The sequence below is a fragment of the Ceratotherium simum genome, chromosome 38 (genome assembly GCF_057802395.1).
Source record: "Ceratotherium simum simum isolate JZ-2026a chromosome 38, ASM5780239v1, whole genome shotgun sequence".
Classification (NCBI taxonomy): Eukaryota; Metazoa; Chordata; class Mammalia; order Perissodactyla; family Rhinocerotidae; genus Ceratotherium; species Ceratotherium simum.
In genome coordinates, this window is record NC_141937.1 from 19772897 (window position 1) to 19917075 (window position 144179).

Consider the following 144179-nt stretch of genomic DNA (forward strand, 5'->3'; position numbering starts at 1 on the left):
AGAAATGTGATAATGATAAAAGGGATAATTCACCAAGAGGAGATAAAAATTTCAAGTGCTTGTACTCTTAGTAACAAAGCTTCATCTTACTTGAAGCAAAACTTGACAGAACTAAAAGGAGAAAAAGACAAATCCACCATCATAGCCGGTGACATCGACACCAATTTCTGATAGAACGATGGAATTGTATGGAAGGAGTAGACAAAAAAATCAGTAAAAACATAGGAAAATTGAACAATATTATGTACTAATTTGACCTAACTGATATTTATAGAACATTTCAACAAACAATAGAAAAGTCCACATTTTTTTTCCCAAGCGCACAAGGGATGTTTACCAAGAAAGACTATATAGGGAGCAATGAAACAAATTTTGACAAGGCTAAAATGATTAAAATCATGTGGAATATGTTTAATCTTCACAACAATTAAACTGAACAACAATAAGTGAAAGATATCAGGGAAATTTCCAAATATTTAGAAAATAAGAGACAAACATCTAAATTACTTTTAAGTCAAAAGGGTCACTATAGGATGCATTAGAACATCTTTTAATTGAGTGAAAACAAAAACACTTTATATAAAAATTTGTGGAATGCAGCTATGGCAGAGTGTAGAAGATAATCTGATATTAAATGTATATATCAGAAATTGAGAAATATGTAAAATTGATGACCTGAGCCCCGACTTAAAGAAACTGTAAAAAAAAAAAAAATCTAAATTCAAAGTAAGTAGAGAAGGGAAATAAAAAGATACAACATAAATGATGTAGAAAGTAGAACTGTATACTTAAAATTGGTCCATGTGTGTATGTAATTTTTACCTTAATGAATTTGATTTACTAAAAAAGCTGTGAGCAGATATGCAATTTATTGGAAAATGTTTCTGATGATCCTAGGCATAGAGTGTTTCCCCACAAGGAAAAAAGCTGCATATACAGAAGAATTTTAGTAATTTTCAACATAACAGAATAAATGGACACTGGGATGACGACAGAATCTCTCTTAACGATTTCCATTTTGTGTGTGTTGCCTTCAGCTGAACTTGATCCAGCCCTCTACTTTTACCTTGGCTTGTATGGTTGAACATTTAAGAGGTCCCCAGATAAAAATGCCACACCGAGGGACTAGCCTGGTGGCGCAAGTGGTTAAGTGTGCATGCTCTGTTGCAGTGGCCCCGGGTTCGCTGGTTTGGAACCCCAGGTGCACACCGATGCACCACTTGACAAGACATGCTGTGGCGGTGTCCCATATAAAGTGGAGGAAGATGGGCATGGATGTTAGCCCAGGGCCAGTCTTCCTCAGCAAAAAAATAGAGAGAAGAATTGGCAGATGTTAGCCCAGGGCTGATCTCACCAAAAAAAAAAAAAAAAAAATGCCACACCAATACATAGATACACATATATTTATATATGATTACAAAGTAACATATAGGTTTAATTCTCTTTGTACAATGTCAAGCTAAAGCTTAATGTTGATTGGTAAAAGATAAATAAAAATTTCAGAATCCTACCATGTACCAAACAACTTTTATATATATTTTTGTTCAACCCTCATAACATTCTTCTTAATCTTGAATCTACTTGTTTAAGATGAGGACACGAAATATAATCAAACGTAGGCAATTTACCCAAGTCATATAGTAGACTCTGATCATATGTTCCCAAACACAGCAATCCATCTGCTATATCACATTGCCTTTTTCTTAATCTATATATTTGATTTGATTTACTCTGCCTTATAAAACAGATACAGATGGTAATTAAATCATAATAATAATCTTATATGCACAACTAGTCCGATAGATTTTTTAAAAACATCATCATCAAAGGAAGGTTTAGAAAAAACTTAATTGTATAATTCATTTTTACACTCAAGGAAGCTTTTAGATCTAAATAAAGGGTTCATTTTTCTAAACTTATTTCAGCTGGGAGAAATTTCAGACCTGTTAATTGAACTGATTTAGAGGCAATGGTTACATTTTAGATATCTCTTCTCAAATTGATAGGTATAATGTGTGTACTTTTTAATCCAGCTAATTCTGAAAGGAGTGCCAAATACTGGAATTGTGCATTAGCACCAGTTACAGAAAACAAAATTGCGAATATCACTTTTCTTCGAGACATGATTTTCGTCATTTATTTAAAGACATTTTGACTCCCCAATATATTGGGTTATGTGCTAAGGATACAAAGTTGATCAGAACAGACTCACAGAATTCACAGCATATTAAGGGAGAAAAATGTGGAAACAATCAAATCAGAATGTGAGAGAAGTTACACTAAAATATGAACAATGCATAATGTTGATGCCAAAGAGGCATTAATTGTATATTTGGGCCTTAGGGAAAAAGGATCTGAAAAGTTAATGCTTAATCTGGTTAAAGAGATGGACATTTTACTTGAAAAGGAAAACACTTGTTCAATGTAACCTAACTTCTAAATCCAGAATATTTAATTAATTAGTTAATATTTTAAAATTTCGGTATTAGTGTTCAAATTATTAGTAAATCCATTATTACATTAATCCACTGTTAGTAAATCCATCAGCGAGATTGATTTTAAAGATATCGCCTCTTCTTTAAATATTTTCTCTTATTAATACTGCCCTGAAGCTGACTTTGACCATAGCAAAATTTGTTTGTGGGTTTATGTGCATTCATAAGCACTCTTCTATAGTTAGTGATCTTTATTCCATTTACCTCAGCCCTTTTCTGGGTGAGATTGGCCCCCAGTGATTATTTAAATACTACCCACTTGCCTTTAGAGTCTCTTATCTGAATAATTCCAAAATCTTCATGACATTGAAAACCCAGCTACAGAGCATATAACATTAAATATTGGATATTTGCAATCATTATTTTACCCCTTTCATTTTACTTGGAGCTTTGAGAAGCAGGTGTAAACGTTCATGGAGTAAGGAGCACATACCACATTAGGGGGAGTCTGCAAGGCGCATTTCACACCCTGCTTCAGAACAACTTGACAGGATAAATTTCATTATAAATTTGGTGCATATATTTACCCTTAAGGGTGTCATGTTGTCTTCTATTCAGTATCTCGTATTGCAATACTAATCACAATCTCTGGTGACAAATGCAGAATATACTTTAACACATGAATGAAGTAGACTTTACAACGATTTTTTTTTCTTTTTTTTGTGAGGAAGACCAGCCCTGACCTAACATCCATGCCAATCCTTCTCTTTTTGCTGAGGAAGACCGGCCCTGAGCTAACATCTATTGCCAATCCTCCTCCTTTTTTTTTCCCCTTTTTCTCCCCAAGGCCCCAGTAGACAGTTGTACATCATAGTTGTACATCCTTCTAGTTGCTGTATGTGGGACGTGGCCTCAGCATGGCCAGAGAAGCGGTGTGTCGGGGCGCGCCCGGGATCCGAACCTGGGCTGCCAGTAGCGGAGTGCGCACACTTAACCGCTAAGCCACGGGGCTGGCCCCTGACGTAGACTTTAAAAAGCATAAGAACTGATATTTTAGGAAACTGATTCATGTCTGCCTGATCCCTGGATACCCTTTTTTTTCACTCTGTGATTTCTTTCTGTATTGGCTTACTATAGAAGCATCTCTCACCCGCACACTATGTTTTTGTGCGAGTGGGGGCTTATTTTTAAAAATATATATTTTATTTTAAAAAAACCTCTTAGCATCATATTTCTAATTTTGGAAAACGGAAGACTGCTAGCCAGCGGCAAAATACATATACACTAAGCCAGCTGCTCTGTTTGGAAGATAGAAAATATGCCATGAAATCTTTGTAAGTTCTGGAAAAATGTGATTCAGGTTTTTTAAATGACTCTAAATGATCTTGAAGCTAAATGATCTTGAAGGTGACACTCCTGTCAGAACAATTTTGAAAGAATAACCAAAGATGAAGACATCATCATTTCCCATAGGAAAGAAATCAGTCATCATAAATGTGAGCTGTTTTTCTCATAGGAGTAATAATATTTTGTTGCAGTCTGAGGGAAATGTGTGAAAAAGTATCATTGGCCGCTTTACTCTGAAACAAGATTAAATGGACAAATCATACAGAACACTCACGATTAACATTATAACTCTGATTTACTCTACGGTATTCCAATTTACCCATAGCCTTGGGAGATTATAAACTGATATTAGATAGGAATTAAAAGATGATGATTTTAGGCTTAATTATAGGCAAGAAGACTTTTCCAACAAGAAGATATCTGAACTCTGTTCTTCTTGTAGGGACTTTTCTTTATGCCACATTTGCTTGAGACGGCCCTGTCCTGGTCTGTGTAACCGGGCTGAGGTCCGCAAGTCGGCCTCAGGTGTTTCACTGACCTGCTATATAATTTCCTTCACTGTGAGTGGTTGCTTGAACTTGAAGATTGTTTCATCAACTATTTTTTTTCTGTCATATCTGGAACAGAAATAAGAAGCTTAAGTTAATGTTCTTAAGGCAAAGCTTTGTTGTTTTCTGGATTCCTGTTCTAACCATCTATGTGATTTCATGCCTTAAAAAAAAAAATTTACTGCACCTTCCATGGGGATTTGAGATGGAACTTAAATACACATGAGTGTTCAATTCTCTATATTAACTGAAATATACGTCAATCTTTGTCAGATTGCTGTGAAAGATATTACATTCGGACAAAATTTATCTTCTAATTGTTGATTTTCTTGGCTTTCTTAGCTTGAGATGTCTTCAAATGCCTGTTTATGTTTTGGAATTGTGTTTGCACGTGTATTTCTAGAAAGCTTTTGCTCTGTCTTCTTTCGTATTTTCTCTCTCTCTTCTCACTCTTTGTACCTTCTTGTGCTTCGTCTCTATGGTCTTCCCTTTCCTATATGTGTGTTTATTTTATTTTATATTTTTGGTTGTCTCCAGTCTGTGCCCCCAGTTGCCCCATTGAAAACCAAATCTTGCAATATTGCTTTGGAGGCGTGGCCAGGATGTGACTTTGGTAGATGGCAGATTCAGCTAGAGAACTGCTGGGCAACTGGGCTCACCTCTCTACGGGTTGTCACAAACCCCAAACAGTATTTGGTAGGAGCTTGTGTTTGTTTATTTTGTCTTGTAGCTGCATTTCAGAACGAAACAGGGGATGGATCACTCATTTTGGGAGAAGCCAGCTGCCAAGAGATAAGGATACTCCAACAGCCAGATTGAGAGCTCCATGTGGTAAGGAAATTAGGGCTCTCACCAACGGCCGGGATGAACTTGCTTAATCCTATGAGAGGTCCATCTTGGGTATGGAAACTCCATCCATCCAAAGCCTTCAGATGACTGCAGGCCTGGCCAGTATCTTGAATACAACCTCATGAGAGATGCTGAGCCAGAACCACCAGCCAAGCCACCACAAATTTCCTGACCAACAGAAACTGTGTGAGATAACGTTTACTGTTTTAAGCTACTAAGTTTTTGGGTTATTCGTTACATAGCAATAGATAACTAATATACCCATCTATATTGATATCTTTGTCTATATCTCAATCTTCATCTCCAACTTTGTCTTATCTATGGATATATCTTTATCTCTTTGGGAAATAGCACTAAAGAAACATTATTATTTGAATGTAATACAATGTAATGATTAGTAGAAATTCGTTTTCTATTTAAATTCTATTTAATGCCTTATTCTTTGATAAAGATTACATAAAAATAGCTCTTAAAATTAGTATAAACTAAAAATTAGCAATCATATCATGCTCACTTCTTAGGTAATATGACTTGGTTTTAGCTGCCAATTTGCGTAAGGTGTTATTGAGATATAAATTACAATAAATAACACCTATATCTTGAGCTGGGACATAAAGCTATTGCTACATCTCTGAATTATATTTCTTCTTTTATAAATGATTTACTGAAGAAATTGTATTTATTTACTAGTTAAATATCATTTAAAGCTCCACTACTGTTAACAGACTCTCAGGGACACCATTCACAGACGTTATAGTCTAAGTGGCCTCATACTGCTTCAAAACATTGAGAGATGCTTTACAAAGTAACCTTGCTGGGAAAGGACTGAGATTTAGGATACTTAAACTGCAGACACAGATCTGGAGCTAGTGGGGCTATTTCCACAAAATCAAACCCTCTTCGTGGTTTACAGATATGCAGCCCTCACGCCTCCTAGTTGAAGCTGCATGAGAGTTCACGTGCAGATTCAGCACATACACGCACACATTTCCTGAAAACTTCTACTGGATTTTAACCCTATAGATGAGGACATAGTCTCCAGGACAACTTGTGTCCATTTCTGGTATATTAACCAGTACTCATGAATTCAGATGACAGAAACCCAACTCAAAGTAGTTTAAGCAAAAAATTAAATGCATTATTTGATGTTACTCAACTAGTGGATCTGATTTCAGAGATAGTTAGATTCAAGGATTCAAAATATATCCACCAGGGCTCCATCTCTCTCTGTATCTCTAGGCTCTACTTTCTGCACTTTGGCTTAATTCCCAAACAGGCTGTCTCCATTTGGTGACAAGATGGACGCCGGAATCCCCAGCCATACATAATGCTGTTTATGTCATGTACCTGCCACTAAAACAATTTGGTGGAATGAAAGAATTCCGGCCTCCTTGGGCTCAGAGTCAATACCTATCCCTGGCAAGATGGGGGAGAAAATGCAAGAAGGTTACCCACTCCAGAAGCACACTGACTGAGCAAGATCACTATGGAATGGGAGACATGTTGTCTCTCCAGGGAAGGGAGGCTGGATAGACAAAATCCCAGATACTGTGCATTTCCTATCTGAATTACTGTCTAGTTCTTAGTGCCAAGGTTGATATTTTAATTATCTACCGAAGAAAAGAGTACTTCTCAAAATTTGTTTAGTTGTCAATCTGTACTAGCATGATCTTAGTTGTTTGTTTTCATTTATTCGATACTCATTGAACAGATATTGTCTTCCAGGAACTGTTCTAGGTTTTGAGGATATATCATAAAAGAAAAAAAGTATCATATCATTTTTCTTTGACCTCTTATAGATTACATTTTATGGATCTAACATTCTAGTATTAAAAGTGCTGACCCGTAGATACCACCACAGACCTAATGAATTAGAAAACCTATCAGAAATAAGAAATATACATATTTAATGAGTAGCTCATGTATGCCATTGGGTGCACTAAAGTTTCAGATCTAAATCAGGTCTACTTTTGCCATTCTCTTTCCAGTGCTCTAGCACTCTAATATTTATATGAGATTTTCCTAAAATCTTTCTGCTAGAATGCCGTCTAGTCTTGGATTGTATATCCTTATGTTCAAAACAACTATTGGAATATCCTGCTGCCCTTGTGTTATCTTTTTGATTTCACTTATAATATAATATTAAAACATATCTTTCACAATACTCTGTGGTTGCCATATTTTATCTTCCTTTCACCTTCCAACCCACAAGAACGTGGGTCTTCAAAATCCTACAAGTTTGGTACATAAAAAGTACTAAAATGGATACTATCATCATTCTTGTGCGTATAGTATTGTAGACAGAGAAGTAACTATATACAACTAATAAAGTAATACCAAAATGAATCTAAAAATATTCACTACTTTTATGGTCTTTTTAGTTAAGCTTATTGAAGTAGAAAATCAGTAGGATATAAAAATGTCCTGTACCTTATACTTTTCTTATAGTGAGATGATAAGAAATTATAGGAAAACAATAGCAAAAAGAAAAGAAATGAAAAATTTTTCACCTTTTTTCTTGCATATTACATAGAAAAATCTTCAGGCATAGTCCATCAGACCTGATAAGAGGGGAAAAAAAATACAAAAATGGAAGAAAAAATGAATACCTATGAACCTCAACAAGTGAAGATTCTAGCAACTTGAAGAGACCAAACATGTTTTATTTACTTCTTCATCTATCTTTTCTTCTCTCTTGAGTATACTTTGAACATCTTGTTTACCAAGTTCCCAGATATTTCATATTTAAAGTTAATATTTGTCATTAAACCAGATAATAGCCAACCCCATTTTAGAACTTCACCCAAATTCTTGGTTAAAATTTTATATCCAATCAGGGGTGTGATGAAAGGATATTGCCTATTTTACTCCTAATTTATACAGTAGATACTCTCTTAAGTGACAGTCATTTAATGGTTTTACCAGAAAAACTCATCGTATACATTACGCATTGAATGCTAACTAGGTAATCCATGGGACACTGATCTCTGAATGGCCTGTTGTCTGCTTTCCTGTAAATCCATGTTCTTCTGCTTAAACTAGTTCCAACTCTTTATGCCAAGTTGTTATTGTGACTACATTACTTCCTTAAATATGATGTAAATTGATTATATATAAATAGGAAAAAGGTAGTTGGGGGAAAACTGAATTGAACGTTTCAGATTCAATAATGCCCTATCCTGTTACCATTGGAAAATATAGTTAAAAAATGCACTCAAGTTAGGAACAAACGTAAAAATATTGGGGTGATTTTCTAAATTAGAGAACAATTCTACGGGTAATTATTTTGCAACTCCCTTTAAGTTCTTACTCCACTCTAAATTAAAATGACACTGGAAATACCATATAGAATATCATGGATATGGATATTCAAGAAATGTTCAGAGGAAATCCAAATGGACTTACTTTAAAAATAGTCTTTGCTTTACATCAAAATATTGGTCAAAGAATGCACATGTATATGATTTAAGTTATCTTCTAGATCTGAATCCAAAATTCAGTCACCACAGGTTCACAATGTAGGACTCAATGACTGGTATCCAGTGTGTCCCCATTCCTCTGGAGATGTTATTTCCTGTTCTTGTTTTCCTACAAAGTTAGTTTCTAAGAACAAGAGAATAAAAATGGTAGGACACTGCAGGAGATGATGATTAACTTGGTAAAAGCCGTGTAGTCAATATTAATAGACGTAATCCTATTTTGAATTACCCATTACAAATCCTGTGAGAATAACAATACACCCATTAGTCAAATTAATTCTTCTAGTGCCTCATGGATTAAATTGAGAACTTGAAACAGGTTATTTCCTAGATGGCGCCATGGGAGGCACTTTATTCTTTGTAGATCGACTTTAATATCAAGCCACATTTGGTCACTCTTAGTCACTGTACATTGGACTACATCTGTTACTTATGAGTCAACCTGAAAAACAAAGACTTAAGAAACTATGATATTTTTCCAGGAGAAGTAAACACTTATTGTTTTGAAAAGTCTTGAATTCAAGATAAAATACAAAGTTTATATAGCCTTTTCCTTTCAGATTTTTGAGTCTCCTCCCCTCCTTTTTGTCCCCAATGTTGAAAATGGAGGATATTTTGTTTTTAAGAGGTTTTATTAGTAAAATATCATGTTGTATCATATTTGGAAGGTGAAAAGTGCCTAATATGATCATCATTCTGACTTCACCAATTCTGCTTGCTGGAGGTGCATGCAAATGACAACTCTTCTAGAAGGAAGCAGGTGTAGGCCTGGCTCCTGAACGGCTCAGCACGAAGCTGACACTTCAACATTAAGTTCAATGCATCGGAGCATTGTTCTCATCATAACAAACTGTCTAAATTACAAGATCCTGGCAACACATTCTAGCCATTAGGCTGTATATCCCCCTATTTTCAGTCTGGAAAGTGTTTATTAATTCATAAAAGGATTTTCTCAGCCTAGAGAAATTGGAAGCTGGCACAGCAAACAACAAAAACAGGTCCACTCATTTCCCAGCTGAAAGATTTGACCAGATTCATTAGCGTTTGAATTACTTCTGAAAAATTCCACCCATCACTGAGTACCATATATATTTTTAATGTATTACTGCAGACTCATATTTCCATGAGTTTTCATGCAATTGTGTTTTACAGAATATTTTTTCATTTATAATGTTCTAGGCATTGTTTATTACACATTGCTCCAATATTATAATTTTTTTTGCTTTTTGAAAGGTTACAAAAAGTCACAAATAGTTCTTGAAACTTGAAGCTGTTCCGCGTTTGCCCAGTAAGCTTTTGCTCAGCCAGAGTCTCATCAAGTTCATGACATGCAAAGAGTAAGACTTTGTACTATTTGCAGTTAAACAGGTATTGACAAGTACATAAATGATAATGATAAGGTAAAGAAAAATAATTCTTCCATAACCATTGGAGTTTTCCAAAAAATGAAATAATATGATAAAATATATAATTCCCCATAAAATTTCACAATATAACAAACGGTGCTGGTTTTTTTTACAGATATTATACATGCAATAAATCGCATAAAGTGTAATAATCCTTAGTATGTGTATTAGAGATGTTTGCTTATATGAATACTTATATAATCACCAAACAGATGAAGGTGTAGAACATTTCCCTAAGATACACTAAAATGCCCCTTTTCCAACTATACCACATTCCAGGACATCTACATTTATTCCGACTTCTGACTATCCTAACTTCTGACTTTCGTCATCATCAATGTATTTTTCATCTTCTTGAATTAATATAAATGGCGTAAAACAGTATGCACTCTTGTTTCTGGTTCCTTCGATTGGTATAATATTTTTTAGATTGATCCATCTTGTGGTGAGTACAAGTAGTTCATTATCTTTAATTGCTGTATAGTAATCCATCTGATTAATATAACAGTTTTTTTAACAGCTTTATTGAGATAAAATTCACATACCATGAAATCCATCCTTTTAAATTGCTAAATTCAGTGGTTTTCCATTACTCAGAGTTGTACAATTATCACCACTGTCTAATTTTAGAACATTTTTATCATTCTGAGAAGAAGCGCCATACCCTTTAGCAGTCAATCCCAATGAGCTCTCTCTCTAGGCCTGAAGACCACTCATCTATTCTCTATCTCTATGGATTTCTCTATTCTGGACATTCAAATAAATGGAATCATATACTATATGCCACTGTTTGTTTCTCCATTTACCTGTTAATGGACATTCAGGTGTTTCCAGTTTAGGACTATTATGTATAATGCTGCTGTGAAAATTCTTGTGGAAGTCCTTTTGTGATCATTCACATTAATTTCTGCATTTTATAAATTATAAACTTCGATGACTAGAAACTGCTGAACATTTTTGTAAAGTGGTTGTACAATTTTCTAATATGTCCAGGGATGTATGATAGTTCTTATTGCCCCGTAACTTTTCCAACACTTAGAATTGTTAGTTTTCTTAATGTTAACCATCATAGAAGTTGTATAGTAGAATCCCATTGTGGTTTTAATTTGCATATCTATGATAATTACTGATGTTAAACTGTTGGCTACTTGTTCATCTTCTTTTGTAAATGTCTGTTCAAATATTGGATTATTTTTATCAGATTGTTTCCATTCTCCATATTAAATTGTAAAAGTTTTTTTTATAGATTCTTGATATAAAACTTTGGTACTTATATGTATCTTTTTCATTTTACTCCAATGTATTTAGCTTGGTTCTTCATTTTCTTAATTATATCTTTTGAAGACAAGATGATTTTAATTTTGTTAAAGTTAAAAAAATATATATATATATATGTTTTCTTCTATATATAGTGCTTTTTTATGAGTCCTGTCTACTAAATCTTTGCCTATACCAAGTGCACATTTTTTCTTCTAAATTTTTATTTTTACTTTTTACATTTAAGTATGTGATTGATTATGAGTTTATTTTTTTTTTATTTGGCACAATGTAAAAGATGAGGTTAATCTTTTAATGGATATCTAATTGTTTCAGCACCCTTTGATGAAAGAACTTTTCTTTCCACACTGAATTACCTTGATACCATTTTGGAAAATCAGTTGACCATATATGTATGGGTGGGCTTGCAAATCCCCTATTCTGAAGAAGTTCATTGAGCTATGTGTGTTTGCTTATGCCAACACCATACCGTTTTGAATGCAATAGCTTTGTAGTAAGTCTTGATATCTGATAGTGAAATCTCCCAAATTTGTTCTTTTTCAAAATTGTTTTTGGCTATTTATTTTTCTTTGCATTTCCAAATGTAAATGATTAAGTCAGCATGTCAATTTCTAACAAAACGGATGCTGGGAATTTGATTGGAATTGTTTTGAATCCATGAATCAATTTGGGGAGAACTGATATCTTAGCAATACTGAGTCATCCAATTCATGATTATGATCAATCTCTCCATTTAGATCTCTTTCATTTCTATAAACATGGCTTATACTTTTTAGTTCACAAGTCTTGTATGTAATTTGTTAAGCATATTCCCTTTTTTTTTTAAGGAGAAGCCACTGACCGGGAGAAAATAGTTTTAAATCACATATCTAACAAAAGATTGAATTCTGAATACGTAAAGAACTCTGAAATATATACGGAAGTTTGGGACAGAAATTGCTCTGTATCCTGTTTGTGGTCATGGTTACATGAATCTATACATATTTAAAAACTCATAGAACCATATTTAAAAACTCATACACCAAAAATAGTGTATTATGAATTATTATTACTATTAATTTGTCTGTAAATTTTTTAAAAAATGGAAAAAATCTACAAGATGTTATTACTATTGTTCCTTTAATAATCATTGACATTTGTTTATATAAACCTGCATAATTTCATTTTGAGTATTAGTTATTCCTTTCTTAGGTTTTCTGCTCCCATCTTGGATCATTAATCTTTATCCCAAAGATCTTCTTTAGTATTTATAGCAGTGTAGCTCTCTGTTGGTGACAAATTCTCTCAACTTCTGTTTTTTAAAACATTTATATTGCATCTTGGTTATTTAAGAATATTTTTGCTGATTATAGAATTCTAAGGAGCAAAATTTTTCTTTTATCATATTAAAGACGTCATTTTATTGTCTTCTCGCTTCCATAATTCTGTGGAATTGTCTATCATGTTTATTGTTGCCCTTTTGAAAATAACTTGTCTTTTTCTCCCCAGCTGTTTTTAAATTTTCTCTCTTTTATTTTCAGCAATTTGATTCTGAGATGTTTAACAATCAATTCCCCCCAAAAAATTAATTCCAAAAGTGCGTCTTGGAATTTAATGAATTCTTTAATGTATGGTTGAACTCTTTCATTAGTTTTGGAAAAATTTTCACAATTATTTCTTAAGAAATTATTTCATAATTTCTTGCTATGGTCTTTCTCTCCTTTCCTTCTGGAACTCCAAAATGTATATGTTAGAATCTTTTAATGTCCCTTCATGCATCTCATGCTTTGTTGTGTTTTATTTGTTATTTTTTCGTTATTTTTCTCTGACCTTTGGTTTTGATAATTTTTATTGATTTCCTTCTAAATTACTGATCTTTTCTTCTGCTGTTTTCTTCTGAGGCTAAACAGATCGAATGAATCCGTTTAGCATATTCTAATCTGCTAAATGCAGATACTAATTTTTCAGTTTTAGTTTGCATATTTGATTCTCTTTAAATAAATATCATTGCTCTGTTGAAATTATCAACATTTTTTTATCCAACATATTTAACTTTTTTCCATTTTGTTTAACATGTTTATAGTAGTCATACTAAGACTTTTTATGCTAATTTTAGCATATGAATCACATAAATGTACGGTTCTATTGGTTCTTTTTGTCGTGGACCACATTTTCTTCTTTGGGTCGCATATCCTTGCTTCTTAATATGTCTCTCAATTTTTACTAAATGGCAAACACTGTTTCTAAAATGACAAAGAGGCTGAATTCTAGGTGCATTTCCCCCGAGACAGCTTATCTTTTTCTTTTCTAGGTAACCAGTGATGGACAGATCACCTCGATCTGATCAGGAATTAAGCATGGCCAGGGATGGGTGGAAGCTGGCATTAGTCTCATTTTCACTCTGGTTCAAAGATCTTAAGGGTATGACGTGTCACATGTTTACTGAACACCCCTCCCTCTGCTGGGACTTAGACTGTAAAGTGCTGTTCAATGGTATGGAATTTCATTCCATGTTCCCTTCCCAAAGTCCCAGCTGCCTCAGCACTCAGCTAAATCCGGTGGGAGAAAATTGGCAGCTCTGCACTTAGGCTTTCCAGATTCCAAACTGTCAGCACAGCCAACACAGCAGTCAAAAGCTCTCCTGGCTTATCTTTACCCCAGCAGAGTCTTTCTGCTTATGGCAAGCCTGATCCTCAGTCCATGCCCAGATCCACAAATGCCCTCTGAGAAGAAAAAGGAGGGGGTGGAGACGCCTTCCATGTAGTTGGGAAGGAATCTTTTCTGTCTCTTGTCTTCTAAAATAATATGATTTTTGTAGCAGCTATTTTTCTCTAGTTTAAATAGTGGCAATGATGGTCTACCATACTTCTACTTAATAATTGGAAGCAGAAATACGTGTGATGGATATTCTGGTAAAAACTTTAGGGATACGCCACATAACTAAAGATGACATGTCATAGCACCTGCCTTTAAGATGAAAGATTAACAGACTGAGATCAAGGAGTATTACTCAGAAGGATGCAGAACTTTCTAAATGCAATTACTTATTCTTTAAAAGACATAAAGTGCATCAATTCAGAAATAATTCAGTCAGTCTACTATGAAATAAATACACATAAACTACTGGATGCCAAGTGGTCGTTATAAAAATGAGAAGTATATAATGTCATATTTTCTTCAATCACTAATTTAAATAACTCTTCATTTATTTTTTGATGGTCCTTTAATTGCCTGACTTCTCCAAACATATATTAATGATCTACATAAAAGAAAAATAACAGAGAATAAATAAGTCCAGTGGGATCAAAAAATTAAAAATAATTCTTTCTAAATAAAACCACACATCTATGGACAGCTAATCTTTGACACATGAGCCAAGAACATACAATGGAGAAATGGTGTTGGGAAAACTGGACAGCCACACGCAAAAGAATGAAAGTAGACCATTACCTTACACCATACACAAGACTTGAATGTAAGAACTGAAACCATAAAACTCCTGGAAGAAAATACAGGCAGTACACCAGTACACTCTTTGACCTTGGTCTTAGTAGTATCTCTTCAAACACAATGTGTACTCAAGCAAGGAAAGCAAAATAAAAAATAAACAAATGGGACTACATCAGACTAAAAAGCTTCTGCAAGGCAAAGAAAACCATGAACAAAATGAAAAGATTACCCACCAACTGGGAAAAATATCTGCAAATCACATATCCGACAAGGGGTTAATTTCCAAAATATATAAAGAACTCATACAACTCAACAAAAAAAAAACACAACCTGATCAAAAATGGGCAGAGGGTATGAACAGAAATTTTTCCAAAGAAGAAATACAGATGGCCAAGAGGCACATGAAAAGATGTTCAACATTGCTAATGATTAGGGAAATGCAAATCAAACCTACAATGAGATTTCACCTTACACCTGTTAGAATGGCTATAATTACCAAGACAAGAAATAACAAATGTTCAAGAGGATGTGGAGAAAAGGGCACACTCATACACTGCTGGTGGGAATGCAAACTATGGAAAACAGTATGAAGATGTCTCAAAAACTTAAAAATAGAAAGACCATATGATCAAGCTATCCCACTACTAGATATTTATTCAAAGAACATGAAATCAACAATTCAAAGAGATTATTTATCCCTATATTCATTGCAGCATTATTCACAATAGCCAAGATGTGGAAGCAACACAAGTGCCCATCAACGGATGAATGGATGAAGAAGATGTGGCATATATATAGAATGGAATACTATTCAGCCACAAAAAAGACAAAATTGTGCCATTTTCAACAACATGGATGGACCTGGAGGGTATTATGTTAAGCGAAATAAGCCAGACAGAGAACAACGCTGTATGATTTCACTCATATGTGGAAGATAAACAAGCACATGGATAAGTAGAACAGATTAGTGGTTACCAGAGGAGAAGGGGGTGGGGAGAGGGTGAAAGGGGTAAAGGGACACATATGCATGGTGATGGGTAAAAACTAGACTGTTGGTGGTGAACATGATGCTGTCTATATAGAAACTGATATATAAGAATGTACACCTGAAATTTACACAATGTTATAAGCCAATATGACCTCAATGAAATAATTTTAAAAAAATAAAAATAATTCTTTGTTTAGAGTAGAATCAGTAAAAAACAAACAAAATAAACACACAAACAAACAAACAACCATTCTTTAGCTCAGAGTGCCCAGTTAATAGATTAGAAACTATCAACTATCAATAGTTGTTAAATGCTTCCCTGGTAAACTCACAAATAATTAGCTGTGCCATGGCTCCCGTTCCCCCTCTTCCTTCTCCTCAGCCTCCTCTCTTCCTCTTCCTCTTTTTCTTCTTCTTTTAAAACTGACTTTTGAACTCCACTGTTTAAAACACAAGGAAGGAACAAAAGGAGACAAGCAACACCCTCTCCTTGCTTAGCTCAGAAACTTTAGCATTCCCTTATCCTTAGATCAAATCCAAGCAAGCCTAGTCCACAGTAGCTATTCAATATATATTTCTTGAATAAATAAGTGACTCACATTCAGGGAATACAGGAATAAATAAACTATTGAATGAATAAAAAATATAACTTTAAAATTGGAACCTCTGAGAAAATTACTTTTCATTTCAGATCACATAATATTCTCAAGTCATTTTACTCCTTTTTTTTATTTGAATAAAATGAAATATTTCTCACCTGTACTATTTAGCATTCCTTGTGGATCCTTGCTGTCTTTTGCTATAAGCCAAACATCAATTGTCCTTTAATAGTTTATCTTTGGTGGTTCTCTAACTTATTTTTCATGGCCTGTAACATCTGTAACGCGATTCATCGTGGGTGGATTCAGTTTGCCATCTCAATGATTTTATACTTGAATAAGCACCTGTGCTTTCACTACTTGTCTTATGAAAAAATTCTCATCTAACTATAGACTTTGCCTGTAAGCATACCCCTTTTTAAATATTTTATATATTTTATTCCATATTAAATGTATGAACTCATAGAAAAAAAGATTAAATATAAAAGAAAAATGAGGGTCCGGCCCCGTGGCGAACCGGTTAAGTGCGCGCGCTCCTCTGCTGCCGGCCCAGGTTCGGATCCCTGCGCGCACCGTCGCACCGCTTGTCAGGCCATGCTGTGGCGGTGTCCCATAAAAGTGGAGGAAGATGGGCACAGATGTTAGCCCAGGGCCGGTCTTCCTCAGCAAAAAGAGGAGGATTGGCATGGATGTTAGCTCAGGGCTGATCTTTCTCACACAAAAAAAAAAAAAAAAGAAAAGAAAAATGATAATTAACGTCAGCGAAATTAAAACTTCTGCTCATGAAAAGATACCGTTAAGAAAATTAGTCAGCACGCCACAGACTCAGGAAAAATATTTGCAATCCATACACCAAGAGAAAGGACTTGTAACCAGAATAGATAAAAATTCTATAAGTCAATAATAAAATGCCAAACAAATCGGTAAAAACTGGGCACCCACTTATTGGAATTTGGCCTATAGTTTTGCAATTTCCCAGAATTCATGTAAATGGAATGATACAGTATGCTTTGTTTTGATGCCCACCTTCCTTACTGAGCATCATTATTTTGAGATTCACTCATGTTGTTCCAAGTGTCATTAGTTCATTCTTTTTTATTGCTGAGTAGTATGCATTGTATGAATATCCACAGTTTCTTTATCAATTCACCTGTTCATGAATATTCGTGTTGTTTCCAGTTTGAGGGATTATCAATAGAGCAGCCCTAAACACTGGCATACAGGTTTTGTGTGAACATGTGTCTTCATTGCTCTTGGTTTAAGTACCTAGGAGTGGGCTTCTCGGGTGGTATGGTAAATGTATGTTTTACCATTATGAGAACCTGTCAAACTGTTTTGCAATGTGGATTTAACATTTCACATTCCCACTGGCAATGCATGGGAGGACTTCATCCTCCCAGAACTTGTTAACATCAGTTTTTATTTATTTGATCTATTCTGCTAGGTGTGTCGTGTTATCTACATGCAGTTTTAATTTGCATTTCCTTAATGACTTATGTTCATGGGCTTATTTTGCAGCTGCGTCTTTTTGTTGTTTGTTTGTTTGTTTATTGCACTGACATTGGTTTATAACATTGTATAGATTTCAGGTGTACATCATTCTACTTCTATTTCTGCATGGATTACATCACATTCACCACCCAAATACTAATTACAACCCATCACCACACACATGTGCTGAATTATCCCTTTGCCCCTCCTCCCTCCCCCCTTCCCCTCTGGTAACCACCAATCCAATCTCTGTCTCTATGTGTTTGTTTATTGTTGTTATTATCTGCTACTTAATGAGGGAAATCATGCAGTATTTGACCTTCTCCCTCTGACTTATTTCACTTTGCATTATACCCTCAATGTCCATCCATGTTGTCACAAATGGCTGGATTTCATCATTTCTTATGGCTGAGTAGTATTCCATTGTGTATATATACCACAGCTTCTTTATCCATTCGTCCCTTGATGGGCACTTAGGTTGCTTCCAAGTCTTGGCTATTGTGAATAATGCTGTATCTTCTTCAGTCAAGTGCTGTTCAAATCTTTTAACCATTGTAATTGTGTTGTTTGTTTTATTTGTAATGGAACTTAAGTGTTCTTTGTCTACCTTGGTTACCAATCCTCTATCACCTATATGCTTTACAAGTCTTTTCTCCATATATGTGATTTGCCATTTTATTTTCTTTTGAAGAAATTGTTTAAGTATATATATGTCAACTCCTTGTATCTTGTAATATCTTAAATATCTGAGTACGCCTTCATTTTCTTCCCAGAAATCTTCATTTCTCAATTATTTCATCAGCTCTATATTTAGCCTAAAATTTGAAATATTGCCATGTTACCAAATATTAGAAAATCATGTTTTTAATCCCCATTTAGCACTTTTATAACCAACATATCCCCAAGATCATTACATCATCACCATTATAAAATAAGACTTCTGTCTTCCTCTGATTTGAAAACATCTCTCTATGATCTAATTTGTTTAATATGAATAGAAAAGATATCACATACTTATATCAGACTGTCTTCAAAGGAAATTTGAAGTGGATTATGAGGAGGAAGATATGCAAACAGTAAGGCTAAGAAAATAGTTGTGGCTAAGTTTTTCCCGGGCCTCTTCGCCTTTTAGGTAGTAATGCGTTAAGAGTAGCAGGCACAACTCTGTCAAAAAAAAAAGTTTCTAATCCTACTTGCTCATGTGAGAACCTTTAGTCACATTCGAAGTCACTCCCCGTCATGTCAAGGAGCCCCAGTGCAGTTTCCAACATATAATTAAGAACAGAATGTCAGGCAATATTTTGTGCCCATCATATTTTCTATTTCTGTTGTGATCCTTAGTCTATGTCGATCTCAACTGCCCTGAAAACCACCTGACAAAGTCTTCCAATTGTACCTTTGGCAGATGTTCAATATAAGAGCCAAAAACCCAATAGTTTTATGGTGAAAAAAAGGTCAATTATATCACTCTTTGTAGTAAAGTTAAACGTATAACATGACAACATTGTTCACTGAAAGCTCTCTTGTAGAGGGTTCTCTAATGTGGTTCAAGGATTTATAATTCTGCCAGTGTAATTGAATCTAATGGAGAAAATATGGAGAATCAAGGAACTGGAATAAATATCTACCTCTGAGACTATACACAAATTATTTCTTACTCCTTTTCATCAGTTTTCAACATACCCAATGTTCAAATTTCTTAAATATATTATCTTGCTGATATAGAGTTGCCATTTCTACCTATGTGGCACATTGGCAGCCAAAATAAGTACAAGAAATATTATTCCGTGAGTTATAGGTAGAATAAACAGATAGTGCCATAGGATACTGGGTTTCTAACATCCTGCTGAATCAAATTCAAAGCATTGGGTATTATCTTTCAATCACTACAAATTTTACACAGATAACTTATTAACTTTATGGAATTTGTCTCCTCTTGCTGCTACACTAATGAAAATCTTTTTTTTTTTTTTAAGGTCATCTGTGATCCCTTGAATACCAAACCTAATAATCTATGCTTGGTCTTCAATTTAAATATCACTCTGTAGCATTTTATATAATTGACCAGCTGACATTTCTTAAACACTTATCCTTCCTTGGCTTAGGAAACACGATCAGCAACTAATTCTCTCCAAATTATCCCCTCATTATTTCCTGAACCCAGATTTTTTATTGACCTGTCATCTGGACAGTTGGCAAACTTCCTATCTTATTTCCAAATCACCTGTCTGTTGTCCCCTAGCTTCTCCCACTGGCCAAAAGTATATCTTCTGAAAAAATGATTCTCATTATATCAATTAACTCATAAATTGTCAGATTTCTGAATAAACAATAAACATGGCAGATTGAACAAACGGGCTTAATACAGCCCTCTCATGAATTCTATAATAGTATAATAAATGAATAAAAAATGGCTAAGCTGGTCAGATAGGTTCATCGATGAATTACATCAAACATTTAAGGAATAAATTATACCAAGTCTCGGGGCTGGCCTGGTGGTGCAAGCGGTTAAGTGTGCGTGCTCCGCTGCGGCAGCCCAGGTTCTCTGGTTCAGATCCTGGCTGTGCACCCACACACCGCTTGTCAAGCCATGCTGTGGCATCATCCCGTATAAAGTGGAGGAAGATGGGCACGGATGTTAGCCCAGGGCCAGTCTTCCTCAGCAAAAAGAGGACGATTGGCAGATGTTAGCTCAGGGCCGATCCTCCTCACAAAAAAAGAAAAAAGAACAAATTATACCAATTCTCTACAGTCTCTTACAGAAGATAGAAGCAAAGCGAACATTTCCTCCTTTATTCCATGGGGCCAGCATTACCCTAATACCAAAACCAGAAAAAGAGACTACAAGAAAAAAAAACTACAGACCAATATCTCTCATGAACATAGATGTAAAAGTCCTCAACAAATATTAGCAAACCAACTCCAAAAAATGTATAAAAAGAATCATATGCCATGACCAAGTAGGATTTATTCCAAGTACGCAAGGCTGGTATGACATTCAAAAATCAATTAATAGGGGCCGGCCTGGTGGCACAAGCAGTTAAGTGTGCACGCTCCGCTGCCGTGGCCCGGGTTCGCCCAGTTCAGATCCCGGGCGCGCACCCATGCACCGCTTGTCAAGCCATGCTGTGGCGGCGTCCCATGTAAAGTGGAGAAAGATGGGCACAGATGTTAGCCCAGGGCCAGTCTTCCTCAGCAAAAAGAGGAGGATTGGCAGATGTTAGCTCAGGGCTGATCTTCCTCACACACACACAAAAAATCAATTAATATAACCCATCACATCAACAGACTAAAAGGAAAAATCACATGATTGTATCAATAAATGCAGAAAAAGCATTTGACAAAATCCAACACCCATTCATAATTAAATCTTTCAGGAAACTAGGAATAGAGGGGTCCTCCTAAGCTGGATAACGGATATCTACAAAAAACCTATAGCAAACATCATACTTAATGGTGAGAAACTAGAAACCTTCCTGCTAAGATCAATAAAAAGGTAAAGATGTCCCTTCTGACCCTCCTTTTCAACATCATACTGGAAGTCCCAGCTAATGCAGTAAGACAAGAAAAGAAAGTGTATACAGACTGGAAAGCAAGCAATAAAACTCCTTTTTCTCAGATAATATGATCATATGTATAGAAAATCGAAAAATATTGACCAAAAAAACTCCTGGAACTAATAAGCGATTATAGCTTTTCTACATACCAGTAATGAACAAGTAGAATTTGAAATTAAAAACACAATGTCACTTACATCAACATCCCCAAAATGAAATATTTACTTATAATTCTAACAAAATATATACAAAATCTGCATGAGGAAAACTACAAAACTCTGATAAAAGACATAAAAAAACTAAATAAATGGGAAGACATTCCATGGTTGTAGATTGGAAGACTCAGTATTGTCAAGATGTTAGTTCTTCCCAACTTGACCTATAGATTCCAGTAAGTTATTTTCTGGATATCAATAAACTGATTCTAAAGTATACATAGAGAGGCAAAAGATCCAGAATAGCCAACACAATACTGAAAGAAAAGAACAAAGCTGGAGGACTGGTACTACCCAACTTTAAGATATACTATAAAGCTACAGTAAACAAGACAGTGTGGTATTGGTGAAAGAATAGACAAATAGATCAATGGAACAGAATAGAGAACCCAGAAATAGACTGAAATAAATATAACCAACTTATTTTGACAGAGGAGCAAAGACAATACAATGGAGCTAAAATAGTCTTTTCAACAAATAATGCTAGAATAACTAGACATCCACATGCAAAAAAATGAATCTACACACAGACCTTGCACCTTTCACAAAATTAACTCAAAATATACCATTGACCTAAATGTAAAGCACAAAACTATAAAATTCCTAAAAGATAACAAAGAAGAAAAACTAGTTGACCTTGGGAATGATAATTACATTTTAGATACAAGACCAAAGGCACAATCCATAAAGGAAATGATTGATAAACTGGACTTCTCCAAGAGCAACATTAATTCAGAACAAAATTGTGATATTCCTTCAAGGATCTGAGGGAAAATAATTTTACACCTGGATTTCTATATGCAGCTATATTTTGAATTCAATAGAAGGCTAAAATAAAGACAAATAAGGTCGCAAAATTTTGACCTCCCATGCACTCTTTTGCAGGAAGCTACTGGTGTATGTGATCCACCAAAAAGAATGAATAAATCAAAACAGAATGTGGTAGACACTCTCAGTTGCTGTCCAGATTGCCCCTTAATTAAGGTCTTATTTCTTCAGCTGTTGGCAGAGAGCCTTCGTCTCTCGGTCCCTTTAGAAGCTACCTCAGCTGCAGCGACCTGCCTTATCCAAGATAATGGCATTTACCTGAGTGGGTCCATATTGACCCATATGGAAATATAAAGACCTGGACGTTTTGGCTTAACTGGGGACAACTCTGAAGAGCCATTCTAACTCTAGGTCTCCTTGTAGGGTCAACCAAGTCTATCATGCCTACATTGCAAATCAACCTTCCGCTTTGACAAAGCTTGCTTTTCTGCCTCTCTTCCCACTGATGTTGATCCCAAAGGTCCTTCTTAATGAACATTCTATATCCAGCTCAATCTCAGACCCTGGAGAATCCAGCCTGTGACACAGATAATGGAATGGGATTCAAAAACATGGGGTTTAATAGAAGAGCAAGATGAGAAAGTAATCACTCAGATGATGGTGAAAGGAAACCCCAGGTCAATATCTGTGCAGCAGACCCATAGAGCCAACAGTTCTGGCTACAGCAGAAAGTCAGAGGGTTCCAGGAATAAAATATTCAATAAAAGATGAAATTTATAGAATTCTAAATATTTTGATCATGTTGCGAAGAGATTTATTTTTTGCCATTGATGATAGGGATGAAATAATTATAGGTCCATAGAAAATAAAGCAAAATAAAACAGAGACAACTTGTAATGTGAAGGAAAACCAAAAATGGTACCTGAAAGTAAATGTAATCATAACTCTCTTCACAAGTCAAATATGAATAATACACACAGTTATAATAATGCAAGCTTGAATATTGAACTCACCAAAGCTTATTACCTAACTGTTCTGTGAAGGAAGTATCTTTGGATATCAGAATATAAATTATTAAGTATTCCATTTTGGGATAGCAATAGCTAATATTGAAAACTGAAAAGGCACATATAATAATTTATGCAATCTACTTAGTTAAGTGCAAAAAAATAACCAGAAAAAGTAACTAAAATGTTCAAGATGAAAATGGAGGGGAGGAATGAGAAGGGCAAGGTTTTTAGTTTAGAAACTATTAAAAATGTTTAAATGTTAAAAGTTTATAACTTTCATTTAAAATATTCTTAAGAAAATTTTACTTTTTGACTCCCAATAGTTTCCAGTATATTTGTCTACAAAATCCAAATTCTCTTTTGTTATGGTCTGAATAAGTGTGTCTTCTCAAAATTCATATCTTGAAACCCTAATCCCCAACGTGATCCTTGTGATGGTATTTGAAGATACGGCCTTTTCGGGATAATTAGAGTAGACAAGGTCATGAGGGTTGGGCCCTTATGATGACATTAGTGCCCTTATAGTAAGAGACATTGAAGGGCTCAGGTACTAACTCTGTGTGTGTGTTTGTGTCTCTCTTTCTCTCCAAGCACGCATAATGAAGAGATCACATAAGCACACAGAGAGATGATGGCTACCTACAAGCCAGGAAGAGAGCCCTTGCCAGAAATCAACCATGCTGGCACCCTGATCTCAGACTTCTAGCCTCCAGAAATGTGAGAAAATAAATTTTTGTTGTTTAAACCACCCAGTCGATGGTATTTTGTTATGGCAGCCCAAGCTAACGAATACACCCTTGAAAACATTTCAAATTATTTTATTCTTTACTACGCATCTTATATTCCAGCCACACAATTCCCCAACCACAGCAAACCTCTCCTTCCTCTATAAGTTATTAGCTTTGAATTTGTTTTCCCTTTTGTTATAATGATCTTCCTCACTTAATACATTGGGCATACTCCCTCATTCTTTCTAGTCCCTAGTCAATCAATTGTGCCTTTTCTAGGAAGATTTACCCAACTCATCTAAACAGAATTAACCTTTCTTCTTACTAGTACCTAATCATATTGCACATATTTCTATCATAGAATTGTCAGGTAGTGTTTTAATTATGTTTGCTTGCACATTTTTCTGATTGACTACAGGGTCTAAAAGTAGGAATATTAGGGGCCGGCCCCGTGGCATGGTGGTTAAGTGCGCACACCTGCTGCTGGCGGCCGGGGTTGGGATCCCAGGGGTGCACCAATGCACCGCTTGTCAGGCCATGCTATGGCGGCTTCCCATATAAAGTAGAGGAAGATGGGCACGGTTGTTAGCCCAGGGCCAGTCTTCCTCAGCAAAAAGGAGGAGGATTGGCACGGATGTTAGCTCAGGGCTGATCTTCCTCACAAAAAAATAAATAAATAAATAGTAGGAGTATTATTCATTCATCTCTGAGTGGATGCACGTCTAGCACTGTGATTGCTATATGTAGAAAATCTTGCTAACTTAAATCAACATTAAAAATGTAATGTTATTGATAACTTCGCCCCAACATCACTCTATCTAGCTGCAATTTTTTTCACTTGGCTGTTTACCTCTACTCATCATTTGTTCTTCTTTAGTATTTGGAAAATTTCTGTGACCTTGTTAAAAAGTAATCTAAGAATTCAACTCACAGAACATACATATAAAAATCTATTTTAAGGTTCAAAACAATATTTAATTTAGCATGTTTTATTAAAATTAGTAGGCTTATATAAAATTAAAACAACTTTCAAAATGAAATCGCATTTTCTTAAATCAGATTTGTAAAATTCCTTACACGTTTTTGACATCAAAGATGTTGACTAAATAGTACTGGCATACAAAAAATTCTAAGGCAACACTCTTCAAAACAAATTATGATGAAATTTTACAATCTCATCTGGTTACAATGGTAATGAGTTAATCTGCGATTTAATATTGTATATTAGCATTATTGCTTCATTCTTACGTTTGTTAATAGAACTATAATTGTAATACGAGGAAGAATTTAGAAATCTGATATTGTACAATGATTTCTAAATGTGTGATGTTGAAATACTAAGTCAAAATCTCATACACATTTACAATATATATACAACAACGTTTATCCAAAAATTTAAAACGTTTCTTTTCTGAAACACTTTAAAAATATCGCTCGCAGACTCTTAACCTGCTCCACTGGAATCATTACCAGACATATTTCCAAGTACAAGAAAACTGAAAATAATAATATTTGGTCAGAATTTTCTATAAAAATGTCCATTTAGCAATAGACACTGCTCTACTAACAAAGCTAGTTGGGCCTGCCCTGGAGATCCAAATAGAGGCACCTAATACTGGTGCTTCCAACTCCAACCACCTAACACAATTATTGAGACCGCTGGCATGCTCCTCCCACACCTCTTCATTTACATATAATTTACATATAATGAAATTCACCCATATCAAGTTTTGAGTCTCGTTTATTTTGAGATTTGTTTACAGTCACGTAACCATGGCCACAATTAAGATATAGAGCATCTCCATCACCCCGAAAGCTTTCCTCATGCCTTTTGCATCTCCTTAAACCAGTTAACTTTTCTGTTACCATTTTACCCATTCCTTCCTCTTGACTCTATTTCGTATGCAATTAATTTACAGCTCACCCCTGGAACATTACTGCTATTTTCCTGGATGACTCAGCTCTTTCTCAAATCTCGTTTTGACTTCCACCAGAGTTGTTCTGAACGACACAGCTCATACAGGACCCATCACATTCGTGCATACAAAACTCATGAAGAGTTTACCCCGATAAGCCATCTACCGATGAGTTTATTTTTAAATGGAGAATCATATTCTATATGTAACTTTTAAATTTGGGTGCCATAGAAATTATTAAACTCACATAGTCATTTGAAAATTACAGACTGCCACTGCTCTGAGTTCAGATCTTTACTTCACTTGTCAAGTGCCAGGCAGGTCAATAGAAATGAAAAGATAACTCAGAAAAAAGTATATCTTAAAAAACAGTGACTTAAAATACATGAGCAATTGAATTTATCACTTACAGAAACAATTTAAATATTTATGTAGAGAAAATATCACTAATTTCTACATCAATATATTAATTCTACAAAGTTAAGTTTTATTTCAAATCTCAAAAAATAATCAATATCTAAAAACCTTTTGAAAAAATACTAGATTAAATATAAGTTCAGCAATAAAAATTAACTAAACGCAACATTTTTTTGCAGATATGGAATCAAAATATTTCAGTGACAGAAAACAAATGTCTAGCAATTACTGCAATTTTCAGTTCTGTATTTTATAATGATCATGGACAATCTGGAGAGCCTAAACAGGAGGGAAAGCAAGATGTTGAAAGGCGTGGAAACATGCTCCCTTAAAAAACTTGAAATGATTTATGTTTGGTCCTAAGAGGAGGCAAGACTAAGGGAACTCTTGATAGCTTGAAATGATTCATGAGTTCCCAGGAAATGAATGAGAAGGCAGGATGTATGTTGCTCTAGAAGGCTGAACTTGATCAAATGATGGTAAAAGCAGAATTTACAGAGAAGGAACATTTGTCCATATACTAGGCAAGAAATCCCTGTCTACAGCAGTGGTTCTCAGCTGGCGGCAATTTTGTGCCCCACAGGACATTTGGTAATGCTTGGAGACATTTTGTCACCTATCTGGAGGGGGAGAGGAGAATGTCATGGCACCTAGTGTGTAGATGCTCAAGATGCTACTAAGCATCCTACAATACACATGCCAGCACCGTACAATAAAGAATTACCCAGTCCAAAGTAGCAACAGCACCAAGATTGAGAAACTCTGGTCTAAGTTATGGAGATGTACAAGAGGGAGATCAGCTGCCCAAAACGTTCTGAGATTTCCATTTACTGGTACTCAAGAGGAAATACAGCAGCTTCCTTCAGTATCGTTGTATGATCCTTCTCTGGGTCCTTAAACTCCAGAAATTTGCATTCTACTTTGTAAAGTAAGATGTATATGTATGAAAAGATAAGCAATAGCACAAAATAAAATGGAATAAAAGTATAAATTAACTAGGTACTCTAAGACTTCAAAAAAAAAAAAAGAAAGAAGAACTCTAAACATGAGGATTAAGTAAGTGGACAGATAATGGATACCCTGTTTGAATTCTGATCCCAACTTTAAAATTTTCTGACATGAGACTCAGAGCAAAATGCTTGGCTTCTGAAAGCCTGCACGGTCTCATCTACAAAATGAAGACCTTACTTTTAGGGTAAGTATGAGAAGTAAGTAAATTAGTATTTGAAAAGTGCTTGTAAAAATGCCTGGCATGTAATGTCAGCTCTTATTATTGCTATGAGGACACCAAGACATTCTGAGATATTTTTATGGAGAAGATGAGATTTGAGCTGTAATTATAGAATAAGTATATTTTAAACAGTTGAAAAAAGAAAAAAATGGCATTTTGTAAGAGGAGAGCATCAGGCCACACTCAGTGAAATGCACAACCCTCCGACCTCCCTCTCTTTTCCTTGCCTTCCTGGGAGCTTCTATCTTCTGTTCTTGACAGAACCTCTCATGTGGTCATTTCCAACCTGAACCAAAATGCAACATGATGTGGCTTGATTAAGGAGGATAGGACAGGATAACACAAAAAATATCTTTTTTATACTATAAAATATTTTTTCTGCATTTCACACATCACTTTATTTTGATTTCTAAAAATAAACTTTTTTTGAGGTATTAAAAGTATTTTTCAAATACTTTTGGTGTCAATTATATCATATTTCCTAAGAATTAAGGAAGGATTAAGCTAGTGTGAGAGGCGTATTATTTTCCAAGTGTTTCAAATAACTTTGAAGGGTGATTTACGAGAGCACAGGAAGAAGAGCATTATGCTACACGTGTGTATATACACGCATCTTTTATGTATTAATTTTGTGGGAAACTGCAAGATTTCCTCTTTTACCTCTATAGAATAGTTGCATCACAAGTGTCTTTCTACTTTAAATGGTCTCAGGATATTTCGAGAGAACAGTTTAAATTGATTTTAGTGCTCTGTCAACATTGCTATAGTTAAGAAATAGAGTAGAAAATGCATATAAATTAGGTTATTTTGCAAATTGGTAACATCTTCAATATTATCTTTCCCTTCTTAGTGGATTTAAATCAGAAACACTAATGACTATGTTAGCATATTTTGTGCTCAGTAGGAGACACGATAGAAGGATTCTTTGGGTACATTTACAGAGAGATAAACAGTTGAATATCATTAGCACCAAAATCAAAATAATATTTCACTGAAAATACATAGTTTTAAAGAAATCTCAAATGTATCTCAGAGAATTTTAAATAAATTTACGAGATAGTTATAAACCAGGCTGAAACGAAGAAATTATTGACAAGGGGAATTTTCCTTGTACTAACTTGAAGTTAAAAAAAAATGTCTATTCCTCCGTGAATCATTCTTAAATAAGCTCTGTCCTGTGTTAGAAAAATATTATCCTTGACATATTTATTCACCAGGTCTACAGCATAAGGTCTTTAATATTATTTTAGTAGAAATGATTTGCTTATATTATTATTTTGTTTTCTTTTACATGATTATTTTTATATTTGAACACTGGAGTATGAACTGGTGGAGTCGAGGCATGTTTGGTTATTCAAACAGAATTATTCTCCACTGGGATTTCACGACATGCACAAACAGGGGAATTTCACAGAACATAAACACAGCAAACACGGCTAAGGGAATTAGAGCTGGGAGTAGAAGAACCAGAAACTGAAGCTTCTCTCTTTCTCAAGGACCACTTGATCTGCATTTCTGCTTCTTTTGGCAGGCCTGTTGCGTTTTTCTTTCTTCTTTCCTTTCTTTTTTTTTTTCTGCAGGGTGGTTTCCTCTGTCTGAACACTATAGACTTTAGCCATCCAGGCATGTAACCGACATGTTTTACAAGTTCAGGTTAGCGCCCACTGCCTAGAGTTCTGTTATACCACAGGTTTCCACCTCCTAGGATGGAAAATATTGACCCAGATCAGCTCTCTGTCTTCCTCAGGTTGTGTGCCTAGAAGTGACTCATTCAACTGATGTGACCAAAAATACTTATCCTTGTGAAGCAAAATCGTTCATTCATCTGAGAAATATTTATAATTATTAGTTGATAAACACTCTGCCTGATGCAGAAAAGAAAGGCAGTCTTTGATATCATGGACTACACAGTTTAGTGGAACAGAGAATGTTTTTAAAATAATCACACTGATTAAAGCATAATCACCTGAGAAAAACTCAGAAGATAAGTCTGAGTTTTCTGTGAGAAAAGTTTGCATTTCTGTGAGTTCATGACAAAAGAAATTCATCTAGATTGGAAGGTCAGGGGAAGTTTTTCTGAGGAAGTGAGATTAGAGACGCATTCAGAACATTTAATAGCAGTTCACCAAGCTAAGGAAAAAAGAGAAGGTGAGAACAGCATTCCTAAGAAAAAACACGTGCAAAGGCCCTGTGGTGGAAGACAGGATAGTACACCCAATATTGTGAGAAAGCCTCAGTAGCTGGTGAAGAGAGAACAAGAATATGACTAGATTCACTCAAGGCTGGAGAGGTAGGTTGGCCACTTCACTTGGTCTTGCTGGAAAAGGTTTCACTTTCTTCTCTATCCTTAGAACAATGGAAGCCTTAGAAGAACAATAAACAAGCAGGTAACTTACTGAGACTTTTGCTCAAAAGATGCCCCTAGTTGCAGTGAAGAGAGGAGACTGTATGGCGCCAAAAGCAGATGCAAGACAGTTAGTAGGCAAGTTAGGAGTGCAAATAAGAGGTGACAGAAATTTGGCCTAAAGACATGGTGTTACGAGAGGTTCGGGGATTCGATCGGAGATGTAAAAGACACTTTCCACTCCAAACAAATGGACTGAAGGTATATTTTATTATATAGAGGATAGTAAAGGTGACAGTCTGCAAACAGATCCAAATAGGTCAAATGTTAAGAGGGAAAAAACATCAGCCCGACTGGAAAGGGAAAACACCCACATCGGCTGAAGAGAAATGACACAAATCAACCGGAAAGAGAAACACCAGGTTGACCGGAAAGAGAACACATCAAATCACTTACTACACATCAGATCAATTACTTCACATCAAATCAATTACTCACAACATCCACGCCCCACTGCCGGGAGAGCCCTGTCAATCGACGCGGCTGGGCAAGGATCACACGTCCTGGGCAAGGTGTCCCTTCCACAGGTGGAACTCTCACCGGGTCTCAGTTTCCAGCAGTTTTTATACCATCAGTAATTTTCAGAGTAAGCAATTACAGAGTTTGCAGAGCAAGCATTTAGTGTTCCCATGTACAAAATGGTTATCAGTGGCGTACGTGCACTGAGCCCCCTGGCTAACGTCCCAGCCCAGTAGTTGTGTACGTGCATTGTTCTCTTTGGTTATCGTCCCAGCCCGGCACAGATGGCCATTCCATCCCGCGCTACGATGCTCCAAGAGCCTTGAAATGTTACAACTTGCAACTCTCTCTGTGGGGGAAGGGCCAGTTCCCACCACACAGAAAGCAGCTTGGTATTTCTGTTTGTGCTGGTGGCTGTAGGTCAATGGAGCGGCCAAACATGGCCGTACTCATGTCAAGACACATGGGAGTAGGAATGAAGGAGTGTTTCGAATTGAGAGGTATTTAAGAACAAAACTGACATGATAGGATTATGTTCCACTTTAAGACTGGGAGACCATGCTAGAAAAGGGGAAATGACAGAGCACGTAAACTTACATGTCTGCAGTACCTCCATTGCTAGGATTAAAGATGCTCATATTGTGGGTTGAATTGTGTCCCCCCACAAAATGATATATGAAAGTCTTAATTCCCAATACTTCAGAATGTGGCCTTATTTGGAAATAAGGTCTTTACAGGAGTAATCAAGTTAAAATGAGGTCTTTAGGGTAAGTCCTAATCCAGTATGACGGATGTCCGTGTAAAAGGAGAAATTTGGACAGAGAGACAGACATGCACAGAGGGAAGATGATGTGCAGACACTCAGGGAGAAGATGGCTATGTGACTGGAGTGATGCATCTACGAGCCAAGGAATGTCAAAAATTTTCAACAAACAACAGAAGCTAGGAAGACACAAGGAAGGATCTTCCCCTATAGGTTTCAGAGGGAGCATGGCCTTCCTGACACCTTGATTTCAGACTTCTAGCCTCCAGAACTGTAAGACAATGATAACTTTCTGTTGTTCTGAGCCACTCAATTTAGGCACTTGGTTACAGCCCTGGGAAACTGATACAAGCCATAATTCTAGAAGGATTTCTCTGATCCTTCTAAGGATTCAGCTTATAACTTTGATATTTTTGTTAGTGTGCTTAAAACATCTGAGGTAATATGATACATTAGGTTTTATACTGTAGAAAGTATGGATTTTTTACCTTCTATGAGTCATTGATTTTGCATATCTGTTTATAGCTTCTGTTGAGATATCAGGTTATAGAAGGTCTAATTTTCATAGATCTGTCATCATTTTTAGTAAATGTGCCAATTTGAAATCAACTGGAAAGTCATGCAAAATATATTTGGGCCAAAGAGAATTCTCTAGACTTCTAGTTAAAGATGGTCTGCTAGGCAGAATTCTACGATGGTCCCCCAAATCTTCATTCCCCGATATACATCTCTGTGTAATCCCCTCTCCTCAGAGGAACTTGTGAATATGATAGAATTTTACTCCTGTGGTTAGGTTACATGATATGGCAAATGTACATGAATTTTACAGTTGTAATTAAGGTTCCTAATTAGTTGATTTGAGTTCATTGAAAGAGAAAATGTCTTGAGTGGGCCTGATGTAATTAGGTGAGCCTTATAAAAAGGAGCCCAGGCCTTCCTTGGAGGGAGAGATTTGAGGTGACAATCTCCGGCTGGCCTTGAAGAAGCAAACAACCATGCACGCTACGAACTGCTTAGGACCTGGTGATGACCTTTAGAAACTGAGAGCAGTACCCAACTGACAACAAGCAAGAAAATAGGGACTTCAGTCCTATAACCTCTAGGAACTGATTTTGGCAACAACCTCAATGAGCTTGGAAAGAGATTCCTTTCTAGGCAAGTCTCCAGATAAGATCCCAGCCCACCTAACATCTTGATTGCAGCCTTCTGAGACCCAATCAAGCTTTCGCTGGATTTTTGTCCTGCAGAAACTGTGAGATAAAAATTGAGTGTTGTTTTAAGCTACCCAAGTCTGTCATAATTTACTATGCATCCACAGGAAACTAATACACTTTCTACATATGTTATTCTTTCATTTATCTTTTTGAATATTCTAAATAAACTTTTTTTCGTCTTCGTGAAACTGTTCTATTATTTAATTTCATCTTGACTAAGCTTATCAGAAAACTCTCGATCTTACTGGCGGTCCTTGTTAGCATTTATATTCATTACTTGTCTTAAATTTGGCTTGCAGATTCCTTTTGATTTATATTCTCTCTCTCTCTCTCTCTTTCCTCCAACCTACAAGCAGCCAGCTGTTCCATTCTTTTCTTCAGCCAGCTACTCAAACCTCAGTTCAGATCCTAGACTTTTAGTGGCATTTACAAGCTCCTGCAACAAGAATAACAAGGGTAAATTGTCAAATCAAAACCTGAGACAGTAGGGAGATTTATTTCATTCCCTGTCACTCTTCTGTGTGCACCTCCCTCCCTAAATCTGCAATTTTATAATTTTTTGAGTTGGGACAGTGTTTAACTCTATCCCAACATATGATCGGCAGCAGCAGGATTCGCTTCAGTCCTTTACCTCCTGTGGAGCAAATTTGCATCTCTTTACTTCACAGGAACAAATCCCCAAACTGCCTCTGACTGCTTCCAGCCCAACCATCCATTCAGCCTGAGAACACTTCTCTCTCATTACTGTGCATTTCTCTTCCTTTATGGCCGGGTCAATTCTATATGTTTGGAGCAGAGGAAATGGAACAAAGAGTTAATACTTCACCCTTTTGAGAGTGCAATTCTATAAATTGAATCTTTTAGCTACTGTTTTTTAGTCTATTCTTTATGCTTCTATTAGTAAAGAAACACAAGTGGGTCGATAGGGAGGAATGAAGGGGGAAAAGGAATTGAGAGACAGAAACCAAATTTGCAGTGTTTAAGGAATTATGTCTGAATGGAATAAAAAAGAGAGAGAACTCATTTTTTATCCTTCCTAGCTACTCTAGGGAAGAAATGGCACACAAATTAATCATTTGTTGGGCCTCTCAACGTGCATACCCCAAGCTTACTCGTTTAAGAAAAGCAAAGGTATTAAACAGTTTCAGCATTTTAATTTTCTATTACTTTGGAAATTTAACCTTTAGAGAATGGTGGATAGATGGATGGATGGATGGATGGATGGATGGATGGATGGATGGATGGATGGATGATGGATAAATACATGATAGATAGATGATAGATGATAGATAGATAGATAGATAGACAGACAGACTGACTGATAGACTGATAAAAATATAGATGTAGATATATAATGTCTTTGCTTCTCTTCAAGTTCTTTTCACTTCTCCAACACATCTGTAGGTAATGTCTATTAACCAAAATTCTAGATTATGAATCTATCGTAATTTTTAGAAGTTATCACCTGTGGCATACAGCTCACCTTGTGCCCCATCTCATCTAATGGCGCCCAGTGTTTTAACTTCCCACTTACCAGTGGCCCCGGAAGATTGTAGTGGAGACAGCACGCAGATTACCAAATGCAATCATAGACCAATTCCACTTTCCTCTCATGTGTCACTTTATTCTTTTTTATACTACTGCTAGTTATCACTTGCACTTATGTTACATCAACTGGCTTATCCAAAACCACTTGCACTTTAGTTTTCATGTCCTGGAAAAATGTATAGCATATGAAAAGATGTTCAGCATCATACGTCATATAGCAACAACAAGAAAACAAACAACCTGATTAAAATAAAGCCCACAGACCTTAACAGACACCTCACCAAAGAATATATACAGATGGAAAATAAGCATATGCAAACATGCTCTACATCATATGTCATCAGAGAAATGAAATTAAAACAAAATAACATACCATTACACACCTATTAGAATGGCCTAAATCCCGAACACTGACACCATCAAATTCTGACAAGGATATGGAGAAAGAGGAACTCTCATACATTGCTGATAGGAATGCAAAATGGTTCAGCCACTTTGGAAGACTGTTCAATTGTTTCTTATAAACTAAACATGCTCTCACCATACTATTCAGCAATTGTGTCTCTTGGTATTTACTCACACAAGTTGAAAACTTGTGTCCACACAAAAACCTGCACGTGGATGTTTATAGCAGCTTCATTCATAGTTGCCAAAACTGGGAAGCAGTAAGTAAATGAATAAACTGTGGTACATCCAGACCATGGAATATTATTCAGCGCTAAAAAGCTATCAAGCCAGGGAAACACATGGAGGAAACTTACACGTATATTACTAAGTGAAAGAAGGCAATCTGAAAAGGCTACCTCCTGTATGATCCCAACTACATGACATTCTGGAAAAGACAAAACTATGGAGACAATAAAAAGATCACTGGTTGCCAGGGGTTGGGAGAAGTGGGAGATGAATAGGCAGAACACGGGATTTTACGGCAGTGAAACTATTCTGTACGATACTATAATGATGTATACATGTCATTATTCATTTATCAAAACCCATAGAATGTAAACCACCAAAAGTAAACCCTAACATAAACTATGGAATTTGGGTTATAATGATGTGTCAATGTAGGTTCATCAAATATACCATTCTGGTGGATGATGTTGATAATGGGGGAGACTCTGCATGTATGTGGGCAAGGAGTATACGGGAACCCAATTTTATACTTTCCACCTAATTTTGCTATGAACCTAAAATTGCTCTAAAAAATAAAGTCTACTTTAAAAAATGTATGGAACTTGTCATTTTTATCTTTTGTCTGTTTCAGAATAGTATTGATGAATGTATGAAGGTTTTCAGCCAAGTCTTCACAATGTTCTTTAAAATCATCATCTTCTGCTGAGATGTATTTGTTCTCAAAGGAAAAGTAAACGCCTATTTATCGGAAGAGGGAGAGGCTTGTTTGAAAAGATTCATTTAGGTTTTGAGGAAAGGAGAGCAAAATGTCAAGCTTCATGTCTTGAAAGAAATGGAAGATGAATTGGATTAACTGGGGAGAACTGTGGAGTAGAAGAGCCTGCCAATATTGCAGATCCTGTAAAAATGTAATATTTTCCAGGATTTGCCTTGCATTAATTTTAATAACCACAAAGGGAGGTGACAGAAATTTGACAGAACTGAATATCATGATCCATCATAAGAACATAATAAAGAAGTTTAGCAGAAAAGCTCAAGAGGAAGGATTAGTCCAAATTCTGCTTGATTTATAAGTTCCTAAGGTAAGAAATACCATTGTATGTTGGTCCCCTCAAAGGATGACATACATCTGATGGAACCTGGGTCACCAGCAGTTGCCCTGCAAATATCTATGAAACAAAGAGACTTGAAATGTTGGATAGCCTGAAAAGTCTATTGGGGTCAGGACCAGAGAGATGGACCAGGGGTGCCACAGACATGCATTTCAAGGAAGAAGAGGTTTGGAATAAAGATTGAGTGTACCCATGAGATTGACAGCCTGAGGAGAAAGCCACAGTCAGAAGCTCTGAGGAGGAAGCAAGGTAGCAACTAGAAGTGCAAAATGTGAGGAAGACAATTACAGTAGTTAATATTGCAACATTCCCTAAAGTTCTCCTTTGTCTTATTCAAGTTCGTGTTTCTCTCTCTGTCTCTCTCTTTATTCCTTTCTCATCATCTAAATATTTCAAAGTGTAATGTGTTATGGAACACTAAAATACCCTTTAATTTACTTCTCAACCTCCTCTCTCACTTTTCCTTCTCACCATCCTCATTTTCCCTTCCCCCATGTTTTACTTCTTCAAAACTTGGTGAAGTGTGTGCTTAGCATATCCTTACTTTATCTAATTCATGTAGAAATTTAAGTGCTAATATAAGTACTTGACTTGTTTATAGAGAAAATCTATTCAGAAAATAGTCTGGTTACATATCAATCTCTGCACAAAAGTCTATTCTTTCTTCCCTTCTGCACTCTGCAGTGTCTGTTCCCTCTCTACTTCCAAATTCTCTTCCATTTGGATTCCTATTGACTTTCTATGATTTCCCACCATTTTTATAGGCATTGACTCTTCCTCTGGGTGGAGTTCTGGTCCAGTTTTGATAGTGAGAGTATATTTGGATTTTTCTGTAGATCTTTGTATTTCCACTTAATGATCCTATTCCTTTGTCTGATTTTTTGAGTCGTTAGTCAATTTGAGTTATTATCACCATCTGTGAAGAGTCAGAGCATCATCTCTAAAGGCCATGCCTTAAGGCAGCAGGGGGAAAATGACATCAATGGCCAGGCCAGTCCTTAGAGTGTCGGGCCTCTGAGCAGGGGCCCAGATCCAGGACACTACTGCTTAGTCTCCTCATTTTCATAAATGTAAAAAGAGATTTTACCACACAGAAAACAGTTTTAATTACCATAGCCTTTTAGGAAATGTTTTGCTTTCTGGGCAAAGGTGCAGGTTAATTAAGGTTTGGGTAAAACTTTCCTTTATATCGTAATCGGCATTCAACATCGAACCCAGAAGACGACACATGGTCTTATACAGTCACTACCATTTGCTTTTTGCTTCCAGTGAGCATTTTTGGGGGTGACAAGAAACTATAAGATCCCTAAGCCAGTCAAAATTCTGAGGCGGCAGTGAACGGAATATCTCTTAATATCCAGCTTTAACGAGAAAAGGGCTGATGTCCTGTGGAAAAAAATGAACCCTGTCGGAAATTCAGCAATGGCAGAAAGTTGTATATTTTTACCTAAGACTACTGGCGCCCACCTCTAACTTCCAGAAGATTTCTTTCCTCTCCCTTCACTCTTTTTCCTTGCCCTTTTTGGCTAACGTTTTCAGAGATTACCTTGTAACTCGGCTGTTAGTTTCAACTAAACTGGTTTATGATAAAATAGATTTATATTCCCTAGCTTGAGAAATAGAATAACAACAACAATAATAAAAAATATATTTATTTGTCTACTGTACACCTTTACTAATCTAGGTGTCTAAAGACGGACTAGCATTGCCCTGTCCAACATGATAGCCACTGGCCATATGTGACAATTAGAATTTAAATTAATATCTATACTAATAAAAATTCAGCTCCTCAGACACACTAGCCACATTGGAAATGTTCAATAACCACATGCAGTGAGTGGCTGCCATAACAAAGAGTGCAGGCATAGAACATCGTCATCAGCATAGAGTTTTATTGGATAACCTTAGAGAGTGCTGGTGGTATTATTCCCACTTTGTAGATGGGGAAATGGATTCATGGAATATAATATATTTTGAAGGTTCCCTCACTAATGAAGGGCAGTTCAGGAATTTGGACAGAATTTGATCTGCTTCCAGTGGCTTCTTCTACCTTATGATCAGGTGAGACACCTGCTACTCTAAATGAGGCGTAAAACTGCAAATTCTCATAGGGACTAGACGCGTAAAATAATGTGAAGCAGATGGTGACGCCTGTGATCAGCTGGACTGTGTATATTCAGCTAACAACATTTAAAAATGATTTTAAAGATAATATCACTCTCCTGACCAGGCAAAACTCATCTGCTAGCCTGAATGTAGGGCTCTGGTTTGCAACAACTACTTTATATGTTGGTATATTAATTCAATTTCATGAGATTTTTAAGGGAAATTGGCAAAGAGAGAAGGTTACTCTCAGGCAGTAGAGGAGTTATAGGAGTTATAGAAGTCAGATCATGTTATTTAATTTATAAGTGAGATTAACCTGAAATGAAAATGACATCCCCCTAAACAGAATTGTATTTTTTAAAGTTAAAATAAAATATGTAAAATAAATTATATAGATGAAACAACTTTTTTTAAATGAAACAAAAAGCTTTTTCTGGGAATTAGGTACAATGGGGTTCAGGAGTAGGGGGAATTGAGAGGACAATAAAAGAATTCAACTTCTATTGACTAAAATGTAAATAAAGAACAAAATCTTTTAGATGGTTTTCCAATATCTCAGTGGCTCTCGCTCACAAACGAGTACCTACTAGTAAACTGCTCTCTCTGGTCAAGGAAAGATATCACCTTTTATATTGAATAAAAACACGTTAATGTTTGAAAGTGTAATTTACAGTGATAGTCATAGTATACATTGAATAATATATTATTCTTCTGCCTTTACGTCCTGTATCACTTGATAAGAAAACATGTTCTTACCGTCCTTACCTGATTCTGGTCAAACCACTTGAAAGAGTTTAGAGATAAATAAGAACACTGCACCTGTAAAGAAAAATAACTTCAAGTCTAAACCGAAAATTGGGAATCAGGTGCTAATAAGAAGAAATGAAAAACAAGGTCAGACAAAAAAAAATGTTTTATGACTCAAACTCCAGTTCAAAATTAGGTCCATGTGGGAATAAATTATTTTGTAATTTTCCCAAGTCTCCTTTTTGACCCATATTAATATTTTTAAATACTTTCTTCGTTTCCAGAGAATCACATCATGGGGATTGTAGGAATGATTTTTCCAAGGAGTATCAAGGGAAACCAAGGACAGAGTAGCAATATTGCACCTTCTTTATCTGTGTCTACCATCTGTGTCTGTTTTTGCTTCAAAACATATTCATTCTCAAAATTCATGAACTTTTATTGCTCCTTTCATTTTTGGATTACTGATATTCTGAGGAATTTGCCTAATCCACTCTTTTCCTTTTGACCAGTACCCCTGAAATATATACAAAATAGAGAGATGGAGAAATGACTGGACAGGTTCTATGCACCAAGGCCCTTCACGACAAATGTACTAGCGAGTTATTCTGGATCGTTTACTCTTAGAAATTGACGGGCATTTTCCTTCCAGCATGGGCCAAAGGGCACAGTTGAATGGAGCCCTGGGTGGTAAGAATTATCTCTTAACTCCTGTTACCACAAGCTTAGGTGACAAAGCCTTGACAACCATCGTTCCTCTTGCGTACAGGTTAGCATGCCACCTTAACTCTGATGCCTAAGGCTGCTGGGGTCTGGGGTGAGAGAGCAGGGTAGTAACTACAACGTGCACCTTCTTATTCCAGTTCCTTTGCCTCTGTCCAAGTAGGAGCCGGCGTTAGATCCCTGATTCTCTAATTTGCTGACTATGAGTAGGTATGGATTTGAAGTCATTGGTCGAAGACGACAAGAGAACATACAGGAAGCCAGAGCGCAGATATCTCTCTTCTAGCCTTGTGCTCACTAGCGTTGTTATCGCTGTTATTCTTGTCTTACAGACTTGTGTCTACACTTGTCATTATAAATCTATTTGATTTCATGGATACTACTTTTCACTCTTGTCAGCTTAAAAAACCCTAAAAACCTTCAAAAATAGTGTGTTCTATTGTCTCAGCTATTTCCCTGGATTCTGATAATTTTAGTTAGCTTTGGAACAGTGAAATTGGTGACATTTCTGGTTGTTGTTCAGGCTCTCTAGTCTTCACAGTACAGACTTTTCTATTCTTCTTCATCTTTGGAGTCAGATTGTTAAGAGTAACTATAATAGAAATTGAGGACAGTCTTGAGTCTGCACAAGCTTCAGAGTATAAAGTCAAATCTTCTATTAGTTTTTATTCCTTTATTTTAAATAAACAGTTTTAAGATAATTCTCTCCCATTCTTCATTTCCTTATGAATATAACGGAAAAAACAAGTTACAAACCATTTTTCCCCTGGGGATGTGTTTAATTGATTTAATGACGCATGCATTCATTCAAACAGAGGTTACACTATGTAGTGGTGACAAAGAATGAACAAAAAGAAATGATTCTTGACCATAATAAGTCCCTTTGAGCTGAATGACTGGGATCTCTCTCTCTCTCTCTCCCCGTGTTAATATCTTCATGTAGCTACCTTGTGTTTCTTTACATAGTGTCTGGGTCTCAAGAGTGTTTCAAAAGAACATGTTCGACTATATGTGTGCTTATCAAGTGGCTGTTTGCACCATGTCTATTAATGTCCCATTGGACAAGTCCAAAATCAGTGTGGGAGGGTACTACACAAGAGCATGAATATCAACAGATATGAAGATATTCAAAAAAAGAGTCTACCACAGGCACTTTAAGAAAAAATATCTGGTGTTCTTGGAAGATCTTTATGCTGACACAGCACAGTTCCAATAAAATTAATAGATCGTAGAAATTAATCTTTTCAATAAGGTAAGCAAAACATTTTCCAAATGACATTCCATATTTCAGTTCAGCTCAATAGTAATCTTCATTTACACATAGCCATCTCTATACATTAAATCTTTCTTTTATCCCTCCTACATTTTTAATATGAGTGTTACGATAATGTTTTCTTCTTTTAGATAATTTACATTTTAAATATATGATTAACTATTTCATACTTTTATTTGCTAAACTTGATAAATATTAGTGATGCAGCAAGCTAGTTTATGTTGAAAAAGATAGAAGTATAGCTGTTTGTCTGTTTCTTCTCAAAGAAAATATAACCCAAATATTTGTATCTTAATTTTCCAGACTTTTCCACTACAACTTGTTGAGTTTTAATTTCTTATAAAGCTTCACAAAATAAAACTTTCCATAATACTAAAACACACACAATTTTATGCCTACAACTTAGAAGCTCCTGTGAGCAGAGAAATGATTTATCTCAATGTCAAAATTGCTATTCCCAAATTGCACATCATTCTAAATTAATGTCACAGCTAGCTGCAAGATAAAATTTTTAAAAGACATTAAAGTTTGAGACACATTTTAAGTGAGGCATGATAATGGTTTTGAGAAGCAATGCAATTTCATATTTGAGTCAAATAACTTTCATTGCACACAGATGTAAGGACAAATTCCAACATAAGCTCACAAAGGAGTAAAAGAATTCCAAATGTTTTAAAAATGTTACCCGACTTTCTAATTATGATTGCAACAGTTTACTGCCAGAAAATAGAAGTCTATTTTTTGTTTCAAAGAAATCACTGAAAGTCCATTTTTTTAAAAAATCGAAGTTTTATATAATTAAAAATCTTACTAACTTATTAGAGATACTACAGCATGTTGCAGAAAACTCTAATGGATAATCAGTAAATCATCTATAAAATAAATTTATCATTGATGGAATTAATTGAATGGCTCTCCTATTATTTGCAGCATCAAATTACCCTACGTGTTTTATTTTTTTTTCTCCTTTATTAAGGTAAACTCTTAGAATGAAAAGACAGAAAAGACAAAATCATATATGTACTTCTTTGATCAATTTATACAAGGTGAATATACCCCTGTAAAAATCACTTACATCAAGAAATAGAATATTTCCAGAAACAAAGCTTCCCTTGTTTCCCCACTCATTTGTTAATGTACCTTCATAAAATTAACCACTTTTCTAACTTTTATTATAACCGATTTGGTTTTGCTTATTGCAAAAAATTATATAAATAGAGTGTATACTCTACTACGACTGACTTCTTTCACTCTAAATTATGTTTGTGATATTCATTCATGTGCTGTGTATACTAATAATCCATCCATTTTCATGTCTATGTAGTATTGCGTTGTATAGAGATACCAGATTATATTAATCCATTATACTGTTGATGGTTATTTGAGTCATTTCTAATTTGAGGCTCCTATGAATAGTAGTGCTAACAACATTGTCATTAATGGCATTTGCTGCAAATAACACAAATCAGAAAAAAGACACAAGTCAATTTTAAAATGTCAAAACAGTCTTGAATATTACAAAATAAGATTTCCAAATGGTTAATAAACATGTGAAAAGGTGTTCAAAGTAATTAATCATTAGGAAAATATAAATTCAAACTACAACTAGATACCATAACACATTCTACAGAATGACAGAAAATAGAAAGTCATGCCAAATATTGATAAGGATGATGAGCAACCAGAATTTTCACATATTGCTGGTGATCATATAATTTAGTGTAACAGCTAACTTTGGAGAAATTGCTTAAAAGTATCTAATAAATACTATTTGTTGATCTAATAAAGTTCAACAAATGCATAATCATTAGTGATAGCTCAGCAGTTTCACTCCAAAGTAAATTCCCCAAAGAAATATGTTCAACAAAAGACCTCTAGAAGTGTGTTTATAGCAGCATTCTTCATAATGGTCACATTCATTTTGTGAGATATTTCAGTTGGTTATAATAGCCTAGGTTGATATATTTTGTTTTAGCATGTCACATATGCCATGGATTATCTTCTGTTTTCATAATTTATATCGAAAGGCCAACAATTTATCTTGTTGTTTATTTGAAGGTGATCCATCTCTTTTCCTGCTCTGTAATTTGTTCATTTAGTTTTTAATAATATTATTATCATTACCTATGCAGACTTTTCTTCCCAGGCAATGTCTCTTCAAATATTGCTTCATTCTCTCTCCCCTCTCCTTCTGGTACTGCAAATCCACGCACAGCAGAAACCTTCCTTCCTCCCCCTATGTCCATTACTTTCTTTATTCAACAATGTACGTTTTCCTCTGCTTTTCATTCAGGATATCCATATATCCCTTACATTGTTTACTAAACTTTCCATTGTTTTTTTCTGGTCTGTGAGCCTCAGTTTGGATATTTTAACTATCCTATCTTTAGTTTACTAACCCTGTCTTCTGCTTGGTCGCATCTACTTTTGTAAACGGATTTATTTAAGAATTATCTACATAAAATAAATTCATCCATTGCATGATTTGTAGTAAATTTACAGGATTGTGTAATTATCAAAACAATCCACTTTTAGAACATCTCCATCCCCCCAAAAAGTTCCTTCATACCTCTTTACATTTGAGCCACACCTTTCCCAGTCATGGCAACAACTGGTCTACTTTCTATATCTGTTCATTTGCCCTTTCTAGACATTTGGTATAAATGTAATCATACAATATTCAGTCTTTTGTGATTGTCTTCTTTCACTTAGCATAAAGTTTTTGAGATTCATAAATGTTGTGCCATGTAACAGTGATTCCTTCCTTTTCGTTGCTGAATAGTATTCCATTGTATCAATATCAACATTTCATGTATCCATTCACCAGTTAATGAAAATTTGGATTGTTTCCATTTTTTTAGTTCTACAAAAGTTTCTGCTATGAATAGCCACATTCAAATTATTGCGTGGAATTTTTTTTTTTTTCATTTTACTTGTGAAATACCTAGGAAAGGAACTTCTGGGATTTATGGTAAATTCATGTTTAACTTGTTAAGAAAGTATCAAACTTTTTTCCAAAATGCCTGTACCATTTTACATTTACACCAGAAATGCATGAGAGTTCCAGTTTTTGTACATCCTTTTCAACCCTTGTTAATGTCTATCTTCTTGATTAGAGCCATTCTAGTAGCACAGAGTAAGCAATCAGTAAATATAGAATGGGTAAATAAATATATGTATTAATAAATTCTATGAGGCAAATGTAAGCTTGATAAGAAAATTTTTTGCCAGATTACTTTTATTTAATACTCTCCTTGTAAAAATCCCAAATATAATATGACAAATTAGAAGTGCATAAAAAGCACAACATATTACGATCAAGCAAGATTATCCCAATAGTTCAAGAGTAATCCAACATTTAATAATATTCCTTAGCTAACCTGAGTAGCACATGAATAACATTTTAAAGTGTCCAATACCACCCTTTTTACAAAATTCATGGTAAGCTAGACAAAAACTCCATCTTAAAAATATTTGTTACATTTTTACAGGTAGTGTCAAAGAAAAAGAGATACAAGTTTTATCAAATAAAAAAGAAACTATAGTATTATGTATGTTCCTTAATCTTAAATAAATCTCCTCAATTCTCTCAAACTCCACAGTTCTCTTTCACTCTGAACTCTGATAAACCTCAACTGCAGCCTTAAAGTGGACTTCCTATACAAAAAATATTTAATTCTGTTCGTATTACATCTGGCAAATTTTAAACAGCTATAGTTTAGGCAACAAAAGTTATTAGGCTATATTCAATCACTGAACCACATCCTCGCCATGGCAATATTTTTCACAACTGCATTTTGAAATGTATATGTGAACAGACTATATTTGACATTTTAGCAAAACCTGGGAATGTTTATATGTAAACAGCAGGGGACCACAAGACCACCTTTAGACTCAGTGATGCACTGGAAGGACTTATGGGACACTGACAAACTATTATAGTCATGGTTATGGTTTATTTACAGTGAAAGGATACAGAGTCAAACAGCAAAGGGAAAAGATGTGTGGGATGAAATCCAGGAGAAGCAAGGCACAAGCTTCAGATGTCCCCTCCCGGTGGAGTCACACGGGGACACACAATTCTCCCAGCAACGTTGTGTGATTACACATGGGTAGTCTTGCTAACCAGTGAAGCCTTGATGGACAGGGTTTTTGCTGGGTTTAGTCCTGTAGGTACGCAGCACCCACAAAACCGACCTCAGCTACTCAGACTCCAGGCCTCCTACTTCAGAGAAAACCCAGGCATTCACCATAAATCACATTGCTAAGATAAACTATTCTAGCCAAACTCATACAGCATGGCCCAAGGCTTCTGGTATACAAAATCACTCTTACCAGGCAGAATATCCCAAGGGGTCAGAAGTAATCTCCAAGAAGCTGGCTAAGGGACATATTTTTCTTTGGAATGTACAGGATTTGAACAATCCAAGCCTGCAGAGTTGACCTTTTCCTGCCCAACAAACTACATAGATGTTTGGTTTTGTGACTATAAAACATCATTAATTTTGATGTTGCTACAAAATGGGTTACAATCTTTCTTCCCTTTGAATTATTCAATTTTCATTGAAATCATCAAATTTTGCGTAACGTCACTACATATTACATGTTACTTAGTAAAATATCAAAACAAAGATTTTAGCAATATTCAATACTAAGCGCATGCTATCTTTGTTAGAGATTCTACTGATTTCAAATAATCTAAAAATGCCAAATTATAGAACAAACAAACCTGACCTTTTTTCTGAGCTTCTTCAAAATTTTATGACATAAAAAAGCAATAAAAATGACAGAACCTATGAGAAACTACTTAACTATCTACTAGAAACTAAAAACAAACATCATATGTTTCACAGAAACATTCCAAATAAGAGTCTAGAAAAAGACAAGTCTCTTTGTTTGCCATCACCACTAAAATTTTATGGTTTTTTTAATAGAGTTTATTTTTTAGAACAGCTTTATGTTCATAGTAGAATTGAGCAGAAGGTATGTAGATTTCCTATACACCCCCTACCCCTACATGTGCATAACTTCTTCTCCCATCAACATTCCCCAGCAGAGTGATATATTTGTTACAATAGATGAACCTACATTGACATATCATAATCACTCAAAGTCCATTGTCTACATTAGGGTTCACTATTGGTGTCGTACATAATATGGGTTTAAATGCATAATGACATATATCCACTGTTAAGTGCATCATACAGAATAGTTGCACTGCCCTAAAAATCCTCTGGGCTCCACCTGTTCATCTCTCCCTCCCTCCTACCTCCTGACAATCACTGATCTTTTTATTTTCTCCATAGTTTTGCCTTTTCCGGAATGTCGTATAATTGGAATCATACAGTATGTATCTTTTCAGATTGGCTTCTTTCTCTTAGTAACATACTTTGAAGTTTCTTCCATGTCTTTTCATGGCTTGATAGCTCATTTCTTTCTAGCACTGACTAATATTCCATTGTCTAGATATACCACAGTTCATCTATTCACCTATTGAAAGACATCTTGCTTGCTTCCCAGTTTTGACAATTATCAATAAATCTGCTATAAACATCTGTGTGCAGGGTTTTGTCTGAACATATATTTTCAACTCTTTTGGGTAAATATCAAGAGATGTGACTACTGGATTGTATGGTAAGAGCATGTTAACTTTTCTAAGAAACTGCCCAACTTTCTTTGAAAGAGGCTGTACCATTTTGCATATCCACTATCAGTGAATGAGAGTTCACCTTTGCTCCACATCCTTGCCAGCATTTGATACTTTCAGTGTTTGGATTTTGGCCATTCCAATAGGTATGTAGTGATATTTCATTGCTGTCTTAATTTGTATTTCCTAATGACATATGATGTGGAACATCTTTTCATATGCTTATTTGCCATCTGTATATCTTCTTTGGTGAGGTGTTCATCTTCTTATTGTTATTGTTAAGGTTTAACAGTTTTTTGTATATTTTGGATAACAGTCCTTTATCAGATATGTCTTTTGCAAATATTTTCTCCCAATCTGTGGCAATCTCTTTTTTGGCCATCACTACTAATATTCTATGTTGTCTTGTAAGTACTTTTCAATATAGTAAAACAGAATAAAAAATAAGACTTTTAAATATAGGAAAGGAATAAATAATCATTATAATTTGTAGCTTATACAACAATCTACAGAGAAACACAACATAGTAGTTGAAAAATTCTTAGATGTTGTATTTCAACTTATAAAACCCACTAGATTTCTTATACGTCAGTACTAATAGAAAAATGCAAAAATAATAAGAAGAAGGTGATGGAGGAGGTTGTTTACAAATGCAATAAAAGTCTACAAAAGACCTAGTAATAAATCTTTTCTGAAATGTCCAAGCCCAGGGTGAAGAATAATTCATAATGAAGAACATATTAAAAAGCTGAATAATGAAAATATGTGCCAGATTAATGCCATTCAAGTATTTAATGTAATAAGTCTGTTTCTCATATTTAAAAAATTTTTTTCAAATATTTCAAACAAAGTATTTGAAATAAACTTCTAACTTTAGAAGAGTAATTATCTGTCTGGCAGAGAAAATGTACAAAGCAGAATAAGTAAACACTTTTAAAAGACTAGTGACGTTCCTAATTTACCAAGTAATCAAGACTAATGAAAAGCACAAGTCTTCAAAACAAACAAGACTGCAAAGTGCTAAACCAAAAAGAGAAAAGCACTCTTATTTATCAGATATCAAAATATGCTAACAGCAATATGATATTGACAATAGAATATATATACAGAAAAATGTAATAGAATGAAGTCACCATATTAAAACTAAGATATATGTATGTATACACACATGCACACACACACACCACATACACACACATACACAGATGTGTATGTATCATAGAGAGAGAGAGAGATTTAGTACAGGATAATTGTCGTATTTAAAATAACATAGAAATGATGTGCTATACAAAAATTGGCCTTGGGAAAATTGTTATACATATGGAGAAGAACTGAGTTAAATCCCTAATTCATATCACATACAAAACTACATTTCAGTTGGTTAAAGATCAAAATATAAGACACAAAATTGTAAAGTACAAAAAGGCGTAAAAGGAAGAAAATACAAGATAAAAATGTAATAATCTGGAGTTAGAGGAAATGTTCTAAAAATATTTGAAACTTAAAAATTACAAAGGAAAACTGTACCTAATCATACAGAAAAAATTTATTTGGCAAAAGACACAATAAGAGGATTAAAAGATAAACAAAAAATGAAAAAAATATAAAATTATTCTAAAATCGATAATAAAATTAAATATGAGACACTTTGGCAAAGGAAATGAATAGATAATTAAAAGAAGAAAAATACAAATAGCCAAATTAACATGCATGAACACGTTTGGCCTCACTAGTAACAAGGAAAGGCAAATTAAAGCCACAGTAAGATAATAGCTTATTCTTATTACATTGGTGATAATTATAAAATACCGTAATATCCCCTGTTGATGAATATGTGGTGAAATTATTCTTCTTTATATGTTAACATTGAGAGAATAAATTAATATAATTATTCGGAGGGGAAGTTAGCAGTTTTCCTCAAAAATTAAAAAATATACATAGTAGCTCAAGGTGATAAAGAGGCTTCATGCTTCACTTGCTTGCTTGCTAAAAAATCATCGATGTCGAAAGAGGGAGATGCCTTAAAAAGGAATAAATTCACTAAAGCACTGAAAATAATAAAAGGTATTTCAGCAAATCAAATATTATGAACTTCAGGAAGGAAAAAAAGATTAGCAGAACAAAATTCGTTGTTGACTCAAAGCTCAGGGGCATACAGCACTGAGCACGTAAAGGAAAAAGCTAAAGGAAGCAACGGTAGAGCCCTCCTGGGTACCAGCGCTCTGGCTGCCAAAGTGACTGGTGAACTGGCTGTGGCATCCATGTGAGATTTACCCCTCACTGGCCCCCAACATACACTTGCTACTCACAGTCCTGCACTTCCCCTGTTAGCATCCACCCTCCAGTTGAAGTCGGAGCAATAACTTCTAAAGAAATGAAACCCACTGTCCGGAGTGAGGGAGGGGAGGCTGGGACTCCCAGAGCCAGAGTTGACATCCCATCCAACCCTGATATTTGAGGCTGAAAGCCCATCTTCTCTGATTTCTTGCATTTTTCTCAAATAAAATATAACCTGTCAAAAGGTAAGCAAGCACACATAGAGCATGCTCCTCATTCAAATACGGTAATTGTATAGGAAATCAATTCCTAATGTTTATTCCTTAATTGAGCAAGTCTATCACTCATAAATATAATCAGGCATCACCAGACAAATGAGGAAAACCAACAACGATAGCGTAAATGATCAACGTAAACAATAGAAAAATTGTCCCAGGAAAAATCATAAAAAAATTTACTGAAAAGAAGGAAACAAGAACAACAACAAAAATCTAATTAGAATTCTCAGGAAGATTTAAAAGTATTGCATCAGAATGGAAATCAGGATACTATGAAAAGGAGGCAATCAGAGGAAAACAAGAAGACAAAGATGTGTGGTAGCCCTATTTGAGGCTCAAAATATTTCTGTAATTGTCCACTGGGCATGTGGGGTCTTGTCGGTATGTTTCTCATTCCCCTAAGTCAGGCTTGGCCTTCTTTTATGAATTGCTTTTGGCAATAGAATGTAAGCAGAAATGACATATAACACATCTAAGAAGAAACTTGAATAGATATTGCATGAATCCACGATTGTTCTTCTCATATTGCGATCAAAACAGCAGGTCCCAGATAACTGGGTGTATCTTCATCCCGGGTCCCAAGGGAAGGAAGACAACTGGAGAAGAGCCATAGCCAGCATGTGACTTTGGCTAAAAACAAACCACTGTTGTGGTAAAACGCTAAGATTTTAGTTATTTGTTACTACAGTATTATGTAGAGAAAGTTTGCCAACATAAACTTTAAATAAAGATTGGGAGAAAAAGCCAAGCAAGTCACCAGAAAATAGGGCCAAAAGATGGAAAGACAAAATGCATGCGTGAAAAAGCTAAGAGTCACAGAAGATCAGTTCAGAAAGCCCATAGCCTAACGGCACCAGAGCAGGCAGCAGAGATAGGAAAGGAGTGGGAGGAGTGACCACATAAAGAACATTCGCTACTGCTGGAGAAAGATGTGAGTTTTTGGATGATAAAATCACAAAGGAGCAAGTAGCATTTTTTTAAAAGTACTCATCGTAAAATTTCAAGGAAAAATTGAAGAGCACAAAATCTTACAGAAAAGAAAAAAACAGAATAATCACCGAGAGCAAAAATAAGATCGAAAACAGCTTTTTTAAATTAGATGTTGGAAGGTAATGAGCTAAGTCTTCCAGTTTTTAGAGAAAACTATTTTTAACACAGAATTCCATGTCAAAGCAAACACAACAAAACTTGGGGAAATAATACAGAAAAACAAAGCAGTGAGACATGGGATCCTAGATATAGTAGACTTAAATCTGGGAGTATAATAAAAAGAATCTGGAGTATAACTGTGAAGTGGGCCTAGAAATAATTCAGTACATGCTAAACCACTTAACAAGTAAACTAAGTCCCTTAACGCTATTAGTAATATCGGGAAAATTCATTTTCTTTCAACAAGAAAAAGGAAGACAATTAGAAGTACTAGAGAAAAACCATTGTGCAAGAAAAGCATGTTCTAAATATAAATATTAAAGTCGTATAGTTTGAAAAAAGTGTTGGACTATAAGAAAAATAATCCATTCATCTTGATACATAAAACATAGCTCAGACACAGCGTTGGTTATATGATTATATTTTATTCTCTATGAATGCATTCAAAGTACCTTGTTCCAAAGTGAATAATATTTATTAAAAGTTAATATTATGGGGCCTGCCTGGTGGCAAAAGTGGTTAAGTGCGCACACTCCGCTGTGGTGGCCTGGGGTTCGCCGGTTCGGATCCCTGGCGCGCACAGACGCACTGCTTGGCGAGCCATGCTGTGGCGGCGGCCCATATAAAGTGGAGGAAGATGGGCACGGATGTTAGCCCAGGGCCAGTAGTCCTCAGCAAAAACAGAGGAGGATTGGCAGATGTTAGCACAGGGCTGATCTCCTCACAAAAAAAAAAAAAAAAAGTTAATATTATAATTGCTCCTTGTCTTTATCTATTTTCACTTTAAAGTAATTCAGACAAGCCAAAATTTAAAAAAATTATATAACACTTCTATACCAACTATTTAGCTGAAGAAACATTTCTGATAGAATTTAGGCTTCCTGTGTACAAGCTCTTCCAAGCTCCTTCCTCTTTGCTACATTCTCAGGAGGAAACAGTACTGTTATTTAGTGTTTATTATTTTTGCATGCTTTCATAGTGTATCACATATGTATAATTCCATAAACAATATATCATATGGTTAATCATATTTTAAATGTCATGTAAATAATTCTATGCTGTAATATAAAAACTGTAATATAAATGTATAAGTTATTTGCATTCCATATAGTTTTGAGAATTATATATGTTGATACTTGTAAATTAGATTCATTCCTTCTAATAGATGCATAGTGTTTCTGGTATTAAAAGACCACAAATTATCTGTTTTCCTGTTGAGAGATATGATATTTCCAAATTTTAGTCACACTAGAATTAACATACATGATTACAACCCCTTGTACACTTGTGTAAAAATTCCCATATGACAGTGGTTCTCAATCCAGTTAAAGGCAACATCCTTCTTTTATAGCAACTATTTTGTAACATAATGTTTACTCTTTCAAAAATATTTATGGATAACATAATAAACCTATACACATATATGGATAAAATAAATAACTATATACAAGAAAAAATAAAAGTAAAGTTAAAATAAATAACGTATATTTTAATATGTAAATACTCAAGCACAACTACACTTGAAGGCATAATGAAGTAGGGAGATACTTGCTCCTATATATAGAATCATCCTGAAAGCATCATGATATTGGAAATAAACTATTTGATGTTGTAAATATACATTGATACAGAAAGGTAAATATAGACTGTAAATATACTGTAAATATACATTGATACAAGAAGATTGTAATGGTGATTTAAATACCATGAGGTATTTTTACTATTGGTGATAGTTTCAAAAGGATGAACAACATCATGGTAAATTTCCAAACAAAAGAAAATTCACTCCTAGAAAATTCAGGGTATATTAAATCGTATAAAAATTATGCTTTATTTTTTAATGTAAAATGGAGTTATATTATAAGCTTAGGTTACTTAAAACAGATATTTCACCTAGGCAAGTGCCCAGTAGGACATTTAAAAGAAAATATAATCGTGGACAAAACAATTCTTTGTTGTATGGGATTGTCCTGTGTATTCCCAGATGTTTAGCTTTCTTCATCCTGCCCACTACCTACAAGTAGCATCCTCCAATACTTGTGGCAACTACCAACACCTCATATATTTCCAAAACACCTGCTAGGTTGAGAACTACTCAGACATACTCTTAGGAGAACTTGTAAGGATACACAGGAATTGCCATGTATCTAGGAAAAGAATAGCTATATCGTAGGTGATACATACCTTCAATTTTACCAGGTAACAATATTTCTCTAGAGAAGTTATCCTAATTTACACATCAACCACAAGTACATGCGAGTTTCCATTTCTCCACATCTTCATCCATATTTGATGTGGGTAGAATTTTTCATTTTTGCCAATCTGATGTGTGTGAAACAATATACATTTTTTAAATTGATATTTCTGTGGTTATTTGTCATACTGAGCATTTATCTTATATCTGTCAGCCACTGAATTTTCCTTTCTTTGAATGTTAAAACATGGTTTATAATAGAAAAAAATTTCTTAACAACATAGATGCTTACCAATAGAGAGACAATCAAATACATTATAAAAAGTATAAAATACTAGGCAATTGTTAAAAAAAAATAAGATAGATCTGCAAGTACTGGCGTAAACAAATTGACTAGATATAGTGATGCTAAAAAATAAAGGTCGACTGTATTACAAAGAATATGAACTCATTTAGGTATGTATACATACATACATATAAATGTTAGAAAAAGTCTTGGAGGGATATGTTTCAAAGGTAAGTAGTGCTGTCTGTTGGCAAGAGAAATCTGATTAGATAGAATGAAATGGCCTTTCAATCTTTTCTCTATATTGTTTTATTTGAAATTTTCTTTGGATGATGTAATTGAGCAATTAGAATAAAGATAAATAAGCGTTTTGGTAGCAACAGGATAAGAGAGGGGAAACTTAGTTGCTCTATATTCACCTTCTTATATACATAAATGTTGGAAGTCTACTGTAAGAATGACCGTATAGCTGAGTGTCAGACAACAGGATAAGGAATAGATGTGAAAAACCCCTCCCCAGTGGGTGCTAGTGCAAGTCACAATTACTCAGTATCCCAGATTCAAATACTGAAACATAATGTTATAAGACAAATACCCAGATAAACTTTCGTATACAGCTATAATACAGTAACAATATATTCGAATTTTCCTATTAGAATCTCTCTCATTTATCCAAGTAAAATTATTAGCTGTTCAATGTTCTTGGATGCTGCTACTATTATATTTATTTACCTTAAGTCTTCCAAATTCCAGATGATATTTTTACATACTAAACATTTACCTTTAATGGTAGAAACATATTGCCTTATAGAAACGAGAAACAAAAATTAGCATAGTTTCATTATTTCTGTAATTATTACTATTGTGTTACTGGCATCTGTCCTAACTGAACCACTTCTTGTATGATCATCTTGCTCAAGATTATATGCTTGGTGAGATGACACAACATATTTAAAGCCAATTAATTAGGCTGCAAAATCTTATTTTGGTTTCTTTCACACCATGCGCATGGGGCATATTTCACCTCTCTGTGACCAAGAATTTGTGATACTAAAAGCAACTGGTGGGGCTGGCCCCATGGGGTAGCGGTTAAGTGTGTGAGCTCTGCTGCTGGTGGCCCCGGGTTCGGATCCCTGGCGCGCACCGACGCACCGCTTGTCAGGCCATGCTGTGGCAGTGTCCCACATAAAGTGGAGGAAGATGGGCACAAAAAAAATAAATAAAAAAAATAAAATCAACTGGTATATGTGCACATACTAAACTTTTCCTTTGTAAAGAAATTTCAGGAGACGTGTGTAATATTTAATAATCCTACATATTTAATAATAATATTTAATAACGCTATACATGAAATCTACTTCTATTAGTTTGTCACTATAACTATCATACTCTCTGTGGGTGGGAGGGGGTCTATCTCTCTTCCTTGATTTTGATGAAAAACTAAATAAATTATTTTCTCTCCAGTTCTCCCCTTGATGAGCATATCATTTGTCATGTCCTACCGGAAGCTCAATGACAGCAACATTAATAACGATTATAATAATATTTACGAGGCAGCTACCATTTGTCAGGCACTATTTCTAAGCACGTCAAATGTGTTTACTCATTTAAACTTCCCCACAAACATTGATGAAGTACATATTATTATTTTCACCTTAAGGTAAAGGTAAGGAAATGGACACACAAAGAAACTATGTAATTATTCCAGGTCCCATGGCTGGTCCATTGTAGAGCAGGACTTCAAAACCAGGTAATATGATTTAGAGTCTTCTTTCTTAATCACTGAACTATTATCCTCAAAACTAAGACAAGTTGACTGCAAACATATGCTACGTTTATATATTATCAAGAGCGTTATTTATTCTTTATGAGGTTGCTGTTTGTTTTTCTTTCCCTTTTGGATTGTCCAGAGGCTGATTACCTCTGCCTCCAAGACTTTCTAGAACAAGAGTCAGCTAGGGATTTATCCACCGAGGAGGAGGAATGCTATTTGGTGAGATTTCCTGAACAGCTTAAGTAGCAGAGACAGTATGTAACTTGTATTTTTGAATGAGAGTTTATGGAAGTCTTAGAGGAGACAATTTATGAAAATAAAATGTTGTAGCTCCTCTTACCACTCGAAAGGAACCTTGCTCTCTTTCCCTCCCCGACTCCCTGCTCCCCGGAAAGTAAACATGATCTAACGGCTGACCTTCTTCTAACGTAAAACTTGACTAAACACTCCAGCCAGTTCTGTGTCAACATTTCCCTCATAACATTTTCAGGAAGAACTTCACTTAAATCCTTACCAGCGTCCTCTAACATTATTATGTGGGAGTCAGGCGATGGCTACACCCCTACGCTTCAGCCAACACTCATACTGTACAAATATTATTATTTTAGAATTTATAGTCTACCCTGTCCACTCATAATTTCAAGCAGAAAGACTTCTGTGGAAAGGAGAGAAATTGAGTACATATGGTAATCTTAGATTTTTTAGCCATCACTAATATTAGCCCAAGTTATATTTGTACTTTATCAGAAAGTAATTTTATTTCATCACAGTGGGAAAGCTGAGAACAAAAATATTTTTCTTCATGACAGAGCCCATTATTACAAAGCAACAAAACTGTACTATAGGGAATTACTAGAAAGCAGATGTGAATGCACACCCACATTTATTTCTTCTTTGTCTATAAGATTATCATTTTCTGCTTGAACTGAGCTGTCAAATAGAGAATATTTTCATTAAAACAGAGTGAGTCTTGTAGGCATTTCTCTCCTAATAGGATCTGCTACCTTATTTATTTTATAATTTTGCTAATGAACTCATCTTTCTTAACCAGGAATCTTAGACAAATAAGTTTATTTAAACCCAAGATAAACAACAGATGATAACTAATTCTCTCCACTGGGAATTACTTTGCATTCCATCACAGATATATCACTGATTCTTAGAGATTCAGTCAGTTGCCAATGCCATGTATGAGCAATTTCTATGCATGTGGCCAGGGATGGAATATGGTTATATGAAGTCCCACTGTCTTTTAAATTTAATTTAAAGAATGAGAAAATAAGGAGAATGTTCTGTTGAATTGTTTAGCAATACTGTTTTTGGTCCATGGTGTTCACCTCTTGAAATGATTTGAGTTCAGCTGACCCAGAGTAACTATTGCACGGTCCAGTATCCTCAATAAACTGTTTTAACTAGTTTAGATTGCTGGAATATCATTTATAGCAATGTGTCATGTATTTAGTTGGGAAACAAATAATAATCCTATATTCATCAATTTGTTCGATAGTAGTAATCCACCAATTTCTGAGGCCTGACCGAAGGGCTACAGCAGAAATGTTAAGTGGGGTTTCTCATCTACCAATGGCATAAAAACACTCATACTTCATGTTTTTGATCAGCTTCTATATTAGCCGAAAATAAGTGAGGAATGGAGCAATACTTTAAACATGTGAAGAGTCATATTTATTGCAATATTCTTCACCCAAATAAAAATGGGGTATGGAAGATGATTCAGATATCACCTATCACACTGAAAAAATAGTTATTTTCTCAACTAATCTGAGTTTTATAATTCTAAACTCATGTTATCACATTTTTCCAAAGATAACTACGCATGGAGATGATTTCCAGGTTATAATTTGTAAAACCTTTTTTCTGGATTCCATTGCAATCTTTCAAAATAGGCATGTTCATTTCTGAGTTCAGCTCTCACCTCTGATTTAATGTCTCTCCTCCCCTGCCCCTAAAACAGTTCTGTTCCAGTCTTCTCCATGTCAATTGAGAATATCTTTTATTCACTTGTAACTTATCTCCTTTCCCCTATCCTGGGATACAATTAGCCAGCGTACCTTGTTGAGCCACAATTCCTGATGTGTATTGAGTGTATTTCTCCCTCTCATTCCTCTTTCGGGCTCTTTTGTCTTTAATTCTGAAAGAAAAAATCCTAAAATTCCAATTGTGTTTCTGTAATGTAACTCTCAAGGTAGAATCATGGAACTAGAGTTAGAGAGTAAAATGGCTTTTGCAGTAATTTGAGCAAAATGTAATAAGACATTAGCATGTGAAGTTGAAAAGGAATAGAGGACAGTTCAGAAGAATAAGCAGATTTGGGTAGCTTGATTGGGGTTTGGCAAGGAGACGTATAATTTATTAACGACATCCAGGCAGAAGCTATTACATCATGATCAGCCCAAAGCAATGTTGTGCTGTGTATGCAGCATCATATTTGCTTTAAATAACTGTAGGAATTGCTAGGAAAGTCCCCAGACTTTAAATCACAATGGAAACAGCCAAGGCTTCTGAATATGAAGACTTGCGTATTCTTCAAGTTATTCAGACATCCTCTCTAAAGCGGGTATGTGATCTTTCTATATTTGGAAGAGTAGAAAGACATTTCACTTTGACATTCTTCTAAGTCATCTTCTGAACTTGAATCTACTGGCCTTCGAGTTTGTTTTATAAGATAATGGTCTTTATTTTAAAAGTCCATTTTGAAATGAAATACTAAAAGCTTTACATCTTAAAAGTGACTTGCCAGTATTGATTACAGAAGCAGATCTGTGGATTTGGGAAGATAATTCATAACTTGACAATGTCTAAATAATTACTTTCCAATAAATATTCAAGCCTGTGTTTTCCTCCTTCGATCCTTTTATAATAAAGGAGAAAAATCAAGTAATCTCTATTTAAAAAAATTTGAAAATATTCAGCATCCTTTTATGATGCAAACTGTCAGAAAATTAGGAATAGGAGGGGAAATTTTGATAAAAGGCATTTGATAAAAATTCACAAATCTTATATGTAAGTTTTCATCATACATAATGGGAAAAAGATTGAATGTTTTCTATCTAAATTCAGGAAGAAGGCACTTCACCTTGCTCTGCCGAGAGTGAACTGAAAGTCCCAAGTGCAATAAAGCAATTAAAAGAAATAAAAGGCATAAATATCAAAAGCAGAAGTAAAACTCTATCTGCAGATGACATAATTATTTACATAGAAAATTCTAAATAGGGCTGGCCCCGTGGCTTAGCGGTTAAGTGAGCGCGCTCTGCTGCTGGCGGCCCGGGGTTCGGATCCTGGGCGCGCCCCGACGCACCGCTTCTCTGGCCATGCTGAGGCCGTGTCCCACATACAGCAACTAGAAGGATGTGCAACTATGACATACAACTATCTACTGGGGCTTTAAGTGAAAAATAAATAAGTAAAATTATTTAAAAAAAAAATTCTAAATAATATACAAGAGAAAGACTAAATCTAAAAATGAATTTACCAAGGACATAAGATAAAAAATCAGCATACAAAGTCAAATGTATGTCTCTTTTCTAGAACCAAATAATTGGAAACAAAGTGTGAAAAATTAATGTAGAATAATATTAAAAATAAAATATTTAATAATAAGTTTAACAAAAGATGTGGAAAGCTCCAACTTAAAACTAAAAAGCATTGCTGAGAGGAGTTAAAGACCTAAATAAATAGAGACATATGCCCTGTTTATGGATTACAAGACAATATTATTAAGATGTGAAACCAATCTATATGTTTAATGTAATCTCAATCAAAATTCCAACTCATTTTTCTTTTCAATGACATGTCTATTCCAGAAGTTACAAAGAAATGCTAAAAACCTAGAATGATTGAAACAATCTTTATGAATAAGGAATGCAATTGAAGCTGACTTCTCATAGACCTACAATAATCAAGACAGTGTGGTATCAAAATATGAAGAGACAAATAGATCAGTGGAACAGAATAGAGTCCACAAATAGCTTCATACATAAAAAGTCAAGTGGTTTTCAACAAAAGTCCTAAGAAAATTTAGTAGGGAAAAGAATGCTGTTTCAACAAATGATGCTGTAATAACTGAATATCTGCATGGAAAAAAATGAATCTTGAACGCTACCACTAAATATTAAAAAACTATAAAGTTTTATAAGAAAATGTAGAAAAAAATCTTCAAGAACTTGGTGGTAGGCAAAGATTTCTTAGAGAGGACACAAAAACATTAACCATAAAAGAAAAAAAATGATAAATTGGATTCTTTCAAATTTAAAACATCTGTTTTCCGTTAAGAAAAGAAATTATTCACAATACATATGAAGCCATAACAAAGGAATTGTTTCCAGAATATCTAACAAAACAATAATAAAAAAGAGAAATCAACAACACCAGTGGTATATTCCATGAAAGAAATAATTGATAAGCTGGACTTCATTAAAATTAAAATCTTCTGTTCTGAGAAACAATGTTTAAGCCACAGACGGGGAGAAAATATTTTCAAAAGATACATCAGATAAAAGACTATTATCCAAAATATACAAAGAACTCTTAAAACTCAATGATAAAGAAACGAACAATCCGATTAAAAAAATGGATTGAAGACCTTAACAGACAACTCACCAAAGAAGATGCACAGATGGCAAATAAGCACATGAAAGCAAGCTCTACATCATATGTCATCAGGAAAATGCAAATTAAAATAACAATGAGATACCACTATACACCTATTAGAATGGCCAAAACCCAAAACACTGACACCACCAAATTCTGGCAAGGAAATGGAAGAACAGGAACTCTCATACTTTGCTGATGGAAATGCAAAATGGTGCAGCCACTTTGGAAGACAGTCCAGTGGTTTCTTACAGAACTAAACATTCTCTTCCCATATGATCCAGCAATCACACTCCTTGGCGTTTACCCAAAAGAGCTGAAAACTTATGTCCCCACAAAAACCTACACATGGATGTTAATAGCAGCATCATTCATAATTGCCAAAACTTGGAAGCAACCAAGATCTCCTTCAATAGTTGAATGGATAAATAAACTATGGTACATTCACACAATGAAATATTATTCAGCACTAAAAAGAAATAAGCTATGAAAAATAAGCCATGAAAACACATGGAAGAACCTTCAAAATATATTACTACGTGAAAGAAGCCAATCTGAAAATGCTACGTACTATACGATTCCAACTATATGACGTTCTGGAAAAGGTAAAACTAGGTAGATAGTAAAAAGATCAGAGATTGCCAGTGGTTGGGGGTGGGGATGAACAGGTGGAGCACAGAGGACTTTTAAAACATTAAAAAGACTCTGTATAATATTATAATAATGGATACATGCCATTATACATTTTCAAAATCCACAGAATGTACAAAACCAAGAGGGAACCATAATGTAAACTATGGAGGTTGGGTGAGTATGACGTGTGAACATAGGTTCATCAATTGTATCAAGTGTACTACTCTGGTGAGTGATGTAGATAATGAGGGAGGCTATGCACGTGTGCGGAGAGGGAGTGTATGAGAAATCTACGCACCTTCCTTTCAATTTTGCTGTAAATCTAAAACTGCCCTAAAAAATATAAGTATGGAAGTGACTGGAAAGAGTGATGAAGAAACTTTCTGCAAGATGGAGAATTTCTAGATCTTCATGAACAATGAATTGTGTATTTAAGATCTATATATTTATCTATACATAACTTTATACTCCAATAAATTATTAAAATAGGAAAGTACACTAGAAGCAGAAAAAATATTTCTAATCCTAATAAGTGACATTTAAAGGTCTTGAAGGGAATTGCGGATATAATCTTATACACAATCTCTTTACCATTAGGTTTTGTTTGTTTAATATTTAAGTGGTGAAGTTCATCTTTGGGGCAGAGCCTTGTGGGATGTAGGCCAGTGAAAATATTTAAACGTGATATCCTAACAGGAGGAGAAGTTAGGGAAGAGTCAAAGGACAATCTCCAATGATCTCTCTCATATTCTGACCACTAGTCTTCTTTTGCACAAATGAGGAAACTTTTTTAGTTCAAACACCAAACAGTCATGGGCAATTTGAGACACTGAGTCTCTAGAATTCCTTCCATCACCAGAGAAAACAGCGAACTCAGCTGCCTTCATGAAATAATATTGATTTCACCTAGATAATGTAAACAGAATTTATGAGGGCACTTACTTGAGAATGATCAGTAGCAGTTCACATTAATCCTGAATAAGGAGAAATTGTGCCAAGAGATGTTTTAATCAAGTGTATATGCAGAGCCAAAGATTATACCATAGGGATAGAGTAAAAAACCACCACCAAAGAAGAGACCTTGAATCTAAGGTATTATTCCTGGAATTCCTGCTGTTGGTGATGGAAAGTAGTTCCTATTGCATTGAGCCTACTGCACATTGCACCTGAAAACCACATGTTGAAGATCTCATAACATCCTTCAATCTAGGTCCCTGAAAGAGAATGCAGAAGAGGGCCTTCCCACTGACATTTTCATGCTTCCAAGGTTATTATGTGGGCAAGAAATAAACTTGTAACGTGTTTGAGGCAGTATTCACTTTGGGGTTTCTTTTTTACAGTATTTATCCAACCAAGAAAGACAAAGTCATGGGATGCAAAAAAAAAAGAAAGAAAAAGTGAATATAAAGCAATCAAGAAAAGTTCAGAAAGAGAACTATGTCAGCAGAGCAACTTGATTGGTATTCAAGCAGGAAGACGAAAGGTTCTGGGAGACTAGCCTCCTAGAACAAAAGGTCAACAATAAAAAGTGTGAGTAAGGATTGAAAAAGGTGAATGTGTGATACAGGCATATTTTAAACATAAAGAAAAAACAAAACTGTCTAAGAAACCATGAAATCCTGGTTCAATTCAAAGCAAGCTAAAACTGTGGAAGGTTTGGTCAGGGAAGTCTTCTCATAGGAGATGATATTTTACCTGAATATGACCTGAATAACCACTGAGATTTCAGGAACGAGTATTTCAGGCATTAGTTACAGCAAATACAGCAACACTGGTACAGTAACAACCTTGCCATAACTTGTGCAAGGAAGTCAGTGTATAAAATATTTAAGGCCTGTGAAGATAGAAAACAGTCAATATGAACTAGAATGGAATGAAATGACAACAAGAAAAGAACAGTCAGATTATGAAGACCTTGCAGAGCATGGTAGGGAATTTGGTTTTTATTTTATGTGCAATGAGTTACCATTTGAAAAGTTTAAGCAGGGAGTGATATATATTTATTTTTTATATGAGAATTTTCAGTAACTGTTGACTAAACGAGTTACTGTTCTGTTATCAATATAATCCTTGCTGTCAGGCTCTAAATATTAGTTATCTTTGATGCTATTTTTCCCCATGTCTGGTGAGTCGCCATATCTTCCAAGCTAATTCTAAAAAATCCCAAACTCTTTCCCTTTTCTCAATCCTTAATGTTTTTTACTGGATGAGGTCCCCATTCTCTTTTTCCTAAGTTCTTATGTAAACCTTTTGTTTACACTCAGGATCTTCCCTATCCAGTTTATTCTCTTAATGCAACATTCTTCAAAATCTCTCCCATTCTCAAAAAATATTGGCTGCCCATGGTCTATAGAAAGCCCAGAAACTCTAAATCTGAGCCCTCCCTGGGTCCTACTCTGCCATTAAGCCTGGGCTCATTAAATGAAATCTTCGATCCTGCTCAGGTATTGGCCCAGCATTGTGGTCAGAAAGTTATATGTTTTTCTAGGATAAAGAATGGGAGCCAAAAGGTGAAATGTACCCGTGGACAGATCTCAGCTCAATATTAAAAAGATATTTTAGGGAAGTAGAACTATTTAATACTGGAAGAGATTGTCTCCTGATATAAGAGAATTTAAGTACAATTGAGTGACTCTGTGCATGAAATAATGAAAAGGGTCATCTGGCTTTATGACAGAGATTAGATTAATTGGATATTTTTTTCTAACTAAAAGTCTCTGAAACTTTTGATAAAACATTAATAATTCAAATTTTTTATTTTAGAGTTTACGAAAATAATAAACTATGCTCTTCACAATGCTTCCAATACGAAGTGTTTTCATTTTCAACACCATTTTCTGGGATTATTTAATTCAAACAAAAAGCAAAGAAAAGAAAGCATCAGAATTCACAAGAAGGCTGTGATGTGTGTGATAACGTATTATCTACAGGCTTTGAGCTCTTTGAAGATAAGCTGTTGAATAATGTCACTACATTATTATTATAGTTAGAATATAAATACAGGTTTAGCATCTTGTCAAGATGATACAACTTTCAAAAGAGTACAATGTGAGAAATTCACATGTGCAATTTTAAAGGAGGCAAGCAAGATTCATAAGATTAAATCAAACAAAAGATATTGTATTTTATCAATATATAGCCTTTTCATAGAAGTAAATTATACATAATTAGGTCAGTTAATTTAAAATTTAAGTTTATTTGCTCTTTATTTTAAGTGAGACAGTGCTTTAAGTGTTTCTGATGGCCTTAATTGAAATGAATTATATAACTGACTTATGTAAGTTTAGATCAATATTAGCATTTAGACTGGACATTTTTGTAACATTTATTGTAAAAGTAAAAATTGGTCATAATTTATAAGTCCCCAATTATTTAGCTAATTAAATATCATCCTTAAAATAAAAACACAATAAAATTTTAGTATTTTTGCATTATTTTCTTTAAAGCAAAGTGATATTTTCCTGGAGTATAGTCATCTAATGTAAGTCATTTGGTTTAACCCTCAAAAATAAACAGTTGCTTAATTACCCAAGGCATAGAATCCACACTACAATTTTGAAACATCAAAATGGGAAAAGTAATTAGTCTCTTGGGTATAATTAATCTGTCTAGTAAGAATTGGGCCAAATTGTAGGTTAGTCTTTTCTACAATTCAGAAGCCAATTTTAATTATACGAAAACATTCTGCTTGTAGCTTGCGGACATAGGCTCTAAAAATACGCTAAATATTCATATTTACTGTAGACATTGGAAAACACAGAACAAATGGAAAGGAAGGCGGTACTCAGAATTAGACACTCACCGCCAAACTTCAGAGTTGTTTATACTTCTTGTACAAACTAGATAGACTTAGGCCAGTAGAGTGCTTAACAGGCATTTCAAAAAGCGGGTATAGTTTTTTTATACTGCCCTTTCATTTAAAAATATCAAGCACAGAGTTACTGAAAATGAATATAGAGCAATAGACAGAAACATTAAGAATTTTCACCATAAGCTTTAGAGCAAAGAGAATGTTATTAGCAGCAGAAATGGATCATTTCACCAAATATCTACTCATCAAATAATTGCTTCACCAAATGATCAATTCAACAAAAGATTTGTTCATTACCTTTGCTTAATTTAGTAAAGCAGTATTTCTTTTAAGAATTTATAAATTTCACACCAATTCATATTTTTAATAGTTTTTTATTTGTTTTGTTTTGTTTTTGTGAGGAGATCAGCCCTGTGCTAACATTCACCAATGCTCCTCTTTTTTTGCTGAGGAAAACTGGCCCTGGGCTAACATCCGTGCTCATCTTCCTCTACTTTATATGGGACGCCGCCACAGCATGGCTTGAAAAGCGATGCATCGGTGCGCGCCTAGGATCCCAACCCCAGACCGCCAGCAGCAGAGCACGCACACCCAACCGCTTGCGCCACCGGGCCGGACTCCATATTTTTTAATAGCTTTTAAAGGTCTCTGCAAAATTTTCAATTTGTCTTCATAGCAGCAGTTTAAGAAATGTTCCATTTGTAAAATGCTAAGGGCTATAGGTAAGTTTCCTGTCAATATATTTGGTATAAAAAAACACCTATTTTTTTCACTTGTAGGTGAAATTTAAAACAATATTTTTCTATCTGCAACTACAAAGTTAGAAAACTTAATTTTTAAAAGAATTCCATTTTCCATAGCAACTTTTTCTGTCTCAATCTCAATTCAATAGAATCTCTCAACTCAATCTCTCTCTCTTTCCATAGGTATGTTTGTGTATGTATGTGTGTGTGGTGTGTGCATATGTCTCGTAGGCATATCTCTAATAAAAGGTGAGCATGATCCTCATGGAAAAAATTACAAAATTTTATTGAAATTGTTACATACACAGAAGTATGTATCTGTATGTCATATTAATGTATAGGAAATTCTAATATCTTAAAGATAGCTTAAAATTTGTGACACCAGCTTTGTGAAAGTACTGAACAAATATAAAGTTAGAATAGATATAGATCACAGAAATGTGACTATGGAATTTTAATATTTGACAGGAGTGGCATTTCAGATCAGAAAAGGCTAAAGTATTTAATAAATTGCACTGTGATAATTATCAATGGTGAGGTTGGGTCCTATTGGCTCATATATAAAACGATCCCAAAAATCAGTTCCATGTGCACTAAACACAAATATAATAAGAAACATTTTAGAAGTCTTATTGTATTTTCTCACAGTAGTTTAAAATATATTAAACAAAACTTTTTAAAAAGTACATAAAAAGTTGCTGAATTTATATGCATTCATATTGTCACCAGCTACCTGCCCCGAGTTACTTAAAGAGTTACCTAGGCTTAAAGAGTTGCTTGTTGCTTAAAAAAGAAAAACATCATCAGCAGTTAGTAGTTCTTCAAAGTAGTCGGGAAGTCCTTAAAAAAACTTTCTATACCTAACACTTCGTTTTGAAGTTATGCTTGCTTATAGGAACTAAGGCAGCACATTGAGACAGAACATTGTCAGATGGAAAACCAACAGAACTGGCCCAAACCAGAAAGATCCAAGATGTCAATGAGATCCTGTGTGCAGAAGGAGACATGTGCAGAATGTGCCGTGTGCAAGAAGGGAGATATGCGCATGCCCTAAGATAATGCTTCCTCTATACATATTCATCCCCTACCCCAAATAAAAGGCACTCGCTCTCCATGTTGAGGGAGCAATAGCTTTGTGAAATTATTCCCTATGGTCTCCATTTTCCTTGCTGCATGCTGCAAATAAAACTCCTGCTTTGTGTGACAACTACTTCTGGTGTAGTTTGATTTAACTCACCAAGAAGGGGACTCACATCTGGTCCAGTGACGATATTTAGACTACTATTCTTTAGAAAGTATTATAAGAAAAAAAAGACAGATCACAAATTATGAAAAGATGTAGAGAGGGCATATAAGCAATAAATTGTTAGCATACCAAGCCTATAAAGAAAAAGACAAAAAACTCCATGGGATAAAATGACAAAAGATATAAAGAGGTCATTCATAAATGCGGACAGGCTAGTGACCAATAAATACATGAAAAGATATTAAACATCACTAGTAACACCTGAATGAGAGTCCATTGCACTCCCATTAGTTTGGCAGAAATTAAAAAGATTATTGGTATCAACTGTCATGAACTGCATGGAGCAATGAAATCCACCAACTAATGCTACTAGGAATATTAATTACATAAAACCAATCTGGAGAGTAATTTGGCCATATATTGTATAGATAAAGCATATTTACCCTAAGACTCAATAATTTTACTCTTAATTATAAACTTTAGAGAAACTCTTGAGTAGATACACAAGGAAACATAAAGAAGAGTGTTATTAGAAGTCCTGGTAGTAAAACAAAAGAAAATGGAAGTATCCTAAATGTCCATCAACACAAATGTATATCATGCTATAATCATGCAATGGAATCTTGCATAGCAGATGAATGAAAGCTACATTTGTCAACATACATAAATCTCACAAATATAAAGTTAATTTTTAAAAAAGCAAGTTGTAGAATAAACACACACAAATTACAATGTCATCTATATAACATATATTTTTAAGACATGGGAATAATAAAAAACAAATTCTGAGCTGTTACTTTTGTAACTGGGAAGAAATATATGAGACATTGCAACTGTGTTTTAGCTCTTATGCATCGGATGGGTACAGAGAGCTTTTGCTATTGTTCATACATTTAAATGTACTGAATATTTTATAGTAAGCTTTAAGAGACTTTAATTTAGATTAAAAGGTAAAATCTGATTCTAGTTTCTGGTTTCATGTGTAAGGCACTTGTAAGTCATCACTTCATCATAATGTCAAGTAAAAAGCTGAACATACTGAAAAATCAACAGGTATTCTTGAATCCATAAGAGAGCAGAAGACACAGGGCAAACTGAGGCTCCCAAGATTGGAGAGACAACAAGAGAATCCAAGGAGTCACAACTCACCAGATCAGAGAATCACAAACAGAAACTACCACAGGAACCAGTGCCAGGGTAGGAAAACCTGAACAGTAATTGATGAATTGCTAGAGGCTAGATGTGGACAATTCTGAGAGTTAAAAACACCTCCAGGGAGACTCAGTCATAGGGAGACCCTCAAAATATTATGAGATGTACCTCTAGGAGCTCGACCAGATTCCTACAGTAAATATTAGAGAAAAGTCCACTCCTGCTTCTGGAATAGAACCATTCTGTGGTTCCAACAGGAAACCCCTTGAAATATACCAGAGCTTCTTAGCAAGGCCTGCCCTCAGCAGAAACCAGGTAACAGGAGCCTAACCTGCTGAAGTATAGGAAATATTCAACTCCAGCTCACTCGAGCAATCCTGTCCCACATAAGGGGGTGGAAAAAAACTGAAAAACACTTGTGAAGTTCACAGTCTGGAGGCATAGGCTCACTAAAAGACTGAGACCTAGTCATAAAACTGTAGAAGGCTTTCCCTGCCGGACACTTCACCACTACATTACCAATGACCTGTTTAAAGCAGTTCCTTTTACCTAGAACATCATGTCCAGCTATCAGGAAAAACTTATAAGGCATATCAAACGTCAAAAAAACACAATTTGAAGAGAAAGAGCAAGCATCAGAACCAGACATGGCAGGGATGTTGGAGTGACCAGACCAGGAATTTAAAACAGTTATGATTAATATGCTAAGGGTTATAACGGATAAAGTAGGCAGCATGCAAAAACAGAAAGGCAGTGTAAGCAGAAGGATAGAAATCCTAATTAAGACCAAAAAGAAGTGCTGGAGATCAAAAACACTAAAAGAAATGAATAATGCCTTTAATGGGCTTATTATAAACTGGACACCACTGAGGAAAGAATATCTGAGATAGAGGATATATCAATAGAATCCTCAAAAAATTGAAAAACAAAAGAATAAAGACTAAAAGAAAAAAAAAGAACAGAATATCCAAGGACTGCGGGATAACTACAAAAGATGTAACATACACATAATAAGAATACTAGAAGGAGAAGAAACAGAGAAAGGAAGAGAAGAAATATTTGAAACAAAAATGACTGAGAATTTCCCATATTAATGTCAGACACCAAACCATAGATTCTCGAAGCCAGAGGGAAAAAAACACCTTACCTATAGAGGAACAAAGATAAGAATTACATCCAACTTCTCCTCAGAAACTATGCAAGCGAGAAGAGTGAAATGAAATATTTAAAGTGTTGAGAGAAAAAAACCTCACAAACCTAGAATTCTGTACCCTGCAAAATTATATTTCAAAAGTAAAGGATAAATAAAGACTTTCTCATAATAACAAAAATTGAGGGAATTTTTTCGCCAGTAGACCTACCTTGAAAGAAATGTTCAAAGTTCCTTAGAAAAAAAACAATATACATCACAAACTTAGATCTACATAAAGAAAGGAAGACCACTGAAGAAGGAATAAGTGAAGGTAAAATAAAAACTTGATTTCTTATTCTTCATTGATCTAACAGTAAGTTTGCTCAAAATAATAATAACAACAAGGTTTTCAAATAGGTATGCTTATGTATATACCTTATGTATACATATATGCTTGTTTATAAATTACATACAAGTGAAATTAATGTTAGCACTGACACAAGGACAAGGGAAAGGAATTAGGATTATTTTGTTATCATAAGGTACTCATACTACCCATGAAATGGTATAGTGTTACTTGTAAGTGGACTTGGATGAGTTGTAAGTGTATATTGCAAACTCTATGGCAAGCAGTAAATGAAGTAAAAAAAAAGTATAACTGATATACTAAGAAAGGGAAGAAAATAGAACCATATAAAATGTTCAATTAAAACTATGAAAGGTTGAAAAAGAGTGGAAGATAAAATAGGAACAAAGAGGGCCCAGCTCCGAGGCCAAGTGGTTAAAGTTCCTCACGCTCTGCTTCAGCGGCCCAGGTTCCCGGGTTCAGATCCCGGGCGCAGACCTACTCTACTCACCATTCATGCTGTGGCGGTGTCCCACATACCAAAAAATAGAGGAACATTGGCACAGATGTTAGTTCAGGGCGAATCTTCCTCAGGAAAAAAAAAAGGAAGAAAGAAAAAGGGCAACAAAGAGAAAACAATAATGAATATGGTAGCTATTAATCCAACTATATCAATTATTGCTTTGAACATCAATAATCTAAATGTACGAATTAAAAGACAGAGATAGTCAAAATGATAGTCTTGGTTATGGAGCGAAAACCAAGACCCAACTATATATTGTCTACAAGAAACCCACTTTAAATACAAAGACATATAGATTAAAAGTAAATAGAGAAAAATATACCATGCTAATGCTAATCAAAAAATAGCAAGAGTAGTTGCATTAATTTTGGGCAGAGAAGACTTCAAAGTAAGGAAAGATATCAAGGATAAAGAAGGATATTTCTTTATCACATTATTAATATTGCATGATAATAAAGGGGTCAATTCTCCAAGAAGACATAATGATCCTTAACATGTAGACATCTCACAACAGAGCGTCAAACTACATGAAGTGAAAACTCATATAATTGCAAAGATAAATGGATGAATCCACTATCATAGTTGGAGACTTCAACATCACACTATCCGAAATGGACAAGACAGATTCAGCAGGCAGAAGTTAGTAAGAACATAGTTGAACTCAACAACACCATCAATCAACTGGCTACAATTGACATCTATACACTCCTTCATTTAACAATAGCAGAATACGCATTCTTCCCAAGATCACATGGAACATTCACCAAAATAGACCACATTCCGGGCAATAAAACATGCGCTAACAAATTCAAAAGTATAGAAATAGTACAATATCTGCTCTCAGACCATGAGGGAATTTAAAAAATCAGAAATCAATAAAAGAAAGATAACTGGAAAATCCCCAAATACATGGAGATTAAGCAACACACTTTTTTTTTTTTTTTGAGGAACATCAGCCCTGAGCTAATATCCATACCAATCCTCCTCTTTTTTGCTGAGGAAGACTGGCCCTGAGCTAACATCTATTGCCAATCCTCCTCCTATTTTTTTTCCCCTTTTTCTCCCCCAAACCCCAGTAGATAGTTGTATGTCATAGTTGCACATCCTTCTAGTTGCTGTATGTGGGATGCCGCCTCAGCACGGCTGGACAAGCAGTACGTCCGTGAGCGCCCAGGATCCGAACCCAGGCCACCAGTAGCAGAGCGCTCACACTTAACTGCTAAGACACGGGGCTGGCCCCCAGCAACACACTTCTAAATAACACATGGGTGAAAGAAGAAATCTCAAAATTAATTTAAAAATATTTTGGACTAAAAATAAAAACACAACTTATTAAAATGTGTGGGATACAGTGAAAGCGGTATTTAGAGGGCAATTTATAGTGCTGAATGTATATTATAGAGAAGAAGAAAGATCTAAAATCAATAATCTAAGTTTCCATCTTAGGAAAATAGAAAAAGTAGAACAAATTAAATCCATAGTAAATAGATGAAAATAAACAGTAACAGTTAGAGAAGAAATCAATGGAATTGAAAGTAGGAAATAGAAAAGAATCAATGAAACCAAAAAATGGTTCTTTGAAAAAAATCAATAAAATTAATAAGCTGCTAGACAAGCTAACTAAGAAGAAGAGAGAGGATACAAATTACTAATATCAGAAATGAAAGAGGAAACATCATCACAGATCCTATGGAAATTAACATAATAATAAAGGAATACTATGAAAAACTCTATGCCCACAAGATGAAATAAAACAATTCCTTGAAAGATACAATTTGCCAAAATTCACACAAGAAGAAATAGACCATCTAAATGAATCGATAATTAATAACCTTCCAATACAGAAAGCATCAGGCTCACATGCATTTAAGGAAGAAATTTTACCAATTCTCTACAATCTTTTTCAGGGGATAGAAGCAGAAGGAATACTTCTTTTTTTTTTCCCCCCAACTCATTTTATCAGCCTAGTATGACATTAAGCATGATAAAAACAGCACAAGGAAAGATAATTATAAGTCCACGTTACTTATGAACAGCAAGTGAAAATCCTAAATAACGTATGTAACTACATCCATCAGTGTATTACAAATATCAGTTCTTAACTTATGCTATGAGACCAGCGTTACCCTAAAAGCAAAACCAGACAAAGTCAAGAAAACTATAGACCAATTTGTCTCATGAACATAGTTGCAAAAATTCTCAACAAAATGTTAGCAAATTGAATCCAACAATGCATAAAAAGAATTATACACCTCAACCGAGTGAGTATCATCCCAGGTATGCAAGGATGGTTGAGCATTCAAAAATCAGTTAATGTAATCTATTTCATCAACAGACTAAAAAATAATAACTTCAAGATCATATCAATAGGTGCAGAAAAAGGATTTGACAAAATCCAACATGCATTTATAATAAAATGTCTCAGCACATGGAAATAGAGGGAAACTTCCTCAACTTAATAAAGAACATCTACAAAAAAAGTTACAGGTAACTTCACACTTAATAGTGAGAAACTTGAAGCTTTCCAAACAAAGATCAGGTGCAAGGCAAGGATGCCCCTCTTATGACTCTTTTTCAGTATCATACTATAAGTTATAGCTTATTCAATAAGACAAGAAAATGAAATAAAAGGTAAACAGATTGGGAAAGAAGAAATAAAACTACATTTGTTCACAGATGACACGATCATCTATGTAGAAAATGTGAAAAAATCAACTAAGAAACTCTTTGAACTAATACACAATTACAGCAAGATTGCAGGATACAAGGTTAATATACAAAAGTCAATCACTTTTTTATATACCAGCAATGAAAGTGGAATTTGAAATTAAAAACACAATACCATTTACATTAGCACCCCTAAAATGAAATACGTATAAATCTAACAAAATATGTACAAGAACTATATGAGGAAAATTACAAAACTCTAATAAACGAAATATAAAAACACTATATAAATGGAGAAATAGTCTGTGTTCATGGATATGAGATTCAATATTGTTAAGATGTTGTTCTTTCCAACTTGATCAATAAATTTAATGCACTCCCAGTCAAAATCACAGCAAGTTATTTGTGGATATTAACAAACTGATTCTAAAGTTTATATGGAATGTTAAAAGACCCAAAATAGTCAGCATAAATTTGAAGGAGAAAATCAAAGTTGGAGAACTGACACTATCTGACTTGAACAATTACTATAAAGCTACAGTTATCAAGCCAATATTGTATTGATGAAAGAACAGACAAACAGATCATTGGAATGGAATCCAGAACCCAGAAATAGACTCACATGTATATAACCAAGTAATCATTAACAAAGGAACAAAGGCAATACAATGGAGCAAAGATAGTCTTCCAACAAATGGTTCGGGAAGAACTGGACATCCACATGCAAAAAAATAAATCTAGATAAAGACTTCGTATCCGTCACAAAAAATTAACTCAAAATGGATCACAGACCTAAATATTAAACGCAAACCTATAAAACTCCTACAAGATAATACGGAAGAAAACCTAGATGACCTCAGGTATGGCAATGACATTTTAGATACAACACCAAAGCCATGATCCATGAAAGAAATAATTGATAAGCTGGACTTCATTAAAAGTAAAACTTCTGCTCTGCAAAGACAATGTCATCAGAATTAGAAGACAAGTCTCAGACAGGAAGAAAATATTTGCAAAAGACACAGCTGATAGAAGACTATTACCCAAAATATGCAAAGAAGGCGTAAAACTCAACATTAAGAAAGCAAGCAATCCAATTAAAAATGAATTAAAGACCATAACAGACAACTCACCAAAGAAAATTTACAGATAGCAAAGAAGCATATGAGATGTTCCACATCATATTTCATCAGGGAAATGCACATTAAAATAACAATGAAATACTACTACACAACTATTAGAGTAGCCAAAATCCACAACACTGACAACACCAAACGCTGACAAGGATGTGGAGCAACAGGAACTCTCATACATTGCTGGTGGGAATGCAAAATAATACAGTGACTTTGGAAGACAGTCCAGTAGACTCTTACAAAACTAAATATACCTTTACCATATGATCCAGCAATCATGCTCCTTGGTATTTACCCAAAGGAGTTGAAAACTTATGTTCGCACAAAAACCAGAATAAAGATATTTATAGCAGCATCATTCATAATTGCCAAAACATGGAAACAACCAAGGCTGTCTTCAGTAGATAAATGAATAAATATACTGTGGTCCATCCAGACATGGAACTTTATTCAGCACTAAAAAGAAATGAGCTACCAAGCCATGAAAACACATGGAAGAAACTTCAAAATATATTACCAAGTGAAAGAAGCCAATCTGAAAAGGCTATATACTGTATGATTCCAACTACTTGACATTCTGGAAAAGGCAAAACTACGGAAACAGTAAAAAGATCAGTGTTTGCCAGCAACTAGGGGGAGAGGGATGAATAGGCAGAGCACCGAGGATTTTTAGGGCAGTGAAAATACTCTGTACGATGCCATAATGATGGATACATGTCATTATACATTTTCCAAAGCCATAGAATGTACAACACTGAGTGAACCATAATATAAATAATGGACTTTGGATGATAATGAAGTATCAATGTAGGCTCATCAGTTGCAACAATTGTACCACTGCGGTGGGGGATGTTAATGATGAGGGAGGCTATGCATGTGTAGGGCAGGGAGTATGTGGAAATCTCTGTTACCTTTCCCTCAATTTTGCTGGAAACCTAAAATTGCTCTAAAAAATAAAAAGGAAAATAAAGTCTTAATTTTAAAGTAAAATCTATAGTGAAAATCATCATAGACAAAAATAAAATTCAAACAAAGAACTGGAAAAATACTGACAAGATAAAAACTGTATAAATCATTGTGGATAGTGCCTGACACAACAAAAACAGGTAATGGATAAATGAACCTTGAAGATGAAACTCCTGTTCAGAGTGCCTGAAGTACTAGATGTCACCAAGATGGTGATTCAGATGGAAGAAACAAGGTTATACAAGACCAAAGACAGGGTAACATGAATATCTTGGTGGGAAATCATTCTGAGATCAAATCATAAGCACAGGGAGAGGAGAAAAGCCAGCAGAATGGAACCGTTTCTACTTAGTGACAGAGGAGAATCAGAGAAGTAACAACATGGAGGAACTTCTTGGCGGATAGACCTCTTGTTCTGTATACTTCCAAAATTGTGATCAAGCTTTGTGAGGCTGTTTCTGATGCCCCATTGAAGAGTGGTATCAGGACAGAAAGTGTTAAGAAATTCTACCTGGAGCTATCTTTCAGAAATAACTTTTGGTGTGCTTTCTAAAACTTAAATGCATTCATTTGCAAGGTAGATTGTTTCACGGCCTTTCCTTTTCACACATCTTTATATACATCAGAGAAGAATCTGTTTGTGTGTGTGTAGGTGTTTTAATATTATTTCACATGCCAGCAATCTTACGCCTGGCTATTTATTCCAGCAAAATGAAAATTTATGTCCACGCAAAAACCTGTACATTAATGTTCATAGTCTCTTTATTTGTAGTAGCCAATATTTAGAAATAATTCAAATGTCCTTCAAAAAAAAACCTGCGTGGATTAAAAAACAAACAAACCTGAATGTCCATACTACGGAATACTAGTCAAGAATTAAAGAAAGGAACAAGTGATATACTCGACTACTTGGATGGATCTCAAGGACATTGTACTGAGTGAGAAAAGCCAACCATACAAGGTTACACACTACATGATTCCATATCTATAACCTTCTCAAAATGACAAAATTGTAGTGATAGAGCCAAGAAGTAAGGATTTTTCTCTGTGGTGATGGAATAGTTCCATGTCTTGATTTTGATAGTGGTTATATAGATCTCTACATATGATAAAACCTTTATCACGTTACATACCAAAAAACAAAACAAAACACAAAACAAAAAAACAAGTGCATGTAAAAACTGGTGAAATTCAAATACGGTCTATAGTTTAGTTAATAGTACTGTACCAATGTCAGTTTCCTGGCTTTGGTAATGCACTATGGTCACATTAGATGTTATTACTGGGGAGAGCTGAGTGGAGGACACACAGGTAAGCTCTGTACTATTATTGCAACTTATGAGTCAAACTATTTCAAAGTAAAAAGTTATGCAGAAAAGTTCACACTCTTTTGATTATTTGTTTCATCAAGCCAAAGAAGCCTAAGTACTCCAGAAACTATTTTTTCCTTCTAAAGAAGCCTGAGCATCTTTTCACAAAAACACTTTTAAGCACTATCTACATCAATAAATAGTACTTAGGATAGTCATGAAGCAGTCGTTAGCAACATAAGGATTTTCTGAATTGCCACTAACAGGAAGTTATTACCAATGTGACATTGCCTTCCGAAGGAACTTGAACACACACACACACTCACAGCAGGAGTAGGCCTGCCTACTGGGCTTTCAGGAACACTAATCTAGGGAAGTGAGACAACAGCAGCATGGAAGAAACAGAGATGATGTAGCAAGAGTCTCGCTCAAATACATCACTGGTTTAATTCTGTTCTCCCATTACGGCATAATTGACCCGTTATAAATTTTAGAGATTTTTTAATAATGGTAAATCTATGCAGACCAAGATACGTCTCCATCTGAGAAAACCCTAATAAAATATATAAACTCCCTGCACATATGGATTTGCATTCATTGAAAACTCTGAACCCCCCTCCATTCCTTAGCTGTTTTGTTGTCTTCAAAAAAATCATGAAGAGAAAACACTTAATTAGTATTTCACCTTAAGTGAATAGATTGAATAAGAAACCAATTAGTATTTAGATAATAGAAAGTCTAATTAACCAGCAAGCATCCAACAGAAAATCTTCATTATTTGCCTTCCCGTAACTGAAGCGGGTGGTATGGAGCAGATCAGTTTCTCGGGAGCATCTGTTCTAATCCCTCTCCTGCCATTAATTCATCGCTAAAGGCACAAATAAGTAACTTAATCAGGAGATTAAGACATTTGGCAAATAATTGAGGCTGGTTTTGCTTTGGATGAGTGAGATGTCTTTGGGAATGCTCTAGAAAACAAGCTTACTTCCACATAGCCTAATATATCTCTGTTTTGTGAAGAAGAGGATGAGAAGAAGCCAACACTAAAAGCGTTCCACTAAACCCGAAAGTGTGTGTGTGTGTGTGTGTGTGTGAGTTCAACCAGGGCAGAAACAGCCTTAAGGGTAGAAATAGTGAACACAACTATTCATTAAATTTTGAACATTTTGAAAGCGACATTTAAAACACATAGGATGGGAATTTCTAGTTAAATATGTGGAACATTGAAGCTTTTACTCTATCCACCCTCCACCCTCCACCCTCAATTCTGGATGATTTTGACCGACTTGCCCACCGTGTTGCACAGATAGTAGATCAATGCTACTCTGGTGACCTTCCACCTGGCAGTAGAAGCAAAACGGGAACCCTCAAGCCCCATAGGCAGGTGACCCTAAATGTGGGAGCACCACGAAAAATAAGGCTGTTCTCATTCTACACAATGAGATAAAGCAGTCCTCTGAGGCTGGAGAGCAGCATTTAGGAAGCAGCAGGATTATAAATTTTGAATCCCATCTCAGGTGGTTTAACCTCTTTGAGCATCAATTCTTTATCAATAAAAGAGGACTATCAATGGCCTCTTGTAGAATTAGATGTGATATGTCTATGTTTTATGAGAAATAATATCTTCATCATTAGCAGCCATGATCCTTAACAAGGCTGTAGCCATCCAATTCGCCAAATGATAGAAATTGCATTGATCTTGTGGGGTCCAACACATCAAAAGAGTATGAGATATCCAAGTCTGGCTTAATTTGGGAGTGTTCACAAGCACTTGATATGAGTCCCCAGTCTACATTCCAGTATTTTCTAATGGCCTTGCAATTCTCCTTTTTCTTTCTACCATAATAACTGAAATCCTCTAAATAGAAATGAAGAAGTAGGAAGGAAAGTCTGGAGTGTTTTTCTTCGGAGGGCAGATGCCATTCGTTGGCACTCGTGATCACTGACTGCAGACTTGCTGCACCTCTGCGTTCTATGTGAATACTCAGTGGGAGCGTTATATGTTTGTCACCTTCCTTCATGCAGCCCTTTGATCACAATCACAAATTCCAAAGAAAAACGCTTTCTGACTTTCCAACTATCAGTTGAACAGATGAGGATCATTGTTGAAAAATAGAGCTTTAAGGCAGCAAAACTGAATGCAGGAAGAGAATAAGAGGAAAATCAAAAACGCTAGGCCCTGATTTCACTCAATTTCTGTTGAATATCAGCCAATGCATAGTATTAGATTTCTAATAATAATATGTAAAATATAATGTGATTGTCTTTGTGCCAGAGCTTGGGGATAGCAGTGTTCAATAAATGCTATGTATTTCAGTGTGTGTGCGAATGTGTGTGTATCTATATACTCACACCCATACATATATATAAAATATCAATAAAGTTGAAATTAAATTTTCAATGTGACTTTGGGATAGACTCCCAAGGATTACGAAATTGCCAAATGTGGGTCTCATTATAATATTCAAAGCTCTCCAGTTAGTACAGCATTTTCCATATTATAATTTAACAACATCAAAATTCACAACCTCCCAGTTTTACCAGGAGGCAGGCAATCTAGGATTTCCTCTATCTTGTTCAAAAAAATTTGTTTCTAGCATTGTGTCACATAAAAAAGTCTTCTGACATATGAAAAAATACTACTGTTTTTATTTTTTTCTACATATGGGACAAAATTTCAAGAGTTACTTACCCCTTCTTACTTTTCTTTAAGCACTTTCCAGATTCCTTGGGATCATATCCTAAATTACAGCCTCTTGTCCACAGAAGGTTTTCCCTTCTCAGTTCTTGCAGCTATACACATCCATGCTGTTATCATACATTATTTAAGAAAAACAACCTGTGGCATCACATTCAAATTTCTGCAAAATTTTTACATATATCTTGTAGGCAAAAGAAGGGTATTAATATTTTCAAAAATTATGTTGTATCTTTATAACATATGATTTAAACATATATAATAACATATATCTTTATCTATATAATTAGGAAACTGTAAGAACATATTTTGAATTAAATTATTAAAACCATACAAGTCTAGGGGCTGGCCTAGTTGCGTAGTGGTTGGGTTCACGGGTTCAGATCCCGGACTGGACCTATGCACTGCTTATCGGGCCATGCTGTGGCAGGCATCCCACATATAAAGTAGAAGAAGATGGGCATGGATGTCAGCCTAGGGCCAATCTTCCTTAACAAATAACAGGAGAATTGGCACCAGATGTTAACTCGGGACTAATCTTCCTCACCAAAAAAAAAGAAAAGAAAAGAAAAAAAAAACACACAAGTCTGAAAAACTAATATTAACTAAATTATAGATAATGCTAATATATTATTCAGAAAACTATGAACTTTTAGTAGTTTCTTAAATGGAATTACTCAGAGGCAAAGTTTACTTACGGTGCTGAGTTTGGTAGCTTAGCTCTTACCATGTTGCCATATATGAGAAATTCTCAGAGACAAGCATGTAAAACTGAATAAAATTTTTCTTCTTTGAAAATTACTTCAACCTCTCTCTTTCAAAATCACTCAATCCTTTCTTTTGTAAAAAAAAGAAAACTAATTGTTTTTATGACTGTTAATAAAGCAGTGTCAAATTTTAATTTAATTTCTCTAGAAAACAAAAGATAAGGGAAGAATCAAAATGTTAACTCTTTACTTGGGAGCTCAAAACCCAAAAGTGCCAAGAGTGTGGTAAAAAAGAGAAATGAGTTAAAAAAATAAATAAAAAGGATACAAAGCAATTGGATGCGATGGATTACAGCACAGGCAATTGCTTCACAAAGTATCAAGAACAAGAAGAGAAACTTCTGGTCCTTCAGCAAGTTCATTCACTGGACGCGAAGGACATCTGTAGATAGACTGAAAAGACAAAATTGACCTCTGAGCAGAGCATGGAAGGGAGAATCACAATATTGTGATATTTACCCGATAAACCCAACATAAGTTGAAAATATTGTAAGTCAAAAATGCATTTAATAACCTAACCTACCGAATATCATAGCTTAGCCTAGCCTAACTTAAATGTGCTCAGAACACATACATTAGCCTACAGTTGGACAAAATCGTCTAACACAAAGCTTATTTTATAATAACGAGTTGAACATCTCATGTAATTTATTGAATATTGCACTGAAAGTGAAAAACAGAATGCTTGTATGGGTCCGGAATGGTGGTAACCGTATGGGTCATTTACCCTCATAATCGGGTGGCTGACTAGGAGCTGCACTCGCTGCCACTGCCCAGCAGCACAAGGGAGCATCGTACTGCATAGCACTAGCCTGGGAAAAGATCAAAATTCAAAGTACAGTTTCTACTGAAGGTATATCACTTTCCCACCATCGTAAAGTCAAAAAGATCATAAGCTAAACCATCGTAGGTCGGGGACCATCTGCGGTTAACCACAGCCTAATCTGCTGGGGTATTATCAGAGCCTAACCTGGGGGAAGGGACATACCCGCTCAAGTCCCATCTAGCCTTCCATGTGGGAGAAGGGAAGTACACAACTCCAGCCCACTCTAGTCATCCTGTCTCACATAAAGGGGTAGAAAAAACCTGAGAAACGCTTGTGAAGGTCACAGTCCAGGGCCACAGACTCACTAAAAGACTGAGACCTAATCATAGGACTATATAAAGCTTCCCCTCCCCCCCACCTCACCACCACATTACTAGTCCTGTTTACAGCAGTTCCTTTTACCTGGTACATCATCTCTGGTTACCAGAGAAAATTACAAGGCATACTAAAAGGCAAAAAACACAATTTGAAGAGACAGAGCAAGCATCAGAACCAGACATGGCAGGGGTATTGGAATTATCAGACCAAGAATTTAAAACAACTATGATTAATATGCTAAGGGTTCTAAAGGATAAAGTAGACAGCATGTGAGAATAGGCAGGCAATGTAAGCAGAGAGATGGAAATGAGCAAAAACTGCATGGGCTTTGTTATTTAATGTGTTGCTTAAAACACATCATATGCAGTAAAATAATAAGTTTTATTTTCAATAAACAAACTTAAAGTTTTGTACTGTAGCCTTTGTCCGAAAAAGATTAAGTAATCAGTACCCAGTACTGGCTAGGACTGATATGAAAGGTCCTTACTGGTACCAAGGTATTTATTTATTTTTTATTTTGTGCTAAATATATATTAGTCTTTTAAAATTATTATTGTTATTAATTTGAATTTTATAATTTTCTAATACAATGGAAAAAAATATTTTAAACCAATTGACTATAGAAACATTCTATTACTTTGATTAAATGTGTTATTAGAAAACTAGGAATTTGGACTTTGAGGTCCTAGCCAGCATAACCACAGTTCATCTAAGCAAAGCTGACCATAATTGAAAACAAAATATTGGAGAGAATAAGTTCTGGAAAACTTATTCCAGTGGATAAAAATCACTTACACCTGTGGATAGAAATCAATAAAGTAACATAGCTCTTTTAAAGGATTAGGTGAATAAACACAGTGCTATAATACATCACTACAAACTATCAGAGTTTTCTTGATGGAGTTGGGGAAACTTTTGATATTAAAATGTTTATTCATTTAAATATCTTTCTCAATTTTTAGTGATTTACTTCCAAATAAGAACACAACATCAATTAAAGAGAAAATAAGGTTGAAGAATCATGTCCTTCACTTGTAATTATAATAATAATATGAAAAATATATTGGATTCCTATTTTTTGTAGGCAAGTGGATGTTTAATTGTGTGTATCCTGGGCAAAATAACTCAATACTTTCTAATATGCCCTTGTTTTATCGTTATGGTCTGGGGATGTTGTCTTAAATAACTACCTCACTTGAAAACAATTGATGATAAAATTATACAATTTTGTGAAATATAGTAATTTATAAAAATGACTTTCAGAATATTGCAAAATTATTTCTTCCAATGCAGAATGGAGCATTTGTTGAGGTAAATACTGTTCACCATTACTGCATTCAATTTGAGCAAGTTTATTCAATGAGAGTAAACAATTTTTTTTATTCACTGCCGTCTTTAGAGAACTTGACTTTGAATTATCACAGTTCTCTTAAGTATTTTGTTTACTTCATGCAAAAATGTAATTTAGCAGGCACAAAGAAAGAATTCAAAAAGAGTAAAAAGAAATAAAATGGAACCCTCAATTCTTTCACACATTTATCATACACACATACATATCTTAGTGGAAATGCATGAGTACAAAACACTGCAGATTCTCTCAGTTCACCAATTTGACACATTTGTCACACAAAATCCCACATACGCAGTCCTTGATTTCCAGGGATAACAATATAAATGCTCAGCCATTTATTACCATGTTATTAATTCATGACACTCACAGCAGAACTAACGTGAATTTATGAATTTATTTTATTCTACTTTTGACAAGCAATACATAAAGCTTCCACTTTTTTTATCAGATGTTGTCTTGGTCTGCTTGGGCTGTTATAATAAAACACCATAAACTGGGTGGCTTATAAACAACAGAAATTTGTTTCTTACAGGTCTGGAGGCTGGAAAGTCCAAGATCAAGGTGCTGACAGATTAGATATCTGGTGAACGTAAGCTTCCTGGTTCATAGACAGTCATTTTTTTGCTGTAACCCAACATGGTGGAAGGACAAAGGAGCTCTCTCAGAGACTCTTTTATAAGGACACTAATCCCATTCACGTGAGCAGAGCTCGCATGACCTCATCACCTCCCAAAGGACCACCTCAAAGTACCATCACATTGTGTGTTAGGATTCAACATATGAATTTGGGGGGTGACGCAAGCTTTCAGATCATAGCAGATGTATTTTCCTACAAAGTGCCCGATTTTACGTGTTCCAGAGACGACTCTCAGAGAGGTATTGGAAACCTTTCAACTTAACAAAATTATATTGAAAAAAAAAACACTTTGCCATTGGGTACCTCAACGGGCAAGGTGAAGTGCTTAAAAATGAGCCTGCAGAGAAAGATACATCTCTGCCACATCTTCTAGGAACTTTCACATCAGTGGGACGAAAGACAGATTGTGAATGCTACAAAAGAAGTAAGTCCAGTACAGAACGCTGAAGTAACCCCGGGATTATAAATAACTTCATCCTCAGCCGAAGTGAACAGTAAGATATCTCAGAGCTGGTCCTTGTACAAAGTCAGAAAGAATGAGTAGATCTCTACAGGGAAATCCCCTTATCCTAGTCAGCTAAAATGATTTATTCAAAGTGTGAGACAAAAGTAAACATGGCATAGTCTAGGCATTGCAGGTTTTTCAGTCTTACTGCTTTACGTTGGAGAAGAGTGGAAAACTGGCCTGGGAATGTAGAAAGTGGTGAGGAAGATTAGCCTTGTTGCCAATCCTCCTCTTTTTGCTGAGGAAGATTGGCCCTGGGCTAACATCCCTGCCCATCTTCCTCTACTTTACATGTGGGATGCCTGCCACAGCATGGCTTAATAAGCGGTGTGTAGCTCTGTTCCCAGGATCCGAACATGCGAACCCCAGGCTGGTGAAGTGGGAGCACGTGAACTTAACTGCAACGCGACTGGGCCAGCCCCAGCTCACAAAGATTCTTGATGGGTGCAGCAGTTGGACAGATTAATAGGCATTGCAGAAGAATGATCATATATGCATTTTAGATAAATCATGCCAGTGCCTATGGATGACACATTAAAAAAGGAGTATGAATGGAGGACATAGAGGATGCTCAAATGAGAGGAAAATAGAGAGCATGTGGCTCAACTTGCAGGAGTGAGAAGGAAGAAGAAACTAGGAAATGAAGAAAAAACTTTTTTCAGAACTAGAGAAGAAATTTTTATAATTATAAGTTATAATTATATTATATAATTATAAGTTAATAAATCCCATTTCTTGATGTCTAGTAAATTGTCTCTTGAAAATAACTCTACATTGTGAAAAGTTATGAAAATATTCTCTCACCAAAGGATTATTTGAAAGCACAATGCCTTTCTAGATATATAAGATCCCCATACTTGCTTTAAAATCAACTTCATTCCTGCTTTTGGTATGCATATTTTATTCAGTCATTTAAAAATAACTAATATAAAAAAGTAGTATTTCATAAAAATTGCAATCTATTTCACTACAGCGTGGGTCAGCAAAGTTTTCTTGTAAAGGGCCAGTTATTAAACATTTAGGCTTTGCTAACCAAGAGGCAAAATCAAAATTATATAAAACATGTATACAAAGAAAGAAAATTTCCACAAATATTTAATTGTAAAAAATCAAAATCTTATTTACAGATACAAAAATATGAATTTCATATTATTTTCACTTTTCAAAAAATATTATCCCTTTTAGTTTTCTTCAACCATTTAAGAATATAAAAACAATTCTTAGCTCACAGCTGTGCAAAAAGAGGCATGGGCTGGACTTGGCCCTCAGGCTGTAGCTTGCTTACTCTTGCTCTAAAGGCAAAGTCAAGAACTCCTTTTGAGACAACCCACTATTCAGGAGAAATTGAGATTTTGATAGTGAAATGTAACAATAGGGAAATGGATAGTATATGCAAAGAACAGTTTCCATACACACTTGTAAGAGCAGGTATGAACTCTGCACCATTTGAAAAAATGGAACTATTAACGTGATCAAGAAGGCAATTCACAAAGGAAAACAATCCTTATGCAAAAGCAGGAGAATAGCTCAATCTTGAATTCCATTATTGTTTGGAAATATATATAGTGAGAGAAAGTCAGCAAACCAGAATAAATTTCTCAAAGTATAATAAGATGTCACTGACTCTTGTGAAAAATATGTCTATGAAAAATCACCAAAGAAGCTATTCTGAATTGCGTGTCTCGTGATTTCTTGCATTAATTATGAATGTTGGACTGAAATTGTAAAGAAGAAAAATTCAAGTAATATACATTATGGTAAGGCACTGTAACATGTAACATTCAATTTAACATCATTGGTAACTGTGTTAGTTTGCTTAAGTTGCTTACATACCACCTTAGTACTTTATAATAGAGGGCCATAAAAGTTATTATTCTTTAAAATGAATGATATTTTGTTTCACTTCTACAGTAGTAGAAGTGAAACCCCCAAACTTGGGGTTTAAGCGTTTCGTTAATAAAATAATTATTAGACCATTCTTTAATGTTAAAATTTAAATTTTAACAAAATATAACATTTCCAGACAAAAACTCAAAAATGTGAAGACTGCCTGAACTGGAATTTATCTACTCCATTCCCCTCCAAATATGAGAATTAAGATCAGTTCATTATTCACATTTAATGATCTCAAAAAGTATAACAGAGTTTAAGTGAAGCAAACTAATTCAAACTAGCACGTTTGCAATCAGTTCACTTCAAAAAGTTTTTTCTGTTTTGCTTCAAAATAAATGTAATGTTTATCAGCTTTCTAAGTTAATCCTTACCATGCAGAGAAGCATCTAGTGAATCAAGTCCATTAAATAATCACAGGAGGGATATATTTGGCTTCACAACCTAGGCAGGGATAAGATATCCAACAGCACAGTCTACATAGGAATTTTCAAGGAAGTTACCAAATTCCAGCTTCTCTCTTAAGCCCAATTCTTGCTCAATGGGCTCACGTATATCATTTCTGAGTACAGCAGAATCCCTGATCCTGCATCATATCTTGACAGCAGTGTTTCCCCCTGTTTTTTTCCATTCAGATGTCACACAAAATTAAAACCAATGAAGTACAAAGCTTTAAAAAATAGAAATTGTTTAATGACGTTATAAAACACCAAGATAAGTACGTCATCAATGAAACTATTCACTGCCCTACGATTAATGAAGAGCTACCAATAACTTAATGCTTACCACGTGGGAGCCGTGTGCTAGACATCCTATGTGCAAAATCTCCTTTAATCCTCATAACCACATCGACGAGATATTACTACCTCGATTTTATACATAAAGAACTTGAAAAGTTAAGCACTTTTTTCAAGGTCATACAGCTGGGGATAGATGCTGAATTTGAATTCAAATATAACTCACTCCAGAACTCCTTGTTCTTATCAAGTATGCTATCATGTATTAGGCATGCAAAATCCCTCTAATCACTAAATCATGGGTGTTATTCACCTGCCTTTGCAGAAAACTACCACATAACACAATGATAAAAAAAAAAGTCTTTGATTAGAAGGATGATAAAAAAAATAAGTTAATTAATAGCCTTTGTTCAGAAGTTGAATGCTGTAGAATTGAAGGCCATACTACATTCCATTGAATTTTTATATCTAGAACTTTTGTTAGATTAGTGGACATTTGGTCCTGTCCAAAACATCCCTGACCGTACTTGGTCCATGCCAAATGGTTTTGGACAGGACCAAATATCAAGGACCTTTTGGCATGGACCCAATGTCTCCATGAACATTTTGCACAGGATCAAATATAACCAGATATCAAGGACATTTTGGCATGGATGAAATGTCCGATGGAAGTTTGGGACAGGACAAAATGTCCTACGAGGCTTTTGTTGGCATCAAAACACCATGAAATAATTAAATCCAAAAAAAGAAGAAGAAAGCAAATAATAAATATGAAAGCAGAAAATAATAAAATATGAAACAAACCTACAAATGAGAGGATCAATAGTGTCAGAAATTTGTTCTTTTAAAAAATTATTAAGAACTACTGATACCAGCCAAGATGTAGTAAGCTGACTACATTGTATCTCTCCCACTCATTACAACTAAAATCTCGGGACAGAATTCAAAAAGCAACTACCTGAGGACTCTGAAAAGTAAATAAGAGACACATTGAGCAGCAGAGTCAAAACCCCAACAAGGTCTTTATGAGGTGAATTTACTAGGTTTATTTTTTTCCTTATGTCCTAACTTTGACTCAAGGACGGGTGCTGTTAATCATTTAATTTTGTTTTACTTTTTCAAGTTGTTTTGGTTACCTTTGCATTTCCACATGAGTTTTAGAATCAGCTTGTCAATTTTTACAAAAACACCTGGTGAGATTTTTACAGGGGTTGTGTTAAATCTATAGATCCAGCTATTCCACTGCTGGGTATTTATCCAAAGAACTTGAAAACACCAATGCGTAAAGATACATGCACCCCTGTGTTCATTGCAGCGCTATTCACAATAGCCAAGACTTGGAAGCAACCTAAGTGCCCATCAAGGGACGAACGGATAAAGAAGATGTGGTATATATCCACAATGGAATACTATTCAGCCATAAGAAATGATGTAATCCAGCCATTTGTGACAACATGGATGGACATTGAGGAGGGTATCATGCAAAGTGAAATAAGTTAGAGGGAGAAGGTCAAATACCATATGATTTCCTTCGTTAAGGAGTAGATAACAACAACAATAAACAAACACATAGAGACAGAGATTGGATTGGTGGTTACCAGAGGGGAAGGGGAGAGGGAGGAGGGCGAAAGGGATAATTCGGCACATGTGTGTGGTGATGGGTTGTAATTAGTATTTGGGTGGTGAACATGATGTAATCTATGCAGAAATAGAAGTATAATGATGTACACCTGAAATTTATACAATGTTATAAACCAATGTTACTGCAATAAACAAAAAATTTGAAAAAAAATCCATAGATCATTTGGGGGCAAATTGAAGTTTTAACAAGAATGAATCTCCTGACCCATGAACAACCTTGCTAAACTCACTTATTAATTCTAGCAGCTTTTTTAGTAGATGTTATCAGATTTTCTGCATAGACAATCATGTCATCTGTGAATATAGATAGCTTTATTCCTTCCTTTCCTATCTGAACGCCTTTTATTTCCTTTTCTTTCCTGAACCACTACAATGCTGAAGAGAAGTAGTGAGAGTGGATAGCCCTCTCCTCTTCCTGATCCTAGGGGGAAAGTTTTCAGTCTTTTTATCAGAAATGTATTTCGGATTCAGTCAAATACTTTTTCTGTGTCTTCTGTGATGATCAGATGGTTTTGCTTTGTTTTTGATGGTTTTTATGATTAATTACATAAATAGTCTTCATATGCTTAACTAACCCTGTGTTCTAGGAAAACTCCTGTTTTGTTGTAATTATCCTTTTTATATATTGTTTGATTTGATTGGATATGTATTGTTTTTAATTTTTTCATCTATGTTCCTAATGTTATTGATCTGTACTTTTCTTTTAATGTCTTCGTCTGGAAGAGTTTATGGAGAATTGGTTTTCTTTTGTTCTTCATCTCAGCAAATCAGGAAGAGGTCTTGGCTCTGCCTGAGGTGCCCCACCCCTTTGCTGTGGCCTAGAAATACTCTCAAGACAGTAATCTGGGACAATAGTAGGGCTGATCTCATTTGTTACCGTATTTTCAAGGGATGACTGTCCTTTGTTACAAAATGTTCAGTGTCTTCAGAGCTATTGTTTTGTTTCATTTCTTTATTTTTATTTTTATTTTTTTTTGTTTGTTTTTTTCAGATGGAGGAAAGGTCCAGCCTCTGTTAACTTAACTTGATTAGAAAGACAATTATTGGAAGATCACTTCTTCCCAGACCTGAATATTCCTTAAGGAAATTAGAAATATAGTCTTTAGGGATTACATAAACACTTCTATTTAAAAAAAAAAAAAAAAACTTGTATTCCAGTGGTCCTAAATGTGTAATAGTGTGATAATAGTAATAGGTGCGATCATCTAAAAATTCTTTCTGTTTGCTCTAGCTATAGTTTTTAACTTTATATATTCTTTCTTTACATTTCTAAAGAAACCTTCTTCTATATTTCTCAAAATTGCCTGCTCTACCGCTTTTCCATGGTTCTCTTTTACATAAAGAAAGGTTGTTTCATTACTGAAACCTCATGCATTATTCATTGAACATCAAACATTTTTTTTAAGATGGGAAAATTATTTTATTATCTAGATTTCTTTCTAATTTTTTTACTGTGATAAAATACACATAACGTACAATTTACCATCTTAACCATTTTTAGGTGTACAGTTCAGTGATATTAAGAACATTCATATTGTTGTGCTATCATTGCCACCATCCATCTCCAGAACGATTTTCATCTTGCAAACTAAAATTATATACCAATTAAATAATAACTCCCCATTCCCTCTCCTCTCAATCCCTGGAAACCACCGTTCTACTTTCTATCTCGATGATTTTGACTACCATAGATACCTCATGTAAGTATAATCATACAGTAATTGTCTTTTTTGTTATTGGCTTATTTCACTTAACATAATGTCTTCAATGTTTATCTATGTTGTAGCATATGTCAGAATTAACTTTTTTTTAAGGCTAAATAATCCTTTATTTTATGTTCCATTTTGCTGATCCATTTATCTGTTGATGGACACTTGGGTTGTTTCCACGTTTTAGCTACTGTGAATAATGCTGCTATGAACAGCATTCATATTCTGGGTGTACAAATATTTCTTTGAGACTCTGCTTTCATTCTTTTGTGTATATACTCAGAAGTAGAATTGCTGGATCATATGGTAATTGTATTTTTAATTTTTTGAGGAACCACCATCCTGTTTTCCAAATCAGCAGTGCCACTTTACATTACCACTGACAATGCACAGATGTTCCAATTTCTCTACATCCTCACCAACACTTATTATTTTATGTCTTTTTGATAGTAGTCATCCTAAAGGATGTGAGGTGGTATCTCATTCTGGTTTTGATTTGCACTTCCCTACTGATTAGTGATATTAAGCATCTTTTTGTGTGCTTGTTAGCCATTCATATATCTTTTTTGGAGAAATGTCCATTCAAATTCCTTTCCCATTTTTGAATCAGGTTGTCTGATTTTCTGTTGTTGTTGAGTTTTAGGAGATCTCTATCTATATATTCTGGATATTAATCCCTTATCAGATATATGATTTGCCAATATTTCCTCCCATTCATTTGCTTGCCTTTTCACTCTGTTGATAGTGTTCTTTGATGCACAGAATTTTTTAAGTTTCATGAAGTCTGATTTGCCTATTTTTTTCCTTTTGTCACCTGTGCTTTTCCAAGAATCCATTGTGAAATCCAATGTCATGAAGCTTTTGCCCTAGATTTTCTTCTAAGACTTTTATAGTTTTAGCTCTTATATTTAGGTCTTTGTTCCATATAAGATCATATCACCAGTGAACAAGATAATTTTACTTCTTCCTTTCCAATTTGGATGCCTTTTATTTCTTTATCTTGAAAAATATGTCTATTAGATATAGCTGGTATATAGTATTATTCAAGTCCTCTATTTCCTTGGTTGTCGACTGTGTGATTGTTCTATCCATTATTAAGAGTGAGGTATTGAAGTTTCTAGCTATTATTGTAGAAATGTTTATTTCTTCCTTCAATTCTGCCCATTATTGCCTCATACATTTTGATGGTCTGTTATTAGGATCATAAAATTTTATCTTTGTTATATAGTCTTGCTGTATTAAAACTTTTATTAATGTATAATGTCCTTGTTTGTCTCTTGTAAACACTTTCCATTTTAAATCTATTTTGTCTGATATTAGTATAGCCACCGCTGCTCTCTTTTGGCTACTATTTGCGTGGAATATGCTTTTCCAGCCTTTCCAACCTTTCAACCTATTTGTGGTTTTGAATGTAAAACAAGTCTCTAGTAGACAGCACATAGCTGAATCATGTTTTTTATCCATTCTGTTAATCTCTGTCTTTCTATTTGAGAGTTTAATCCATTTACATTTAAAGTAATTACTGATAAGGCAAGTCTAAATTCTGTCATTTTGCTATTTTTTTCCATATGCCTGATAGATTGTTTTGTCTATTGCCTACAATACTGTCTCTTTTGTGTTTAGTTTATTTTTTGCAGTGAAATGTTTTAATTCCCTTCTTATTTTCTTTTGTTGTATTCAATAAGTATTTTATTTGTGATTCCTGTGGATATTACATTTAATATCCTAAAGTTACAGCACTCTAATTTGAATACATACCAGTTTAACTTCAATAACACAAAAACTCTGCTTATATACAGCTCTGTCCCCACCCCTTTCAATTATTGATGTCAAAAAATTATACCTTTGTACATTGTGAGTCCAAAAACATAAACTTATAATTGTTTTTAATGTATTAGTCTCTTAAATTATATAGAGACAAAAATGTGGAGTTAGAATAATAGTAGTTTTTGTGCTAGTAATTGTTGGGTTTTTTTTAATGTATTAGATTTTAAATCATATAGAAAACAAAAAAAAGTGGAGTACTGGAATCATTACTTATCCACACAGCTTTGATTTACTGTCTAGTGTCCTTTTGTTTCAACCTGAAAAACTCTCTTTAGGATTTCTTAAAAAGCAGGTCTAATGGTAATGAACTCCCTCACCTTTTGTTTACCTCAGAATATCTTAATTTCTCCTCACTTTTCAAAACTATATCAAGTTTTGCAGGATATAGGATTCTTAACTGACAGGTTTTTTTTGCTTTTAGCACTTTGAATATATTAGCCTTCTGGCCTCCAAACTTTCTGATGATAAATTTGCTAATATTCTGATTGAGGATCTCTTGTATATGATGAATCACTTCTCTTTTGCTGCTTTCTAGATTCTCTTTGTTTTGTCTTTCAATAGTTTGATTATAATATATGTCAGTATGAATCTGTTTTCTTCGTACTTAGAGTTTGTTGAGCTTTTAGATGTTTAGGTTCATGTTGTTCATCAAATTTGGGAAGTTTTTGGCCATTATTTCTTCAAATAACTTCTCTGCCCCTTTGTCTTTCTCTTCTCTTCCTGGGACTCCCATAATGCATGAGTTATCCACTTGATGGTATCCCATAAGTCCCATGGATTCTGTTCACTTTTCTTCAATCATATTTCTTAATGTTGCTCAGACTCAATAATGTCAATTGTCCTATCCTCAGATTTACTGATTCTTTCTTTTATTTGCTCAAATTTGCCTCTGAATCCCTCCAGTAAAATATTCATCTCAGTTTTTGTAACTTTCAGCTTTATAATTTCTTTTTGGTTTCCTTTTATGTTTTTATGTCTCTTTATTAATATTTCCATTTTGGTCATACATCATTTTCTTGACTTTCTCTCCTCTTTCTTTAGTTCTTTGATCATCTTTAAGACAGTTGTTTTAAATCTTTGTCTAGTAGGTCTGCCATCTGGTCTTTCTCAGGGACAGTTTCTGTTGGTTTACTTTTTTCCTTTTATTGAGCCATAGTTTCCTGATTTTTTGTATGTCTTCTGATTTTTTTGTTGAAAACTGGAGATCTGAATCTAATAATGTGGTAACTCTGGAAATAAGTTTTTCTCCTTCCCCAGAGTTTGCTGTTTTTGTTTTTTTCTTTTTGTTCTTGTTTCATTTTGAGGCGATTTTTTTTTCATTCATGTAGGCTGTCTTCATGCTGAGCATCATCTTGAGGTGCAAACTTAAGGTCTTCTCAGGTTTTTTCTGAGCCTGTGCCTTTCCCTGGGCATGCATAGTGACTTTCTATTTTCCCCTGTATAAGCAGTCGCTTTTGAATATTCTAGTCTTTAATGTCTGTCTCCCAAAAGGGGAAAAAGAAAAAAAAAAATGATGGAGGAGGTAAGGGCACCAGCCCTGTAAATCCCCCAAAATTCACTTCAGTTGGAAAAGAAGGGGCTCACAACAATGGGTGGGTCCAGCTATGGCTGCCCACCTCTCTGTCTGCACCTCCCTAATTGAAAGCAGCAATCGACAATCAGAACACAGATCCTCAATATGACTCCATGAAACAGAGTGCAAGCTGCTTTAGGAGCACATGCATGGCCGCCTGCCACAGGGCTGGGGTGTGGTATGGGTAGCTGCTGCTGAACTAAGAGCTGATGTTGACTGAAATTAACTCCAGTTTATTGTCCAAGCATTCCTGTGGAAGTTGCAAGCTTTCAGTTGATTTCAGAGTTCCAAAATAGTTACATCGGACAGATTCTGCTGGGCAATTGTTGTCTACGTGAGAAGATGAATTCCAGGAGATTTCTACTCTACCATATTCCTAGAATTCCCCTCCTCAAACAAATATTTTTAAACACACACTATGTTCTAGGCACTAGGAATTCTGATCCTAAAGGAGCAATATAGTGAGGACAGAAAACAAACAACAACATAGCAAATTAATTATACAGTATGTTACAATGAGATGATACATATTTGGGGGGAAAATATAGGAGGGTGAGGAGGATTGGGAATGTGTTTGGGAGGGTGTGATTTTAAATGGAGTACTCATTGTAGGCTTCATTGAGAAGGTGATATTTGAACACACTTGAAGAAGGTAACCAGTGCAGAAGTAAGATAAGAGATCGGAACACACACAGCCACAGCAGCAACTTATTCTATATGAACTCATTTAGGGAACAGTTTCCTGTAGGAAAAAAAAGGAAAGAGAGAAAGATTTTTAAAAATTATTACTCTTATTGCCAACAAACTATTTTAATGCCTCTTTCTTCAAGGACTTCTATTTCAGAACCAGTAGTTTTGCATAGAATGTTTTTAAGTTACTCTTTAATTAAATGTTTTGAGCTTTTAGAACCTGGATTTTTGTCCCAAATTTTGACTATTTCTTAAATTTTACTACATTTAAATTAAAAATAGAACAGTATTGCTCATTGTTTTGTTTTTAAAAACAATGTACTTATCCAAGGAAGAAAACAAATAAAGCTTATATTTTCACTACATGATATATACTCTTCTAACATAAACATTTATTCCACAATTTCTAACTACAGCTGTTTCCCTGAACAACATATACTGCTAAAAAGCTAGAAAAAACTAAGCTCTCATAATAATATTTGAATAAAAAATAAAGAGCCACAGCAATAACAAAACTTTCATTATAATATTCTTGAAATATGATTTATTTTTTTCTTTTTTATTCAGACTGAAAAAGAGCCTGATTGGTTCCTAGTTGGCAGAGAAGAAAGAGAATCTTCAGTTAATAATCAGAGACACCAAGTCTAAAAAAGGTGTAGATGTTTCAGTGCTTTTGAAATACAGGAAATGCATATAAGTACCTACTTTTGATAAATATGACTACAATAAGCATTACTCCCAAATATGAGCATAAAGTAATAGAAAACATGAAAAATGCTGAAAACATTAATGATCTATTGAGGCATTGTAAATAGAAAGTGAATATCCAGCCACATGACTTAAATGTCCCTATTGTGAAGATATTTCAAAGTGGTGAAAATTGGATATGGGAATAAAGTTTGATTAGAATTAACAAATGTGACCCAAAGGACACTTTTTTAGTTGCTTGTATAAACAATTCAGATTAATATAAACTATTCAAGGGGTAATTAAGTTTTTAAGCCTAGAAAAATCAATTATTATCAAATTGGATTGTTACACATTTGCCAATGTTAATTTTGATCATGGTTTTTCAGGCTTATTTTGTATGTCTTGTATTATGTTTTTTAAATGATGTATTTGTTAGTGCATGAATTTCATTAGTATTGAAATAGTTTAATATTAATATGGCAATATTATACTTACCAATCTACTTATGGTAGGATTTTAAAGCATAAATTTAAAAATTTATATGAAAAGCATAAATCTAAAATTTCAAGTATATTAAAGTAAAAGAAATATGGATAAAGTAACTTTGTATAGTTGACTGAGCCATATTTTCATTAACAAGTAATACATTGTCATGACATTAAATCCTAGAGATAAGAAAGGAAACGTTAAATGACAAATTAACTAATTAACAAAGCATAAATCTGGCTCTCAATCTTGTTTATTTTAAGTAGATTATTGTAGATCATTTGATGATAAGAAATCAACTAACTTTCAATTTCTTGATAAAAATAATATTCTTAGTAAATGGATTTTTTCTTTCTCTACACATTCTTTAATGCAACAAATAAGTGAGAAACACAAGAATATCTTTCAAATGGAACAGATAAATAATTTTGGAATTAAAATATGGACTTGTATTACTTGTCTCAGAAAGACTGAGGTCACATGACTGAAAGTCATTCAGGGGATGAGAAAATGTGATTATTAAGGGGTTATATCACTGCAGCACAGTAGGAATTAGATAATCTAGCCAGAATGCAATACTCTCAAATATGAGAGTCTTTAAATGAGGGTTGAATGGTAAGGGAAGCTCTTAATGGGAATTCTAGGCCACAGGATTATGGAATGTGGAAAACTGGGCAATCTCATAGAGATGGCTACAATGAAAAGCTAAGTTTAATTGAAGATACAAGTGTTCAGAAAGCATTTCATCAATAAATTGATGATGTAGGGTATCTGTTTACCAGGGAATGGGATTCCACAGGCCAAGATAAAGTGAATTGGGAAACTGTTTTACTTGGTGTGCGTTAATTAATATTTTTGAATTAATGAATAAATAAACATACCAATAAATATTATCTCATTTAATTCTTAAACATCATTCTGAAGAAAGTACTACTATATCACCCCAAGTTCAAAGATGAGAAAACTGGGCTTGGAGATGTTATTAACTAACCCATCCGAGTTTGCATATCTTGTATATGCAAGAGCCACAACTCATACCTAAGCAATGTGACTTCAAAGTGGGTCCCCTAATGTCTGTGCTGTGCTGTTCCAGAACTGAGCTGTGGGATAGCAAGTACACCTTGGACTTTTTCTGAACATTCTATTTCTACAAATGCAACCTAAGATCACGTGAGCACTGTTGGTGACACCATCATGCGGTAACACAAATGGAGCATACAGTAAACCAGTCATCCCTACATCTTTTCTTTCCCACATGCCACCAAGTTATATTTTTTTCAATTTGTATTTTTTAAGCTGTAAACATAGGATTTTACATTTGTCCCTCTTACAATTCATTTTATTAGATCTAAGACCTCGTTCCAGACCATTCTGAAAATTATTCTGTAATCACATGCATAGATATCTTTCCCAGGCACATTTAAAATTAAATTTAACTAAACCTAGCAGAGTGTGGGATGCAGATTGTACAAATTTAAGAATGTGACATCATTTAAAGAGGTATTACAAAAGACGATCACACCATAACTAGTGATATCAAAAGGAAGGAATTATCAGCTGAGTGAGGCTCTTTCCAACCAACCCAACAGCTATACATCTATCTTCTGAGCCACATATTGTATGGAGGAGGAAGACTCCATTCTAGAGGATAAATGCCCAAGAAAGGGCCACAGATTGTATGTGGGTCTGTATCTGAGGATTACAAATGGGAAATAAGTAATGATAGGGAAATTGCTATTTCCTTAAAACCAAAAATGGCAAAAGGTCTTTCTATGCCAATGGCTTGTGGTAACAATAAAATTAAAGGAGGAAGCATACATGTAGAGTCACGTGCTATATAAAAGTAAAACATTTTATTATTTTAAGGAGTACTCGTTCTAATTATGAAAAAGATTTAACTGAATATGATGTAGAGGAGCTTCCATAATGTCTTAACTTGTTAAGTTATTAGAATGAGTCTACTTTTCACAAAAAATAAATCATTTCTTCCAGTGTTAAACTACGTAATTTTTATGAACAGTGGCAAATTAAACAGGATTCTATTTTTAGGTTATAAAATCCACTAGAATCTTCTAATTCTAATAAAAAGCCCTTATTAATCCACTTACGGCTTTTTCCCCCTTATGACATCACTAAATAAATAAATGAATAAACGTAAATAAATAAATAAATGATCCTAATTTTATATATCGTTTGCTTAATTCTTTTGACAAATGTTTATTCTTCTACCTACTATAAGTCCACCCATCCATGTTTAGGATACCTGAGTAATGTAGAAAACAATTGGATGCTTTGTAATGGATTATTTGCAACTGTCCACAAGTCAGTTACTAAATATATTTCTGAATCCTCCGCTAGCTAATTAGAGGGTTCCATTGAACCCAAAAAGGGCACTAAGCCCGCTATTCACAACACAATTAAGGTATGCACTGTTGCTATATAATTCAAGCAAAAAGTCTTGAAATATATTTGTCCAACCAGAAAACACGAGAAAATTATTTTGACTCTCTTCCCCCAGCAATATGCAAATTTGAAAGAGAAATGTAGTTACCTTTCCCGTCATATTGATTGCTTTTGGCTTTCACTGACTCAAACAGAGCAGATCAATGTGGGATTTTACACTTTGCTAGAAACAGCTTCAGCAAAACATGTTATTATTAGCTTCATTTGCAATTATAATGTCAAAGCCTTACTTTGCCAGAGCAGGAGGAGAGGCCAAGGAAAATAGAAACCATAAATGAAAGACAGCTTGGTCATGGATTCAAGTGCCAGCAATTTATTGAGTTCAATGGATTCAGGCTGCCTCTTCCCGTTTTTGTAAATAATTCCATTCTCCTCACACACCTTTTATGAAGAAACTAAATGATTGTTTTAAAGGAATTTTAAATTTGGGAAATTCCTTTCTTTAACAACGAATATACAAGTCCCGGAATATTCATCACTGTTTAAAAAAATTGTTTAGATTTTTCTCATTTGTATTCTAACCACCTCTATAAATATGTCTTCACTGTTGTTACCCCCATTATAATACAGAGAAATATCTTTGGTCAGTTGGTAATGAATGAATTTAGTCAAACTATATGACACCTCTTTCAAACACTTTGGACTGAAGGGCAGAGGAACTTTATCCTATAGTGGTGTTCTTTCCTCCAGGTTAATTCGGGATTTGGGGTATGTAGGACAACTTCTAGAAGTTATTATTTATGAAACATAGAAATACAGGTAAATTCTCAAAATTTTTATTTTGATTTTGTTTTGCCCTGCAAGTACAAAAGATACAGATAACACAAAGTGTGTGTATTTTTTTAACAGTTTTATTTATTTTTTTTGTGAGGAAGATCAGCTAACATCCATGCTAATCCTCCTCTTTTTGCTGAGGAAGACCGGCTCTGAGCTAACATCTATTGCCAATCCTCCTCCTTTTTTGTTTTCCCCCCAAAGCCCCAATAGATAGTTGTATGTCATAGTTGCACATCCTTCTAGTTGCTGTATGTGGGACGCGGCCTCAGCATGGCCAGAGAAGCGGTGCGTTGGTGCGCGCCCAGGATCCGAACCTGGGCCACCAGTGGCGGAGCGCGCACACTTAACCACTAAGCCACGGGGCCGGCCCAAAGTATGTGTATTTTATCTCAGTAAAGTAATAAGGGACATTCCTCAAAGAATAATTTACTTTAGATTTTTTTTTCCTTCTAATGAATATTGGGTAAATAATCACTCATTACCATATAGCTCTGTTGTGAGAGAGATACTGACTGCCATGTGCTTGGCATCAAAAAGTATGGCAGTGACAGTTTTAGTAACAGTGATGATGGCAGTAATAGCTTTTTTGTTGTGGTGGTTGTGTTGTTATTGCTACATTTTTTGAACATGTATCAAAGATTTTATTTAACTTATTGATTAATGAAGAAATCCATAAGAGATTACAACTGGTTCCTGTTCCTACTTTTTTAATGGGGTATCTGCCTCAGTTTCTCACTACCTTTCTATTTTCCCAACTGGATTTGGAGCCTTTGTTGATGCTCAGCCTATTTGCCAATCTTTCTAACCTTTGACAGTACCTTCTCTTTGGGAAAAACTCTATTCCCCATTATCCATATGGTTTTCCCTAAATCGTCAAGTCCTTGCCTTAATTTTGAGTGGCGCCTCCCTGAGAAATCTGGCTACTGTATCTCACCCATCAGATACAGACTTTTTATATTTCAGCCACTGTTAATAGACCAAGGTGCTATTAATTTCAGCTGCTGTGAATAGACCCAGGTTCTATTCTTCAAAGGCCCCTCAATGGCTCACTTACATGCCTATCGAGCCCCTCCCCCTTTGTTAATATGGGTCCAGGGACAATGTAAAGGAGAAAGACATCATCAAACTTACAAAATCTAATGATATTTGATTGACTTCATTCCTCCAATACTTTAAATGTCCTGTAGTATCTGGCCATTGCTTATATCCTGAGCCTTATTTCACACCAATTTTCTATTTTCTTGCTTGCTCCGTACCCTTGATTCAGCCAAGATAAGTTTCTCAAAGTTATTCAAAAGTGCCAACAAATTTCCTACCTCAGGACCTTTGCACAGAATGCTCTTTCCCTGACTCTTCACCTAGTAAAATTATACTTTGGATCTCAGCTTAAACATGTTCTCTTCAAAGAAGACTTCTCTGGCCCCTAAATAAAATTCCCTAACACACCTGGTTGGGTTTTGTTTCATAGTGTTTATCAGGGTTTTTTACTATGCATTTATCTGTGTGACAAGGTGTTTACTGACTTTAAAGTTTGTCACACTGAACTGGACTTGCTTAACAGTAAGGAAACACATCAGCTCACGTGAGAACAAGTCCAGAGGTAAGTCAGACTTCCAGGTTGTTTGACCAGTAAACAGTCAGACTGGAAAATGGCTGCCATTACTGCATGTTCCCTTGCTCATATTGTACAGGAGGGAGAGAGCTGGTTTGCAGACCCTTAAGAACAAGTAAAACCTTCCCTAAAAGACCAGGAAACCTAATCTCACGTTTTATTGGACAACATTGGATCACATACTTATTCTTGAGCTGATCATTGGCAAGAAAGATGGGATTTATTTTAGTCCAATCTGATGTACCCTTGGAATGAGGTTGGGATCAGATTTTCCCAGGGCATAGACTCTGTGGGAGAGAAATGCTTACATAAACTAAATTAGTGTTTTGTTATGAAAAACGAAAAGGAAATCAATACTGGGTAAACAACTAGCAATATTCACCCCATTACTGTATACACAGAACTTGTTTATCTTGTTTAAACTGTATAACATTGTCAGCATGCTCGTTTTTAATGTTTTAAAATGTCATGATCCGATTGTTTACTATTCCAGTTAAACCAACAAATGTCATTTCTACTACCTCGCAGGATGAGAATTTAGACGTATTTAAATGAATTTTTATATGTAGCCAGAGGCATATTTCCCATCAAAATTGACCATTAAACTTGTTTCTAAAATCTATGTCCCTCACATGAAGGTTGAATGTAAATAATGCCTGATGTTATCTATCACGAAAGCTGTTTCAATCCATCACTCTGAAAAATTCCAGTTTACTAAGAAATGAGGAGAATTAAAGGTAAATTCTAGAAGAGAGAATTGGAAAATATATGTCAAATCATGCAATAGTACAATTAAAGCATCATTAATTCTGCATAGGATATACGTAGCCATATTGTGTCTAAGATATTAACTGTAAAGCCATAAGAACACAAGAATTTAAGTTCAAGCAGCTCAATAGGAAAGGAGTGCATATCTGTGCATTGCCTGGGTAGCCCAAGGTCGCAGAAGCATAAGAGTCAAGACTGCATCTAAGGATCCATTCACTACAATCAACGGGGTAGCGCATAGAGATCTGCAGGAGGCTAGATTATAATGAAACATTAGAGGCTCAGATTCTGCCCTAGTTCAGCCCAGCTCCAGGAGCCTGCGCTGTCTTTGCAGCTGACATTGTAGTGAGAAGTAGAAGCTATCCTAGAGTGGCAATTTAAACTAAAATAAAATATCTTGTGGGTTCCTCTCTAAAACAAAGAAATCTCTTAAAACCACCAATGTAGAACACATTTGTGCTTGAAAGAATTAGTAGAGATGAGTCAAATTTCCTATGATACATGCAATTGACATCAGGAACTTCAAAGAAATACAACTAACCACCTTTGTAAGCCGAAGACCTGTATACACACGCATGCATGAATACACACACGTACACAAAAGTGCACGTGCACACACATACACACACACACACACACACTTGAATGTAGATCCATTGTAGGGAAAATTGAAAATCCTTTATACTCAGTGTATCAGCTCTAATTTCCATAAATTAAACAGCATCGTCATCCAATGTAATCCAGAATAATCTGAGTCACTACCATTCTATTGTGTGTCTACTATATACCAGGCACTTCCATTATCCAAGGGCTGCCATGCTAAAATTGTGCAGTTTGGCACTGCACCACGGTGCTGGCCACAGAGGCAAGGGAATCTGTATACCCTGGCAGGGGCTATGCCTTCTAAAGTAGGATGCATCCGCCCCAAATTGGCACCTTTTTCTAATTCATCCACCAAAGATTCAAATTATTCAAATTTGCACAAAGCTGATGCACGTGCTAATAGCTGCACTGGCCTTATCTTATTTGTTCCTGGCAACACATTCTACGATGTAGATGGTAATGAACTTCTTGTAATCTAAAGTATTCACAAGTAGATCGTTCTTAAAACAGTCAAATAAAATAATATGAGCACATCCTATGCTTCCAACTGTGAGATCCCAAGTAGCCTCCCGAATATGTATTTGGATTCAAATATTCAGTGGGTGCCATATTCTCTCAATTAGAATTTTGTGCATTACTTCTGGCTGTTTCTCCACCAATCCTCTGGCTACTGTCTTCTCATGGCATCCTTTTACTCCACAGAAAATCATAGCTCTTTCACCTGAGTTCCCTTGGAAGCAAAACACACCCAAGCTGTTAGTAACAGTATCCAGGTTCTCTGAATAAGGAAAAGAAATTACAGAACACAACAGCAATAATTCAAAATCGAATGTCACATATCAGCTACTACGTGTCTGCCATAAGTACTGCTCATCACTGCCATAAGGGGGCTCATCACGGGCTATGAGGCTCTAGAGCCCTAGCCTGACACCATCATTTCAGGACTCCATCTCTTCCAACTAAATCCAATTCCCTTTCTGATCTTCCCCAAAACAACTCTACTGGGGACTAGTAGATTGGTCACTAATTCTTAATTTTTATTATACAGAATAATTAAATTCTTGCTTTTCCCAAGTTCTTTCAGTAAGACTAGATGAGCCTACTCTTTCATGATAACTTTCCCCTGGGTTAGGTTCCCCTGCTCTCCTGAAATGTAGATGTGGCTTCAATTGCTATTATTTTAGGTAGCAACCTTTTCTTCTCTGATGCATACTTTGTACAAATGAGAACACTGAGACTCAGAGAGCTTGTGTAACTTATCTGACATCACTTAGACTCCAAAGTCTACCGTCTTTTCATTAATCACCGATTTGAAACTCACTTAGCAGATAAAAGAGACCCTAAAGATGAAAAGACCCTTATGCTAATATTCAGGGGGAAATTATTACATGGACTCCATACATTCAACGCAATATTATTGAGCACCAGCCATGCTCAACTACGCAAGAGAGGCAGATCCCTACAATTACAAGTTTATCTTCTACTAGAAGATACAGACATTGAATAAACAAACACACAAGTAAATATACATTGCAATTAGTGCTAAGTGCAATGAAGAGAAAGAATAAGATGCTATAAGCCAATAACAGAGAAGACCTATTTTAGAGTGCAATCAACTAATCTTTTCTATGTTCTTTGAAACGTGATCTAAAATTCTTTTCTAGGTATTTTTGACACCTTAGATATTTTTTAAAAAATCATAGGAACTGCATGAGTTCAATAGACATATTTAACTACTACTCTAGTCTCCTAATTTTGTTCCTCTCATTCTGAACCTATCTCAAAACAAAATATAGACCTATAAAAACAAGCAGTTGCTCTGAATGAACCATGTACTTTCTCTTGTCTCCTCTCACCAAGCTGGGTACCACAAGAATAAATCACCTAACAGGGCATCACACAGGGAACACACTTCATGCACACTCACTGTACTCCTGGATGCAGTTGTCTTAAGACCCTAGCGCATTTCCCTGGTTAACTCTTCTCTTCACCACTGAACACTTGGCAGACGCCTTCTCCTTCATAGAGAAAATTGGAACCATCAGGTGGGAATTCTTCAACTTTCCACCTCTAAACCTCATTTCACTTGCACCTAATTCTTCCTGACTTTTAACTGTTAACTAAACAGACATCTTCCAATCTGAAGCCAAGCACTCTTGTCTGTGCTCTGGATGTCATCCTCTTCAGTCTTTTCACAAAACATATGCTACAATCCTCCCTGCTCTCTCCTCATATCTTCCTCTCTTTGTTCCTACCTGATCTTTCTTATTGTCTTTTTGATGTAAAATAAATAAATACAACAAAAACCCACCTTCAATCTACATACATCTCCTAATAGTGGCCTTATTTCACCCTATACTTTTTCAGCCTAGCTTCTCATAAGGAAAGTTATTAATTCCACTTTCTGACACATAGTTCACTCCAACCCCAATCAAATAAATTTCCACTCCTCTACTATAGAGCTTGTCATGGACTGAAAGTTTGTGTTCTCTCAAAATTCACATGTGGAAGCCCTAAACCCCAGTGTTGCTGTATTTGAAGATAGTGTCTCTAAGGAAGTAATAAGTTAAATAAAGTCATAAGGGTGGGACCCCACAGGATTAGGGTTCCTGTAACAAGAGACACCAGAGAGCTCATTCCCTCTCTCTCTTCACACACACAGAGGAAAGGCCATGTGAGGACACAGTGAGAAGGGGGCTGTCTACCAGCCAGGAAGAGAGAAGTCTCATAGAAACCAAATGTGTTGACACCTTGATCTGGAACTTCCAGCCTCCAGACCTATGAGAAAACACATTTCTGTTGTTGAAGCCACCCAGGCTGTGGCATTTTGTTATGGCAGCCCTAGTAGACTAATCCACAGTTTTTGGAAAAGTCACTAAAACCACCATATTGTAAATCCAATGAACATATTTCAGTTCGCATCACAAGTAAACTGTTTCATTCATATTAATTGAACAAATACTTCTAAATACCTGCCACTGTACTAGGCACGAGAAATACAGAAGTGAACAGAAGGGGCAGGCCCCTATACTCGTGGAGCTTGTATGCTATTAAATGGGAGACTGACAAAAACATTAAACAAATGAACAAAAATAATATCAGATAGTAATAAATACACACTATGATGACAACAATTGTGCTAGTCGATGACTCTCTTCCTTTGAAACTCTCTTTTTCTTTATTTGCCTGGCTTTTCTTCTGCATCTCGGGCCTTTCTTTCTCAGGCTCACGTGCTATCTTGTGTTCTCCTAACCATAATTTAGATGTTGACAATCCTCTAGTCTTGATCTTGGGTATTATACATCTTCAAATGTAACATCATATTAGTTTACTATATTGCAAATAACTCCAAATTTTTATCTTCGTCTGAGACCCTTCCTTAGGGATGTATATATCCACATCTTCTCTTGAATGTCTTAAATACATTCCAATCTGGTTTTTTCTCAAAAAGCCTGAATACTTCCTAGAAAAATGTCTCAGCCACCATTATCAATTAATCATGGATTCAAATCCAAAAACCTTTCAATACATCTCTTCCCTTCAAACCTTGATTGTCTCTTGACTACAGTACTGAGGATCTTCCCAAACCGTCTCCCTCTCACCACTCATTACTCCATTCAATTGTGTGCCCAGGGCTATCTTTTTTAAATGAAAATATGATTATTGTGTTATTCTATAAAAGAGATCCCCACTGGTTTTAAAATAATGAGTAAAACCTTTGGACTATTCTAGTAGGTGCAAAAAAAATCTCTAGAGTCTTCTAGAATGTTCTTACATTCTAATCTTCTTACTCTTCAAACTCCACACAGGTCTTTCATTTTCTCTGATGCGCCATTCTATTTGCCACCTCCAAGCATTTGAGCAGGCTTTTCCTTCTGCCTGAGACAGGATTTTCCCAAGTGTCTTATATAATAAGATATCTACTCACCCTTAACACTTCAACTGAAATTTACTTCTTTAAGAAAGCGTTCCCTGCTCCACCTCCTGACATTATAGACACAACCCTCTGTGCTCATTAAACTTAGATCTTAAAAGGAGAAACAGGGGGCCGGCCCAGTGGCTCAAGTGGTTAAGTGCGCACGCTCCCCTGTGGCGGCCTGGGGTTTGCCGGTTGGGATCCCGGGCGCACACCAACGCACTGCTTGGCAAACCATGCTGTGGTGGCATCCCATATAAAGTGGAGGAAGATGGGCACGGATGTTAGCCCAGGGCCGGTCTTCCTCAGCAAAAAAAGAAAAGAGGAGGATTGGCAGATGTTAGCACAGGGCTGATCTCCTCACAAGAAAAAAAAAAGGAGAAACAGGCAGTAATCAAATTAAGCACATAAAATATTAGTGATCCAGCGATTTCACTCTGGAACATATAACCAACAGAAATATGTATATAAAATTATCAAAGATATATACAGTGGTGTTTATAGCACTATAATTAGCCCAACAGTGGAAAAATCCCAAATGCTCATCTACAGTAGAGTCAATAAATTATGGTGAATTCATATAAAGGAATACCATACAGCAATGAGAATGAAAAGCCTACAACTGCCTACACCACAAGTAATGAATCTCACAAAAGTAATATTTAATAAAACACGCCCAGAATAAGAGAGTATGTACTTTCTGTCTTATTCCAGATACAGAGAGTTCAAAAGTAGACAAAAACAAATCCATGCTATTAGAAATCAGGACAGTGGTTACCATTGGATGGGGTGGTGGTGATAAGAAGAGAATAATAAAGAGTTTCATGGGTTGTAGTCATATTCTGTTAGTTGTTTTGGGCGTAGGTTCTGTGGGTTCACTCACTTTGAGACATGCATTCAGCTGAGCATGTATGGTCTGTGACTTTGCTGTATATATGCTCTATTTCAAAAAATTGTTTAAAAATATATAGTATGTCAAATGTGAATTACATGGTAAAAATGAAGCAAAAAATGAGAATAGACATGCCATAGGAGGTACATGGCTTGGCAGTATCGGTGGCTATTTTAAATAGGGTAATCAGAAAACATCTCACTGAGAAAATATCTCACCCATATTCAGCAGGAATATGAAGGTGAAGGAAAAAGTCATGTGAACATCTGGGAAAGAGTGTTCCAGAAAGAGGAAACCACAGTGCAAAGTTCATTGAGATGGTTGTCAACCTAGCATTTTCAGTGAACAATGAGGAGATCAGGATACCTAAATGGAATGATCGAGGGAAGAAGAGTATCAAATTAGGATGTGAAAGTAATGGGGAAGTGAGGCCAGAGATTTCAAGGCCTTTTAGGTCATTTTAAGGGCTTTATATCTGTGAGCCAAAGAACCGGGCGTCCCCATAATCACCCTTTTGTAAAGCCCCCTTCCACACTGAACATCGACTGGCCTCATGTAAGCAATAGTGTGGCATTCATTACTTAACCATAAAAAGTCTTGCTTCTGGCTGTGGCTCTTGGAATACTCACTCCTGGGGAAGCTAAGCACGATAAAAAGTCTACTTTGCGAGTTCCGTATTCTAAGGAAGTCCAAACTAGCCAATGGGGAAGCTGCATGTTGAGAGAGATTCTAGACAGCCCCCAGCTGCTCCAGCTATTCACAGCTAATGCACATGTGAGTGAAGAAGTCACTTTGGATGTCCAACTTCATCAAAGCCTTATATAAGTCTAGCCCCAGCTGCATTTGACTGCAATTGCATGAAAGACCTCAAGAACCACCCATCTGAACCCAGCCAATCCCAAACATAAGAGATAAGCTATTGTTATTTTAAATCATTAAGTCTTGGGGTGGTTTCTTAGTCTGCAATAAGTAATCAAAATAGGATTTTCATCTAAGTGAGACAGAAAGCCATTGGAAGATTCTGAGAAGAATGACACATCTTCAAAGGATCACTCATTTATGCTATGTTGTTAAGAGACTATAGCAGCTGTTGGAGGTTAACAGCTTAGAAAGCTATTGCTCTCTTTGCACTTCTTATAACATTAATCACAGTTTTAATTAAGTAATTTACTTTGTAACCTTTTAATATATTTCTTCCTGCTAGTCTATAGCTTTATGAAACCAGGGGGCATTTAGATCCTGTTCACTCATGAATCTTCAGTGTCTGCGCAATAAGAAATTGTTGAAGGAAATTAAAATTGTATGAATGAATGAATGAATCAATGGATGCATACTATAGATGCTTAACTAAATACAGACTTAGTTCTTGGATATTATCTATGTTTTTGGCTCCTCCTTTTCATTTCTTCTTCTAATTTCCATTTCTTGTTTCTTTAAACTCAATGCCTGGTTTTAAAAATAATTTTCAATATGCATGAATAATGCATGAAAATGAGAATTCAGTCATCATTGACTAAAGAATTTGAATATAGAATAATGTTAATGTTTTTAAATCCAAATGCAGATATGATAGGAAATGAGACAAAACTATGACTGCACTGAAATATGTATTTCTTTCTTATGAACACATTTAAAGCCTACAGAATAGTAACACATTTTCTTTACTACTTTGTAGAGTGAAACTGATCATGCATGAAATATTCTGCGGAAATCAAAGGGATCATCTCTTTGGAAAATTGCAGCAGAATAAAAATTGTCTTATTCTTATATTGCAGATAAAGAGATCACTAGTAAGAGGACATAGAAAATAATATTCAAAAATGAAGAAAATTAAACATTTGTATATCCAACTCTATCAGTTTCAATAATTATCCATTTAATTATTATTTATTTACTTTTGTTTTATTTTAAATTATTTGTAAATGATTTATTTTAATATGCATGGTTTTGTACTTCAACGTCTCCACAGCATTACCATAAGACATTGTTTTACCCAGGCTTCAAGAAGCGATCCCAGCACTGTATTAGGACCAGCTCCAGGTATCAATGACAGGTATTAGATGATGAGATGTGGGAATATGGCTTTATAGTAAAAACTTTCTTTTATCCACTTTTATATTCTGTCCTCCCTGTTTTCTGCAGCTCTAAAATCGGTTCCAAGACATGTTCTCCTGTTTTCTGCCAGAAAATATTAGCAAGATCCTACACATTTTTAGTTCATAATCACTTTCCTCTCACAGAAGGTACTGTACTTTCCTAGTTGGGTCACGTGACATTTTACATAACATCACACTGGTCCATTATACTGATGACATCATGTTATTCAGAATTGTAAGCAGAAACTGTCAGTATTCTCTACATGATGGTAAGCCATATGTGAAGCACAGAATAGGAAATAAACCCAAAAAAAACATTCAGGCACCTGCCACATTGGTGAAGTATTTAGCAGTCCTGTGCTTTGGAGACATGACAGAACATTCTCTCTCTTCCAATTATCCATTGCTGCATAATAAACCAATCTAACACTTTGTGATCCACAAAAAGAACAATCATTTATTCTGTTATGATTTTGCAATTCAAGCAGGCAATGGCAGGCACAACTCACCTCTCCTCCATGTGGCATCTACTGGGGCTACAGGCTCACTCACATGGCTAGCAAGTTGAGGCTGGCTGTTGACTCTGAACTCTGCTGGAATTGTTGGCTAGGGACCTCAGTTCCTTTTCACATGGACCTGTCCTCAGGACTTCTTGGGATTTCCCACAACATGGCAACTAGATTCCAAGAGCGAGTGTCTCGAGAGTCCTGGGCAGATGCCCAGGTTTCAAAAACCCCAGGGTTAGTTTTGCTGCGTTATATTGATCAAGTAAGTAACTAAGGCCAACCTAGATTCAGGGGAAAGGGAATTGGATTCCACCTCTCAATGGAAGGAGTAGCAAAAAATTTCCAGCTATTTTTCGGCTACCACATCAACCACAGAAAATGAGAAATTATTGCACTACGAAAATCCTACAACTAAAGAAGAATAGAGCAATTAGTAGACACCTTCAACTTTTGGAAATATGTAGATCATTCTACACTTGGAAATACTGCTCCATCTCATTTATTGGATGACCCAAAGATATGTAAGTTTTGAGTGAGCCCAGAGCAGAAAAGTTCTCTCCGACAGAGTCAGGGTACAGAACAGGCATCTCTGTCCCTTGATCCATATGACCCAGAAGATCTCTGGGTTCTAGAGTTAGCTGTGATGGATAAGAACTTGTGTGCAGTTTCTGACAAGCTCTGTAGGAGATTTGTAGTGTAGACCCCCAAGATCCTGGAGCAAGGCTCTCTGCAGCAGAGATCTACTCAGCATTGGCAAAGCAGCTCCTGGCATGCTGTTTGGCCCTAACAAAGACTGGTGCCCTGACCATGGGACATTAAATGACTAGGCAACTACCCTTCATAAGCTGGTTATTGTCAGATGAACCAAATTATATGATGGAAATGATATATTCAAGGCTGAGCACGAGCAATTTCTAAGGGCACAAGATTCTCTTATTACCTCTGCTGTGTCAACACCCCTCCCTAAGCTTACACCTATGTCCTAAGAGAGTTCTTTACAATCAGCTGTTGTGGGGGGGGACGGGGGAACAAATGCCTGGTTCATGAATGGATCACAATTGTTGCAGTGAGTAAAATATGGACTGTTTTTACACTACAGTTTCTCTCAGGGAGACAATGGTGAGGGGAAACCTTCCAAGTTGGCAGACTTTTTAATAGGACACCTGCACGGTTGCCTCAGGTAATAAGATATATTTGGCAATAGTAACTGGCTTTGCTGGTTGGTGAGAGCAACCAGCAACGTTGTAAGATCAGAGAAAGAGGGTTCTAGATGACTCATCAAAAGGAGTTCAGCCAGCCTCTGTCCTCATACACCCCAGTTCTTACACGTTGGACCCCAGGATGAAATAGCCATGATGGCATAATGATGAGTCATCCAACATGGGCTCCCTCTTGCTAGGGTGGTACTAGGCATTACTGCTGTTGAATGTCAAACTAGTCAAAAGCAGAAACCAAAGTCAAGTCCTTGGCATGGTATCATCCATCAAGGAGACCAACTAGCTTCTTGGTGGCAAGCTGAAAACATCAAACCACTTCTGCCCTGGAGAGGGTAGGAAATTGTCCTAACTCAAACTGATATCTATTCTGGGCATAGAACTGCCTTTCTTTTCCATAGCATCTTGGGCCGAATCACTATTAAAGGGCTTATAGAGTGTCTGATTTACCATCATAAAATACTCAAAAACATCTCCTTGGATCAAGTGTTCCGCTTTAAAGAGAAGGAGGGGTGACAATGGTAAATAATCAAGGCACGTACTGGCCCTACCATATCACACATTATGTGACCCTCTAAGGTCAGAGCTAGGGCACCAGCTTGGGGATGACACCTTTGGGTTTGGGACATTTCTTTCAAGGTCAAGTATATTATTTGAACCAAGAGCTATCATATAAGACTGTGTTCTTAAGTGCTAGGAAACATGAGTCCAGGGCCGAAGTGGTAGAATTCGGATTAGTCCTTCTCATCATCATTCCAATTACCCCCATAGGGAATTAGTGATTTCCATTCCTGCAACTTTAGGCTCTTCTGGACTGAAGGTCCTAGTTTCTGGAGTGGGGAGTGGGGGAAGGTTTTCTTCTATCAGCATCCCTAATAAGAGTTCTCAGTCCTGAGAGACAGACACTCAATAAATATTTGGTGGTTGATAAAAAGTGTGTGTGTGTGAGAGAGAGAGAGAGATTTTGTCTGTGCTTTGTCTAAGTCTTCCATGTCCTTCTATTCTTTTCACTCTTAAGTCTTCCCACGTTGGCTCTCTGAACCCACAGGCTAGAAGCAGCAGACAGTGGGAGGTCTTTTGGAATGTGTTTTATTTGTCTATTTATAGGTAAGTTGAAGAATGCCGTATTCTCTTTCTCTTGGTAATGTTGGAGGTACGGGTTATGCATCATTTTATTTACTGTCTTTGTTGATTTTGTTTGTTTATTGCTTTGTTTTGTTTATTCCAGAGAGTATGATACAGTATTAAAATCCTGTAGACCTAGAGATTCTCTTCAAGCATGTATTTATAAATTTCTTCCAACTAACTGTGTGGAATATATTACACAAGAGGGAAAAGCAACTTGACTCTTATACTATCATTTCATCCAAAATGTTTAAGAACGTACATTTCTCTTACAATTGTAATTCAAAACAGATATTTTGTAGATATTTAGCAATAACAATTCCTATTAAACATTTTTTGTTTCTCTAGCCATAAAATTTTATATTTTGCTAGGTCTATAAAGGTATACATTTTAACAATAAGATTTAATTTGATTGACGTTCTACTAATATTTCTGTAACTATCACATTAGGTGATAGAAAATGTAACCTAACAATCTATTTTTTACTTCATTGCATATGAGAATCACATCTTATCTTAAAGTTCCTAACTATAATTCAATAAAAAGTAGCTTGTCAGGAGACTCAAATGGCTTCCTGTTGCCTATTAAGAATTGAAACATAAAATTATAAAAAAAAAAAAAAAAAAAAGGGGGCTGGCCCCATGGCTTAGCGGTTAAGTGAGCGCGCTCTGTTGCTGGCGGCCCAGGTTCGGATCCCAGGCGCGCACGGACGCACTGCTTCTCCGGCCATGCTGAGGCCACGTCCCACATACAGCAACTAGAAGGACGTGCAGCTATGACATACAACTATCTACTGGGGCTTTGGGGGAAAAATAAATAAATAAATAAAATTATAAAAAAAAAAAGAATTGAAACAAGTTAAAAGAAAGTCTGAGTTTGCTTTCACATAACGTTATTGTGCAAACATTTGCTTTCACATAATACAAACAAGGAATTCATACAAATATGACTCAACAAGCAATTAATTATATATTCCATTGTTATACCTCTTGTATCGTTATTTAGAGTTGATGAGTTACATTGAAATCCCAGCTCTGACATTTAATAACTATATGATCTTGATGAGTTACTTTTCTCTGAAATTCAATTTCCTCATGTGTAAAAATGACAATATTAATCCTACCAGCTGTTTTAAGGAGTAAATTTAGTAATGTGAATGAAAGCATTTAACATGTTGCCTGGTGGTAGGCTCTCAGTAAATATTTAGTTATTTCTTTCCTACTTAATTGCCTTCCTATCACTCTTCTTTTTCCAACTTTCTTCCTTATTTGTGTTATTTAAATTTTGCATTAACTATGGCTATATATATATATCTATCATATATTACATATATGATGTAAAGAATGAACATTGTATATCATATATATCATATATACATGTATATATAATACATATATAAATATAGATAGATAGATATACATATATATGTATATGTATACATATAATGAGGTCAAATATATATAATCAGTCTAATATACTTTTGGTGATGTTGTTCTTACTTATTTCTCTATTTATTTCTCTATATTCCCTACACTTCTATGATCTCTGTGATCCTGTAGGGGACATTAGTTTCAAATGTCTGAACCCCCAGTAATGCCACTCCATATGTCTAGAGTATTTTCTCCAAGTTTTCCACTTCTTCCTTACATCCTTCAAGATTCTTAAGTGTTATATCTTTTATGAAATATTTTTACCATACGCATACCTTACCTCTATCCCCAGGGAGGACTAACTACGTGTGTTCCTCTGCACCGTCATTTTTCTTGTCAAAATATCTCCTTTAACTACGGCATACGTGTTGTCAATCTATTAAACTGTACAATCCTTGAGGCTAGGGATCATGCATTACCTATTAATCATGACTTTATTTTATGGCCCATCACATAACAGATACTCAACGAATATTTGTTGAATGTGTTAAATTAAAAGACCTTTGTGGTCATTAATTCCAAACATCTGTACAATGAAGAAGTCCTTTCTACAATATTCCATAGAGATGCTCATTCATCTGGTGCTTGAAGACTTATGCATCTCATTGCTTTCCATTCGATTTCAATAGGTTAGATGACTTCAAAAAAGTAATATTTATTAAGGACCAGTCCACTTGCATGCATTTGGGTTATAAATTGCACAAGCAATCAGTTTATCAATTCCTAATTAAATAGAAGCTTCTGACTAAAAACATTTAGAGATTTTAGTTCAATATAAGTTAACCAACATGGTAATGCAATTGTCGGTAAAATTAAGTACATTATAGTTTTAAGTTTAAGGAAATATTATTCCCACTATTCTCTACGTAGGGAGTTCACAACTGGGGTATCGTGTCCAAGTCTAAATATCTTGTAAAAGAAATACTGATAAAATAGAGTTCCAGGAAGAGGACTGTTAGAAATGAGAGAGGAGGAGAAACCACATATGGTAGAACTATGATACATACACATTTAACTTATGTGTTAATTCACCTTCCCCAAAGACTTGACTTCACTCATTCACTGAATCCTTACAAGAAACAAACATAGATGTATTAAGCTTAGAGAAGCTTGATATTAAAACAGAAATGTGTAAACCTACAGACAATTAGGAACACTTTAGAATTTTTCATTCACTTCCCATTCACCACCATGGATTTGTTAGTTACATATAAGATAAAATGGCTTGAATTCTCAGGCAGCAACACATAGACTTTGTTTTCATCATGGCTCTCTAGTGTAATATTGCTTCCACAAAACAATGTATACCTGCTATATGGATGATTTAAGGGATTTCAAATGTAATTTTATTTTAACTATTTCCACAATTCTTGCTAACTTTAGAATGGAAACTACCAGGTAAGATATAATATGAGAAATTTTTAAGAAGACTGGAAGAGTTAAAACTGGAGAAGAGATGAATTAGAAGGAAAATGATAAATATATTCAAATACTTAAGGGATATCGATCATGCTCTGGAGAGCTAGAAATAAGAATTTGAACAAATGTGTGAAAGTTCTAAGGAGACACATTTCAACTTTGCAAAAAAGAAAAAGAGTCAACAGGACAGGATTTAACTTTGTTTTAGTGGTGGAACTGAGCTGGGTATAATTATATATTAGTAATATACAATATATGTGCTTTTTCCTCTAGATCCATTTCCCACCCTTGTCTTTCTCAATGTCCCTGGAGACTGCTCTGCACGGCTTACATCACAGGATTCTTTGCTCACTGGAATCTTGGGTTCTGCCAATTATGGTAGGAATACGAGAACAGAAAGTGAAATGAAAATGAGATCAGAGTATTTATCGCCTCTCAACTGAAGATCACAGCCACTGTCAGACAGCCCTCTCTACACAGCCCTGTCTCTTCTTCTAACTAATCCTCCCTCTTCTTTTCACTTCAGGTCTTGGGGGTTCCTCTCCTATATGCTACAAGCCCAAGGAAATTGTGTTATTCAGCACGATTTTCCTACACCCTCTCCACACCTTATAAATAGTCCCTATTTAAATCTCCTCAAATTATCCCAATTTGTGTATGCCATCTGTTTCCTGCTGTGACATGGGAAGCCTTTGAAAATTTTATGAATGCTAAGACCTTCACTTTAAAAGTTAAAAAAAAAAAAACACACACACATAATTACAATTCTTTATTTCTCTATTCATGAACCCAACCAAAATTATGCATTTGTACACATAAAAAGGACTTAGGTAGCATTTTGCAGCATTAAACAGAAAGATATTTTGTTTAGTCAATTTCAGCAAACAAGGAAATTAATATCAACTCACAGATAATATCAACCAATCTAAGAGCCATACAAAATACAGCTTCCTTCTGAATATCTGGTGGGTGAATCATTGTTCCCATGAAAAGTGAAAGATGAAATGTAATTCTCCCCATTCTTTTGAACTTGGCTGATACTTCTGAACTTTGCCACTAATAAATGACTTCTGTTATAGTTGGAAAACTCTTTCGCTGTGGTTTTTCAAAGACCGTTTGCCACCTTTTGACAAGTGTAAATTTGATTCCATAGATTCTGCTATAATAAAATGTCAACCTCATTTTTTTTCTTGTATTTTTAGAATACATATTCCTCATTTGATATTATCTCTTCATATCCATGCAGCAGATACAATACTAATAGCAACACGATGTGTCAGCAGAGGCTTCAGATTAATCTGGAGCAAGAATGCAGGAGAACATTTCCAGACAGCATCAGAATGGAAGGCGTCAGCGCCTTGCCACTCATAGTGATTGCTAAAGGAATGCGCTATTGTTAACACAGCTCCCAGAAGACGAAAAGGAGCTTTACTGTCATTATAAGATGCAGTCTCTTCTCAAGTATGGAGAATAAATGCTAAGACAGGGAAGCCAATGGCAAACGGGATGCTCACCCTTATCCAGGGCAGGTCTGCAGTCAAATTGCGAAGTAAGTGAACTTGCCTCTCACCTCCTGCCTTGAGTCCAATGGAGATCTAAGAGATTCCCTGCTGATCCCTTTCTAATTCTCCCTCTCGACAAACATTGGTTTTGCAGGTGCTGCACTTTCAAAGCTTATTTCTTTAACATTTAAATTTGTCTTTGGGTATCAGCTGGTAAAAGATTAACAAGTATATATACATTTTGATAAAGATTTTTAGATAAACATCTTTGACACGTGGGAAAAAGTCTTGATTGATAAAATATCATAATTTCAAAGAAACGACATCTGATAGAATATAATCTACTGCAAGCCTTGTGCTTCAGGTTGCACAGTTACACGTTTCTTCTTTTAGAATTCTCTCTATTTCTAGAATCATCTGGGGCTTTAGGAAGCCTACCCCCACCCCCACGTCTCACATTAACTAACTCTAAGAATGGTCCACAGACATTTGAAAAGCAATAAGACTTTTTAAATTACTTACAATATATAAACTTTAGAAAGTAAAAGCTACGTTTTAGAAAAGCCAAGAAGAGTAGTTGGAGAGCTGCCTCCATTCTACAGAAGGGTGTTAGGTTCCAGCGCTTGACTCTAGAATCTATCCTGCAGTCCTGCAAAATTTATACCCATTGTGCTGGCAAATTTCTGCTTCCTCCTAGAGAATCCTAAGGAGTCAAGGATCTGAAGTAAGGAATTTTAGAGAGGTTTTCTTAATCATGATTTTGAATAATTTATTCCATATTCAAATATGTTTTAAACCAGACATTGAGCTAACTGTTATAAGGAGGGGAATCTCCAGCATCTGCCCAACCTGGAGAAATGGACGTGCACTCAGCAAGAGTCTAGAAAGAGTTATTCATTACTATAGAGTAACGTAATTTGTTACAAGTATCTCAAGTTTGCACAAAGTGCTATAAGATTTCAAAGGAGGAAATGAAGGAACATTCAAAGGAAACGGATCGATAGACAACTACATTTTTGTCTTTGTTAAAAACATTCTAATTATATAAAACACTTCAAAACAAGACACATATGCTGTGTTCTAACAAAATTAGCCATTTTAATTCTTACTGAAACTTTCACAGGTCTAAGTTTTTTTTCTCATATTATCACTTAGTAGGTTTAACTAGTAAAAATGATGTACTGCTGTCTGCTATGCAATCACTGGCAAATTCATTTATTTCATATGATTCATAAGAATCCCTAAAATAGCAGAGCACTGCTCAGTAAACTGCTAAATACACGCCAACGCTGAAGTGTTATTAGTAAGATAAATCCTGATTTGAGAGATAAAATGAAAATATTATTTTATTCTGGTTCTTTCAGCCTCATATTATTCTCTCATTTCAATGTAGATAAAATCTCTTTGGCATTTTCTATGAAGATAAACATGACTCTGAGAATCATAATGAAGTCTTAGAGTACTTTATTATTTTTCAAGATGCTTTCACAGTGCAACATATTTGTTTTCTGATTAGTTTTAATTCAGTTTCTTTGCAAAGTACTTGAAGACGTTGAGGGTGAGGCCTGTGGGGGCTAGTCAGCCAGCTGCTTCTGCTGTAGTTCGCAGGGGGAATGAGCTGTGCTTCCAAGGATTCAGTCATGTTCAGAATATCTACCTGTCAAAGCCAACAGCGCAAACAGAAAGGCTAATGGGCAGAACACCAGGAGAGCTCAGCTCTTGACTCCGTCCTCCTCCCTATACAGATCCTACCGGGACAAATGCTCAGCCATCTCTGTTTATCAGTTCTGGCCATTGTATGTGAGAGTGAAGGTACCATCTCTGTGTTCTTCATTAGCTTGTGTTGAGAATCATGTGATAACGGGAAAATGCTGTATAAAAAGTGGACATGAAACAACTTCAAAGAAAATGTGTAAAAGATTTTATTATGGCTTTCCAGAAATGTATTTTTTGCTTCATTTAAAAATTTAGAAATAGGCAATGTTCAGCATAAATACGAAAAAAACATTTTAAGAAAACATGGCATGACTGGAAATATATTTCTAAGACAGTGCTAGAAAATTAGCCTGGTGATTTCCAACGAGAATTTATAGGAGTCTAAGAATTTTTATGGCTGTAAAAAAACAAATGCTTTTATCTAAACAAGATGAACTCCAGAATGGAGAAAATACCCCAGAAGGCCCTACTTCGGGCAAATGAAGACTGGGCTTCATCCCTAGAGAGATCAATCTCTATTCCAAAGGTTGAAGTAAGGACTCAGCTTTAATATGTGTCCAAGAAATCACTCTAAGGAAAAAAATAACTGGAAAATTTCTCTTTCCCCTTTACAAAGGGATAAAAATCATTTTTATTTATCCTTGTATCTTATAAATTGAGAATCTGAATTACCCATCTCCCAGGCCTCCTCTTTCTTCCCCAGGCCCCTTCTTCCTGAGCCCCTGATATTTCTAGTAAAGAATTACTTATCACAAGATTTCATTACTTTGTATGACTTTAGATACCTAAGAGGACATGGATCAATGTTTGGTGAATCATATTAATCACAATTCAACCACTATAAACTGAAAAATTGTGATTCAGTACTTCTTTTCCTCATCACAGATTTTAGTGACAGAGCAGCCAATCTAAAATGAAACATCTGAAACTAAGCCAAATATCACAGATACAAATTTCAACACGGAGGAATTACCATTATAGAAGATCGTAAAATCATGTTGCAATGAATTGGGTTTGTATAATTGATGTAGATCCTAATAAAAATGGTCTTCACTTACTAAGACTTTGGATTTGGGCAGCTTCGGTTCAAATCCTGGCATGATGATTTCTAGGTGTGTATAATCTTGGACAGCTTTCTTTGCGTCAGTTATGTCTATCTTATAGAAGTGTTTAAAGATTGAATGAAAGAATATAAGTAGAGTATTTAGCAAAATTCCTGGAACTTCAGGATGAGGCAAACTAGGGGTTAAGGTTTTAAATGTTTTGATTGGAATTCATTAGCTAGAAATGGAGGAGAATACTCCAAGTGAAATGGATCAGATAAGAAAAGGCATATGATGTCTGTTTCATGCTGGAATATTTGGGACAGTGGCTCTCAAATCCATCGAACATTAGAATCACTCAAGTATCTTTCTGCAAAAATATTTTTATTTTGGTCCTACTCTCAAACCTAGGATTCAATCTTTAGCAGCTCAGGTATTCTGATCATTGGCTATATTTGGGAACCAATAGTGTAGTGTCTATGTAAAGATATAGTAAGAGATATACTTGAAAATTTGGGGTGCATGGTGAGAAAAATATGGGGGATTGAGTGCCAAGCTGAATGTGGACTTCACTTACTAAAGCATGGCCCATCATGACATATGTTTTAAACAAGGGCATGCCATCATGCCCAAAACTCTTCTTTATTAAGATAAATTTGGCAATGAGAAGTCAATTAGGGCAAGGGTAGACTTGAGTAAGACTAGTTATGATTCTACAGGTAGACTGGTTAGGAGTCTATTAGACCAGTCAAAGGAAAAATGAAGAGTGGTTGGGGTTAGGGAGGTGGTACGGAGCTTCATGCTAGAGAGGAATCAAGGTTGAACGAGGTGCAGTTCGTTAAAACCAGCAAAGCACACAGTAATGGAAAGAGGGTGATGTAAAAATATGGACTATAATTTAAAATAAATACAAAGCTTACAGTTTAAATAATACTAAGAAATTATTATGAATCAAAATCAGTCTTGCAATTTGAATCAAAATCGAAAATAAAGTAAGTTGCCAGCTGCCGAGTGGAAAGAGTGTTGGTGAGTGTTGCTCCTTGGCTGTGAGCTCCACCTATCCTCCACTTCTCCTCCAGAGGTGATCTGTAAAACTCACAGTCACTCCTTTTCATTCTTTGAGGCTGTGGAGACTTGGTGTATCCATATGAATGACTCGTCAGACGCCTCCTGAAACTCCCTCACTTCGCAGACTCTATTGGCCCACAGTTCTACTACACTGTAGCCATCCACAGGTCCACTTTTAAAATCAAAAATCCAATTTATGACCACAATCCCCTACCCTTTTACAAACTCAGCACTAACTTCAGTATCCCCATGACTGATTTTCCTCCCAATCTGATGTCCACTTTCTGCATGACTTTGCTTTTTTGTTATACTGTCAAATGCTCTGTGGTCTTAAGACTTCTCTTTTCTGCATTCTCAATGCCATTGTCCATGTATCCTACTGATTTGCCCAGAATACCCAGGGGTTGTCAATCAGACTGCTTTCTCTACTCCTAGTCCCAAACTGCAGGACAGTACTGCAGGAACTAAGAGTCGACCAAATTGGTATCGCTACAAATTTATGACCTCCACTTTAACTGGTCCATTAATATTGCTAAGAACAATTATTTTTAATATGCCTGGCAGGTTTCCTTTGCCATCCTTGGAATTAACAAATCACCCTGTCCCAGAAAATAAACTTACCTACAAATTCACAGTGAAAATTGAGACTTAATGGTGTACCACAGCATTAAATCCCACACATACAAAAATACTGTGGTTTTTATTTCCAAACATTTACTTCTTTCCTTTGAGAAGTGATCTCAAAGGAAAATTGTTATTTCTTGCATTCAGAGTTAACGCATCGTGCAGTTCTATCAACCCCATCCTATCTCCTCAGGGAACTTGACCCCTTCAACTGCTCACTCTTTCCTCTGTGATTAGACATCATGGTGTTTCCTGGCTCACTCTGTATAGACAATAAACATGTTCAAGTCTTTTCTATCTTTAAAAAATCATTCTCTATAAACTCAAAGATATTTTTATGAATTGAAGAATTAAATATAAATAAGGACATACATAAACAATTCAACTATAAATATAGTTTTTGATATACTTAGAGGATGTGTGGAATTATAATGATAAAGTCAAAGATAAGGATTTTATGTCATTCCTGACTTAAAGTTAGATCAGAGAAAGCCTGCTCTTACTCTTAATTATTGGATGTGAGAGAGAAATTAACTATCATATGTAAGCCACTCTATTTTCTGGCATTCACAGCTGAATCTAATCCTGCTTAATATACAAATCTGAATGAGTCTACTCTTTCCACACTTTTGCCATGTTTACTTTCTTTATCTTCTTCCTCCTGTACTTAATGCAATAATGCTTTCACCAACATCACTCCACCAATGTGGTTCTGACTAAGATCACTTATGACCTGTTGACAAATTACAGGCTTTGTTTTAATTGATGTCTCTACAACACTTCATATTTGTTTGACTCTCTGAGCTGCTTTCTTCATTTGTTTATTCATTCAAGAGATGTTAAATTCTAAGCATTATTTTGTGCTAAGTACAGATATACAATGATTAAAAATTCTTTTACTTTGGGGTTTGGGGAGTGGGCAAAATGGGTGAAGGGTGCCAAAAGGTACAAACTTCCAGTTATAAGATAAATAAGTCCTGGAGATGTAACATACAGTTGGTGACTATAATTAACAATACTGTATTGTATATTTGAAAGTTGCTAAGAGAGTAAATCTTCAAAGTTCTCATCATAAGAAAAAAAACTATGTAGCTATGTGTGGTAATGGATGTTAACTAAACATATTGTGTTCATCATTTTGCAATACATACATACATCAAATCATTATGTTGTACACCTAAAATGAATATATGTCCATTATATCTCAATTAAAAGTAAATAAATAAAATATTAGTAGAGAGATTCCTTTCTTCATCATTTTGTAAGACCAAGGATGATTAAAATTGGTAATATTATTGTGCTTAGCGTGCCCACAGTGTTTGTACCAAACCATTGTGCTTTTCATTTGCATGAAAACTTGTGAATTCAGCAGTTAATGGAGGTATGATGGAAAGAGATGTTGAAAGTGTCAGAAGACTTGAGTCCTGGCTTTGTCACTAGCTCTGTGATCCTAAATGAGCTATTTACTCTGAGGAAAAAATATCCAGTGAGATTTCTGAGAGGGCAGTGTGATTCTAGTGAGAATCAAATGAGGCAGACTAATACACATATGGTGCTGAAACTAATAATTCTGTTCCATTAAATTACCAAATCAGAAGGCAGTTCCTTATCTTCTTGCAAACTTTGTCTCTGGTCCCCACTGGGCAAAGATATTGACTGACATTCATCACTTCTCCAAACAAACATGCCGAGGCTTGGGCAGGTTCTAAAATGAAGAAGAATTAGGTGGTGGGTATGTTCCAGGCCCCCCTGGGTTCTCAAGTCTAACAGTGCCTCCTCTGAGCCCAGCCAGGGTCTGATTGTTCTGAGTGGTACCCAGCAGGGGTAAAAAAAAAAATAAAAAAATAATAAATTCTCATGCTTATGGAGCTTACATTCTAGTGGGAAATAGATATATTAGCCAACAAAACGCTAGCAGTAGAAATAAAATTGTGACTTCCGTAAGGATGAACTGTTATGAAAATTGTGCTCTTGCAGTAAACACACAGAAAACTAGAAAAAAATATATGAAATAACTCTTTCATACGCTGGACAGCTGGCAGTGCAGGGCTGTAATTCCTGAGAGAAAGGAAACAAATGAGATGAGCTCATGGCTCCTCTAGCTTACTGCCTGGAGTCAGTTTTCAGCTGTAGAACAAGGAAGAGGAACTCAAACAGGCCGGCAGTCTTCTTAGACTGAGGAGGAGATTGGATCTAGAAATTTGGGGAGGTTGAGGTGCTAGAATTTGTGTAGCAGAGGCGGGGAGAGGAAGGTGGTGCACAGACGGAGCATTTCAGGGTCCTGCAGGGTGATCCCCTCAAGTCTATGGCTGAGTACTGATCTGTACACACATAAGGTGATTATTTCTTAAACCACAGCGCCCAAACAAAACCCTTTCCCCAAACACACACCTACATCTTCTGCTTTAACTAAGAGGAAACATTTGACATATTTTAATTCCGAGCAACATCTTTTTTCCCCTCTGAGGTAGAACTTATAAAAAGCCATGTTTTTTACTCATTGTCACTCAAATAGCATTTCTGAAATGATCATCTGAAACCTTATTTCCCCAAATGGTCCCTTGTCCTTTTGATGATTAAAATCAAACTCCTTTAGAAAAATGAAGTCTTTCGTGATCGGCCCCACACTGACTTCACCAGCAGCATCTCTCACTACTCCTTGTGCTCTAAAATCCAGCTAAGAGGGCCTCCTTGCATTTCATTGAATGTAACTGTATTCATTTTGTTAACAGTAGCCAAAAACTGAAAACAACTAAGGGTCATCAACAGGTGAATGAATCAACAAATTGAGATATATTGACATAAATGGGCACTTACTCAGAAACAAAAAGAAACAAACTGTTGATACGTACAACAACACAACACGGATGAGCTCAAAAACATTCTGAGTAAAAGAAGCCAGAAACAAGAGTACAAACTGTACAATTCCACTCTATGAGATTTGGGAATAAGTACAATTTACCTAAATTAATAGAGGTCAGAAGACAAGTTGCCTCTACTCAGTGGGAAAGACTGGCTGGAAAGGAGCTTGAAGCACTTTTTCTAGGAAGATCAGAATAGTCTACACCTTGATTGGATACGGGTTACGTGGATGTAATCATTGATCAAGACTCATCGAATTGTACACTTAGAATTTGCACTTGTGCCTTTCACCGTACATAAATTAAATCTCAATTTAGGAAGAAAGTCGAGAAATCTCAGTTTAGAAAGAAAGTAATGGCTTAAAAAGAGTAAGAAGAGCTGACTTTCGCTGAGCACTTGTTCTGTGCTAAAACAATTCCTGTTCTCTTATTGGACAGAATCCGCCGCTGTTAACGCATTTATCTCATACTAAGTGCTCAGGTGATAGCAGCTATTACTATAAATGTGTAAACTATGTGGAAATATTTAGAGGATAAGAGTGTCATAGCATGAACTTCAGGGTAGTCACAAAAGAAAACTTTTCTCACTCTTTTACAATCCAAATGGAGATAATATAATTGTAGCGATACTGTAATATTTTTTATAGGATTTGTTTTCATATCATGTTGGAGTTTTTTTTCTTTTCCAATTTTTATCTTTGGTACTTCAACTTCTAAAAGCTACTAAAAACTCGAGATGCACTTTTATTTTCAACAGTGAAATGGAAAAATGACCGATACTGAAGGGGTCAGAACAGTTAAACCAGTTTTACTAGCTTTCATAAAAAGCTTAAGGAATAACCTTCTGAGGCTGGTAATGCCTTTTTCTCTAGAAATGAAAAAGGCATCATAAAAGGACATTTACTGGGTTCATAAAATTCAAATGAATATATTATTACCAAGTTTCACAATATTAAAAGACAGATGATGAAAGGAGAAATGAAATACGTGAAAGCAAATTGAAATTGATCATCAAAAATGCTGGAAATAAGAACTCTAAAAAATTCACTGGTAAACCAATTAGAATTATATTACAGTTCAAATGATTACCATAAAATCTGATATAATTTAATATGAGATTTCATTTTTGTATTTTCCCAAGTAATGACAGAACTTAGCCAAGTATACTTAAAATTCTTGTCATTTGTCAAGTGTCTGGCAACCTAAAATAAATCAAACTCTGAAATGGTTATATGATATAGTTATTCAATAAGATTCTGGTTAATTTGATTGAATTTATGTGCCCTTGATCTATTTTTTATCTAGTAATTAAAATGAGCAAAAAGCTATCTTTTGTATCTATAATGCTAATCATCATTTATTTTGTCATTACATATCTTTTGTAATCACTTAAGTTCTATAAAATGGAAGCAGAAGCCAAATGAACCTCCGTTGCTTATCTGACTGATGTCAGCTACGAAATATTCTAAGAAATAACAACTATCTATAAACTCAGGCCTTCAGGTAGGCTATCAACCAACAAAATATTTCCTTCTCTTCCACACCAGCAGCTCTTTGTCATCTATGTGCTGTTACAGGAGCAATCATTTCTTACATGTACATGACTACAGAGTTATTCTACTCCTTACCACATACTGTCTGATATTTTTTTAAGCAGCCCAATAACAATGTTATTTCTATAATTAATTCTCTTCAGGAAATTAAAGCTTATTCAATATAACAATAAGAAAAGAAAGATGAGCTTTTTTAAATTAACATACTTTATTTTTAGAGCAATTTTAGGTTTACAAAACGTTGAACAAAAAGTACAGAGTTCCCATATATCCCCTCTCCTCTCCACCACACAGTTTCCCCTGTTATTAACATCTTGCATTAGTGGGATACATTTGTTACAATTGATGAGCCAATATGTATACATTATGGTTAACTAAGTCCATAGTTTACATTAGGCTTCACTCTGTATTGTAAAGCTCTATGGGTTTTAATGAATGCATAATGTTGTACATTCATCATTACAGTATTATACAGAATAGTGTCATTCCCCAAAAAATATCCTGTGTTTCACCCATTCACTTTCTCCCTAACCCCAGGCAACCACTAATCTTTTTTATTCTCTCATAGTTTTGCCTTTTCCATAAAGTTATACAGTTGGAATCATATAGTAGCCTTCAGACTGGCTTCTTTCACTTAGCAATACGCATTTAAAGTTTCTCAGACTCATAAATACAGAAAACATGAATATAAATGCAAAAATCCTCAACAGAGTATTACCAAATTGAATCCCACAATGTATAAAAAGAATTATGATCCACAACCAAGTCAGATTTATTTTAGGTACACAAGGCTGATTCAGCACTCAAAAATCAATTAATGCAATCCATCACATCAACAGGCTAAACAAGAAAAATCATATAACCATATCAATAGATGCAAAAAAACAGTTGACAATGTTCCGCACCTGTTCACGATGCAAACTCTCAGCAAACGAGGTCATGTCTAGTGTACTGATGAGTCCATTAAAGGCATTCTTTGTTTCCATTAGTGTTTTGATTTCTAGCATTTTCCTTTGATCATTCTTTGAGTTACATCTCTCTCCCTATATTGCCCATCCCTACTTGCGTGTTGTCCACTTTTCCCGCTAGAGCCCCTAGCATATTAATCATAGTTACTTTAAATTCCCAGTCTGATAATTCCAAAATCTCTACCACATCTGAGTCTGGCTCTGATGTTTGTTTTCTCTCTTTGGACTGTGTTTTTTGCCTTTTAGAATGCTTTGTAATACAGCAGACATGCTGTATCAGGTAAAAAGAACTAAGGTAAAGGAGGCCTTTAACGAGAGGCTTTACATTTCTCTCGTAAGAGTTAGGCTGTGTTTACTGTTTGCTCTTGCTGTGGTGTTAGAGGCTAACTTCCCCGTAGTGGCCTTGTTTTTGTCTCCTCTGTTGTCTTTGGGTTTCTGTTGAGACTCCTTCTTAAATAGGCTTTCAGCTATAATCTGTTTTCATTATATAGGAACCATATTGATGTGGTGGTAAGGTGTGGAGTGTGGGGAAGCATTATTTAACCCTGGGTTAGGTCTCAGTCTTAGAGAGCCTATGTCCCCGGGGTTGTGACTGTGACCTTCACAAGTTCTTCTCGGCTTTTTTTTCCCCCACTTAGGTGAGACAGGAAGGCTAGAGGGGGCTGGAGTTGGTATTTTCCTTCCCTCAGATTGGTTGGAGTCTGGTAAACTCGAGTCAGGTTTCTGGTGAAGTTGTTTGCCTTGATGGAAGGCCTTTGTTAAGAAGAGCCGAGTGTTCTAGGCTTATTTGAAACTGGTTCCTTTTCCTCTCCTTCTGCCAGAAGCATGAGGGGATATTTCTCTGATCTTCACCCTGAGAACATGCTGTGGCTCCTGGAGGTAAAACTTATAAAAGTATGGGCCTCCACCCCACTCCCCAAAAAATGCCCAGGCCAGCAGGAGTTTTCTCCCTCAAGCTAGTCCACATTGCACCTCCAGCAATTTGTCCACACCCTCTACGCCTTCCTACCAGGCTCCAGAGGTGGCTTCTGCTGCCCACAAGCAGTGATTCTCTGTATCTGCCCATCTCTCCAGTTTTGGGGGCCTTGTTACCTCAATTCTCTGATGGATCTTAGAAGAGTTATTGATTTTTGGTTTATTCAGCTTTTATCTTGCTGTGAGGATGGAAGTGACAACTCCCAAGCTCTTTATTTGTTGGACCAGAAACTGGAAGTCAAAATGAGTTTTTAAACCACTTGCTATGTTCAATTTTATACAAAGAAGTCAAATGTAAAGAAAATATTCCCTGTCATTCCCAAGACATGAGAGAAAATGCCAAACTGTATCTTTATAGTCAACAGAATTTTTCTGATCACTGCTTATCTTTTGGTACCAAAAATATTTTTTTTGATTTTAAATAAGAGGGATATGAATGTATGTAATATTTTCATGCACCACATAACAATGTTTCAGTCAGTGGTGGACTGCGTGTACGACAGTGGTCCCGTAAGATTACTACTATATAGCCTAGGTGTATAGTAGGCTATACCATCTAGGTTTATGTAAGCACACTCTATGATGTTTGCATAACAATGAAGTTGCCTAATGACACATTGTTAAGCAACACATGACTGTATTTAAAAATTATCCAGATGAATTATTCTATGGAGATATACCTTTGACCTTTAGTATTATTTTAATGCATGATAATTTCAAAATATTGTGAATCAAGTATTAAAGATGATTAGGGTAGTAATTATGACATCGTTAGTAATATGGCAGTTGTACGTAATGCTGTGAAGTAATTATCTAGATAGAAAATACAAATGCATGGAAAAATAAATGAAAATACTATTTAAATGGGCAAAGATTTTTTTGTTATTAACATAGTTTCAGAAAAAATTTATTTTCCTCATGCCAAAGAAATTATACAAAATCTTAATTATTGATGTGATTGGCAGGCTTTAAACGCCAGCATTCCTGATGAGCAAGGCAGTAAAGGAAACCCTGACAGTGTTTAATATTCTTTGTGGCTCTGTATTTTCAACTGGTTCAGCATCAGCCCAGTTTTCAAGAGAAAAACATTTTCCCAATGATATTCCCCGGGGCTGTTCGGAACTAGAGCAGCTTGAAATGAATCTGACTTCCAAACAAATAAAACAACAACAACACATTAAATCACAGGTGAAAGGAACAAAATATTGACATGAGGATATTCTCTGATTTCCCCTCATCTTTACCTCTGTTCATCCCTGACCTCAAGGCTCACTTCCTGGAGGAATCTTTGAGGCCAAGTTTGAATCTTCTGTGACATAGGTTCTACATCAGAGAGACATCTAGGCTGTTAGAGGGAGTGAAGCTCTCAAAGTCCCAGGGAGATGGGAGAGGATGGACTAGACTGAGGGAGATGTGGAAGGGCTCAGACAGGGGGAGGCGTCTGGGGAGACTGATTGGCTAATAAGAGGTTCTAGAAGCAAATGCATCAGGAGGGCACATCAAGGGCTAGAGGAAGCACATTTTGGAAAAATATTGCTGGGGTTATATTTCTGATTTTTATTATTTTTTTAAATGTTGTAAAAAAAAATTGGAATTCTTTTTAATGTTTTCATTGCTGGATTAGTCCCTTAAACATGCAAACATTTTATTTCTTCCATCACAGGAAGGAAGGAAGATAAAAGGAAGAAAGGAAGGAAGGAAGAAAGAGAGAAAACAGTGAGGAGAGGGAGGGAGAGAGGGAAAGAAGTAAAAGAAAGCTTGCATTAATCAAAATTTCAAGCTTGGTAAATAAAATAGCGTACGACTGATGCAGGTATAGACTGACAGACTAAAAAATACTAGAAAACAGCTATAGATAGCTTGCTATATTATGGATATAGAACTGAAAATCAATGAGGAAAGAATGAACTATTAATAAACTGGAATGGTACGATGGATTATCTACGTGGAAAAAATAAAATTAATTTCCTACCTGATACTGGACACAAAAGTAAATTCCAGACAGCTTAAAGCTTCAAATATAAAATACAAACCAAATTTTTAAAAGAGTAGAGATCATCTTTATGCTCTTGGAAGAGGAAAAGATTACTTAAATAGGTTGTGAAAGTATAAACCATAGCATGGACTGTAGAGAAATTATTTTTGTGTTTCCACATGACGAGGGCTTCTGGACTACAACACAAGGCATGGAAATTAAATGATGACTGAATAGACAGTGAGAACTCCAGAGAGGTTTATCTCCCAGAGGCACGTGTTCACATTTCAAGGCAGGGATGACATCAGCACCATGGAGACATCCTATGGGTTGTAAACTCAGAGACACTAGTCTTAGCCTCTCCCTGGAGGTGTTTTGTACATTCCAAAGGGTGGGAACCAAGGATCCTTCTCTTTGGGTTCCAAGGAAAATTTATTTACACTAGAGAGATAAAGTTTCTCTTTGTCTCTCAGGAGGGGAGAAGGGACAGTTGCCCCTCTCCTATATAGACTCCTCGATACCTATTTTTGTGCTTTCTTGCCTATAGCACAGACCCCAGTTTTGACATCCAGATCTCCTCAAGTCTCATAGAGAAAGGGGATATTGGAGTGTCGCAGAATCAGCAGAGTTGTTTATATTTGTGAGCAGTAATTCATCTGATCCTGACCCAGAAACCACATATCTACTTTCAGGGCAATATAAATGACTATAGATTTTTAAAATTTGATGACAATGAGTAAATGATTGATAATCTTGACAACATTAAAATTAAAATTTTTTGTAGAGCAAAAGACATTGTAAATAAGTTGGAAGAAGTCAGAGATACTCAATTCTGGATAAAATATTGATTATGAGTGAAAAAGAGAGAGACATTAACAAGGTTAGTCACATAAAAGAAACTTCTATACTGTAAAAGATAATATCCATGAAGCTAAACCAGCTATACTCATCAATGGCTGCATATTAGAATCATCCTGGAAGCTTTTAAAAATTACCAATGCCCAGGTCCACTCTAGGCCAATTATTTCAGCATATTTAGGTGTGAACTGACCTCTGATACACAAAAAGCAATACATAAGAAATTCCTGGGAATAAACAAGCCCAATATAACAACATAATAATGAGAAAAATATATAAATAAGCAGTTCACAGAAAAATATATAAAAATATTTTCAATCTTACTAAAAATCAAAGAAATGCAAATTAAACAAAGTATAATTTTTACCCATTACCTAGCGAAGATTAACAAGATTGATAATACCTAGTATTTATAAATCTGTGGGAAATGGAAACTTGTATTTTTCTTTTTTTTTTTTTTGTGCTGAGGAAAACTGGCCCTGAGCTAACATCTGTGCCAATCTTCCTCCACTTTATGTGGGAGGCCGCCACAGCATGGCCTGACAAGCGGTGCTTCGGTGAGCACCTGCGATCCGAAAACCCAGGCCGCCAGCAGTGGAGCGCGTGCACTTAAACCACTACGCCACGAGGCCAGCCCCTGGAAACGCATATACTTCTGAAGGAGACACAAATAGTTTGGAGAAAAAAGTTGGGGATATCTATGAAAATCTAAAATTGTCAAACTCTTTGAACCTGTAATTCAACTTTTTGTCATGCAGAGGAAACATGTAGAAATATACAGTAGACGCTCTCCTGACCTCGGCTTAGCCAGTATTCCAGGATAGCTGACACTCTTTTTCATTTATAAACCACTTGACCAGATACCCATAGCCTGCCACATGCTGACAAGCAGCTACTTTCTAATACACTCAGACCGTCCTGCTATGCCAACAAATTTAATGCTTACCAAGTCAACTGTGTTTGTTCCAAATATATCATACTATTGAATTTTTAATTTTAATTATACAATTTTTTAAAATATTATACATACCAGAAAAAAAGGAGATAGTTGTTTCTATTAAAAACAATTTTTTGAACATTTTGAGAAGATCTGAAAAAATCAAGTCAATAAAATATACTTGTCAGGGGGCCGACCAAGTGGTGCAGCAGTTAAGTGCACGCTCCACTGTGGCGGCCCGGGGTTCGCAGGTTCGGATCCCGGGCGTGCACTGACGCATCGCTTGTCAAGCCATGCTGTGGCTGCGTCCCATATAAAGTAGGGGACGCTGGGCACGGATGTTAGCCAGGGCTAATCTTCCTCAGCAAAAAAAAAGGAGGATTGACATTGGATGTTACCTCAGGGCTGATCTTCCTCACACACACACAAAAATATTTATATATATGCTTGTGAAATTGCATGCAAAAGATAACAAGAAAAAAATCTAAAATTATTCTGCAATTAAATACTTTTTAAATATGTTTAAATTCTCATGGAAATTTTTACAAAAGTAAAACTGGGTGCCAAAAAAACAGTGGTTTATGCAAAAGAAGATGGCACGGGAATGTAATCAGTATTGGCCCAACATAGAGAGTGGCAAAAAGTTGTACATTCATATGCATCTACACTTAAAAATTAGTGTCTCTATATACCATTTCTTATCAGCCTTCATTTAATTATCTTTGAATTTTCCAACCACAAGTCTCTACTGCACTTCAGTTATGTGCACAAGAATTTATTGTACCATGGTAACAAGGAAAAGCTAGAATCAAAATTAATGAAATACACCCTAACATTACAAAGAAGCAAGACCATATGAAGTACTAGGAAAAGATATAGCAAATAAATTGCTAATTAGAAATCCAAAAAACAATTTGTAGAATTAGATAGAATATGTCCCAATTTTTTGTTTTGAGAAAATGATGTTCTAATATAGATAAATACCTAGGTAGCTAAACAGAATAAAAGGCTGAAAAAATATTCATCTAACTATAAATAATGGTTTCTTTCGCTCTTAAATTTCTTTTTTTTGATGTACTTTATGATTCAAAGACATGATTTGTGAAAAAGTCATTAGTGTTTGTTTTTAAATAATAGACAACTCTGTATAATCTGTACCAAATTTTCCTATTTTTTCCCCAAAAATGCTTTATACAACAGATATTGTATTTATGTCAAGCTAATAAAATGTATTTCAAGTAAATGATATTTACGTTCTCTGCCATGTTTTGCTTTTGGAGACCAATTCTTGAGCATATAAAGTTGTATGGCAGAGCCTTAGACTTTAAGCAACATGTCAATCACTCAAATGGCTGGTTAATTGTGGCATGGCACCGCTTCTCATTTTAGATCGAGTGTTTGATGAAATAATCAGTTATATGTGCCTGCTTTGAGAAATTAGCATGCATGTTTATTTGCCAAAATGTCAAAGTCAGTCTTTAATCCATAAGTACTGTCCTGGGTAGTATATGTCAACATTTCTGAACATTAAGAGAGTAATGCTCACAAAGCAAGGAGAACCACGATTCTCATGGTAAGACCACATTTGTAAACCTTCCTTACATATTTTTCATTAGAAATTAAGTACAGTTAGAGCTACAACCAGGGTGATGAGCTCCTCTAAATTTTCATCAGAAACCAAACTAAAGCTAAACAGGTGTTTTTCTTTTTAAAGAAAAGGCTGTCGGTATTCTTTTATTTAATAGAGTTATTCAAAGTAAAACAAAGCACTATTCTAGGTGTTGAGGGAATGGGTAGAAATTATCCCCATCCGTGGGGTAGGGAGTAGGAAGTGCTAAGTGCAGAGTGAGCACTTTGAAATCAAACCAAATCAGTCAATATGTATTAATATTTATTGAGATCACTCGTGTAAAATTTTATCTCTAAAATTACAAAGAAAGTCAATGACAAAAGTATACAGAATTGGCAGGTACAAATTACAATCAATGTCGTACATCAATATAATGACTTGAAAAAAGGAGAGATGTCATTAACCCACAAATAGTAGAAACTAGGGTTTCAAATACTTTTCCAACAATAGATGGAATTTATGCTGACGCAATGTATTCTTCTTTCCAAGAATAATTCTATCCTTAACATTTATATCTTTATTCAGTTGTCTGTTTGTAGTAAACTAGTAAAACTTTTACCCTCCCCTTAATTATATTACCTGTGCCTTAAATATTCTTCTCATACAATGTATGTAAGTAAAAAAATGAAGCTAAACAGAAATTTTTGTTAATAACTATTTGAAGGTGGATTAATATACTTCCATAGAGGAAAAGAAAATTAAATATACTTGAAAAGAAATCACTAGTCTCATGCTTGGGAAATATAAAATCAATCCGAGAAGTAAGAGAGAGTTGTGTTGCAGTTTCTAACTTTTACACATTTTATAAATGAGGTAAACAAGAAAGAGTTGAATAAGAGAGAACGTAGAGAGTTAGAAAATGTCAGAAAGAAGAAATGAAATATAAGAAAGTTGATTCCAAAAATAAATATTTATTAACTACTTATTATATTATTATGTTCCAGACACTTGGATGCCCAGTAAACAATATCTACTTTATGGAGTTTACTAATATAAGCATTAAAAATTACAAATATCCCTCTATGGGCTGGTTTAGCTGTATCCCACAAGTTGATACATTGTATCTTCATTATCATTCAGTTCAAATACTTTTCTTTTACCCATGGGTTATTCAGGAGTTTGCTGCTTAACTTCCAAATATTTGGGATTTCTCCAAATATCTTACTATAATTTGATTGACTGAATATCAATCAAATGTAATTGATTTCTAATTTAATTTCATAGTGATCAGAAAAAATCCTTGGCATGACTTCAATTCTTGTAAATTTATGAGAGTTGTTTTACGCCCCATCATGTGGTCTATGTGTCTTTACTAATGAACCACATGCTTTTGAACTGCAGTTGTCGGGTGACAAGATTTGATGGTTAATTGATTGAGAAGTATGAAGATAAAGTAGAGTGAAAAAATGATACCACATTCCTTTGCCTGGAGGGCATTGCCTCTCACTGAAATGAGAAAGAGAAGGTCCATAAGAGGTATGCAATGCGAGTGTTAATGAATTTGTGTGGCGCATACACAAGCACGCTGCAGAAGAAAAGATGGTGGGCAGAGATCATACATATCTTGGACAAGCTCAAGTTTAGCCAATAAGAAACTCAAGAGCCAATGTCCAGTGACAGCTTGCTATGAGACATGTCACTTGGGTGAGAGGTTTAAGACAGAAATATTACGAAAAGAAAAGTGAAACAGGTTCAGGTGAGATGATATATGCTGAAAAAACAGAAAAAAATGAAACAACAGACAAGGTTATGTTTCCAGGCTAAAATTTTGAATTTTAATTTTAATAAATTTAATATTATTTAATCATTTATACATGCATGATACTGAGCCATTCTGGTAATTTTTCTGATCTTTGTTAGTATTGGAATACAGGAGTAACTCAGAGAAAAGAGTTGATAGTCCAAGTAAACTCCAACAAATTCACTATTGGAACAATACCTGATTTTTAAAATGTATGTATACATACAACATACCCCCTCACACACATATGTATATAAATAAATATCTCTTACAGAATTTTGTCATTATTTTGATTAGCATTTAGAACTTCTTGTCTTCTGATGAGAAAAATTATCAGTCAGTTACAACTGTCACACAATATTTTTAAATTATTTCATGTAAGAAAATGTAATGGCATTTCCATGGCAAAATGTGAGGAAAAAATGGCAAATCTGTTTAGCCAGAATGCCATATTTCCAAAGGCTTTCCTGCCTAGAGGTACCAAAAAGCTGGGCTCCTCTGTTGGGGAGGGTCTTCCTTTCCAGAACAAATAACTATGGGACTTAGTGAAGGAAGGGAATGTTGGCTTAGCCATCCAGATCAGTCAATCAACGCAATGATCAGTGGAGCATAGAGATCACAGACACACCTCTTCAGGTCTTTTACACATAGGTTACAGAAGCCTTATCTCTTTATCTGAATCATGGCTATGAATAATTTTTCCAGGAAAATAAGATGCATTAGTCATAGCCTCCTTAGGCAAATATGCTTAAAGTCCTTGAAATCACAAGGCAATTACTCTGGGTTTGGAAATAGCGACATCTCATTAAATGTTAAATTAAGTTCAGTAGTGATACTGCGCTTGTTTATACATTCAAACTAATTTCAGTAAAGTAAATTTAGCCAGCAGAGATTATTTACTTTGTCACCACTCATTATAATAAAATTATGAAGGAGATTTAGAGGTTAGATGATGACTAGCTAACTCCTCCAACTTCCCATTGAAAGATTCATTGAGAAGGAGAAGAGAGGAACAGACAGAGAGAAAGAGGAAGAAGAGGACAAACGAGGGAAAAAAGTACACCAGGAGATCAACAGTTCTGACTTCCTTGGAAACCAGAGACATTAATCAATGCTTTGCCAGGCTTCGAACAATTTCCACTAATCAAAGCATAATTGAGTTCCTGAAAACAAGCGAGCAAAGCCCCACACGTCCTCCTACCACAATGATAGAGAACATTCACAGGCCAAAAAGCCCCAACGGGCAAGCTTCACCCACTTCCACCCTTTCCCAAGGATTTTCTTTGTTTCTCATGCTTATAGTGGGAGATCTATGCATGCACCAGCTTGAATGTATTAATTAGGAGTTACTTTGTGTTTTTACAAAACGAATCAGGGCTCACTTGGATCTCTTATAAAGGGAACCACTCAAATGCCAATCAAAGAAAAAGGAAATTAAAAACAAAACAAAACTCAGTAAATTTTAATGTGGATATTAAGTGGTTCAGTAGGAGTGTGAAATGGAACAGACATCTGGGAGCTTTGCGGTTGATGCATAATATAGACAGAAGTCATGAGAATCATTGTAGGTGATTCTCTGGCATAGAAACAACTAAACCCAGGGAGGGGCATTGTGCCAATCTCTCCTCCACCGGCAGCCATCAGTCCAGGCAAACAGTAGTGCTGATCCGTAAAGGAAATCAGAGAGCCCTAGGACAGAAGCAAAGGGAATTCCATTGAGGGCATATTTTCACTGAGGTAGGATTCTAAGACCTCTGATGCATTGATGCAAAAGAGACAGCGTGTGGTCAGTTGTCTGTAATGAACTGATATGTAGAGTTGAAAACTACACCTTCAAGATGATACGCTTCCCAAGACTTCTCCACCCATTGCCTTAGAATCTTTACTTCTAGGAAGACTACTAACCCAGGATGGACTCTATCACTATGCGTCTTACCTCACTAGCCCCATCTAAAAGTGTGGCTGCCTAGATGTGGCAGCTGGACTCAGGGAATGCAAATGCGTGAGAACAACTTCAGTCTTCTTCAATCTTCAAACTTGGGGGAATCCCATTTTCCCTCTCGGCAAAAGAAGGAAATTTAAGAAGTTTGGTTAAGGCAGTTCATTTGTCAATTCCCTAACTCTATTTCATTATCATTCTCTGATTGGATGGTGGAAGAAAGGTAGCTCTTTAAAGAATATCCTAGCTCTTCAAAAATAACTGCATACTCGGTGAGAGACGACTTCTGGGTCTCTGGAGGTCACTCTTCTCCATAATCAGCATTACTCTGTACCAGGATTGGGTAACTTGTTCAAGATCACATAGTTTGTAAGTAGCAGAGCTGACATACAAACTGACCCAAAAACCAAATCTTCAATTACAACTTCAATTACCTTCCCTACACAGGATTTGGAATTAGAAATAATTTTAATGTATTTCTGTATTTTAAACATTTCTAGAGATGTTATAAATTTTACATCTGTTCCTGCTTGATGCCTCACTGATGTTAAGAAAAAGTATGATGAGAGCCTTTTTGATATTTCTACCTCCTCTACTACTGTCTTAAAAATCCCCACATAGAGCCAGCTTAGTGGCATAGTGGTTAAGTTCAGGTGCTCTGCTTAGGTGGCCCAGGGTTCACAGGTTCAGATCCCAGGCGCAGACCTACGCACCACTCATCAAGCCATGCTGTGGAAGCGTCCCATATACAAAACAGAGGACGATGGGCACAGATGCTAGCTTAGGGCCAATCTTCCTCACACACACACACACAAAAATCCCCACATAGAATCCTAAGACTGGGAGAGCTTTCAAGTGATACTGTTTATAATTATATCCTAAAATATAAGCATATGGTCTATTTTTAAAGAGATTCAAACATAGATACTGAATCTGTCCGTGTTCAGCAGAAACTCCTATTTTTTTGTTATGTAAGTTCATAAATTTACCTCGCAAATTACAACACTCTCTTCTAATTCCATTGAAATGTACTTGTTCAGGGCATCCTGAACTTCCAGCCTGACAGAGGAGTCATTTGTCAAGCTTGAAGTGACTTCATAGTAAGGTAATATATGTATGTCATGCCTTGTTGTATATAATCTTAGAGACACATTCTTAGAGATGATATCACGTAGATACAAACGGCGTTGCCACCATAGGACATGGGTAATGTTTAGGAGACAGAGTGAAATGTTAAATGGGTAAATACTGACAGAGGGATAAAGTGAAGAAAATCCAAAAAGTGAATCATTGCTTACACGTGCAAGCCGTGGAGGGCCCCAGATCTCAAAGACAGAGCTTGGGGAAATCCAAAGAAGCAGCAAGAAAATGAAGCAATGAGTCATTGAAAAAGAAGCTTGGGAAAGCAAATAGTTCTATTATAAATATGCTAAAATTGTTATAGGTAGACCACCTCAATCTTTAGATGTTGTACTATTACTCAGCAAAGCAGTTCATTCTCTTCTAACATTGTTGAGTCTTTTTTTCTCCCCTCTCTAACGGTCCTGTCCTGAACTGCACCCACGGCATTTGATCATGCTGATTTCTGACCACTGGTTTGATTGCAGAGACAGTGTTACATCTTTTCTTTCTTCCTTCTCTCTTGTACCATAATATTATTCATCAGGAAGAGTGATCAGAGCCCAGGCAAGTGCAGAAGCCATACTTCACCAAGGAAGATAAAAGTACTCTTTTTATGGAATTTTTTCTTTCTTTGCTCTAGTCCTTTTATGTGCTCAAAAACCAAAAACAAGTTTTAGTGTTAATAAAACACTGGTCAATAAATTTTTCTTTCTTTCCTGAGGCTTCTGTGTTTTTTACTGTAAAAACATGCTCTTAATTATTTTTAATAAGAGAAAACCAAAGCTTTCTGTCAGTTAAAATATTATTTGTCTTTTATTACCAATGGAATAAAAGGAGGAGGAACCAAATAGCACAATTCCATATAAATAGCCCCTACTTTTTATTCCCTTGTAATTTAGAAAAAAATTGTCACAGTTTTTTTCTAATAAAGAAAAACATCTTGACTTGGATAAACTCATTAAGAGTCTGTGAATCACTCAAATAAATTATGTTTCTCTGTGCTAGAAAAATCAACAGCAAGATGGCTAAATTCATTGATTCTTTTTTACTCTGGATCCTACCCAAGCTCACTATAAAATCTGAAATTATTTCCAGTTTAGCTCTCATGATACTGGATTTTCTTTTCTTGTTTTTTTCTTTTTCCATTAATGACAAATGACTGTATCTTTGACACATATACATCAATTACATATGCATTATACATGTATCTTTTATTGTATACACAACTGTTTTGTCATTTTAAGTATACACATGTATATCTGTAAAGACTAATTTGTGTTATGCTAAAGATGGCCTTAAAATGCAGATGTGTTGATTTCACAGCTATTCTCTCACATAATGCTTGATATGTGAAATTTCCTCATCTGGACAAAAGACCATTTAACCCAGTTGAAAGTCCTGAGTGAAACAGCCATCTTTGGCAAATTCTTTCACTTCTTGGGGCCTCTATTTCTTTAGCTATAAAGTAAAGTGTTTATATGACATCCAAAGTCCTGCAGAAATTTTATTTTCTATGATTTTAGGTAAGATTCCACGTCATCACCTCCCTCAATCCGTAAGACAGGTAACGTGCTGAATTAAAATTGCATAGAGTAGGGCCGGCCTGGTGGTGTAGTGGTTAAGTTTGCGTGCTCTGCTTCGGCAGCCCGGGATTAGCGGGTTTGGATCCCAGGCATGGACCTACACACCCGTCATCAAGCCATGCTGTGGCAGCATCCCACATGCAAAATAGAGGAAGATGGGCACAGATGTTAGCCCAGGGACAATCTTCCTCAGCCAAAAAAAAGAAAGGAAAAAATGCATAGAGCTACACAAATTATTGAGTCCAGTGTTATTCTCAAGTGTCTCGTGAGTAGAGAAACTGGAGAACTGGGTGTTTGAAAGAACAAGATTATATTAAATGGGGCTGGGGACACCACAAAGTTCACCCACTCTACGTGTTTGCCCAGACACAGTGCCAGCCCTGAAGGAAGAAGAGACAGATGAAGAGCAAGAAAAGTTAGGAAGAAAAACCTCACTGGCCAGTAACGCCTTATAGCCAGTTATTCAGCTTAAATTTTTTACACTTGACTCTTAGCTGTTTAATCTTTATGCTCACTGATGTCACCATATTTCAGCATCTCATTTACTCATCTCTCAGTACAAAAGAAATCCCTAACTGCACTCCCTGATTGAATTGTCTCAGGCATCTCCATTTGGATGTGTAAACTACTGCCAAACCAATATTCCTCAAAATCATCGCTGCATCAAGCCATTTCTCTTGCTCAGGAAGCCCTGAGTCCCTGATATAAGGATCTTATGCTTTCTTTCCACACTTTAAGAGGATAATTGTTCCACTGGCACAGGCAATCCCCACCTCACAGATTTGTCTTCTAAATGTTGACTTGCAAACTAAGAAATTGGAATTCAAGACACCTTCCCTCTCAGGGCTAAAGTTCTAACTAGCGGAACTGGGACACTGGAGTTTAGACTTACTTCTGAGAGAAAATTAGTTACCTGGTTGTTGGGTGCTCAGTGAGTTTGAGCACAGCTCTGTAGTTTCCCTTGTTAATGTGAGAGAGAAGTATCCTGGACCAAACATTCAGGCAGGCTGGAGGCTGGAGAAGAGGAGGAGGCAGATCAAGGTCTCTCTGGTGGATTGTCCCACAGAGGGCACCGCAGGATGAACAGGGGCAAGAAATGGGTGGGTGCGGGCAGGGACTATCCTGCTGCAGTAGGTTGGTGGGGGATGAGCAGGAAGGAAGGTTAGGCTCCTGATACAGCCCTGCACTAGAAACAAGGCTGTGAATGGAGCAGCCAAGTGTTTTAAAAACATCAAGTGAGAAAGGAAAGGAAATCTGTGTGTCAAAGGCAAGGATTCACACAAAGCAGGTATGGCCCCCACTGGACTTGTTTCACTAGGGAACTCCTCATTGATCCCTGGAGCATCCATTTCTGTCCCCCAAAGGATAGTCCAAGCTCCCTGAGCATCCGCAGAGTATAGGAGCCTCCTGCTTGTAGGTTTTTTTCTCAACCTGCTTTTGGCCTCTTGTTCCTCTGGTACAAATCAATTCTTTCTGTCTGTCTCTTTTCTGGCCTTCTGTATTCAATCCTTAAATTGTTCTCCCAGGACAAAGATTATGAAATCTCAGCTATTAAATTGAAAACGTGTCTTGAACCAGAGGAAAGGTAAAAATCAAAACAAACAAAAAAAAAAGAAAATAGATATGAACTATCTTGAGAAAGGAAGGAGAATTTGGAGAATTAAAAGAAAGAAAGAGTAGGAAGTTGTATAGAAGCCATCCACACGCCTTCCCTAATGCATTCGGGGAGAAGAGTGTGGCAGAATACAATCACCTCTTTAGGTTTGAGAATGTACCAGCAACCTGTGTCTTGTCTATGATTTTAGAGTCACTTTATCAATGCCTGTCGTAATTTTTATTAGAATTTCAATGTAAAGTAATGCATTTCATTGTTATAAGCCACTGAGGTGGAATCTTTAGTTCATTGCAGCTCGATAAACAAACAAAAAACTTTGTTTTAAAACTATATCAGTTTTTTCCCTAACGATTAGTTAGCAGAAGCAAAACCTATACACAAGAGAGTCCGTGGGTCTCCAGCTAGGTCATTAGAACTTGAATCTTTCCTGCCTTCTCCCTCATGCTGAAGAAAGGAAGGACCACTGATGTGTCTGTTTACCTCCTTCTTCCTTAAAATGTTCTTTGTTCTCTTGACTCCGAGGTCTCCACGGAGAGAGGTCAAAATTGAACTACTTTATGTCAAGACAAACATGAGCTGTTGTGGAACACTCCTCTGTTATCGCCTTGGCATGCTATGCTTATTGCCAATGCTGTTGAAAATTTCTCTTAACCATTTGCTTTGTGAAATATCCTCCAGCAAACTAGTTTTAGTAACCCTCCTTTGGGCATACCCAACTATCCTTTTTATTTTATTTTATCTTTTTGGTCGGGAAGATTGGTCCTGAGCTAATATCTGTGCCTATCTTCCTCTGTTTTGTATGTGGGTCACCACAACAGCATGGCTGCTGACGAGTGGTATAGGTCCATACCCAGGGTCTGAACCTATGAACCCCGGGCCAAATCAGAGCAAGCTGAACTTAACCACTATGCCACTGGGACAACCCCTAATACCCAACTGACCTTAATCCCTTAAATGACAGTGCTTTGCAGTCCCCAAGCTCTCCCTATGCACGGCCCTCCTGACTCAGATTTGGTGATAATTCGTTCTTTGTATATTCACTTGAAGTGCATTTTCCCATCCCAAACCTCTTGGACCACTTCTCCACATGGATCAAGTTCAGTCCCAAACCAGCACTAGGAACAAAGTCCTTTCATTTTCCCTTCAGGAACATCTGTTTCCACTATTCCTTTCACTCAATTACCTTCCCTACTTTTCCTATCCATCTACCTTCCCTTACCAACTGGAATTTAAATTGGTTCTCTTACCACCACCGTTACTGCCACTACCATCCCCACAGCAGTTGGAAAGTTTAAATTGATGCCCTCCACATTCTTTACTTTAAGACATGTAACCTTCTGTGGAAACTATATTTATGACCATCTAGTATCTTAAAATGAGAAGCCAACTCAGTCTTTCAACAAATATATATTGAACACTCTCTATGTTTTAGACCCTGTGCTAAAAAGCACTAAACGTTGAAGACACCATTGTCTTTAATTATGCAAAAATTATCTACTTTCATGTCAATATGGTGGGATGACAGGGCTTTAACTATCTGTTATTACCTATATTTAACATAACATTTGTTAAAATTTGTTAAAATGTGCAGGACTATCCTTTACTTGGAACAGTCATACATTACTTTCTCCGGTTTGAGATAATTTAGTCAATAACTAATATGTTATATTGTGCATATTCACATATCATGTAGAGCTACTATTTTCTTTTTTTAGGAAAACAGAAGACTTTATCAGTTAAAATAATGCAGTATCTATATCTTAAAAGAAAATAAATACTAATTCTAAGATAAGCTAATCTATAGCTTAAAATATACTTACAAGGATTACTTTTATAAAAATATAGAATCGTCTCCAATATCTGGATTTTTTTCCTTTAAAAATTACAAATTAGATATTTGCTCTCTGGTCTTTAGAATTTCTGGGATCATAAAAAAAGTAACAAAGCATGATTTTTTCTCTGCAAATTAGTATCCCTCACTGTTCTGTGCAGAGATGAGGGGAAGATAATTAAAGCATGAAAGTGATCACCATTTAAAAGTGAAAAAGAAAATGTCCTGCAGCATTCTTCCTTCCTTTTCAACTAATCTTTTAACCTGAATTCTGAGATTCCAGTCTGGGAAACTTCTTCTTGTTCTCTCCTAAGGCTCAGTCACAGAAGCCATCCCACACCCCCATCCCACACTCCTTCATTCAGCTAAATTATGAGCCACACACACATTTAAAGTAAAATTCTGTGAATTTAAAGAGAAGAGATTTTATTTTTTTATTACCCACCACTAAGAATTTAATAGCTCTTCATTGGAAGGCATTGCTTGTTACTTTGTGGATAGATAATTACAAAAATTATCATCTTCCTTCTGCCCAGAGCTGCCTGATACTTTTAATACACAGTGAAGTGAAAATTTTGTAATTGTCACAATTTTAAAAGGTAATAATTTAAGTAGTTACCCCAAGGGATCGTGTGGTTCCGACAGTTGGCAAGATGTGATGCCAGTGGACGCCTGAGGATGAACACAAAGGTTGTCATGGCAACGCTGAAATTTGGTGAGCTGCTCAAAAAAGCAGAAGTGGTCCTGTGAATCTCAGGAATGCATGGCTAATGGTTTCTGCCTGAAGGCCTTACTGATCACCTGGTCAGAGGATAGCAACCAAAGTGCAATCAACTTCTTGGCTCTCTCCTTAGTTCTCCTGGCTTAGGATTCTCACAGAAGCTCTGTTCCTTTTGATCTTTGCTTCACTCTCTTCATCACTTATAACTTTGAATATTTGGAAAATATGTACTCTCCAGTGAATATCAAGATGGATTTTTTACTTAGTTTATAATTGTGGGTAATTTGGAAAAATGTATATAACTTAATGTTAACCACAAACGTAAGGACATCTGGAATGTATTAAGAACATAGGAAGTGATTCCAAAAGTTACTGTAATTAAAAAACAGTTTGCTTGTGTTTTTTTCTTTTCTGGGGAAGAGGGAAATGCAGGTGAAACAAATTACTTTATAGATTCATACATTTTAGAGCTGTGACCACAAAGATATTAATTGTTGATCTTACATCTAAGTGAATGCATACTTATAAATGAATGTGAAAGGCTTTGAAAAGCAACGATCTAATTTCCCTTCCTCCAAAACAGAAAGAGTAAAATGTTTTGTAGAAATTCAATTAGTAAGCCAACACCATCTATGCATGTTATTCAATAACTTCTAGCTGTTTCTAGAGTGAAATTTAAAATGCTTTTCTAGAGTTTTTGAGATGTAAATCATATGATACTTTCTCATCAAATAATTTTCAAAATATCTCCAAATTGCCAAGCCCTGAGTGTGGACTGTGAACCTGCTAGTACTTGTTCTGTCCTGAGAAAACATAAAATCAAATAAGTCGTCAGACATATTAATTCCAACAACTCTGAGAGTGTACAAGGTACTATACTAAAGTACTTCACTGCATTGTGGTTGATGATTCTTTCGAGAAGGAAAAAGACCAGACGCAGGCACAGAGGAATATGGTAACATAAACTGAGGACACACAGGAAGGGCGATGTTCACAAAACAGCCTGGTGATGGGTCAAGGGCAGTGGAAGTGTAAGGCCTGGAGGACCTGGGAGGAGAGTTTCAAGAAATGAGTTTAGGGAGACAGGTTTGAACCATGTTGTGAAAAGCATTGAATGTTTTAAGAAGAGGTGTGATATAATCATATTTGTAACTCTAGTGTCAGTGTAGAAATGGATTGAAATAGAGGCCAGAGCTGAGGAGACCAAGCCAAAGAAAATTAATAAGGAAAACCCAATCAGGACAAAGAGAAGGAACCTTGACTATTACAATGTCAACCTACACTGATACTTCCCAAGAGCTTGCCATTCATTTTCAATCCAAAGGCTTTCCAAAACATGGTCTCATTTCATCTGTCCTACATTCTCCTCAGGTGAATATCTATGAATATTGTAATTCTTTATTCATAGATGAGGCCCTGAGAGGTTAAAGAACTTCTCCCAAGGTCACACAACAGAAAAAGAGATTTTGAATCAAATCTGTGTGATTCCAAATGCACATCCATTGAATAACTGTACAGAAAAAGAAGAGGATAATGAGTTAGTGGTTTTCTTAGCACCAAATCATTCCTATCTATCTCTGCTTTCTATACACAGTATCCCTTTCATTAAACACTTTCGTTAAAGTAGAAAAGTACTGAATCCTTTGCAATGTTTTTAATTAATTTCACAGGATATTAAACTGTGATGCAACTTAATGGAGATTCATTAAAAAATATTATGATATTATACTATTTTAGAGACTGGGAAAGATTCATAGAATATAATGTTTTTTTTTCCTAATCTTATCTTCTCATCCCCAGTACCTAGCACAGTGGACCCGGCAGACACACACTATACTGGTTAGAGGAGAGGCTTGGATGTACAATAGACCCATCTTGTTGTTTTACAAATAAAGAACCTGCGATCCACTTGATCTTGTGACTTGACGAGGCAGGGCATAAAACTGACATCTTCTGACTTCAGTGAGCCCAATTTTTATGAAGAGTTAACTTATTTTAATAGAATATTTACAGGAATAGCCCAGAGAACCGACATTAAAAATATGTACTTACATGTATAAGAACTCAACTAGAAACGTATATTTAATAACTGATGTGTACTACATAGTAAAAAGTCTACAAAAGCCATTTAGTTGCCACCAGTAAGAAATTTCTTGGTTAAAAGCTGGCACTGTACGGAACAATTTAACAAGTTTGTTTATGCTTGTTATAACGTGGAATTTCTGAAACTTGTTTACTGAAACATTTTGAGTTGCCTTAGTTCTTTATGTCTACATATTTATATTAAAATTCACACACAAGTGAAAATGGAAAAATAAAATAACTTGCCGGTATCTGATTCTGTGGCCTGTGATTTCATTAAATATCATAAACTTCAGTACCTTCTGGCCTCATTGGGCCCCACTGGAAACTACCAATAACAGGAAGATGAACTTTGTTGTTGCTGTTTACTTAAAAACGAAATGTTTCCTCTCACAGAGGATTTCAGCACGTTCTCCGCATATGCAGTATGCTAGCAAGACGCCTTTTGGCATAGTTGTTATACATTTGCTATAGGTAGTACACAGGTTGGTGTCTTTAAATGGACGAACCAGATAAGCCCCACTTTGCTCCCATGAAATTCCCACAGCAGAAAGTGCAGATCTAAGCCCCAAACCAGGTTTTTGCACCAGGTCCTATAAGTGAAGTCTATCAATCATTGGACTTCTGATGTTATCAGATTTCACCAAGTGCCAGTTTACCAAACAAGTAATAATGAAATTTCTCCACCCCTCCAGCAGAGGGCGCACTGTCGCCAGCAGCTCTTGTGGCCGGTTGTGTATTGGGTGTTTTACCACCACCCGATTTGAGGGCCATAAGCCTTGTAGCAATGCTGTCAACGTGTGGACCCCAAACTGGCTGCTGACTGCCAACTGTCTATTAACAAATTGATACTAGAGAAGGAGCTGGAGCCGGAATATAAGTCAACAACGTCACTAAGTACACTATTTAGTTCTGCTGACATTGTGTGTGCTAGGAAGGGGCAAGGCTTCCTCAATGAAGGGAGCAGTGCATTGATTTTCATAGCGGAGCAAGCCGTCTCATCATTGGCCAGGACTCAGAGAACTCCTTCCAGAGTGCCTCTTCTCTTACTGATGGAGGTCTGCAAGATAGAGGGATGACTAATGCTAGAAAGCAAAATTAAGGCCCTAGGAGAATTTTTAAATGATTCATTTTCTTGACTAAATTGTACATGATGTTATAGCTAGTCTAACATAAGTAAGCATTGCATGTTATGACGTTGAGAATAAAAAATACCTTTAGTTTTCCTTTGATTGGAGATGACATTTGACTTTTTAAAATCTATTAAGTTGCTTTCTATTGGGCTTTTATAATTTATTATTTCATCAATATTCATATTAAGAAGAATTGAAGGGCTGGCCCCGTGGCTTAGCAGTTAAGTGTGCGCGCTCCCCTTCTGGAGGCCCAGGTTGGGAACCCCGGGCATGCACAGACACACCGCTTCTCCGGCCATGCTGAGGCCGCATCCCACATACAGCAACTAGAAGGATGTGCAACTATGACATACAACTATCTACTGAGGCTTTGGGGGAAAAAAAGGAGGAGGATTGGCAATAGATGTTAGCTCAGAGCCGGTCTTGCTCAGCAAAAAGGGGAGGATTATCAGGGATGTTAGCTCAGGGCTGATCTTCCTCCCAAAAAAAAAAGAAGAATTGAAAATTAAAGATGTTCCACAGCTCCTAGTAGTTGCCATTAAGCGTGCTTACTAAGATGTTTGGAGGGAGTGATTATTATTGACTGCATATTCATGATTTCCAAGCTTAGAATTACCCTTTAAATTGTATGAGTAAGGGAAAGGAAATTTTGTTTTCAGATTTCCTACGGATTGTTGCCTTGATGCAAACCAGATTTTTCTTTCTTGATATGGACAAAATGGTATTTTTTAATTACTAAAAATGCTCTACAATGTCCTAGATTGTCACTCTAATGCTAGCCAGTTGCAATACAACAAAGCTGCAAAGCTTTAATGATCCTTGCAAAATAAATTAGATGTCTTTGTCCACTTCTGGAGTCTCAAACATATTTGTTTTGATTTTCGTTTTCCTTTTCAAAAAGCAATTTAAAAAGCGGAATCAATGTACTATAAATATTTTGCTTTCACATCAATTTCAAAGATAAAAGAGGTAGTATAATGGAGGGTG